The sequence below is a fragment of the Sphaeramia orbicularis genome, chromosome 4 (genome assembly GCF_902148855.1).
Source record: "Sphaeramia orbicularis chromosome 4, fSphaOr1.1, whole genome shotgun sequence".
In the NCBI taxonomy this organism is placed as follows: Eukaryota; Metazoa; Chordata; class Actinopteri; order Kurtiformes; family Apogonidae; genus Sphaeramia; species Sphaeramia orbicularis.
This window is the reverse complement of record NC_043960.1, coordinates 36312303-36440114: the sequence shown is the minus strand read 5'-3', so window position 1 is coordinate 36440114 and position 127812 is coordinate 36312303. Positions and strand designations below refer to the sequence as shown.

Sequence of the window (127812 nt, the reverse complement as noted above, 5' to 3'; positions counted from 1 at the left end):
CGAAGATGGATTAGCAGTAACAAGCATCCAAACGACTGCTTTGATTTTTCATGATTACAGGTGGATGCTAAATTTACTGCCTGACCCACTGGTTGTCATGGCAACCTCATATATTCAGAAGCCAAAGAATATGAAACAGCAGGGGGCGACTGATCCCTACAAATGAGGAGTCACTGGGCTTTAGACTGAACACACACACACACACACACACAATCCGTGTGGAGCAGCAGTCTCACAGGTTGTCACTAGCAACCGTGCCATGACCTTTTTTCCAAAGATGCTGTAATGAGTCAGATACGTGTTAGGAGACTGCCATCAAGTGAGGAAATTTTCTTTGCTGATATGGAGATAAAGAGGCAGCTTTTCTTCTAAGTCAGTGATTTATAATGAGAAAAGAGCTGCCAGAGAAAACACCTCGGCCCTTTTTCACATGACTGAGACTAATTGCTGCGCTCACTAAACATTTCACATATAGGTTATTGTTTATTCTGAGCCGTTTATGAATACATTTCTGTTAAACCTTTTCTTCTCTGAGACAGAAGAAAAACTATTTATATCTTTAACCAATCAATTTGATAACTCAGGCTCCATATTCCTCTTAATTAATCTCTGCAGTTTTGCAGATAAAAGATGATTTAATATCCTCAATTTACTCTGAAACAGACAGTCCAGTCATTCTGTCACTGTGAGCAACGAGCAAGTCTCTCCTAAAGCAATTCAACATCTGAAATTGAGATTTATGCAGAGATTAGAGTCACTGTATCAGCTGTCTCTGCTACAATAACTTCAGAGTGGTATAGTGAAATATAACCTAGTGCCAGCTTGAACTTTTACTCCCACACATTCTCCAGTCCACAGTCCACACATGAAATAAAATTACCCATTATTAATGTGCATACTTTTACCGAGAAATGATAGAAATTGTAGCTTCGAAACTGTTCAAATGTATACATTTTACCAAAAATAAGCCAAGCTGATGTAAATTAAGCCTTTTCATGTGATGTATAGGCATTCTGTGGCACACTTTGAACAACAGTTTCCAAAGAAGGTAACACATTTCCTGGCCTGATTTTTTTTTTTTTTTTTTTTTTTTTAGCTCTTTCAAAATGAGGCTGTATGAGCTTGTAGCTGTTTAAATTAATGTGGCCCTAAAGAAAGCACACACATTCTGTCCTGTCCCCAAACACTTTATACCCAGAGCTCCAGCGGTACCCAAAGGAGAATTTTCACTCGCACGCACATGAAAACACACACTTTAAAACCTTTTCATATGTCTTGCTATGACTTTCATCCTGTTATTTCGGACATGCCGTACCATATTCTTTACAGCTGATGTGAAGACGCATCACATCACATAGGAGGCACCCGAACACATCCTACTCTACTCATCATTCTTCTGCTGTTACCAAGCAACATGATCGCATAAAAGGCCGAGGGAAGAGAGGAGCCAGAGAGAGAACATGTGTGGGTAGAGGAGAAAGATGCGTGAAAAGAAAAGGATGCAGGCAGTGTGCACATAAAAACACCACCTAAATTCTTTCCTTCTTCTTATTTTTGGGATGAAGAAAGATCTGAAAAGGCCTTAATGATTTGTGAGGTTGGGTTCATGTTTTAACAGTGCCAAAGTTTTTTTTTTTTTTTTTTTTTTTAAGAAACTACTTTTAGGAACTGAAACCCTCCAACAAAAAACCTGTTAACTGTTTTCCTAAATGATGTTGCTTAACATCACTCCATGCTGCGGGAGCATGAACAAGCTGTAAAACCTATTTGCATATGGTTCCTCTCAGTGGGCCTGCTAGATGGTATTTGTGCTGCAGCAGCTACATGGGAAATGACTCATGAAAGCAGACAATGATAAGATGCAGTGTAATTTAATGTAATTACAACCATGTCTACAAAAGGTCATAAGTGAGCTGTTCAGTGTGGTCGTCATGGGAACCACCTCCCCAGATGGGTGACAGGGGCCGCTGTCTTTGGAGTCACCTTATGGCCGTGCAGTCTGTTTGTTAGACGCAGGTGTGTGTGGGTTAATCACCTCCAACACAGACCTGCGCTGTAACTGTTCCAACTCATCAGGATGGGGACATTAGATCATGACAGTACAAGCTTCTGGAGCTTTTATTTACAGATGCAGACTTTTAAGTAAGTTCACAATCAGTTCCACTATTTCATGTGTAATCAGAGTCATTTAGGGTCAAAACAAGTTAATCGAAATCTCTCTGACGGGAGATTTTAGATACAATTTGACAGATTATTGTTGCTAAATGACCCACATTTTTACTTTTAAATTCATTTTTGCTTTAGTTGGACCATAAAGGATTATCCAAAACAATGAGCTGCTTTATGTTGAAATAAATGTTGGAATGGCAGTTAATTAAAGTTCACTCTCTGATGGGACATTACTGTGTTTTGACCCTTGAGCATTTGTTTTCACTGTACATTCTCCTCAAATGGTCTGTAAATCTCTGTATATTTACATTTTTTATACTACACTGTTGCCCATAAAGTTGGAATAAAATATTTTTTTACATGGTATTATTCATTTATTGACAAACTGATTTATTCTTGATAGATAAAGTGTAAATCAGTGTGTTATCATCATACCCTGCCAAAAGGTGAATACTGATGTGTATAAACAGGAATAAAAAGAGGAACGTGTCTATGTATTTTGTATACATTGTATTTTGTATATAATGTTTGTAGAGATTTGTATGTATGTTTATGACTATTTTATATTTTTGTTTGTATATTCTTCATATTTCATGTCCATAAATGTATATTCTTCATAAATGCCACTGTGTAATCACTTCAGTCTTATCTTACCTTATCTTAACATACTATAATAACTTCTCTGGATATTTGTATTTCTAATCAGTATTTTTAAAGTTTTCACTCTCCTATGTCTTATTTTTCTGTTTAATAGAACATAATTTATTCTGATTTAAGGCTTTTCAGACACGGAATTTGTTACAAATCACCAATCACTCTTGTTGAATTGCTTTATTATAACTTGTAAATGAGTAGCAAATAAGAGAAAAACATAGAAAGAAAAAATCTGTGATAAAAATGTTTACATCACTCAATATCAATAATCTTCAGTTTAAGTTTAAAGGCTGATTTTTGGTAAGAAACCATATGGCTTATGGTGACTTTAACCCGTAAAGACTTAGAACTATTTCAGCATTTCACCTAATTACATCTACTGTGCTGCAAAAATCAGACAAAGAATTCATACCCAGTCAATAATTTCAACATTTATAAAGAAAAAAACTGCCAAAAAGTAAATTTTAAGAAAGCTGATTAAACATGTCACCAATTTCCCTATGAAAACCAAACTATATGATACTGAGTAGACTTTAATAAAGATTTAAGAAATGTATTTACTTCTTTTAAAGTTATTGATTGCAGTTATTTTTTATTTCCAACTAATGACATTATTTCTATAAAAAGTGTCTAGTACATAAATTCTATTTACTATGAGGTGTATGTACTTTATGTAGATCTTGTGAACAATGACAGATAAAATAAATTGAGGCAACAAAGTGACATTTAATACACTGGAAAGATGACATGAAAAAATATTAGTATGTATTGTTTTAAAGCAAATTTAACTGAACTTCCCTAGAATTTTAATACACGGTAAAATTGCCAGTGTTTATATAACACTTAAAGAGTTAATTTTAACACTACCTCAGTGAACATATGGTCCCTATCTACAAAGTGTAAAATTTACACTGAACATAGAGTTACATTTCCAGAGACAACTTTACTCTAGTAAGAGTTAATATTTTACACTACACTACACTAAATAGTGTCAATCAAGTTTTACACTATGTGAGAAGTAACACCCATAGTGTTATTCACATTCAACACTGAAGAGTTAAGTGTTACGAAATAACTTTTCCAGTGTTAAACCTACTTAACACTACATGTTGATAAATAAATTACTCCAAAGAGTGTTGATTTCTAACTGCCTCCTACCGGTGTTACATGTGATGTACTATAGTCCCAGGGTCTGCAGGGGTGAAAAAAAGATACAATTATTTCTGTACCCAATTTATTCTAAGTAAAAATGAAATATTGCAATTAAAAGTAAACATAAAATGACATGTAAAATGAAAGCCGCTGACCCAATATCACGTTTTCCATTTGAAATTCGGTATTTGAAAACACGTACCCAACAATGACGAAGACGACGTAACTATATTCTTGCACACAGAATCTGCTTGGATGAAATAACAAAAACAATAGTTTATTTACACAAACTTACAAACACAATTTTTCGATGCGAGGAAGATGGCGATGCCAGAGTCCAACTTCTCACTCAGTTTGAGCACGAAGGTAGGTGGGCGGGGCTTTTCAGAGTCATTATTTTTTAACACTGAAAGATATCTTGCTCTTATCGGTGTTGAATTAACTTTGAGAGAGTCAATTTACTTTAACACTGAATATATGACACTGACAGTGTAAAACCTCTGTAAACTCCAATTATTTTCACTGACACTGGAAACTATCTTGTTAAATTTTGCTCTGTCCATTGTTGGAATAACTCCGAAAGGATTAAAATACTTTGACACCGCATTTTTTACACTGGCAAATTTACTGTGTAGATTAAACCTGAAAAATCCACATACTGATACTGATCTCGATTTGGGCTGTGTGTATATATATATATATACATATGTATATATATATATATATATATATATATATATATATATATATATATATATATATATATATATATATATATATATATACTGCACTAAATGCATTTGATAAACATTTTAGAAATACCATATGATTGATAATTTACATGTAATACTTTTACAGGATGCCTGGAAATTATAGCACAACAAAAAACAGGTTAAATCTAAACTTGTGCACAGAGCTCTGTAAAATCTGAAGGTTTAGTTTGACATACAGATATTTAATGTTCCTTACAGTATTGATAGTAAAATATCATTATCCTGTTGAGGGATGATAAAGGGAAGAGGAGTCAGAGGGACTGCACGTATGGGATGGATGGCAGGAGGGGTTGGAATGAATTAACAGATTTAGTGTCATCTCTCAGTCTGGGAGAGGAGCCAAAGTATCAACCACCTTAATCCCTTCATCCCGCTCTTCCTCCTCATCCTCCCTAACCTCCGACTCTGTCTACAGTTTGTCTCCTCGTCTGCCACCCCCTGATTTCCATCTCTGTTCTTCAGTCGATTCAGATTAAAGTCGTCTAATACTTCATATGGCCGTTGAAATCAAACCCGTGCTGAAGAGAGGTTGCGCTGCAGGACACTCATCTGTCTTGATTTTACAGCCTCCAGAAGCAGGCTCAAAATGAATGTCGCTGGACATGAATTATACACGATAATGGCCACAGGTGATGGTGACGGTTGCAACAATTTGTCATTTATGATGAATGAAGAGTTTACTCATGAATTACTATTACTAAACATGCTGCAACTAAATATTCTAATCATATACTAGCAAAAATGTGACGCATAGTCAACCAATATGTGCATCAACACAATGATATGTTATATCTAATATTTTAGCAGTACATCTCATTTGGTGGTTACAATTTAACACCTATTTTTCTTCACCTTAAGCAGCAGATGACAATGACCTAGCTCTATCTGCTACTAAACAAAGATAAATTATAATATCATGATCATGAGTCTGTGGATTGATTTGAGGCTGTGATTGGCAGCTGAGGAGGGGTCTGTGAGTGAGGTAATGGTGGGGTTACTCACAGCTTATATCTACATTACAGACGGTTTATGAAGGCATGGGTATCTGTTAATCTGACACTAGTTTTAGGGGGAGAATCAGCACTAATCCCATGACTAGCCTGATAAGTCCACTCACAATGAGACCCCACGTGTTGCCAGCATGAGTAAACACACACACACACACACACACACAAGCATGCAAATACACACACACCAAAACACAAACAAGCGTGTGTGTCTATAGACACAGTCACAAGCAAACTGGTCTGGAATAAAAATCAATAAAAGACCGTAAATAGCTTAAGAGGTATGAAATGTGTAATCTTGAAGCTACACAAGTCAATCTTAAAGAGGCAACTTAAAGCTTAACAGTTAAAGTGATGGATTAGATGTTGGTGAGAAAAACACTGAGATTAGAAGCAGTCAAACAAACAATGTTCTATGACTGAACAGTATTTTATGATGTGGTTTTTACTGAAGGAATAAAAGTATGAGTATGCATGTGAACGTGTTTATTCAGCGTGAACATATCACAGTGCTGTGTTTTCAGATTAAATGATATTTGAATTTAGTCAAATGGAAAAAAAAAATACAGTCATGAAGCTTCCCGCTGATAGCAGAGTGATGCTTCATATAATGGGATAACACATTTACACAGAATCTGAATTTCATGAATATAATGTAGCGCATTGTGGACAGAGGACAAGTTAAAAGATGAGAATCACAAAGTGTTAAATTAGAAGGATTCTCTATGCAGAAAGTGCATTTGAGCACTTCACATTATCATATATATTACATTATTATTTTTTCATATGATTCATGTTTGTAGCATTTGTATGTGTTGAACATTATATTTAGCAAGTAACATTTTTAAGGGTTGTTTCACTTAAATTACTCACTATGTCCATCTTCAGAGAACGGACAGGTGACCAATTTCTAAAATAAATAAATAAATAAATAACAACATAAACTGTATGGGTATTGGTCCAACTTGTTCCTGACTCTACAAGTTTCTGGGTCCATCTCCTACAGGTATGTGTTGATTTGTGATCTGGTGACTGTGAAAGCCTTTTTTCCTGGTTTTATAGGATACAAGTCCTCTGCACATGAGTCAATTTCACAAAACAATAGTGCAATGTACTTGCTTTTATAAATTCTCAAATATTCACAAACTAACTTAATTGTTTAGAAAATATATATTGCTGGCCAGAATTTAGCATGTAATACTGTCAGTTATTTTAGAGCATTAAGTACAAAGAATCTTTTCTCTCTGCAGAAAATACATAATTCCAAATCAATGCCCTCTATACATTCTGTGAACAAGCTCATAAATCTCAGTCAATATATAATATTCATGTGTTGCATGACATTTGTATTGGGATCTGTTTTGTGCTGGTTGTTTTTTAACGTTACCTTACTGCATATTTAATCTAATGGTAGATAGTGGGGCATGCTTTAGCTGCTGTAATGGTGCAGAAGTAGTTCACTGAAAACAGGTGAAAAACTATATACAATGTTTACTCCTTTACAAATAAATTAGTGCTGTTATTATGGATGTTAGCAACCAAAACAGACATTATCTGACAGGTGGGATTAGCTGACGCTAACAAGCACAAAGCTTCCAGCACAAAGATCTTCAAGTCCATGAGCATATGCATGTGAGTTTGGTTTCTAAAATAAAAAAAAGAGGAATTTTTGTACAAAAAAGGTCTTTTTTGCCTAGATCATCAAACAGTACAATTTTAGTCATAAGGCTAATGATGTTCATTTTGTCTTCTGTTAATGTAATTATACTTTTCTTTTCTTTTGTTGAGACAAGGTATAGTTTTTAGATGTTACCTGCTTAAATAGTTTCAGCTGTGACTCCAGTCTTCCTCAGAAGGGTCATCTGATGTGCTGCTGATGTCAGCAGCACTTTAAAAAATGACCCAGGCAATAATATTAGAAAGATGTGGATATTAAACCCTTAAATAAATAGTTGTAATGTCCTTAATGTTGGCACATGACTCTCTTCCAGATTCAGAATCTGTTTAGTAGCTCTTCTCTGATCTGTTTCAGTTATTGCCTGTATTTGAATTTATATGGACACAAAACAAAAATTGTAAATTCATCTCATCATAGATTAATTTAACAGTATACATTTTTCTTTCCATAAATTATTGATTAAGCATCATGACTTCCTTCATAATTTTAGGTTCGTAACTTCATAATTTTCAAATATTTGTCCATTTCTCCATTAGTCAGTTACTGTTACACTTTAAAAGGTGATGTCTCAAAAACACATTGACAGAATCTTTTCATATTACGTATAAATAATAATAATAATAATAATAATAATAATAATAATAATAATAATAATGATAATATTGGGACTAAAGGGTGAACTGATCAGATTTTTTACCTTTAATTAAATGTCAAAGGTCAAGGTTACTTTGACGAACACTTACTTTGGCCATAACACAAGACTCTTTACTTGAATCATGAAGACCTGTGATAGGGGAATATAATAATGTTACAACATTTTATCCGAAAGGTCAAAGGTCAGTATCACTCTCGTGAACATAATATGCCAGGAATACCTTGAGGGAGGGTGTTTTTTTTTTTTCTTTTATATTTGACACAAATGTTTAGTTGGACTCAAGGATGAGCTCATTACATTTTGGTGCCCAGAGGTCAAACGTTAAAGGAGTCTGTTACAAATTGTACTTATTTCTGAAATGTGAGGATGGAATTCAGGCACTTATCCTTTTCCTCTTCCTACCTCCAGCAATATGATTATAATTAGCCACATTATCATTTGAGTCATATCATTTTCATCCTCATCAAACCTTTCACTCCTCCCAAAGGATGGGTGCATTTGCAAGAGACAATTCTCATCAGGTTGATCTTTTCATTAGTCATTAAACCTGCCGACAAACAGCCTAGAGCCTTTATACACGAATAGAGCTGGTCATTTACGGTCATCTCTTTTTTTTTTTTAAGAAAAGTATCTGATTTGTAGTATTATTTATAAAAGTGTTACTGACAATTACACAGATGGATAAAATTAAATATAACTGATATGAGTACTAGACATAATGGGCTTGGACCTGATCTATTTAGTTATGCAGTAGCTTTGGTGTGTGCATTTGAGTATGTAGAGAGTGATGGAGACAGATCCTCAGTGTGAGGGAGGGCGGGGGAGGGGGCTCCTTGTGAGGTGAGACGTGTAAGCCTGCAGCTTGTAGCAGAGTTAGTCAAGATTAGGACATGTATCTGTGGGATAAGGCTGAGTTAGAGCGACCCTTCAGGCCTCACCTCACACCATCTGTCCAGATGAACCAGGCCTGTTCTCAACTCCGTCACTCTTCTACAGCCCCTGCCCTCTCCACTAAAGTTCTCTAAGTAATCATTTCTTCCTCTGGTTTCATCCATAATCTTGAACTCTTTTTTTTTGTTCATAAGTCAGCATTCATGTTTAATTTTTTTCCACTTCAGCTGCTCCTCAACGATAACCCCGCTTGACCCTTAGAGCCTCTCAGAGGATAAAAGTTGAAGGATATGCGACTGGGTTAACAGGGTGATGGAGAGGTCAGCTTCCTAGCTAGGGGTTTTGGGGTACTTTGGACAGCACTGATTGAAGATGCTCTAGATTATGGGCAAGGGTCAAGCAAATCCATAAAACATATTAACCTTCTCCAAGGGGGTTATGTTTTCGCCCACAATTTGGAGGAAGGATAGGTTGTGGCCTGAGGAGGACTGTGGAGGAGACCAGTATGTGTTGGAGCAGATCCAGGAATTTTTTTTCACTTTTCCTAAAAAAAGACAGAGCCTCAGTCGAGGTGTGCTTTACAGTATATGGTTGCTTTGACTGAAAATGAGCATGTGGATTTTTGCATTTTTTATTTTTATTTTACCTTTATTTAACCAGATAAAACCCATTGAAATCAGGATCTGTTTCCAAAGGGTGACCTGGCCTACATAACTAACCAAGACATATACAACATGGTATCAGAATTGGACCACTACCACCACCACTCCTCCTCCTCCTCCTCCTCCTCCTAATAAACTGCTTCTCATTATGATAATCACAGTGTTGGATCCTGTAAAGGCCTAATTACTTAAACACACCTCTGGAAATAAGTCTGCAAAAGAACAGTGAACAGTCTGAGGCTGTTGCCATGAAGTATGAGGTAAGTTCCTCTGTGTCTCTCTCTCTCTTTGTCCATCACCCTCATGGGAGGCCCTGTTGGTTTAGCTGCTAAGCTTTCCCCGGACGCACAAATGATGGAGAGATAGAGAGGTTAAAACAGAGAAAGAGAGGAGGACAAACTGAAAGAAGAGAGTAAAATAGATTAAAACAAATGTTAAAAAAAAAAAAAAAAAATGCAGCATGTGTGTATATGTATACATGTGTTGGTTGCTCATCAAAGATATATATGTGACTTAATAGAGTGAGTCATGAAAATGTTTTCAAATGAAGAAAAATCCTAAAATCCTGTTTATTTACTTATTTTGAGACTATTTCCATGAGTCAGCGTATCTGGTTGTCCTAAAGGTTTTGTTTACTGTCCAAATCAGATTTGTGAAGGCACTATTAACTCACTGATTCCTCAACGAGACACTATTAAGACACAGAGAGACCGCGGATTAACAAGTTTAGCTTTTAAGGAGCATTGAGAAATGCTTGTTATGCATTTCTCTGCTTGGTGGACTTAAATAGGTCAGAAAAAAACACAATTAATTCAAAGAATTTGAGCCTAACTGACAGAGACAAGGCACCATGGGGACACGGGGCGCTAATTTGTTAGAACGAAAACAAACCATCTTTGAGGAATCACTGAGAAGTTTAAGACAGTTTTGCAAAAGCCCAAATGGTGCAGAATTTAGCTGCTGAAAAGGCTTAGAAAAGGAGGAACAGAGTAACAGAACTGAGTCATGGCTAGAGCCCAGGAAGACCAGTAAAACACCAGTCTGGGTCCTAGAGCTGAGGTGGTGTTAAAAATACAAACATCTACTCTGTAACACACAAAAATGTCCCTCTGGGATTAATAAAAGATTCTGATTCTGATTCCGATTCTGTGATGGGAGTGCAGTATCCAGTTTATGATAGGACTTTTACTTACTCAGTTTTATGATGGTTTCAGGGTAATGTGTTACAGGTAGTTAGTTAGTAGGTAGATAGTTATAATCAATCATATCTTTACAAATTATAATTGCATTGTATGTTGATATACAAAAATTACATTTTACAAGGATTTATTTTGTGCATTACAAATGATCAAAAAATGTTTCTTAAAATATAATTATTGTCAGAAATCAAACCTGTTTCTGCTTATATTTTTGGAAAGTCTGTCATGCTATTATAAGTGGTAATATGTGGCTGGTTGTATGGTGTAAAAAGACTTTTTGATTAAGGAAATCAAAGAAAAATTGTTCTCTTTTATTGACACTCATTTGAATTTTCATTTGTATTTCATTCATTTTGGGTGAGCATAGAAAAATATTTTCCCCTCTGAAACTGCCTTTCAATAGAAGATTTTTTGGTATATATTTTATTGTAATACTACTCCAGCTCTTTATCTATTTTACATTCACCCTTTGTCCTTTCCATGTTGGTATATCTGTGAGCATAGTAAATATAGATTAAAATATAAGAAAACGGAATAATTTGCTGCATTAAACAGATAAAAACTGAAAATTTAGAGGTTGATTAAATATCGAATAGTCAAAATTTCACAAGTAAGTAAGTAAATTTTATTTATATAGCACTTTTCAAAGATAAAATCACAAAGTGCTTTACAGTTTAGAGTAAAAATGTTAATAAAAGCTTAAAATAAAATAAATAAAATGTCATACATATACCAGGATAAAAACAAAATAGTACAACAGAGAAACCAATAATAATACAATAACACAAGCCCATAAAACATCAACTGGGGCTAAACGCCTGCCTAAAAAGACAAGTTCCAGCCACTTATGATGCTTCATCTAATGCAGTTGCTGTTATGAGACTGCTCTTTATCGTCCTCGTCCTCAGTTCAGTAGCTGTGAGTGTCCACTGTGAGGCAGTGCAGAGTCTACACACAACTATCAAGACTTTGTTTAACTCAGTAATAAGTCAATAAGCTTGGATTGTAATGACAAACTGGATCTGAGCAAACATGATGACTTGTTTCTGTGCTTTGGAAAAACTGCATGTGTAAGAAATTACAGAAACAGGCAAAGTTTGTGACATGTGTGACAGTGCATGTGTGAAATATTGTGTCATTTATCAAAGGTGGGAGACATGAGGAGCCCTCTCAGGGTGAAGAGGTCTGATGACTGTGAAACTGAAATACTACACCCAATAATGCAATTAATTAAATATTGAGCCTCCGGGAAATGAATGTAAGTCTATGTAATGTCCAAGAAAATGAAAGAATCATGGATGAGTGAGTGTGAAAAAGAGAGACAGAGACACAAGACAAGAGGAAAATGAAGAAATAAAACGAGAATAGATAAACACATGCAATGACAGACAGACAGGGAGAGAGAATAGAGGGAGAGAGAGACATTGTTAGAGAATGGGAACATGCCTGTGGACCATGAGAGAGGGATATGGGGGGAGAGAGAGGAGGGGATTGTTGCAAACAGGGATTTGCAGCAGAGGGGAAAGAAAGAAAGGGGGCAGTGGCACTCAGTGACAGAGTGCTATACACACTCACATGCGCACACACAGACACACTCTCTGTTTCCTCTGTGTCTCTTTCCAAACGTGTCAGTCAACCTAGTCAGTCCATTATTTTTGTGTGTGCGTGTGTGGGGGAGATGTTGAAAAGAACCCGAATCCATCCTTCATCTCTATGACCGACGGTAAGATCATTTCATTCATCCTTCTTGTTCATGGTTGACTGTTTCTCCCTCTGACCAGTGTGTGTGTGTGTGTGTGTGTGTATGTGTATGTGTGTGTGTCTCTCTCTCTTGTGTCGAGGCCTTTAACTCTCTCTGCTTTCATTCTACTTTTTTCTCTCTCTTTCCCCGTCTCTGTGAGCCTGTGTGTCGCTCTTTTGGGCTGGCTTTTTTTTGCCGTGACTCTGGTCCACTGCCAGATTGAGGCCTCCATGGAGCTCTATCACTGTTTGCTTTCTTTTACAATTCATTTTAAACTGCAGGGGGTAAAACTAATGAGCTGTGCACCAGTGGCACTAGTCAAAGGTGGATTTTTAATTAGATGTTCACTTTAATAATAATATCTATTATATTTGAAGGCCTGTAATTAGTTGTTGGAGGAAATGGGTTTGCTCTTCTATGTCTTTCTTTGATGTAGTTACCACTGTATCATGCTCAAACTATTGTAAATTTTCATTTCAGTGCCAAAAAGATGCTTGGTCTTTTCTGTAGCTTTGAATGATTTGATTTGTTGTGTAATATGATGATTTAACTAAAAGCTGTGAGTTATTTTCTTCTCATGTAACATAATCATGTATGAAACCAAACTTTTTGACTAGACTATATTCACCTTTTGTGTCCTCTTGATACATACTATTTAAGATAAATATCATCTGTAGCTGAAATCATATTTTTTTCCATAGGTTCTGTGTGTATAAAAATGTATTTCAGTTATTTAGAAAGTCTTCGGCTCTGGATTAAAGCCTGAACCTGCTGATAATTGGATTTAGTCTCTTAGACTTGTGGATCTTTCTGTCAAAAATGATTAAGCCCTCTGAATTCTTCTGCTCCAGTTGGGTTGTGTTCAGTTGATAGATCTTTCTGGAAATATTCCAGGTTGTATCTACTGCGTGTGTAATTTCATTAAAGCAGTAACAAGGGGTCACTTCTACATAAAGACAAATATGGCACATGGAAAGTGGAAGGTGGTGACTTTTTTTTGACTTAAAGCATTTCGTGTGTTTTTCACACTTGAGTTATCTAATAGAAAGATTAACCATGAGTGGAAAAAATGCCACGTTAGGAGAATGATTTGCACTTCTGTCATAAAATTAAGAGAAAATGCAAATATGGATTGGTTTGAAGGGTATTTCAAAGTGTAATTTGGCTGGGAAGTTCTTGTTTGTTTTTGCATATTGAAAACATGCACATACATGTGATTGTGCATGTGTTTCTACATGTGGTAATAGGGGGATGTGTTGTTGATTACTACCTTAACCTCCTAAGACCCAGCTATGGGTTTTCTGTCTACATTTGTGGATAAGAGTTTCACAATGCTATGCACAAAAAAAAACAAAAGAAAAGAAAACTGTCCACCACAAAGGGCATTCCATAAAAATTTAAAAAACTGCATCTGAAAAAACTGTTGCATCATAATGTTTCCAATATAGGCACTTATTTAATAAAAAAACAAAAAAAGCTTGTACTTTGCTGACATTTCCTGGGTCTCAGGAGGTTGAAACATGTACACAAGCCCACAATTGCCAGAGAAATTCCATTCTGTTGTCTCCGTTCCAAACCCCCTTTTTCCACCTTTCCTTTAGGACGAGGGAGACAGAGACAAGGACACAGGGTCAAGCAGGTTCTCCGAAAGAAAACTCACCCTGCTGTGTGCTTCCTGACACCACTACTGCTGCTGTCTATGAGCTGCACTGAGGCAGAGGAGTGGACTTTCCAACTATCCTGACACACGGAAAAGCCCTGTTGAAGCTCAGAGCAGCAGCAGACATCATGTCGTCTCCTTCCCTCCCCATGCCTTCTCTCCCTCCCAGCCCTCTGGCCATGGAGTACCTGAACGATTTTGATCTCCTCAAGTTTGAGGTGAAATCTGACACTCCTCCGCTCCCTCCTCAGTGTACGTATCCCAAATCTGGTCTGCCCCATGACCCCTCCAGCTCTCCATACACCAGCCACCCTCCCCAAGACTCCAGTTTAAGCTCCAGCCCTTACAATTCGCTGCCACCCTCGCCAACGCTCAGCGATGCCCACCCGCCACCCTCTGGCTCTTCCTCTCTGTCCTCATCATCCTCCTCCATCTCCTTCCCACTCTCCATCTCCAACAGCTTCACCTCTGGAGTCAGCTCTGGCTCTCAGGGGAACGTGGAAAGCAGCCCGGCCCACGTCGGCCCTCAGGGTCCCACCCCGGCTTCGCTGGAGGACCTGATCTGGCTTGCGGCACTGCAGCAACAGTTTGGGGGTGAAGTGACGGGGCCTGCCACATTGCTGGGGGCCCTGGGAGGAGTACCAGAGCGAGGAGACAGAGAGAGGGGGGCGGTCAATGGCTTTCTGGGTTGTGAGGATGCTGTGGAGGCTTTGCTAAACTCAGCAGCTGCTGCTGTCAGCTCACAGGTAAAACAATGTTTTTTCTGTCTTTCTTCTTTGTCAGGAGCACTAGAGGTAGAGTTTTATTCATCTTATTTCCTCTTCAACACCTTCTGTGTCTCTTCTCTCAGTTTCCAGGTCTTTCTCAGAGTTCAAGTAGTAACCTTGGGGACTCCAGCAGTGACAGTGGAGGTGACATCTCCTGTGCTAAAGGGGCAGACATGTGCCATCGTCCGCTCGTCTTCCTCTCATCAGCACCCCCCTCACTCCCCAATGCCGCCCCCAACTCAGCTCCATACCCACAACCCCTCAGCCCACAGGGCCGCCTTCATCACCACCAGCATCACCATCATCAGCACCACCCACACCACCCCATGCATCACCATCATCACCATCCGCAAGTCAATCAGGTACAGAAATGCATCACTGCTTGACAGAGGCTGGTAATGATTGCTAATAAAGGAAGTGTTTAATCAATATAAGGATGGATATTAGAGGTGAAGAAGGTAGTGAAGAGAAAACAATAGCACTTGTAGCATTAGGAGCCGAGCGGAAGGAGGGAGGGATTGTGCAGTGAAGGATTAGGATCAGGACATTAGAACATGGTTATTAATGTCTGTGTATCCAAAGTATCACAAGAAGGATCGGCCTCTATGTGACAACAATAGTAAGAAACAAAGTAGAACAATGTCTGGCATTAGAGCTAATGGGTCTCATTTCAAATGAAAATGTATAATACTATCATAAATTCAATTAATTGATCATTCAATGAATTCTGCTAAAATACTGTTATATTGATGGTCTTTTTGCAACTTTAGTCGTGTAGTGGCAGTACTTCAACTGGATGTTTGTGATTGTTTTCTATCTGTAAGTCTTCAATCTTTGAAAAAAAAAAACCCAAAAAACTGATAAATGATTATTAACACTTTAAAAGACCGAAAGGGCTTAGAATAAAAATCTTATTCTTTTAATTAAAACCATTTTTGAACACACTCTTGTGTTCTGAATGTTCTTTTGATAGGTAAATAAACTTTATAACATGTGTTCTGGTCAGTCAGGAGGCCTGTGTGTATCTCGGTTTATGGTATATGGAGCACACTATGAGCTTATGATAATATCTGCTATTATTGCTGTGCGTAATCCTGATAACTGTCACCCACACTTAGTCAGATTACATGACAGATTATGGACATGTGGTGCTGAAATGTGCCCCCTGACAGATAGACATGCTCATAAACACCCAGTATGATAAATCACATGTCCACCAGATGTATCATGGTCACATTTATAAGAGTAAATATTCAACAAACCCTCCTTCATGTGTGAATTACTTCTTAACTGTATACACTGCAGTCATCAGCTGCATGTGTCTGGTTGCCAAATAACATTGAGGAACAGCATATTCTATGTGTTTTCTCCATCTGTGAGCAGTGTGGGGTGAATGAGCGCTTTTCTGATGAGCAGCTGGTGAGCCTGTCAGTGCGCGAGTTGAACCGACACCTGCGTGGAGTGAGTAAGGATGAAGTGGTGCGTTTGAAGCAGAAACGACGCACACTGAAGAACCGTGGCTATGCCCAGTCCTGCCGCTACAAGCGCTTACAGCACCGCCACGCTCTGGAATCTGAGAAACATGTGCTCACACAACAGGTACAGAAACACACCTACACACATGCTTGTGTTGATGACTCTCACTTACAATGATTCTCATTATAACCTCATCTGAGATACAAACACAATCTGAAATATGATATTCAGCCTTAAATCTGAGATTGTGACCTTAAAATAGCTGAGAACAGTCACTATTTAACACAGCCTGGAAGTCTGACAATCCTAAACTATGAAAACAAATAAAATCAAAATAAGATCATATTCCTGATGCTATTTGCATGAACAAGTGGGCATCGTTGCAGTTTATTTTCAGTTCACACTGTGACTTTTAAGCGAGCACAAAATAAATGATGGTCTTTTTTTTTCCTCAGTTGGAGCAGTTACAGTGTGAGCTGACTCGAGTGCTAAGGGAGAGAGACACCTACAAGGCTCGCTACGAGAAGCTCCTCAGCACAAACCACAGCACTGGCGATGCCCCGCCAACACGCGCAAACAACCCACCATCCCCACCCCCTGACTACTTCCTCTGAGTTTAACCCCGGGGGGTGGGTGGGGAAGAAGAAGAACAAGACCAGCCAACTCAATCAACTATGATAATCAGACTTGGGGAAGAAAACAAGGATGTGTGTGTATGTGTGTGTGCATGTGTGTGTTTGTGTTTGTGCAAAGGAGAGAGAGAGAGAGAGAGAGAGAGAGATAAGTGAAAGAGAGACATTGGCAGGTTACAACTGTGAAATCCACCCCTGAGTGACTAAAGAGGAATTGACTGTTAATTCATAGCATTAGATTCAGCTTTAGGCTGCTTCTTGAGCTCAGTTTTGCTTCACTGTGAATGACAGTTGCACAAACCTTTGCTGAGACGTCTTCAAAATGATTTGCTGGAGATATCCGTGCAATGGTCGACAAAAGAATTTTAAAAGGGCTTTATCCTGCATTAACAGTATTAGTAGTTCCTGACACTGCTGAGCATATGATCTACGCAATATAACAGAGCTGATATACCTGCAACGGACTCTCCAAAATGTCTGAGGCAAGGCTAAAACTGTAGTTTTTTTTTTTTTTTTTAATTTATTTTTTTCATTTTTTTTTTTTTATAATAAGCTGCTAAAGCTGCAGAGGTCTGTGTAGTGCAGTGGTGCTGGATGTGGAGTGGTATGGGCTTGGATAAAGTATCCATGGCATGCAGTTGTATTTGCCAGCTAACATTTCACAGTTGCCTACCAAAGTGTTGAAGCTCACCAGAACTTGTTATTCTTTGTAAGATGAATAATCATAGATTAAAGAATGTACAAGGATCCCTTTGATGTGGATCTTTCAGTGATTGTGCTAAATGAACAGTTCAATATTAATCTGGTGTTGTAGCAAAGATACATCTTCTAAAAAATCTACCTTTTGCTAGTTGGAAGTGGCCACTTTCTGCCATTACCAGTAACAAAAAGACTTGCTGTTTGCTCTCTGTTTGCTCTTAAAAATGGGTTTTAAAAAAAGAAGTGGAGCTGGTAGTATGCTTAACTAAAGCAACTGCATCTGGTGAAAGAGACAAATCACAAGGAGGGAAGGAGTATGGCATGATTTGTGTGGTTGTGGCCGGTTCTCCAGAATAAACTGAGCTACAGGAACAATCATCATATTAATGCGACATGCAGCACCACAGAGCTGGTCACTGTGGACTCGAGTACTGTGGGCTGGGAATGCAAAAATACATTAAGGATGCAGGGAAAAAATGCAAAAAAAAAATCTCTTCGTGGAGACAACTTCTTAACTGTCCCATGATATCATTGCCAGGGTTTATGCATTAGAGCTATATATTTTGTTTGGGTGTAGGTTAAATACATTGTTCTTTTATTTATTCACTTATTTATTCAGTATTTATTCATTGTTTGTTTATGTACTATTCTGATTATTTTACTTCACTGGTTTTATTTCATTAGGGTGTATTTTTACTTTCCTACAGTTTATTATTTTATCCAATTGTGATTAGGATTAACATTACTACATACATAATGACCATTATCATGGTTTCCTGCTCCTGTTGTAGTGTGGTTTCATGTGCATATGAAATAAACAAAGTACTTTACCATTCCCTGAATGCAGTGGTGTGTTTTGTTCACCTTGGTAAAAGGTTTTAACCCTGTCTCCTTTCCATTCATTCATCCTCTGAGCATCTCCCACTTTTAGTCTTCCGCTGGCCTTTTCTCTCTGCAGCTCACGATGCAGTCCCATGCTTTGCTCCAGCTCTCTTTATCTCTGTCCCTCTATAGTGAGGCAGTGACCCTGGGTGTGCGCTGTTTGGGATGACCTCATCTTCAGCTCTGCCTCTCTCTCTGTGTCTCTCGCTCTCTCTCTGGCTTGTATAATGGGAGCAGGATTAGGGCTATAATAGCGTCCTGGCTGCTCACTGCCGGAGTCTATTGTGGCTTTGTGTGTGGGAGGGACGCACCAACGCTGCGCTCTGCTCATGGCCACACTCACATTCTGACAGAAAACATGTCCAAATACTCTCCTTGGATCAGGGATTAAACGTGACTTGATTTGATGAAATGTAAATGAGTGAGTGGAGGTAAAGGTCAGGTGTGTGTGTCTGGTAACACACAGTGGAAAATGAGAGAGACAAACACAAAGACAAGAAGTTACTGTTTCTACCAGAGAAATACCCATATGACACGTTTTAACGTATATCCTCCAAGGACGCACACTGATGCGTAAAGCCAATTAGCGGGGACAGCACCTGTGTTCTACTGCACCCTGGTGGCTGCTTTGCATAGCGGCAACACCTTCCAGAGGTCAATGAGAGCTTCGTGACATAGAGCATCTTTGCATTGCTGCCAGCATCACCACTCCACTTGCGTTACACTGCCTGAACTGCATGCACCTGCTGGGGGGGGGGCGTGCAGAGCAGGAAACACTAATGTGGAGAGGTTTTACGCGTAAAGTCAGTGAGTCAGACTCAGTTTGGAGAGAGGTGATGAATGGCTGCAAGACTGAACCTGGGCCCCAACCTAAAGAGAGAGAGAGAGAGTTAGAGTAGTGAGGGAGAGAGATTGAGTGGGAGAGAGAGAGAGGGAGAGAGAGAGAGAGGTGCGTAAAGGGAGGGAAGAGAGAGAGAGAGGAAAAGAGAGAGAGAGAGAGAGAAAGGGACTGTGGTTACTTTGTAGTTGCTGAGAGCCGTGCGACAGGTGAGAGATCATGCCGGGCTGTTTGAGGGTCCATAAAGTGAGTGGGTGGGTCAGTGGGGGGTTGTGGATGCATTGGGGTGAGGATGATGGGCAGTTGTGCGCGCCCTAGTATTCGTTCCGTGTGGGTGTGTGTGTGTGTGTGTGTGGTATTCTTATGAGAATCGCTTCATTTCAGTTTTCAGATGCCGACAGATGTGCCCGAAGACAGGCTCAGCAACGAGGAGAAGACGACCAAGGTACTGCAAGACGCACGGGTTATGTGTGTGTGTGTGTGTGTGTGGGGGGGGGGGGGGGGGGGGGGGGGGGGGGTAAACCAGCTTCCACATGCTGAGTCCAATTAGCCAATCAGATTTGGGGTAAAGATTGAGAGGCAATGACGTCTGATACTGTGGTTGTCATCTTGTTTGAAAGGTTGAGGGGGTGAGTGGGGTTCCACTGTGCGCCTTACTGTGTTTTCCGTGTGTGTGTGTGTTAAGGAGGTGGAGGTGCAGAGAGGAGGTGTCCTGAATTACCAAATACTTGCATGTTATGACTCAGTTTCTTATTTAAAAATGTCTGCATCCCACTTCCTTGGCTGTTTGGTTTTACACTTAACAGGGCATTCTCCAGATTTTACACATAGAAATGAGGTTATTTGTCATAAGTCTGTGAAAATTGTTGTGTAATGTCTTCAGTATCTTTCTAAATCACCCTGATGATGGCATAAGACTTATCTGGAGTTTGGCTGCAGATGTCAAATATAGGACCAGGCTGTGAAGATTTAAAGTGTTGGGTCTAATTTTAAAAGCTTTGTTGGATTTGTAGAATTTGGCATTTGATGTTAAAATCAGATAAATGATTAAAGGTCAGAATATTTCTCCTGCATGCAGATGAAACTTTTGAGTTCTGTCTTGTTAATGCTGTATTTTTCCATATAAATAGCTTGGTTTAAATGTTATATAATGAAGAGAAGGTCAATCGATTTCCTGTCTCCTGCAGTGCGACAGTATGACTCTGTCCAGCACCCCTCTGACTGTCCGCAGAGGAAGCACCCCTCTGCCACTTAAACACCAACTCAGACGAGAAGAAGCCGTCCACGATGACTGTGACTGGTCATCGGGTGCAGCTGGACCCTCTGTTTCACCGGTCAGCTTCAGTCCAGCCTTGGATGACACTTTGATGGTGGCAGTGGAGGGCAGACCTGATGGGCCCTTGAGGATTGCCCTGCTGGGGCAGAACGGCGTGGGGAAGTCCTCTCTGGCCATCGCCCTCGCTGGGGACATGGACAGGACAGCATCTGTGGATTCTGATGGTACAGAGTAGTTGTTGCAGAGCAGTAGTGAACTCTGTTTTCTATGAGCAGCAGGTAAATAAACCCCAGCACTCATCTCCCTTGTGAGACCTAACGGCTGCTCTCTGTCCTCAGGGGAGGGTTATGTACGCACAGTCACTGTGGATGATGAGGAGAGTACCATCATTATCTATGACAACTGGAGACAGGTGAGCCAAACAACACTCCAGCGTTTCTACACTCCCTGCTCCCTCATTAGACCACTGGACTCCCTCTCTCTCTCTCTCTCTCTCTCTCTCTCTCTCTCTCTCTCTCTCTCTCTCTCTCTCTCTCTCTCTCTCTCTCTCTCTCTCTCTCTCTCTCTCTCTCTCTCTCTCCCCGGCTGGAGGTGCACTCTGCTGCTTTGTGGCATTTGTGTAGTGGGTGTCTATAGCTATAAATACATATTGTACTATTTACTGCAGTTTGATTTGTTAGACTTTCACTTTTTAAAGCACATTCTACACAGCATAATACTGTGTTTATGCTTTGACCTAACATTACAACCATCATACACCATTAAAAGGTTAGATTTATAACAAAAACAACCATCAGCATAGTATTTTAAAACCACATCCATAATCCAGATGTGTAGATTCATCCATATTTCACTGCATTTGGTGAATACACTGAATTATTTGTTTCACTTGCAAACACAATAACAAGTAAATGTCAAGCTCAGAGAAATACTGTGTTTGAAAAAGAAAAACGAGGACAATGCATCTGCTGCATCTGCATCTGGTTGAGTAAGGAAAGCTCATTATTGAGTTGTTTTGTACAGTTTTCCTTCTTTTCCCTCGAGTGTAGATCAGAAGCATCTGTGTGTGGATGTGTGAGAAAGAGAGAAAGAGAAACAAAGAAGGAGAGGTACCCACGGAGCAGATGTGTCAAATGATGGCATTGATGTGTCTGATGAAGCTGGATGTGTGGACACACTTTGTCTTTTTTTGTACATCTGTCAGGCCTATGTGTTATGTTACTGTGTATACTGACACATTTGTTGTGAGAGGCACTGTATATATTGTTATTCTGTAAATGTAGTGATGTATCTCCATCATTAGCTTTAACTATCAACAGGTTGGTGTTCAGATTTTTTAAGGATTTACTCAGGAAGGCATATTTATTCTGGTTTTTTTTTTTTTTTTTTTTTTTTTTGGCTCTTCCAGCTTGTAGTGAATGTGTATGTCACCAAGAGTTAATGGTGAATTGCAGGTGATGCTATCTACAGTGACAATTTCTCACTAAACCACAGGAGATTTTAGATGGAGCGCTCAATTATCTGCTGTTTTGGCTGCTTGCATTTTGTGCACATCTTTAAGACAGACAAATAAAATGTTTCTACTCAGTCTCAGAGAATTCCTACCCAGATTTGATATAATTAAATAGTATAATAGAAAAAAAAACCTTTTGTCAGTGCTGTCTGCTTAATAGTACACATGTACTATGCTGAGCTGACATTTGAATGCTCTAAAATATGTATTGCAGATTTTAAATGTCACCTGTTTTCTTTGGCAAAATGATAGCTGTTGCTGAGGTTTCTATGCCACCCCCCACAGCATATTCACCATATTCCCTCTACAGTACATTTGAATAGGCACCGTGTGGTTATGTAACATACTGTGTATATACATATATGTGTTTGTGTGTCCTTCCCTCAGGACCTGTCAGCTCTGCAGTGTGAGGTGTGTGTTCTGGTGTTTTCAGTGACAGACCGTCGAAGTTTCCACCGAACCGCTCAACTCCGGCTACTGCTGAGAGAGACTCAGCCCCAAACTCCCATCATCCTTGTCGGTAATAAGAGTGATCTGGTGCGCTCACGTGAGGTGACATCCCAAGGTGAGGAGCCCCGTTATCATCCTATTCTTTTCTTTATTGTTACCACTTACCCTTTTGCTCAGCTGTTTTTATCGTTCCTCACTGGCATGGCTTTTTTTTTTGTTCTAAGCGCTGACATTTTTCACTCTTTACCTCTAAACATTAACACAGAGTGAAAGGTAGAATCTAAATGTCAGTGTTGCAGCTCCACTGTAACGTGGGAGTGTAAATTGGAGTAAGAATTACCGTTGGAAGGAGAATACTCACTTTGAGTTCACCACATGCCCACATTCATCCAGTTACATTTGTTCCTACTTATAAAGACAAAAATCTGCTTCCCCTCATGCTTGGCTTATTCTTATCTGTCTTTTTTGTGTGCACCAAAGCTAAGTAATATTTGACCAGTTGAGACCCAGTGATACTTCTTTCTCTATTTTTAACCTTTCTTAAGAGATTTATCAACATTATTTTCTAATATTCTGCTCTGCATTTTATATTCTCGATTGAAAATCTGGTATTTTTCTTTATTTAATTCACTGATTATGTAGATGTTCATAAAAGCTCAGATGAAAGTTGAGAGTTATTATATCAAAAACAGAGAAAATGGAAGAAAAAGTGACTTTTTTAGTATAACATACCATTAACTGAACATAAACCAAGTGTGTGCATCCACTGTCATTGATCCAACTCCATGGGTTTTACTAGTGAATCAATGTTGTAGAAGATGACGGTGTTTCCGTGGTAACTATGGAGCCTCTGAATGTCTAAATGGGTCATATCCAATGACCATGAAATGAAAACAAACTGCATTTTACACCAATTATTTACATGTATTGATAGAATTAGTGGATCAACAGGTTTATTAAACAGTTTAGATCAGTAAATTATTTTGGTTGCCCGTGGATGTTTGGAACTTTATGGGTTAACTCCTCCGACAGCCTCAAAAAGAATGAATAACAATAATTGCTTTTGATTACAGGGGTGCTCTGCCTTATTTTGTTCAAAAATGAAAAACAAGACTTTAAATGAAGATGAAGTCTCCTTAGGGATAAATTGACATAAATTTCAATAGAAGAAGCTGTTAAAGAAGTGCATACTTGTTTATGTAAAAACACAAACATTCACAAACATATAGACTGTTAAGTATTAACACTGTTGCCTCCGTCTCTTCCCTCAGAGGCCATGTCCAGCGCCGCCCTCTTCAACTGTCTTTATCTAGAGATATCTGCCTCTCTGGATCATCGTACCCCAGAGCTCCTGGAGTGTGCTGTGCGGTTAGCCAGGGGCCAGTCCCCGTGGCCCCCAGGAACCAGTATGGAGGACATGATGAGCGGCCAGCGTGAAAGCATCACTTCCCGTGCTAAACGTTTCCTGTCCAGCCTGGTGCCTCGCTACCCCAGAGAGAGAGAAGTGGGCAAGTTCCTGAGGCAAAAATCCCGCTCATGTCATGACCTGGGGGCACTGTGATTGGTGCTGAAAGACGATCAATTAAGTTGTTAACAGAGATGATAGCTGGAGGCGATGTAGAATACCACAAATAGTGAAAGAGGGAATGATATTGCAAACACAGAAAAAGGAACGAAGAGTAACAATGGAGGTGTGAGTGGGAAGGTGCCAAAAATGATGGAAGGACAATGTTGTGAGTGATCATCATGTGCATCCAGCGAAGGAAAACAGTGACAACAAACAGTAGTGATGTTTATCTGAGTGATGACAATAGAGAAATGTTGTACACAAATGCTGACAGCAAAGAAGAGAAAAAGATATTGTAGAAAATATGTAAATATATTCTAGTAGTGATACTTAAATGCTACCTTCAAAGCTTTGAGAATGAAATAAATTGATTTTTTTGAGTCTTGATAAAGTTTCATTCATTTAATTTGGTGTTTGGGAGTCACATGTTAGGTTATTGAATTATAAAGTAATCAGTTACTAATAAAAAATATTATTGGGTTAATGCTGGAGTTACACGTGAATATGTTCTTTTCAGTAAAAAGCTTATACAAAGAATGTACCAGCTGATCGAGGATCATCTGACAAAAATACAAAAACAGCATAAACTCGACAATATTTTACATCACAAAAACCAGAAAAGGGCTCTGACATTGCTGGACAGTGTTCATTTCAAAACATTCTTTTAGGACATTTCAGGTTTATTTTCCATTTTAAACTTCCTCTTGTGTTAGGGTCGGTATCAACCCATTTTAGGTTTTAAATGCATAAATGACCCATAAAAAATTTGTGCATTGCATCAAGGCATTTTGACTTTGTCAGAAACCTCTATTTCGACAAAATAATAGAAAAAAAAAAAAGTTTTTTCACTTAATTATGAAATGCTCTAATTGAAATTATGACCTTTGTGTTGTTAGGGTCGGTTTCGACCCAGTTACAAAAATAAGATTATGAAGTAATAATTAACACCAAAACTGAAATCATCAGTGCACTGTCAGCCAGCACACTGGCAGCCAACTCCTCTGCTAATCATGTGAGCTTTTGGGGATTCTCATTTTGCCTTGTTATCCAGTTTACCTGCACAAAAACGAAACAAGCAGACAGCATGTCCACACATATGAGGTCAATTCAGTATAGAGTTGGTGACTTGCAGAGTGCACATCGAGGGGTATCCTGACAAAAAAAGGCCCAGAGGCTCACGCAAAAAGTATTAAAACCAACATTTTCATGGATAAGAAAGCCTAACAAGCTAACCAAGAGATGAAAAACTAATTGGATAATAGATAATTGTTTTTAGTGTATTTTACAGCTGATTTAAGACATGGGTCAAAACTGACCCGTTAACATAAGAGATGGTACCAGACAGCTAACAAAAGAGGAAGGGTAAAATATTCATTAGAGAAGAAATCAGATGTAACAAGATATATTAGTTTATTATTATGTTTTTAACAAGCAATCTGTTTTATTATAGTGCAAACAGAACCTTTCCAGCACTGTTCATTACACCAGTTGTCAAGTTGTTCTTTTTAAAGCAGATAATGGAAATAGGATGGAGCTGCAGCAGTTCAAGCATGGGATAAACTCATGACCACACACACTCATAACTCATTAGTGGGTTAGACTTTACTGATGATTCATGGTCATTTACTCTCATCTATTGTGGTATCCAAGGGGATGGAAGGCCAGTAAAAAGTAAATATAAAGCTAGAGAGCTCACATCGCAAAGAAAGGGAAGAAACAGGGAAGGAAAAGGCAGATTGTTGTATATAGAGTGATTGTTGCCATGCTACGGTTGTCAAGGAGACCTGGAATCACTGAGATGTACACATTATATCCATTTCAGATCTGCGGTTATACCTCTGTGCTACATGTTAAATGGGAGATGGAGAGGCTGATTTGCACAGAGTGAACTGCATTTTTATGAGTAAAAAGTGAACCTTAAATTGAAATGCAGAGCATTTTGTCAGATTATCAGATGCTGTGCACTCATATGTGCCACTCTCTACCCTCAGCACTTCCATCCTCCCACTTCCACCTACACATGAACAAAGATTTAACGCATCATAGGTTATTATACCTATCACGTTACCATCACAGGGAAAACGGTGGTGTGATAATAGAAGTAAAAAATAAAATGGTGGCATGATAGTCTGACTCATTCCCTTGGCTGCAAAGTACCGGAATTAATGAAAAGGTTAGATTTGGGCTTTTTAATAAGGGCTGCAGGCTCCATCTTGTGGCTAAATGAAGGTCCTGCAAAGATAAGGACAAGGCAACACAAAAAATATAAAAGGAATTTCTTGTATTTTGAAATTTTTAGTTTTATTCTGTAGTTGTCTTTAGTTTGTTTTACAAGTCTATATTTAGTTTTGGTTTCATTTTGATTGATTAACTAGTTGTGATTTATCCTCAAGGTATTATGAAGAAACCCTTTATTTGTAGAAGCTGAGTGTTCCTACATAACCATTAATTCCATTTATATTGTGGTGAAATGAGATTACCTGCAAGTCTATTTTGCTTTAGTTGGTGTTGCAGTTTTTAATGTTTTGGCACACTTATTTACAGTTAATATTTATTAACAGCTTGTTTTTGTTATCGCTTCATAATACCATATAGTAACCCAAGTCAATAAAAAAGGTAAACAGCAAATAGATTAAACAGCCACAGAAAGAGTTATTAAGAAATTTTTAATGAATTCTTTGTTAATGGAATGCTTTTCGAGTGTGATGAAGTACATGTAGATTTAATCTACAGTTAGATGGATTTTTCATGGTAAACAAAGACATGACAATGACAGATGTGAACCGTTAGCGAGCACACAGGACTCCGTGGGCCCTTCAGACGCTGCAGGCCTGCAGCTTCTTGTCAGCCACTTTGAGGGAAACCCAGGTGTTGAGCATAGAGGCCCTCAGTTTGCACCACACCAAGTGATCAGTCAGCCCGAAGATCTGGGCGGCGAACTGAGCAGCAGCATCAGGGGAGAGGATTGTAGAGCAGCCGAGGCCTGAGGGGGAACAAAAATAGAAAAAGCTAAGCTCAGTTGTTGTAATAAATAAACTAAAATGCCATTTGCGTCTCAGTCTTGAAACCCATCTTAAAAACTACGTGCAACTTCACTGCTTAAGAAAACAGAGAGAGGTGAAAATAAGTACTAATTACAAGTATAAGGAGTGCTCTCCTCCTCCAAACAGCAGAGATAAGAACCAACTACTTGAACCACTGGCCCGAGCTAGCACAGATAACTTTAATTATAACCAGCCATGTATTAAGTACTTTAGAGTCTCAAAAGACACAAGTCAAAGAGGTTAATGAAAAGCAGATATTAGAAATGGAAAGACACTGGATTATCTTTAATGGACACAACAACACAGTGTTAGTTTGTCCCAACACATACAGAGTTGGGTTGTTTTTCAGTGAAAATCCGATGAAGAGATTTCAGCTCCACAGAGAGATCAAACCACAGAGCTGCCTTACATCATATTAAAATTACATGAAGGCTCCATCTCTAAAGGATAAAAAAACCTAACAAATTACAGAAAAGAGTATCAGAAGAGGCTTCACTTTGCTTTTGCCGAGATTTCTGAGAGAGGATTAGCGATTCATTTCTTTTAAGCTCCTCAAAACTCAAAAATGACAAGGGTCAACAAAAAAAAAAAAAAAAAGTGCTAAAGGCATCTTGATTATTAGTAGCTAAATGCAGGTTGAGCCAAGTGCATTATAAACAGTATCTGTGGTGTTTCCTGTGTTTGACTGCGTATTTTTTGCCTCATTTGTTTTGTGTCAATTAAAAAAAAAAAAAAAAAAGAAAAGGAAGTAAGTTAGGTTAGGGCGTCTCAAAAAAAAAAAAAAAAAAAAAAAAAAAAAAAAATCACATTTCTCTTCAGATTACGGTGTTATTTAAACCTGTTAATCTCCAACATGATAATAGCCCCCCCAAAAATTTCAGCAAAATCCGTCAGCATTTGCCCCCCCCCCCCCCCCCCCCACAAAGTATGAAGGGCCCGTCAAAAAACACCAAAAATGCTGTTTTTAAATGCATTACCATGCTTAATGGATACTCAAGTGCATACTGACCATTGCTATGGATTTATTACAGGTCCCTTGTATCGCTGGCATCATTTAGGGTTGTTTTATAAGTAATATTTAAGTAGTTTGAGGGTAATTTAAGGCAATTTAAGGCCAAAAATCAAGTAAAATCATTGTTTTTCTTCAATAAAAAAAAAATGAATATTACCCATATTTTCATTTTATGTTGTTTTTAATGTATGATAAATATGTAATGTGTGATGTTCTTTTTCTTATTTGTGTTTTTATGATCTGCATACTAAGTCATTATTATTCACTGTATTGTTTTCACTGATATCGTACTGTTTTACTTGTATTCTATTCAAACTTCAATATGCAATGGTTCATATTCTTTATTGAAACCAAAGCAGCCATGGCAAGACAACTGCAGGCCAACCCCAAACCTGCAGTATTCACTAGAGGAAAGCCCACCTTTCCCACACAGAAGTTCCTGTATGGATGGCGGCCTGACCTGGATGATCTTGTGGGACCCCAGTCCTGGCTGATATTTGACCTTCTAGGCATGGATGGGGCATGGCTGGAATCACCCCCAGAGCAGTGGGAGGAAGAGCCACAGTACAGACAGATGAGGGCTATTGTCTCGGAGCTATCTGTCGTTAACGATGCTGCAGAAAGAGGTGTTAAAGACATCCAAGATTATGCCAATGCAGCCATGGATGGTGCCCATAGAGGGAACATCACCTCAGTGTCTGGTTCCCACAGAATCAAGCAACCAGAGTTTCTCAAGAATGAAATGGAAGAGAAACTATAGAGAGAGTAATATCTGAATAAATTGTGAAAAGCACATGCATAAGAGTATGTCCAGATTATCAGAACCATGTCATCATTAAAGTCTTTGATTTATGCAACCTTAAATCTTGTATTTAGCCTCATTATTTAAGTGTTCAGCTATAGTTGTCTTTAACTAAAACCTGTATTTTGCTGAAAAGGGGGTTAAGAAAATAGACAGTGTTCAACTAGATTTACTGTTCTGAACTTCTTTCTATTTCAAGTTTTTAGTCTATAATTGAGTTATTTTATCTTCAAATCACCTTATTTTCACTTATATATCACCTGATACAATAACCTTTGAAGCTGATATTACAGGGATGCTGAAAAATACCAGAAAAAGTAATTTGTGGACACTTAAGACCTCATTATATGTGATTTTCTGGGTTACAATGAGCGTTTTTGGCGTTTGACAGGTCCTTCATACTTTGTGGTGGTGGGGGGGGTCAAACGTTGACAGATTTTGCTGAAATTTTTGGGGGGGCTATTATGTTGGAGATTAACTGGTTTAAATAACACCATGATCTGAAGAGAAAAGTGATTTTTGAGATGCCTTAAAGTTAGATATGGGGGGGGGGGGGGGGGGGGGGGTTTGCTCACCACTTGGCATCCGTAGGGAAGACCACACATCTTGCGCTCCCCAGTCTGGAGTGAGCGGTGGGCAGTTGATGACAGGATACGCCGTGTTTCCTGACATCACTGGACCAAGGCCGTTGCTTCTGCCAGCCACAGCCACAAACACAGTGGGAACGCCATCACCTAAAATGGAAAGTCCACTGTGACTGTTTGTACAGGATAGAAAAAACAAACAATGCTCAGAGGAAAACGCAGTCATACACACCTTCATATTCAGCTTTGATGCGAAGTGTCTCATCTGGGCCTTTGTGCGCCGATGTGACTCTCAGGATGCAGGGAATCCCGTAGGAGGTGCACGCCTTCTTGATCTTCTCACAATGGGCCATGTCTGAGGTGGAGCCCATCAGGACCACCACTCGACCACGGGACTGGGACTCCAGCAGCAGCTAAGGACAAGAGACAGCTTCCTTTATTAACAGAACAAACCTAGTCTAGTGCTGCTCTATCAATGACAAGTATTATATTAAAGTGTATGTAGGCAGGAAAAGAAACATACAGAGGAGCAGACTGGGAAAGAAGGTTTATTTTACCTTGACCCTTTCAGAGACCCACTCAAAGTTTCTCTTCACCATTTGCATTGCTTCAGGTGTAACCTCTTTAAGATCTCGGTACACCTAGAACAAAAAACAATTAAAGGATTTAATTGTTTAAAAGAAGCTTTTAGGAGGCAACAATGTGAAAAAAAGCATTCCCAGAGGACAAACCCTGACCTGCTTGTCTTTTTGTTGGCTTCTGTCTCCAGCTGGCCACAGCCTCCATGAATCATTGTCGATCACATCAGCGAGGACAATCTCTTGAGTCTTCACATTCACACCAAACTCAATCTTTCAACAAAGAATATAATCCATTAAGTTGTGTAGAAGCGGCAACAGAAGTAAGTGTTCAGTATGAAAGCAGTTATATCAGGGTATTACAGAAGCCAGCAGAGGGCAGCGCCGCACTGTTTACCTTCATATCCACCAGTGTGCAGTTCTGAGTGGCCCAGGACTTCTCCAGAATCTCAAAGATGGCCACGGTGCTGCGATTCATGATGTCCACCTCACATTTACCGATAGTGAGTCCAGCCAGACTGAATTTGGCCTCTAGAATCTGCTCCTCTGACCACTGAGGATCATTGTTGGCATCATCCTACATTGGAAAGCAATTCATGAGTTAATGTTGGACTTTTTTTTCCCTGTAGAAAGACATGAAAGGGTTCGAGTCTGTGGTATTTCTAATCTTACAAAAAGCCCCAAAATGAAACTTAATTACTGTGAAGTACAGACTTTAAAAACTGCACTGGGATCACTAAATCATGTTTCATTTTCATTTCCACAGTAACCTGCTCTCCAGACACTGATAATACTACAACCAAAGGACATGCTGTGCCCACAGTCTCATTTGGTACCAAAATGTCAGTTTCAATGTGACCACAGCATGAACCAGCCTTTTTACTCACTGACAGAGAGGACTGGGATGAATGTGGTCTCCTATGTTCTTCCCCTGTCAGATTAAGACTCTGTGTCATAATTAGACACTGCCTTGCCCAATGATAGGGAATGGATTTTTTTAGGCAAAGTCATAAAAGGAGTGACAAAAGAGATCAGAGTGACATACTTTAAAGAACATCTCCATCTTCAGGGGAGAAAAGCGATAGCCTTCTTTGACTCCTGGGTTCCTCTTGAGGAAGGATCCAGTTGCCACCCTTCGACAAACCCACTCAATAGGAATCATCTCACAGTGGGCAGCAATGAAGGCTGTGTCTGACTGCTGCTTCACAAAAGCAGTCTTAATGCCTATAAAAGAGAATAGATATGAGAGGTCATTTCATTTTTCTGGAATTTGTCATTTAATGTTTCAGATTGGTTTTTGGTCTGAATTTATTTTAAAGAGTACTGAAGTGATTAACATTGAGGATTTGTGTAGTTTCAATTTTGTTAACATTAATTTATACAAGCTAAAAGAATGAATTCTGTTTATTTGAAAAAGCATTATTTATCAAAAGTTCAATATTGTGCTAAATAATTGTAGTTTTTCAAAGTTTTTTTTTAAACTTAGTAAAAAGAAGCCATTTTCTCCATTGCTACCTTCGGCCTGGATGCTTTTCATTAAATAAATAAATAAATAAATAAATAAATAAGTAAATCATTACATGACAAGCTATATGTGACACTTCTAATGATCTGACAAAGCAGTATTTCAGAGATTGCTTAAAGTTCTGTCACAGCCCTAAAATGAATGATAAGTGGGAAGAATGCGGTTGGTCACGTTCTGGAAAATTAAAAACAGCGTTTCAAGTCACAAGACGACAATTAAGGCAATGTGGGCTGACACATGGCATACACATGAGTGGCATGTGAGTGACGGTTACCTTTAAATTAAAGCAAGATGGAAAGTGATTGAATTAGGACCAACACATATGCACGGTGTCCACAGTAGTGCGTCAGCTTTACACAAAGTTCTCATTTACTTATGAAAGGACACAGCACTTTATTATAGACTAAAATTTCCCTGTCGTCTATCATCAGGTGAATGGGAAATTACAACAGAGACCAATAAATCCTAATTTGACCCCCATTAAAAAAGAATATATTGAAATTATTTTGCAAATACATGGACCACAACCTGATAAATGACAAAATACAACCCACAGGAGTATCACAGCATTTTATTCAGGTTTTAAGAAAAATGCGATTTATATAATTTTGGCTTATCATATTAAGTGTGTCTTGGATTAGAATTTTGTCCTGTTAGTGAAGAGTATTCTGAATAATTATGCCAAACTGGAGTGATTTGTAGGATTTGGTGATTTTTTTTAAAGGTCAAAATGATAAAGTTTTGGCTTCAAGAGAAAAAGTAAATAGAACAAAGGCTGTTCTTTCAACCTAAATATAACCATCACCCACTGGCCTCTTATCTCAAAAACTGGGGTCAAAGGTATGATGAGTTCAGGAGTCTGTAAACTGGGAAAATGAATGAATGGGAGTGTTTGTAGAGCTGAGTGTTGGCCCTCACTGCTTTAAAATGCTTCCTGAAGGTGGTTTTAGGGCTAGATTCAGAACCAATTTGAGGATGTAATATGTCAGTAAGTGCACATGAACACTTTAGTGTGTGTATTGGGGTTGGTTATAAAAGTTTGAAATATTACATCACTATCCTACAGCTCCAGCCCACGCAGTTTACCTGGCAGTGTTTGTCTACTAGTTTTTTTTTCTAAATGCTCACCAGATTCCTGCAGCAGCTTGAACACGCAGCTCGTGGTTTTGTTGGCGATGGCAGCCTTTCCCTCCATCTGGTCTTTCCTGACAGCATTCCCAGCGGTGATCTGGTCTTTGGACTGGACCAGAACCAGTCCGGGCTGGTCCACCAGCTCAAAAATCTGCTTCGTCTTTCCCTCATTTAGCTTTTGGCCGATCTTCAGCTCTAGAACAGAGAGGGGAAATGTGTGTGGGGAAAAAAAACACTCATAAATTACTGCAACTTGTAACATTTTCGTTCGGTGTTTGTTTGTTTGTTTGTTTTTTTCTTAATTTTTGTATCCGTACCTGGTGTTGAATCCATTGCGTTGTGTAACAGCCCGCAGTCCTAAAAGACAAGCCCAAATGAAACAAAACGACACTTGTAAAAGTTTTAAGAAGAGACAAGAGGAGGCGTGCAGGGAGCAGAAGAGGGAAGTGGACTGTGTCTTATGTGCGTTGATAGCCAATCACATCAATTACCTGATGCAGGGAACCAATCACAACCTAGAATCATCACCACGTGGTGGGAAGACGCTCCATCACCAAATATTTGCAAGACGAAGTACTTTTTGGGTTTTATCGTCGGCAAAAAATACCTCAAATTTCTTTTTGACAAGGAGACTGACTTGATTAGAGGGTTCAATTAGGAAAACAATTGACTTTTTGTCTTAATCGATAAGTTTGATTCAGAGAATTATTGATTCAGCTCCTTATCGAAAAGTACCACGTGTTATTGATTAAATCCGTTTTCATTAATTACTTTCGTCACAGTATGCTGGGCTGACTGTGTTCTAGCTTATTTTCTTCTTTTTTTTTTTCCCTCTGATGCGATGTTCCATCTGAGGTGATGCTGTCTTAACGACCCACGGTGAACAAACTTTGAGGCACGTGGTCGATCGATACGCGCGCACGGATCTCACAGGAAACCAGGCACGAGACCTGTCCCGTCCCCCGGAGTAACGGAGCACCGGGCACCGACATGGAGTTTGAAGAGTCCGGTATCGGGGAAGAGTGCGGTGTTTTCGGATGCGTAGCCGCGGGAGAGTGGCCCACGCAGCTGGAGGTGGCCCAGGTTTTAACTCTGGGACTGGTGGCGTTACAGCACAGGTAAAAAAAAGTAAAAAAAAAAAAAAAAAAAAAAAAAAAAAAAAAACCACTGGAGAGTTAGTAAACAGTCTGTAGTGACTCTAGAGGGGAGTACAACATCTGGACCTATTTATTTAACATAATGAGGAAGTTCGATTCCAGGCATCATTGTTTAGGAAAAAAAAACCTCATAGTGTCAGAATCAGAAGTTTAAGATTAATATTAAACTTTTATTCTGTGTGTTTTTTCCATTTATAATTTATTTACTTTTCTACACTCCTTTACAGCATGTTCAACCGTCATTTCTTGTTTACCTCAGCTGCACACTGGTTTAAAGATTTAAAGGTACCTCTTTGTGTATTGCTTCAGTTAAATGTAAAAAAAAAAAAAAAGCAGAATTTAAAAAATACTGGTGAACTCCTATTCCCTGTGCCTTATCATCTCCAGTTTATTTACTTTTTTTTTTTTTTTTTAACAGTGCATCATTGTCTCTCTAAATCAGCATTTCTAGTTTATCTCAGCTGCACAACGTTTTATGGATTTAATGTTTTACCTGTGGGTCTGGGGATGGGTTAGTTGAGGCCATTGAACACACTGAATTGACTGTTATGATCGGGATGTGATCCGGCTCTTCTTTACACTTAGCCCTCGTATTATCAGTGAAGTTTTCTGATTTTGCAGATTTTTTCCCTGCTGTCTGGTGTGAAGGGTCTGTGGATAAAAGATAAAGAGTGTTTAATTAACCAAATTATTCCTAAAGTGCTTTTAAAGTAAGATGATTTAGATATTTCTTGATTAGTAAAGGATCATGTTCAGAAAATGGTCTAAGTTGTGGCTTTTGTTAGGAGTAACAACCACAGCCTTACTCATAACTTCATTATGAGGCATCATGTCAAATCATGGGACTCAGTCACTGAATTAGAAATTACTAAGACTGCAGTCAATTGCAGGCATCATGTGACATACACAGGGAACACAGAAGGAGATACATTTCAGACCTGGATCCTCTGCTTTCCTCTTCAGCCCTCTGTTGGTGGAAGGTATATTCTCTTTTTCTGTCCTCATCTCAGGATTTCCTGCAAATACATACCATGGAATAGTCAAATGTAAAACAGGTCAGTCTACAAAATAGTTTCCTTCAGTTATTTCAGTCAAATTAGGTGAAGCTGTAGGGATTTTGCCTTAAAACCACAGAATCCTCCAACAGGGGTCAGTGGGTTCATGGAATTCCAGTTCAATGTTTGAAGAGCCATTTCACATGTAGGCTGCCTGACCTATGATGGTATCTTCCCGCTTATTACTGAGGGTAATAAATTCTCCAAGAATTTATTTATTTATTTATTTCCTTTTTGTGTGTGGATGTTTTTGCCACAATTTGTCTGCTATTATCTCCACAGTTGTAGACAAATGGTCCAGATTTTTTTGGTCCGAGTTCCCGATCACAGTGACTGCAAATGATTACATTTTGGCCATTCAAGGTCAGGAAAAATTCCCCAAATCTACATCTTTTTTATGTATCTTGGTCATAACTTACTTGTTTTGACTCTAATGTATAATACCAAGATCTAGTACCACAAAAAGTCGACCTTGAAGTTTGAAGGTCATGAAGATTTTACCTCTAGATTTGCTTGTTTACGATTTATCTTACATGTGAGGCATTTAGTGGCCAAAGCAGTGGTTGGCACTCTCTAGTTTATGTATTGTGTGTGAGCTGAAACCTGACATGTCAATATGCAGACTGTATTTTAAGTTGGATGATGCATTGCACTTTGATGCTGTTGTGGAAGAGTGAAGCCAAACTTTGGTAGATAGGGTGGCTGCCATGTAACTTCATTGATGAGCCACAGAGTTTAAAAACAGAACTGAGGAGGTGTAGCCTAGTCTAGTCTCCGCCTCAACCTTGAATTATAATATGCTGCTGCTTTAAGTTTCACTATATTTGAGTCTAAGTTTGTATAAAGCGATGTACCATTTTAATTTTGTACGTGCAGTAATGGAACACTAAGGAGATGTGAATGTACAGTAACTAATGAGTTTTGATCATAGATAACTCTGTGTGTATTGTTTTCATCTCATTATTAGCTCACCAGTCGACCTTTGCTGATCCAAGCGATGCTCTCTGACTGTGTGCATCCTCCGTTCTTCACTGTTGTGTTTAATCTCAAGGTTTATAGAGGAGACAGAATCAGAGCCACAGATTCTTTCCCCTACTGCTCTTGAAATTGTCGTCATAGGGTTTGTCTTTGTTAAAAACACATCTGTGTGATCATTCTCCTCACTGTCCAACATGGGAAGAGGGACTGAATCCATATGATAGTCCATACATGCTGTGTCATGTGGCGAGTCATTTATTGTGCGATTCATAATAGCATCCACTTCATCGTAGAACCTCATAAGGCGTCTCGGGTCAGTTTCGTCAGTCTTGCCCCTCTGAAGAGAGCGGTAAAGGTACTTGAGGTTTTTGTACTTGGTATGGCACTGTTTCCAATCCCGCTCAATGCCTTGCTGCATTAACCTGTTGGAGATCTGGACAAAAATGTCTCTCTTCCTGGTCGAACTTTCCAACTGCCTGCACACACGCTCATCAGACCAGACCTGAATCAAGGCTCGCACTTCCTGGTCACTCCAGTTCCGGCCTGTGTCTGACACTGTGACCACATGGAACTGGTCAGAGCTGGATGGGTCTGTGGGGAGACGATGAACAACAATACACTTAGGATATCAAATAATACAGTGAGGAAAGAGAAGATAAGTACAAGATATCTGTTTGGCGTACCTGATCCCTTCCAGTTTCCTTCTGTGTCTCCATCAATATCATAATCATCGCTGTTGTCATCTGAGAATGAAATAAAAAGAGACAAAAAATAGTTGGCTTTTTCAAACAGAAGGGATCAGACAAAACATTCATACAGACACACTTTGTCCTATGAGATGTTATCAATACACATTTAAGTTGCAGATTGTGTGATGAAGAGGCACTAAACTAAGATTATGCACATTTTTTCTCATCCAAATCCCTTGCTTTTGTCTTTAAAGTGATATTCTTTTCTGTTTTGGAGACACAGTGGTAGACAATCCTCTTGCAATATATCATTTATCACAGATTTACTGTATAAATATGTAACCTATTACTAGCTATTCTGATTCCAACTGCAAATATGCAGCGCAGACTGGATACGTACCATCATCAATTTCTATTACAACCTCATTTTCTGAGGCTGATGTCTGTGACGTGTGGGCTATTGTCCCTGCTCCTGCCTGGAGGCCTGTTTCTCCATCATACAGCCTCTTCTGCATCTCCAGACTCCCCTTCTCCAGTCCGCGGTCCAGCAGTATGGCTTCCACTTCATCAAAGAATTTCATGTACTTCCCCGGGCCTCCTGCACTGCTGGAGGCAGCAGCGTGAGCACTCTTGGCCGTCTTATAGTCATATTTTAAGTTTTTGTATTTTGTCCGACATTGTTTCCAGTTACGTATCACCCCAAAGTTTCTCTGCATCTGATGGGACATCTCTTGGAAGATGGACTTGTTCCGTAACGTGCACTTCAGGCGCTCTCGAACGTGCTTGTCGGCCCAGACGCACAGGAGCGCTCTCACCTCGTCGTCTGTCCAGTGGCGTCCCCCTTCTTCTGGCACGTTGGAGGTGTATGGAAGAGAACGATGGATTCGGGTCTTGATTCCTGCAGACATCGACACAACACATTATCTTTGGCTCAAATGTAACAAAGTTTTCTAGCAATTGATCTATTCAGTTTTTAGTGAAGTCTTACTTGAGTGTAATGATTGATTAACCCCTATCAGGTTTTATTTTAATAGCAAAACATGTTGTCATGAACATCATACCACACTTGGGGTTTGAGCTGTACATTTACCTTCCTGCATTGGGACTGTGACTGAGGAAGTGTAGATGCCTCTCTGATTACCCACACCTTCCACCTCCTCTTCCTCCCAGCCCTCCACTGGCCTTCCATCCACTCCTGGGCTTCCTGGGCTGTAGTCAGCTGCTGTGCCTGCTTCTTCAGGCTTCCTGCTCTGAAGTCCCAGACTCCTGCACTTGGCCTGACACTCCCACCAGCTGCGCACAACACTAAGCCTCCTCAGACGCTCTGAAATCAACTCATATGTGGCTCTGCTCTCTGCTACGTGCTGAGCTCCCACTTCGTCCCACAGTGACATGAGAGCAAGCACCTCTGCCTCCCCCCACTGCCTTTCCACCGAGCCATTTTCCTTTGCAACCTGCCCATCACCTCCTCTTTGTCTCTCTGCTCTTCTCTCCATGTTTGAGCTGACCTGGAAACGCTTTCTTTTCACCAACCCCCGTCTGTCTCTGCTGCCCGGTTCCCTAGGCAACCAGGCGGTTAAGCCTGAAAGCAACGCCTCCATGCTGAAAAGCAGCCTCACCACTGGCTTAAGCTGTGTGGTGAGGAGGCGGGACCAGCTGTAATCCGAGAAGCAGCTTGGTAAATAGGCTGAAACTGCAGTAAGACGACTCTCTGTATATGACTGCTCCAGCTGAGGAGCGGACTTCTCTGGGTTTTTGTGCTCATTCCTCTGTGGCTCATATCAAACCAGTTTAGTTTACCCTCAGGCTCTCATCAAGCGTTTAGAGTGAAACAAGCTTTTCATGTCTAGTCTTGCTCAAATGGTACTGAAAGGTTAATCATCACAAAACTCACTCCCCACAGATAAGATTTACACTCTTACAGGTTACATGTGATTGTTTGTGTCTACTCAGGGGACAAGAAAGTGCTGGGATTGTCACAAGTAATGGAGCCAGCCCCCCCACATACACAGCCCACAAGGTAACAGTGTCTGAGCAGAAGATTCGTGTAGGAAATTGACAAATATATATGTAATCCATACTCAAAAACTATTCAGATACAGCTACTTTTAGTAACTGTGTACTCTAAATAAGTTTTTCATTCACAAGGGACACATAACATAACTAACACATAACAGATTTGACAGATCTCTAAGTATTTTTTTATTTCTTTTTTATCAAGGGAATGGGATTAGTGAGCACCGCTTTCCCACCCGAAGCTCTTCTGAAACTGCGCTACGGTAACCTTGGTATTTGTCACACACGCTATTCAACCACTGGGATTTCAGAGCTGCAGAACTGCCAGCCCTTTGTGGTGGATACACTGCATGGCAAGATTGCAGTGGCACACAATGGGGAGCTGGTTAATGCCCAAGCCCTGCGCAAAAAGGTGAGCCAAAGGTGTTACAACAAAGGAACATTTGTCAGTTTACCACACATCATGAACGGTGTCTGCAGCAGAGCTATTAACGTGGTCATTGTTACAGTCCTGTCTTCTCTATGACATAAATAAATGAAGAGGGAAAAGGCAGTCCTCAAATTGTGGAAGAGCCCTTTGTTTGATTCCTTAATAGAGACTACATTTTATGAAACAGTCATGGCAAAAAGACAATGTAAGACTATAAGAAAATGGAACATTTTTAATGAACAACTCAAGATACAGTACTCAACTTCAACCCTAAACTTTTGATATATTTTTCCATCAAGTACATTTTTTTGCACTGTGCAGTGTACATGTTGAGGAATAGCCATAGCTTATGTGTTTGCGTGTACAATATACTGTATTATACAAACATATTTTTTTGTATGTTTGGCCAATATGTATTCTGCTGTTTATTTAAAACTATAAATTCCACATGCCCAGTGATTCACTCATTGTAAATGTCATAGTTGTAAATCTTTCCTGCAGGTAATGCGTCATGGTGTCGGCCTCTCCACCAGCTCAGACAGTGAACTGATCACCCAGCTGCTGGCGCTGACCCCTCCCATGGAAGAGCTGGGCGCACCAGACTGGGTTGCCAGGTCAGTGTAATGTGATTTAACATGGAATATAATGTTGGGCTTTTTTAAAAATGTGTTTAAATATTTTTTTTTGTATGTTACAGAATTAAAAATCTGATGACTGAGACCCCCACATCATATTCACTGTTGGTGATGTTTAAAGATGTCATCTATGCTGTGCGTGACCCTTATGGAAACCGGCCTCTCTGCCTTGGACGCCTCGTTCCCATCTCTAAACTGCACAGTTCAGGTATAAGGAGTTCAGATGAGCTGATAGATTTGCACTTACGTGACCCTAACCTCTATCACTGATAAAGAAGAGGTCTCCAATGAGGTTATCAGTACTCTGTGGAGTGTTGTCTTTTCTTACAAATGTGCCTTTGATTTCATCAGTGGTCAGTGCTGTAAATGAGTGGAGGATTAACTTATTTTGTCCTTTATCAGGTGCTGGAGAGGAGGACACCGAGGGGTGGGTGGTGTCATCAGAGTCATGCAGTTTTCAGTCTATTGGTGCCAAGTATGTTTTTATGAGCAGTGCAACATCATTTACATTGTCTGATCAGCCTGCTGGGTTCTGGGTCATGACTATGGGTTTGTCCTTTGTGAACTGATGACCAGGTATTACAGAGAAGTTCTACCGGGAGAGATAGTCCAAATATCAAAACACGGAGTCAAGTCTCTGAGCATTGTCCCTCGTCCTGAAGGAGACCTCCCCGCCTTCTGCATATTTGAATATGTTTACTTTGCCAGACCAGACTCTATTTTTGAGGGTATGAATCATTACTATAAAATATGCCTCCTATTAATTCTGTTCATGGTATAGGAGATCCTTTGGACACTTGAAGTGAAGGTGTGCTTTATGCCACTGTACTACAGGGCAGATGGTCTATACCGTCAGACAGCGCTGTGGTCAGCAGTTAGCCATTGAGGCCCCGACAGATGCAGATGTAGTCAGCACTGTGCCAGAATCTGCAACCCCTGCTGCCCTCGGCTACGCTCAGCAGGTCTGTGTACAAGCTGTTTACTCGAACTGTGAAAATAATGAAACATCTCCTGATGGACTGTTCTTAAACCCTCCTTTTGTCCTCCCTTTATAGTCTGGGTTGCCATACATAGAGGTTTTGTGCAAAAACCGTTATGTTGGGAGAACATTTATTCAACCAAATACCCGTCTGAGACAGCTGGGAGTTGCCAAGAAGTTTGGGGCACTGACGGACAACTTTGCCGGGAAACGAGTGGTACTAATTGATGATTCCATTGTCAGAGGGAACACAATTTCCCCCATTATAAAACTACTAAAGGAAGCTGGTGCAACAGAGGTTAGTTTGTGATTTTCTGCTGCAAAACACACTTATCTATTCATGACTTTTTTTTTTCTTTTTCTTTCCAATAGAGAAACATACATAACACATCAACGCATGTCAGGGGACCATTTATTGAGTTTCTCAGGGGTTATGTATGTCCTCATGAACCACTTATGTTGCAGTAGTTTCATTCCAGTATTAATAGTTTGTGATTGAGCTTTTAAACAAGCTGTTCCCCACTCATCTTCTCCAGTATCTTCCTTAATATCTAAACTCCATGCCCTCCTGTCATGACTAGATTCCTTGTGCGAGACAAGTGCTTCATGTAGTGTAGAAATGTGCCATTTCCCATGCATATGTTTTAACACAATACCCTCAAGGCAGGACAGCAGCGCTTCATGTGTCGCCTCGCAGTGCTTTGATGACATAAGCATTTCTTGTACCAATTAGTGACATTTAGTGAAAATATTGTAGTAATTTTTAATATCAGTTCGTGGTCTCTGTCTCTGGACAGAACACTTTTCGGTTTCAGTTTTAAAGCTCAACACCAGAAGAGTTTCAGATGAACTGTTATACGCTGCCACTAGAAGCTACACATACAGCTCTGGAAACAATTAAGAGGCCACTGGGTTTACGATTTACTATTTATACAGTTGGTGCAAGCATTTTCTTCACATTTAATTTTCACATCATGATGTTGTTCACAATATCATGACAGTTTCAGTCCTGATACATAGATACACATTCTGTTTTTTTCACCACAGTAATGAAAGTTAGGGAGAGTTCAGACATCGCATAGACCACAGGTGTCAAACTCCTGTCCTCGAGGGCCAGTATCCTGCATGTTTTAAATGTTTCCCTCTTCCAGCACACCTGACGGTCGTTATCAGGCTTCTGCAGAGTTGGATGATAGGCTTATCATTTGAATCAGGTGTGTTGGAAGAGGGAAACATCTAAAATATGCAGGATACCGGCCCTTGAGGATCTGAGTTTGACACCCTTGGCATAGACCCAATCTTTCAGTCACAACTTTCACTTACATTACACTGTTTTAATGGCTTGTCTGTGTTCATCTTCCTCATAACTTTTGGATGTTATTGGGGTTTGCCGCAAAATATTTTGGCTGGTCCCTTAATTTTCTAGAGCTGTAATTGTGTGAACCAGAGCAAAGCGTCACATGCTGAGCTGTATGATGTCCTCACTGGCAGGTCCACATCAGAGTGGCCTCTCCTCCGATTAGGTTTCCTTGCTACATGGGAATCAATATTCCTACCAAGGAAGAGCTCATCGCCAATAAGCCAGAGTTTCAGGACATTGCTGGATACATTGGTCAGTACTAAACACGTCATTCTTTTTAACTGTTACCGTCATCTGTTATTAAGTGATTAGTAATGGTGAGTGTACATTCCCTAACTTTTAAACTCTGGTACAGGTGCAGACAGTGTGCAGTACTTGACTGTGGAGGGCCTGGTGTCTGCTGTTCAGGAGGGAATTGCTTCCCTTCAGGAGAAAGAAAACATGATCAACAATAGGAACAAGTCCAGCAGCAGAGTGGGCCACTGCACCGCCTGTCTGACAGGGAAATATCCAGTGGAGCTGGAGTGGTAGTTGCACCAACCATTAAAATTTACAGCTGCAGCAGTCTGGAGGATTACATGCAAACTGCTGTATTCTTGCACAGCGTGGTACCTGCTAATGAAATGTTGTTTGGGGGAGGTGGGGCTGCCAACTCAACACTGCTCTCTGACACACTAAGTACATATAAAACTGCTGCATGTTTTGTCTCCAGATTATTGTTCTCTTCAGATCCTCAAAGAGCAGTTGAAAATGTTGCCTTTGCTGACCTCCAATGGCTGGACTGTACTGTAACCCAGTTGCCATGTCACACATTATATCTTGATGTCACTTATAAGTACATTTTTGACTTACACAAGTCTTTTCTTTTTGTTACATTCCTTTTAAAGGTTGTCTTGTACATGAGCTTTCAGAAACTAGATGAACATGTTAATATTCCAGTCCTTAATGAAAGCAGTAGGTAGAATTTGCTGTCAGAAAATCGCACAAACCTTGACCAAAAAGTAAAATTCTTTATTTTTCTGTACTTTTCTACATATGCCTAAAATTAACTTTTTTCTCTGGCTGAGTCTATGTTGAATATTTTGTTTCCTTAACTATGAGCATTATATATGGAATATACTGGAATTGAAAACATGTAATAAAATAGAATGATTAAATTGTCTTGTTTTCGATTTACTCCTGGATTTTAACAAATCATACAGATACTTTGTTTTCCAGTTGATAAAACAGCACAGTTGAGTTGAACAAATTTTATTTTTAATAAAACAACACAGGAATTAAAAACATGTCTTGAGCTGTGGTGTTCTGTTGCACATTTTAACAAATAAATGGATTGAACATGTAAAAAAAAAACAATGGAAAAAAGCAACCATTCACAATAATAACATGCTTAAAAAGTGTGGAATAACCACAATATCTTTAGTTGAACTGTTAACATGTATCCTTATTCAAGTTCTTTAACAATGTCCTTAGCTCAGCATGGTAATTGTTTTCATTTAATGCCACATCAAAAACATCACATTGCACCCAAATGTTCCACAACAGTCGTTTTCTTGTTGAGAAAACATGCCAAGCTAGTGAGTTCCCTTTTTCCCACAAAATCCTGCCAGCTGGAAAGAAGTGTAAATAAAAAAAAAAAAACACCAAGAACCAAGGTGAGAAGACCAAACAAATATACAAAAGAACATATCCATTACCTGAAAAGCCTCTTCTCAATAAAGATTTAAAGAATCAGTGGCAACAGGATTCAAGACTTAAAGAATGTTAACTATATATATATATATATATATATATATATATATATATATATATATATATATATATATATATATATATATATATATATATCAACAAATTGTTTAACAGATGAAGCTTACTGGAAAATTTAGCTCCACATGTAGACTGGCCTTGACTCCAGGCTTCCTGATCTTCTGGGTGCTGAGTTTTGCAACACTGGTGTATTTACTGAAGCTGTTCGACTGTTGCCATGAGACCCCACCAGTTCTGATGGAAGGAAACGGCGTGATAGCATCACTCTAAAGTAGCGCTTGGAGCCTGGAGAATATGTGTAGTACTGTTCCTTGGAGCACTTGGACTGGAGATGATCATCCAACTTTTCCTCCCTGTGGCGTTTCCTCAGAAGAGAGCGATGGGGCGACAGCGCAAGAGCTGCCAAAGCTGAGGAAGAGTGACCTCTGCTGGCCTCTGAGTTTGTTTCACACAGACGACAGGGAGGGCGGCTCAAGAATGGGGACTTGCTCTGGCAGACAAACTTGTGGTAGAGTTTTATGAAGTCATTGTCCAGGTCCTTTGCAGAGTAAGAGACACGGTTGGATGGCAGGGAGGAGGAGTCAAAGGAAAGGCGTCGTCGGCGCCTGTGATGCCCTACTGCTATGGGTGACAGAGGTGGATGCACCTGAGACTGGACAATAGGGCAGGAGTCTTGATAGTGGAGCATCCTCAGAGGTGCAGTAGATGTTTGAGGTGGGGAGGACAGAAAAGTGGATGCTGATCTCGGTCTCTTTAGCTCTCGAGAGTAACTTGGTGAGTATGACTTTGGGCTCACAGAAAAAGCATGAGGAATTCCACCAAGGCCTTCCCTGCTCATCAGCCTCGCTTTGAAAGGACTTTGCCTGACTGGAGAGCCATAGATATCAGGGTTTTTTTTTTGAAGCTGGGCTTTCTGATTCGTAGATGGAGCAACCAGCAGTTTGCATAAGGAGTGGGGAGAGAGAAGACCCCTTAGACCGAAAAGAGATATCCTGAGCTTTTGCAGTGGGATAACAAGGCTGTGAGGGACTGACAGTGTAGGCAGAGGGCTGGGATCTCTGTGGAGACGGGTAAGATATTGTGAAGGTCCTTTTAAGCAAAGTCTCTTCAGAGCTATGAGAAGACAAGTCCATTACAAGGACAGGTGGCTGCTGCTCTCTTCTCTGCAAGCCAATCCCCTTCCCAGGTGAGTGGTGGTGGTGGTGCTGTGCCTGACAGTCCTTCACATAATTTTCAATTCGTAAAGGAGACAGAGGAGCAGCTTCAGCACCTTTATTTCCCAAAAAGAGCTTCTTGAAAGGGCTATTGATGGTCTTATTGATCTGGGGCTTTCTCTTTGTCTTGTTTGAGTTGCTGCTGGTCTTTCTCAGTGTTGTGTTAGAGATTGTACTTAGGTTGCTCTTGTTCGACAGGTGTCGCCATTTGCGGTACCTCCTCAGCACAGAGTCAGCAGCCTCAGAGACATGCTGGCGGCGCCAGGCTTTCCCTATCTGGCTGATCATATTAGGGTAGAGATCAGCTAAACAGCTGCCTTGACGTTTCAGAGACATTTCTTGTTCATCATCCTCAGGCTGGAGCTCCATTTCAGAAATGTTTCTCTGACTCTCATCCAATAAGCTCCACGTCATCTCAGAGCTTTCACTTCTAGGCAGAGCTGTAGGGTACAAATGGGGGGAAAATGTAGGATTTAGTTTTAACAGTAAATAATTGTGATCAATTTTCTATTGCTGGATGGACGCCAATGAGTAATTCTTCATAAACTGTATATTGTGCTTAGAGTAGTATGCCATGGTTTCAATCTGTGCTTTTTGTGTCCAGTTAAACATTTAAAAAAAAAAAGTCAATGAGTATTTAACTCTTACCATCATCCTGATCAGAGAGCAGCTGAACTGACATCTCACAATCTCTTTCTTCATGATGTGATACAGCCAACTGTATAAAAAAAATAAATAAAGAAAGAAAGAAAAAAGAAACAACAATAGGTTTGGGAATCTTGGGACTTTATATCTTTAAATTAAGTTAATAAAATGATCCTTCATACATAGGAATTACCTGAGAGTCTCTTGTAATGTCTTGTGCTGCATTGGAAAACACATTTAAGTTGCATCATTAGTTGCAATATTATTATTATTATTATTATTATTATTATTATTATTATTATTATTATTATAACAGGAATTATGTTGTCCTACATAAAATAAGTTCTATTTTGCCATTTTCAAATAGGAATACTTACACTCTATTGACTCCTCTCTTGAATCTGCTTGGCTCTGAGAAAAAGAGAACTGTTAATATCAGATAACAGCACCATCAAAACTGCAAAACCTGAAAGCTTTGTGCTGCTTTATACTCATCAGATCACTGTTTTTTGCTCCAGAGTTTAAATAGCCAAACAAACCATTGATTCCAGCTCATCCAGCTTCTTTTTTGCCTGCCTCATGTAACGGTGAAATGCTAAAAAAAAAAAAAAAAAAAAAAAAAAATGGAGAGTGGGAGGCAGAAAGCAGAGACTATGAGACCAGGATTTAGTCCATCTGCTGAAAATGTACTTTATCATATTGTGATGAAAACTATTGAAAGTATCAGTCCATCCAATGCATTGTCACGACAATCCTAGAAGAACAGTGACGTTAGAGGGCACAATATATTAAATGTACATGTGCATCATTAAGCTAAATGATAAACTGTACGACCCAAGGATATACAACTTTTTAATCTAGACCTTCATTTTCGCTAATATTCATCAACCCGACTGTGAGTCGAACGTTATTTCCAAACATTTAGCATCTTAACAGTTAGCAGAAACAATGCAACGTTAATAGATGTGTAGCTAACTTACTTCTTATATTCGTCTTGTTGAGGTCCACCTCTATGCCTCCGTCTTGGTCTTGCAGCTTGGAATACTGTTGAAAGCAAATGCATTTAGTAAAACACTCGGTTTCTTACGTGAAACTTAAGCTAACGTTAGCTAGCCATCCGACTCCCTGACGTTTCCCCCAAACCATTATCTGAAAACTTCGTCAGCATACCTTAGCTATGATTCGTTCCAGTGACCTTTTATAGGATAGGCCATTACTGTACAGTTGTTTCTGAAAATCGTTGTCCATTGTCTAGATTAACATGTAGTTTGTTATAATTTGTAGGCGATTTAATGACATAAAACTAGTAGCTGATCCAAAGAAAGGCGCTTCAAATTTAAAATGTTTTCTTCTACCAAATAGCGAAAGATGATTGGACAGGGTACCTGTGGTGCTTTCACTGTAAGTAGGAGAGTGCGGTTTCTTAAAACTATTTCTTAATACGTACATCCTAAAATAAAACCTATTTAACTGCAGCCAGCAATAATTCTTATTTTGGCAGTGGTTGTGATTTGACCCAAAGTGGTAGCAATACATTCAAATAAACTTGAGTCATATCATCTACATTGTGTGCAACAAAGTTGATGCATAGAAACTTCAAACATACGTCTGAAAAACACTCTCCTTTAACCGGTTTAGACCATTAGATGAGTATGCATCGCCACAAATACTGTGAATATGGTCTTCAAGTTGGTGAAATGACTGAAGAGATGGATAAAGATTTACAATTCGGAGTTAACAGATTGAACTTGATGTACCCACTTTGAGGCGTCATGACGTCATCTTTACTCGACAAACGCGTGCTGGCCCTCAAAATGAAAACAAAACATGCCATAGCCTTTCACTGAATAACGTACACGTTACACAGTGCTGGGTGAACAGTGTCAGAGTCGTTAGTTGAGAATGACTCTGCAGGAGCTTGTTGCCCAGGCTGCATCCGTCCACCGTGACCGAACAGCTGTGACATACTGCAGCTCTGTGTCGGGGAAATGGAGTTCTCTTCTGTACGGGGACCTGTCTACACTTGCCGAAGAACTGTCTTGTATTTTTAAGCAGAGTTGTTCTTCCAGTAAGGGTGTGATCGGGCTGTACTGCTCCGATGACTTGTTTGTACCAGTCTGGATTCTGGGGTGAGTTCACAGACACTACTGTCAAAGTTTACCCCCTAATGTCACCAAAGAGCATCCCATATGTTTATTAACAAATGTGAATGTTAGGGTTAAGCAGTTTGAATTATATTACCAAATGTCTAAGCTGAGTAGCTGTGTTATTATGTGGTTTAACAGAATCCTACAGTGTCCTGCCGCTTATGTCCCACTGGACCCAGATGCTCCTGGACTCCTGTCCACCAGAGTCATTCACCAGTGTGGACTGAAGTACTGTGCTGTGCAGACTGACCTCCTGAAGGTTGAATATTCGCTAATCAGTTAACATAAATCAGGATGTTGATAGAGACAAATATATTTTTTATTTATACAATTCTGTGCAAAATTAAAACAGTAAGTAGTTAAACATACATATACTGATCACTGAGAAGAATTGGGAATGACATTGTTTATTTCATTACAGTTGTTCCTTTCACTGGGTTGGATAGGGAGCAACTGAACATTTAGTGCTTGAAGTTGATGTGCTGGAAGCAACAAAAAGAACAACATAAGTAACTCAATGACTTTGACCAGGTCCATATTGTAATGGTGATGTCTGGATCAGAGCATCTCCACAATTGCAGGTCTTGTTGTTTGTTCCTGGTCTGCGGTGGTTAATACTGACCAAAAATGGACTAAGGAAGGACATCCCAGCCTCAGGAGATCTGATTATCTGTGGGAGGTGTTGGACAAATAAATCGGATCCATGGAGGTCCACCTCTAGTGCCAGGACTTCAGGGATCTACTGCTAACATCTTGGATACCACAGCACACCTTCAGAGGTCTGATTCAGTCTTGGCCTTGGGTCAGAGATGTTTTTGTGGAAAAAGGGGAACCTACACAATATTACACAGTGGTAATAATGTTCTGCTCCTATAGATGTTCAATTGGCTGAGATCCAGTTGTTGTTCTTTAGGTACTTTTGATAGGTTTGAATCACTTTACAAGGTCTGCAGATGCTCTGACCCGGTGATTTAACCATCACAAGGTCTCTCTGGTCAAAGTTGCTCAGATCCATACTCTCACCCATTTTGCTGTTTCTAACACATCAACTTTGAGGGCTATATGTTCACTTGCTGCCTAATGTATTCCAACCCACTTGGGCTGTACAATCGGACAAATTAGTCACTAATGAATACAAAACATGAAAAATACAATGAATTTTACTCTACTGTATGCACTGTAATTGGAAATATGTTTTGTTGTTGTTAATGCTTTACTTACCATAATACCACAGGGTGTCCAGTCTCTTTTTTACAAATTATTTAAAAGCAAACAAATAGACAAAACTGTAGAAACTGTTACAAAATGAAAAGAGGATATTAAAGTTTTTTTTCCCTTATTTAATACACATCTATATGGGCACCATTAGGTGCATGAAGCACATCAAGACAGTACTGGATTTCTTACCATGTTGGCTGTATCATAGCCTCATCAGTGGTGTCAGTGGCATCAGTGATCTTTTGCTTCAGGTCGTTGATGCCCCGTATCTTTGTTCGATACATGATATCTTTAACATAATCCCCGGGACAAAAACCGGGGGAGTGATATCTGAGTGATTGGTCGTCTACTCCTCCCTTTATCCAACTCTGTCCCTGCCTCCATAAATTTTTTGTGCCCTGCACAACTGACAGGTGGATGTCTTCCATATTTAATCCTGTAGCTTCACTGAGTCTGTGTATCCAATTTTGTTTCAATAAAACCTTGCCTTTTCATGAGGAGTAACCATTTTTGGGGGTTTATTTAATAGAACTTATTTCATCAACAGTGTACCTGAAATACACAAGTGCAATATGATTAAAAACATTGATAACCACAGAGAACATAGAACAAATCTGATTAACATACCTATTGAATTACTTCTGTGATACATTTTTTAAATTGTAAAGAGACTGTGTGGACACCCTGTATGTTCAAGAGTGAAGTCACAGGATTTGATCTTTTTTTCCATTTCCTCTCTCATAAAGAAATTTCAGGAAACCCTCATCAAATACATAGTGGTGGAGGTTTGTGAGGAGTTGCCCAAGTTCCAACTCACACTGATAAGAGTCGAGCCATTACCGGTTTCTAAGCAGAATGAAGGAACTGAACGTATTAGAGCTCTGACAGTCAGTGGTGCTGATCTCACGGACTCATCTGCAGCAGTGAAAGACACAATGAAGGTTGATCTGGCGTATGTGCTTCACACATCTGGAACAACAGGCATTCCAAAGATTGTGAGGGTCCCACACAAGTGTATACTCCCCAACATACTGCATCTGAGGTCAGCAAACAAAGAAATACTACAAAATGCACTAGAAATATTTCTTTTGTATTGAACTGTGGCTCCCTCTTCCTAGATCATTGTTTCAGATGAATGAAAAGGATGTGGTGTTTCTCGCCTCACCCTTAACCTTTGACCCCTCTGTGGTGGATATCTTCCTTGCCTTATCCTGTGGAGCTCAGCTGCTCATTGTTCCTTCTGTGATCAAGAAAATACCCAGTCGACTGTCTCAACTGTTGTTTACAGATCACAAGACAACTGTCCTACAGGTAAGTGTCAGTTATTCCTTTTATTATAAAATGACTGTTCTGTCTTTACAATCTATCATTTTCTTGTTTCACAGGTCACACCGACTCTGCTGGGCCGCTTTGGACACCATATCCTGAAACATCATGTATTGGCGTCTGGTTCCTCGTTGCGTGTTTTGGCTTTGGGTGGAGAGGCCTGTCCATCACCCGCTCTATTGTCTTCTTGGAGGCACGAGGACAACAAAAGCCAAATCTATAATATCTATGGGATCACAGAGGTTTCCTGCTGGGCCTGCTGCTACAAAATCCCAGAGTCTTCACTGCAGTCAAATGACTTGTGAGTATCCCTGGATTAAATTTGCAAATGGCTGTGACTCACAAACTCACTCAGTGTATCTGAACGTGTCTCTTTGAACCTTCTAGAACTTGCAGTACAGTCGTCTCTGTGCCTCTGGGGACTCCTCTGATGGACACAGTGGTGGAAGTCAGAGATGAACATGACTGCGTGGTTACAGAGGGGGAAGGACAGGTGTTTATAGGTGGGTTAAGACAGCAGCAGTTATCCACATGTACTGTACATTTCACCTAAACATTGGAATATTCAAGCAAATCCACACAATTGTTGGTAGAAGTAAAGTAAAAGTAAAGTAAGCTGTTAATACAACATCATGTTACAGTTCTGCACTCAAAACCTCCCCTCAGTAAATGTATTATTTTCTCAACGTTTGCTAAAACAGTTTTCTCACCTGAAAAGGACACTTTATCCTTTAGTTTATTACAAACTTAATTCCTGTTTTTAAATCTTCTTTTAAAACATATTTTTTCTTTTTGGCTTTTAACTCAGTGTGAGATATTAGCTTTTATTGTTTTAATGTAGTTACTTTTATTGTTTTTCTTAATTCTTTTATGTGTTTTATTTGCTTTATATCTGTGTTCAGCATTTTGGCCAACTGTGTTGTTTTTAAAGTGCTTTATAAATAACTTAATAAACATGAAAACTCAGCACATTTGGAGATATGTGGTTTTCACTAAACAGTAAGGGGATGAAAAATATCGTCTAAAAAGGAAAATATATGTAATGGACTAAAAATACAAGCTGTTTTGATGTGGTGGTGTAGACTCATAAATTAACTCGTGATGGAAATCCACATGTAAAGTACAGTCTTCTTAAATTGTTCTTGAATGTATCTCCTTAGTAAATGGAACCAATAATATTCTGCAGGTGGAGAACATAGAGTGTGTCTCCTGGATGATGAGGAGGTTGTTGTGCCGTGGACGATGAGAGCCACTGGAGACTGGGTGAATGTTGTGGACTCCCAGCTTTACTACCTGGGACGACGAGACCGGATGATTAAACGCCACGGAAAACGGGTCAACTTGGACAGTTTGCAGCAGGTAAGATGTTGACGTGGATCATTCATATACATTCCCAGTTCACGAAAATATTTACATGGAAATTTCTGTGAATCTCAGGAGAACTTGCATAAGCATAAAACTCAATTCCAGATACTGCATTAGTTCTGATATTTTTAAAGTTAATTTCCATGATTAGTCTGTGAACTCTAAGCCAATTTCTTTTTTTTGCATTTCAGTAGTTCCATTTGCAAAAATTTAGACAAAGATACACATTTAAAATATTACACTCACAGAAGACAATAATCGGGCTGTGTCAACGTACTGTCCTATCAAACTAAATACAGCTTCGGAGCTCAAAAATCCACATTTTGACTGCAAGCTATTCCAAAAGATTTATTTTCATTTTGTTCCATATTTTTATTGTAAAATCAAATGTTACACAACTCCTTCAGCACTTAATATTACGTTGAAAGCAAGTTTTGAAACCAAGAAACATCAAATATAAAATACCAGTATGAAAATTGGATGAAGCAAGATCTGTGGCAGTCATTTGTTGAAAATCAGTGAGGCTTCACTGCGGTAACAAAATGCATAATTATTACACTGGGTTACAAAAAAAAGTTTTTTGCAAGTTGTCTAGGTTTATTCAACTGAATTAGGACCATTTTGCACCGCTAAATCCAAAAATGACATCTGTTTTTCTTAATCAGGTCAGGTTTTTTGCTAATTTGATTTTGAAAAATTTGATCTTCTCACAAAATTGATTACATTTTTGTGACTTTATCAGTTGATTTTTTATATAGTTCTCACCTAAAATAGGTTTTAAGAGAAAAAAAATCATTTTCTAACAGGATTCCTGTTAGGTACAATGGTGTATTCACCGCAGATGTAGCAGAATACGTCAGGCTTATTTTTGCAAGATCTTCTAGTCGAAGCCATTTCATTCACCTGTAATATTAAAAAAAAACATTAATCATAAATTGGCAAAAATAAAATCTTCAGAACTCGTTTATTGCAAGAAATATGAAAGAATTTTGTATCATATGATGTGAAAATGCCCATAAATGTTAGCAAAAATGTTAAAAAGCCAATATGTAGCATAGTTCAGAAAGTTGACCTGATTGAGCAAAATTAATGTGATTTTTGGATTCAGCACACCAAAATGATCCTAAATCAGCTCGAAAAACTTAAACAATAAATTTGTTGTTGTCCAGTGTTATTTGACTTTGGCATCAACTGGTTACATGAACACAGTTGCGACCAGGTGGTGAATTAAATGTTTTGGTTTTAATTTCATCATCAAAAATGATTGAATTAAAGCTCTAAAGGCTAAATTTCCAAAGTTCAGAACTCAAATAAGTAGAGCTTTGGGAGTCCTGTGAACTTCATGAACATTTTTGCATGAATTTTGACTTGAACCCAGATGATGAGGCATGCACATTTATTTGTGTAAAGAAAAATACTGTTGAAATACCTTGAATGTTTCCAGGGACACATATTGAAATACACACATCCAGGTGAACAAAATGGTAGTATTACTTGGACTTGTTGTGCCCCTACTCCTCAGGGTGCACCCTTAGGTCTTCAGGCCAGAGCCTCCTGAAGGTCCCAAAGACTCATTTTAAAACCCGGGGAGACCTGCCCTTTCAGGCTGTAGCCACTAGTCTCTGGAATGACCTGCCCCTGTCCCTCCGTGTGGTCGACTCCATGGACTCTTTTAAAAAGCAACTCAAGATGTTTTTATTTAGGAAAGCTTTTGGTTGATGGATTTAGCCTTCTTATTTATTTTATGAAATTATTCTTATGTTGTTTTATTGCACCCATTTTATGTACAGCACTTTGTGATTTTTATCTGTGAAAAGCGCTTTATATATAAACTTTACTTACTTACTATTAGCATAGAGACTTGTTATCTTACCGAATATGTCGCTGACAGTCATGCTTTCTTCCCTTGCTTCAGCTCATAATGACGCTTCCTCTGGTGGAGGCCTGTGTAGTTGGACTACATGAAGACCTTCGACTGCTGGCTTTTGTTGTGACGTCCACATCTGGAGGACAGAAAGCAGCCTCTCTGTTCCCATCTGTGCAGCGTCAGGCAGATTTCCACCGCTCCTCTGTTAAACACCAGCAGGAGGACGTGGGAGGTGCAGATGGAGATGTGAGCAGACTCATTCTGAAGCAGCTGTCAGAGCTGCTGCCCTCCTACAGCGTACCAGACACACTGCTGATGGTCCCGGCTTTGACCCTGACCCCTCACGGTGAGCATCTATCTGTCAGAAGCAATGTTTGCACTTTACAATTCCTTTTTTTTTTTTTTTTCTCACATTTCTCTCATTTCATTTGCAGGCAAAGTAGACTTGGATGCACTAATGAAAATATACCAAAGACAGACGAAGAGTTTACAGGCCAGTTCTTCACAGGGAGATTTTGCAAGATTAAAGCAGCATCTGCAGTCTGTGTGGCAGGTATGGCCCTTGTTTTACATTGGATCTGAAACATCACAGCTTGCATGATGTCAGTAAGAAGGTTATTACTGTTATTGTAGGTAATTCATTTATCAGACAGGGGTAGTTGTTTGTTTACCTACTTTACTAGTTTCAGCTACATCCTGATAAATGACTTACCTACAATAATTATATGTGGAAGATAGTATGAACTTTTACCAGACAGAAGGTTATTACTGTATAGTTACAGAAAACAAAGACTAAAACTTAAATTACTGGTGAAAAAATTACAAGTCAAAAGCACAAAAACTAAATAAAGACTACCATGAACAATGGAACATGAAGTAAATCAAAGTAGAACTGCTTTTAAGTTTTCATTTCACAACCTTTAACCCAAACATTCATTTGTAAATATATTCAGTGTCATAGATTACTGTGCATGTCTTTGGCCACCATGAGGTTTGTTGATTTAACAAAGTTAGAGTGACCAAACATCCACTATTCTCTATTTCTGTATTGAGATATAACCAGAATATATGGAGAATATGTACAGCAGTAAAAACAAAAGTTTCAAGAAAAATGGCTTCTACAAACCAACGTTTAGTGTGACCTACCTTTGCACTTATTTTTCAGATGATATGAGGTTTAGTGTGTTAACTTTTGAGTGTTTTACTCCAAATTTCATTCAACACACATCAGCCGTTTCTTATTGTCCGGCTGCTTTTTTGTGATGGGAACAAATATTACACACACTAAGCATCAAATTTAACCTATAGAAGCCATTTAGGGCAGGTTTTTTTTTTTGTTTTTAATACTGTGGACATATGGTTTTAATACTTTGCAGTTTTCATTTTTATTCCTGTGCACATATATCCTGTATTTTGGGTTGTATTTGTAGAAAAGAGACTGAGAAATAAATACGTGTGCTCATTTCAATCATACAAAAACAACCAAGCTTCTGCACCGTACTGTTCATTCTTTCATTGTATTATTTGCAGCTTTTATGAAACAAGACTTTCCTCTTGATACCAATAAAAGGCATAAACTGAAATTAAATAAAAACTTGTCAATCTATCAAAATTAACATAATGCCAATAAAGAAAATCTAGATAGATAGATAGATAGATAGATAGATAGATAGATACACTGAACAAAAATATAAATGCACCACTTTTGTTTTTGCTCCCATTTTTCATGAGCTGAACTCAAAGATCTAAAACTTTTTTCTGTGTACACACAAGGTTTATTTCTCTCAAATATTGTTCACAAATCTGTCTAAATTTGTGTTAGTGAACACTTCTTCTTTGCTGAGATAATCCATCCACCTCACAGGTGTGGCATATCAAGATGCTGATTAGACAGCAGGATTTTTGCACAGGTGTGCCTTAGGCTGGCCACAATAAAAGGCCACTCCAAAATGTGCAGTTTTATCACACAGCACAATACCACAGATGTCACAAGTTTTGAGGGAATATGCAATTGGCATGCTGACTTCAGGAATCTCCACCAGAGCTTTTGCCTGTGAACTGAATGTTCATTTCTCTACCATAAGCCATCTCCAAAGGTGTTTCAGAGAATTCATGAAGAAGACTGTGTGAGGAAAATGGTGGTCACACCAAATACTGACTGGTTTTCTGACCCCCCTGGACCACCCAATACAGTAAAACTGCACATTTTAGAGTGGCCTTTTATTGTGGCCAGCCTAAATCACACCTGTGCAATAATCCTGCTGTCTAATCAGCATCTTGATATGCCACACCTGTGAGGTGGATGGATTATCTCAGCAAAGGACAAAGGAGAAGTGCTCACTAACACAGATTTAGACAAATTTATGAACAATATTTGAGAGAAATAGGCCTTTTGTGTACATAGAAAAAGTTTTAGATCTTTGAGTTCAGCTCATGAAAAATGGGAGCAAAAATTAAAGTGGTGTGTTTATATTTTTGTTCAGTGTAGATAGATAGATAGATAGATTGACTGATTGATTGATGACACATATGTATGTTTTTATTACCAGGGGACTCTGGGCCTTTCTGCAGATGTCCCCGTTGATGATGAATCCAACTTCCTGCTCAGTGGAGGAGACTCCCTGAAGGCGTTACTTCTCCATGAAGACATCCTCACTACTGTGGGGGTGACGTCACCAGAGCTTTTGGAGATCATACTTGATGGGACTTTCTCTGATGTAGCGCGGCACATCGCTATGGTAACACTGAAAAAAGAGACACTTGAAAAAAGCCCCTCATCCCTTTCTGAGACGAAGAAACGGCGCACAGATCCTTCATCTGCAGCTCCAGCAAAGAGAGACCGCAGGGACTTAAAGAGTCTGCAGACCAATGCAAATGTGTTGGGGAAACGGGTTGTTAAAGTTCTAAGAAGAGCTAGCGAGGTGGTAGAACTTCAAAGCAGAGATGAGAAGTTTCAAGCGGAGTCGTTTGGAGAGACTAGTGCCTCTGTGTCTCTGGGACTCAGTCTGAGCTGGTCCTCAGACACAGGCAGATGTGTGGACGCCTCCCCAGTGCTTCTAGTACAAGACGGGACCAAAACGATAGTGTTCATCGGCTCCCACTCCCACAGGATGCAGGCTTTAGACCTGGACACGGGCAGCGTCCAATGGGAGCGAGTTCTGGGGGACAGAATCGAGGCCTCGGCTGCAGTTTCCCACTGTGGGACTGTTGTGATTATAGGTGAGTATTAACCCTCTGATGCCTTTTCAGAAATTACCACCAGTGGCGCTGTTGTCTTTTAGGATTGTTTTTCGATTTCCTCAGGTTGCTATGATGGATGTGTGTATTTCTTGTGTGCTGCGTCTGGAGAGACTCATTGGGTGTTTGAGACTGAGGATGCAGTGAAATGCTCTCCGGCTGTAGATCCACTCACAGGTCTGGTGGTAGTGGGCTCACATGATGGGTATGTTTATGCCCTGGACCATAAGGTGAGTGCATTAGATGCCATTTGTATCAGTTACTGAGGAAATCTGCAGATCTAGACATAATAGAGGCCAATGTCATAAGGTCATAAGAGGCATTTTTAGTTTTTTTATTTTTGTTTCATGTTGACTTTTTGTTTTCAATTTCTCTTTAGTTCTATGCATTTTTAATCAAGTTTGGAAGATTAGTTTAGATTTTTGGGCAATGTTTAGTTTTAGTTTGGTTTTATCAGTCTCAGTGTTTGCTTAAATCTTTCATTTTTGTAGTGTGGGGTTTTTGTAGGAGTTGAGATTCAGAGACATCAGATATTTAGTTCCAAATAGGAATTGTAGAGCAACAAATTGGAAGCTACAGAGCCACCTAAAATATGTGGTTTATGTAAAAAATAAAGCAAGACAAACTAACGACATTTCCTCCATAATTTCATTTTAATTCAAGTTAGTTATTATTAATGCATGTTAATTTTTAATGCTCATTATCACCACTCATTTCTTGAATTGATTCAGTTCTGATTCACAATTTAGTTAAATCTAATTCAATATTGATTCTATAAATAATATTTCAGTAACAGTACATGTGTTGCTTGGAGATAAAAGAGATTCTCAGAGAAACAATAGTAAGATGTACCAGGACCCTCTGAAGTGGCGTATTAATGTTCACATTAAGAACTGACCCCACTTAAATGCACATAACATTTCTTGAATCAGAAAATCCATTTTTAAACCTGATGTTATTATTCACTGAAGGATCAGAAATGTGCATGGAAGCATCACTGTGGCGGTGGGGCTGTGTTTTCTTCCCCCTTCCTTCATCCCTCACACAGACGTCTGTACGTGGCCTCACTGGGAGGTCGTCTGTTCTGCATAAACCCTGTGAGTCAGACCCAAACTTGAACAAATGTCAGTTCATTCTGTACTGTGGAGTGTCTCAGCTGTACTGATTCCCCGTGTGTGTTTTAATTCCAGGACAGTGGAGAAGCCCTGTGGTCTGTCTGTAGAGACTCCCCATTTTTTTCATCACCGATCGCATCCTCTCATCACATTGTGATCGGCTCGGCGGATGGAAACATCTGCTGCTTTAGCGTTGCAGGAGAACCGGTGAGAACCCGACTGTTCTGTTTCTCCACTTTCCTCCACGTCAGTGCTTTATTCTGTGTTTTTTTTGCAGCTTTGGCAGTTTGTGACAAAAGAAGCCGTGTTCTCGTCGCCGTCCCTGACACCCAACCAGCAGAGGGTCATATGTGGATCCCACGATGGCCGCCTGTACTGTATAAACTGCACTGACGGCTCTTTGGCCTGGACGTTCCAGACCACAGGCCGGGTTTACTCCAGCCCGTGTGTGTTTGACGGAGCCACTGTGGGCAGGACAGGGATCCTGGTGGCAATAGCCTCCACAGATGGAACAGTCTGGATCCTGGATGGTCATGACGGACAAATGCTGGCCTTGTACACTCTTCCTGGGGAGCTGTTTTCATCCCCAGTTGTGTTCAAACAATCCCTCATTATCGGGTGCCGCAATGACTATGTGTGTTGTTTGAAACTTAATTTTAAAGAGGAAACATAGAGGGACCAAATGTTATTTAGCTTTATCTTAATACTAATAAAACTGATTGTTTTCATATCTGTGTCAGCATTTGCGCTTTGGGAAATATGACTTTAATTACAGTTCAGGCTTTAAGAAGTGGAACACGGAAATAATGAGTCCATTGGCCTTTGGTTCAGACATCAGTATTTAATTTACATTATTCATAACATTTTGTATCTCTTTAAGAATTTTCTCATGAATATCTCTAAGTGGGACAAAAAAGTGCAAATTATACCAAACATTTTTTTGTTACATATAACACTGCGTACACTACACTATTGTGCACGACCAAAGTTAGAAACAAAATGACAAAGTGAGTGAGCCGTGGGGGCTACTTTCTGATCAAAGCTCTGGTAACGCCTCTGACTTACATACAGTACATACTTACATACATACAGATCATTAAGTGAGTGGCAGGAAGTAATGAGAATGATGGGAGATTTTTTTTTTTTTTTTCCATAGCAGAAATGCTTACATCATGTGAGATCATATCACATTTACAAGGAAGTGATGGCCTACATGATGGTAAGCCTACAAAACACAAGTGTGTTACAGGGGGACGGCTACGAGAGTTGTATGTTACAGCAAGCAGTGTGTTTGTCTCCATTACCAAAAAAACAAAAATTAAAAAGCAAGATCATATTACGTCAACGCTCAGCTGCGAGGAAAAGTGTGCAGGTCACTGTAAATGCCCGATAACACTTGTGGTCTTCAGTGCTGTGTTTAGGTGCACCCACCATGTGATTATGACAGATTTTTGTTCCTTTCTAATGACAAATGATTTTAATAGCTCCTTGGACAGCTATCACAGTTGTCACGGACACAGTGAGAATTTTTCAGCTAAGGTTCCCCTTATGAGTAAAAAAAAAAAAAAAAAAGAAAGGCTTCTTTTGTACATGACAAACAAGGCTCAGAAAAGAGAGATACAGTATCGTTTCAACACAGATAAATCCTTTGCTTTACATAAATAATACCAACGAGGGCAGGGGAGATACCTGTAACACTTCCATCGGCTGTCGCAAAGAAGATTGAGCAGGGTCATGTTGAGTTACTGGTAGCCCTTAAAACACAATTCAGACAGTTCCCCTCAGTGGATTAAACACTGTTACGTCAGAGCTCCACCTCTAATGCAGAAGTGTCTCACCTTATATAATGTTAAGTGAATGATTTATTTACAACCATGGTGACACAGTTGGCTACTAAATAAAAAATAAGGGTTGGCTATTGCAATGGCCAGCCATGGTTGTGATTGGCTGCTGAGGACTCCCCTGACTGCGGCAGGTTTAGGGTCGAGAGCAAACATCTTTGTGTCTTTTTGGGTCATATACGTCATTATGTGTTTGTACACCGTATGTGCATGCTTGCAATACATATATCTGTGCGATTGTATTTCGAATGTGAAGCGCACTTTAACTTGATAATAGTACCAGCCAGTGTGGGGGTTATGAGGCGATGGAGGGCTCTACTTGTTTCACAGGAGGGAGGAGCGTTCATGGTCAGATCTAGAGTTTTAAGGTAGAGGATGGGTGGTGCTGTGACTCTGGTGGTGCTTCGGAGTCTGGGCAGTGTGCAGTCTCGATGCTAGGCCAGAGCCCTGTGTGAAGCCAGGTTACAGGGGAGGGGAGGGGTGATGGGAGGTGTGGTGGGGGCTGCTGGGTGTGTTATTTGATTATCTGAGGACAGTCGCTCCAAGCTTTGGCCTTTCGCTTGGCCAGAGCCAGCCAGGCCGGCTCTGTGGACACCTGCGGAGAGTCACTAGATGGGAAGCGCTTTGACACATCCTTGACAGCAGGTGGCGACGGTGTAGAGTCTGCAATCTCAACTGAAACAGCCAGGATAAATGGAGTTAGTAAAATGTACAGGATCAAAGAAAAGATGCTGAACAGAAGAGATGCAGGCTTGTGACACAATTTAGATCAGTGGTGGAATGTAAACAAGTATTTTACTTCATGTACTGCACTTTATTTATTTGATTATTTCCATTTCATCCATCTTATATTACAGGGGTGGCAGACTCATTTTAGTTCAGGGGCCACATACAGTTCAATATGAAGTAGGTCAGACAGTGCAATGATGACATAATACCCTCTATACTTTTTTCTATGTTTTAGAGTTAAAGTAAAATTACATTAAAGAAAATGTCTACCTCCACCAACAATCTTTTAAAAATGTGATTAACATGAACAACCTGAAAAGAAAAATACATGCCATTTGACAATATTATGCCTCACTTTTTCATTTACACACGGGCATTACAACTTACAGATCACAGTGGTTTCATAAAGACACTAAATATAAATAATTCCACTTACTTCGCTTAAGATATTTCAGGTTATTCATACTTATTCAGGTTATTCACATTTTTTGTGAGAGGATTGTTTGCAAATGTGAATATTTTCATGTAACTGAACTTTTTTACACTAAAACAATAAGAAAAAATTTGTAATTGTCATTATTTCTAAGTCATTATGATAGCATTTTACTGGTCTAACCAACTTAAGATCAATTTGGTCTGTATGTGGCCCCTGAACTAAAATGAGTGTGACCCTTGACTGTCAAAGTCTTCAGTGTAATTTTTGCATTTCACAAATGGGTGCTTCTATGAAACTGGGTTCATTTTGGCACCTGGCACTTTGCCAGCTTTTTTAGACCTAATAATAAAAGAGAAATTTAGACATATTTCCTCCCAGGATGTACCTAATGATGACCTCAGATAAATGCAAAAAAATTATACTCTTGCTCTGAGCCATCCCAAAATTAAGGAATTTTTAATAAAATATTGGGACCAAAAATAGGACCAAAATTGGGACAGGAAAAGCTACCTAGGTGTCAGTGCATTTGATCTGGAACACATGGTTTGAAATGGTCTTATATACCACTATAAATAAAGACACTGTTAAATTTGATGATCCTAGTGGTTTTTCTAATCCAGACATGTGGGTTTTTCATTAATCATCAGTCTCATTCCAGCTTTTATGTGTAACCCATTGTGTCCACTCGCGTTAACGTGTGGAACCTGCCCATTTAAACACAAATAAATTGTGAGTGATTTTGCAACAGCAGTCATTTTTGTGAAACACTGCCTTGCATAATTAGTTCAATTCCCAAAATGAACCTCTGAGAGAATAAAGAGATATTTAAAAAAAAAAAAATAGTAGCACGTAATTTTTGTGTCCTTTTGACTGTGTTACATACAGATTTTTGTAAAATAAAATAAAAATGTGTTTTATCTGAAAAATAGCTTCTCTTATCTCAGTAAGTATTTATTTTTAAAATAGACGCAAAGTGCTTCCAAACTTGCTTCATAACATTAGTCTACATCTGGTTTGAATTTTTCACCCCCATGTCCTGTTTTTAGACACCAGTTTAATAGAAGCACTAAAATTCATTCCATGGGTGGATTGGACCCTTTGGTGGTTCGGGTTTGTCCCAACAGTTTATACAGCTAATCAAATGAACTCAATATTAAATATGTATGATATACAAAGTAAAACAGCAGTAAAAAGAATCCAAACCCATCATAAACTTTGACCAGGACCATTTTACTGCACGACTTATTTCACTTTTCATACTTTAGCAGATTTTGGTGATATTTTTACTTTGAGGTACTTTTAGGTTTGAATACAGAACTTTTCCTCATGTAGTGGAGCATTTTCAGAGTCTGGTCTTCATACTTCTACTGAAGCAAAAGGTTTTAATGCTTCTTTAACCACTAACAGTAAAATAATACAATGTTTCTATATTCTGCTTAAGTGCTGCAGCTAAAAAATATGTGGAGTAAAAAAATATCCATCTAGTTCCCCTAAATTAAAGGTGACAGTTTATTTTGTCTGGATAATCAATGGATATTCATTCTGGATATTCAATCTAAAAAAAAAAATCTAAAAAAAAAAAAAAAGCAAGCCTTTTCTATGGTTTAATAAGTGACAGTAATAATTCAACCATTAGCTGATAAATGTTTCTTACTCAAATAATGTGCACTGAATTGCATTTGTACTCGCAGATTCTTACCAGTTACAGAGCTGGGTAGTGTGTTAGCTTTTTTCAGCTGCTCTCTGCGTTCGAAGCGCCCCAGGAGGCTGTCGGGTCTCTTGGGCTCCTCTGGTGTCTGAGGTTTGGAGCTTGGACTGGTGCTCCCACTGCCTTTGCTTTCTGTGGGACTCACCAAAGTCACCTGCGAAAGACAAGTGGGAAGACTTGAGAATGAGAACAGTAATGATAAGACATAAAGTCTGTTCAAAGACAGTTCGGACTTACACTATCTCTCTCTCTAGCTTGTTTTTCAGCCAGTTTGGCCTCTCTTTGGCTACGCCGCTCCTCTCGGTTCTGCTGCTGCTCCCTGAAGCCCTTCTGCTTTTGGAGGGCCAGTGTGATCCATAAGGGCCCGGCCTCCTTCTCCTGGACTTTTGAACTGTCCAGGGAGTGTCTGCTCTGTAGTGACGGTTTTTCTACAGGAGAAAAAAAAAATAAATCATTTAAATGTTCCTGACAACACCACAGACACTTCCATTTAGCTGTTGAAGAAGCTTTGAAAAATAGATTTGGTTATTATTGCATTTGACAAAACATACTTAACCAGGGAGCCTTGGACTGACCATTGAAAGGAATAAAATATCACGGCCATGTTTTGTTTAATTCTATCCTACGGTTTAATTAATTTATGGCTACATTTTGTTTTGATTATTTCACAGCACAGGCATATATACAGAGACTCAGCAGATCATATTACTCTTTCTCCCCGAAGCATGAAGTCACTGAATCTATAAGTATAGATCAATAAATCATTAATGAAACTTTTTTATAATGAAAATTTAAAAAAGAGATGCTATAACAATAAACAATTTAAACATTATTTGTATATTCTGTAGTGTCGCCAAATCACTTCATGCAGTAGTTTCCTGTTCATTCATTTTTTTTGGAAAATGTCTTCAATTTTAGTGTTTTTCTTAATGTTCTTTTTTCATTGTTGCATTTCATAGACTTGTTTGCACCACTGTTGTTTGTCCAGCAGACAGAGGACAGAGGATAGCTCATTTTGATGAAAATCCAATTCCAGCTCATTTTCTACATAACAACAGTCGGATGTCTCCTTTAAAGATTATTTATCAGAGATGTTTAAATCTGTTAATATGATGGTCTGTCATCATGGTAATCTGTGTATATTTATCTTGAGGCCAAAAATTAATTATGAATCAATGAATGAAAATGGGGGAACAAAATATAACCTTTTAATACCAATAAGTATCATTCAAGCCATATCCTGACTGACGTGCTGTAGTTAAGGTTGAGTTCAGCCACATGTTAAACACTTTAACCCTTTATCAGGCAAGTGACTATTTTTGGTAATTTCCACACACATTATAAAACAATGGCAGCAACAGTTACAGTGAGGAAGTGAGTCAATAATCTCAGGTCCAATGTGGTCTACAGGGTCTGTAAGGTCTGCCTCTGCATGAACAGTGAGTGTACCTGCTTTGTTAGGTACCATGAAGTAATGGTACTAATGTAAGGAATGATGTTCAAAGGGATAATGTGGATGTGGACAGGTGCCTGGAACAGCACTTATGTTGTTGTAAGGTTGTGAAAGTGATGTTCTAATGCTCTAAAATACATGTTCCTTTCACCTTATATGTGTTTTTCTTATATTTTTTATATATACTTCCTGGGTTTTTTTTTTTTTTTTGCCATTTACCGGTAAGGAACCAAATATGGTAACTTCATTGACCTTAATTTTCTGCATAACAAGAAAAAATTTAGAAAAATGTCTCAAAAGTAATAAAGTCTTGTTGGGTCCTCCAGCAACACACTAAGGTTGAAATTTTGGATTTCAGAGTATTTCTATATGAATACCCTATAAAGGGTTAAAATGAAGTCAATGCATGTTGGCCTTACACTCTCTTATGAGCTTAAAAGGTTTCCATGACAAGATTGGGCATTAAAAGGTCACAAATAAATCAAAACATGTTTTTTTTTTTCTCCCAATGGCCATTCCAAGGTTCCTTCATAAGCAGATTGTGTCCAAAGTCTCGCTGACCTCTCCTGATGAGCTCCGTCTTTCTGTCTGTCTTCTCTCTCCATGGGATGTTGATGGAAGGAAAGAAGGACCTCTTCTCCTTTGGCTCCTCCTCTCCTTGTATCTGGCCTTGGCTGCTCTTGTGCATCTGGGCCACCGCTGATGACTCCTCGCTTCGGCCCGTCTGCTCCTGGCTTGATGAATCCCCGGCCCCTTCTCTTTGAACTGTGGCGTCTACTGATGTCCTGTGGAGCACTTTAGGTAGCGGTGATGGGGGAGGGGTCGGGACGGATGCAGTAGGTTTGGGTGACGTCGCCGGTCTACGATAAACCGGCGGCTTTGAGAGCACTTTGTCCCCTTCGCTGTGTGGGATCGGGCTGGTAGGCTTTACTGATGTCTTAGCCCGAGAAACAGCAGGAGATGCAGATGCGTGGAAGTACTTGCTGACCGCACCGTCTCTGTGTGGCGATGTGGGACTGGATTTGTCAGAAAAGACAGAGGAAGCATCAGAATCTGGCTCAATGGGAGTAAGAGGTGAAGGGACGCCATCAAAGCTGTCCCCGGCACTGTAACGTTTCTTCCTTTTCTCTGTTGACTGTTCACTGTGAAAGCGGAGGGAGTAGTTGGTTCTCCTGAGCTTTATGCCAAAAGGAGAGGGCGCATCCTCGGCGTCTTGGCCCTGGTCATCTCCCTCCTCTCTGTTTTCACATGTCTCACTCTGAGCCCTGACCTTCAACTCCGCCCCCTCAGGTTTGGCTCCGTGGCTGGGAACCAGGAAAGAGGGGAGGTCTTTGGCAAACATACACTCCTCTGACCCTCTTTCTACAATGCGGACACTTTTACTCGTCCTGGTCTGAGGTTTGCTTGTTGGAGCTGGTGAGGCTGCAGTGGAGGTATCGGATGGCGTAGCTTCCTCTCCTGCATCTTTGTCATCGACACTGAACACCTCAGAATTCCTGTTCGAATCTCCGAATTTCTTCTTTGCAGGGGTGATGGAGAACTTGGCGCTGGCAGACATGGTCTTCCTGAGGTGTGTGTGGGAAAATGGAGGCTGGTCTTCACCACTGGGCTGTGGCTGGTTTCTGCCAGGGTCTGGGTATTCATCATACTTCCCCTCCTCTACCCCCTTGAATATCTTTGATCTAATACTGGCCCATTCTGCCAGGACGTCGGCACCGGACTGGTCTGTAGAGAGCGAGGCTTCGTTGAGTGATTTGGTTTTGCCAGACTTGCGATCTGGTGAAGTCTTGCTCTTGGTTGGCGATGTTCCCTGGGCTTTTCTATCCTCTCCCAAACCCAGCAGAGACTTGCAGGCGGTGTCTTTGATCTGATCTAAGTTGACGGCGGTCCCACAAAGCTGGGCCCCTGTCACCAAGATGGCTGTGTGGGGGACATAAGGAGACGTTGGCAGGTTTGGGGAGTCTGCTCCTTCAGAGGAGGAGGAAGCCTTAGCGCTTTCCTTTTGATCAACTACAGCCCCGCTCTGGTGGCTCGACGCTGGTGTAACAGGCGTGAGATTGACCTTCTGGAAGAGAATCTGTTTTTCTCCAGAGGAAACTTTGAAGGAGAAAGGCCTCTGTCGCTCCTCCATCTCTCTCCACCGTTCCTCCTCTTTTCTCACTTTCTCCTGTGCTGCTTGTTTTTTCTTTTCTTCTAACTTCTCCTTCTCCTCTTCCTCCTTCCTCTTCCTTTCCTCTTCTTCCTGTCTGAGCTTCTCTAAACGCAGTCGCTCAGCCTCTTCCTCCTGCTTCCTTCTCTCCTCCTCCTCTTTCTTCCTCTGTTCTGCCAGCCGTCTCCTCTCTTCCTCTTCCCGCTGTCGACGTTGTTGCTCTTCTTGCATCCTCCTTTCCTCCTCTTCCCTCTGCCTCCGCTCTTCTTCCTCTCTAACCCTCCGCTCCTCTTCCTCCCTCCTTCGCCTCTCTGCCTCCTCCCGAAGCCTTCGTTCTTCTTCTTCTTTACGAAGCCGCTCCTCCTCCTGTTGTTTCCGACATCTCTCCTCCTCTAGCTCACGCAGCCTCAGCTCCTCCACTCGCTTCCTCTTCTCCTCTTCTTCCTGCCTGAGCCTCTGTTCCTCCAACTCTCTCCTCCTTCTCATCTCCTGCCTTTCCTCATCATACAGTCTCTGTTTCTTGAAGCTTTCCAGGGATTCTAGAGGCTCCTCGGCAGATGCTCTACGGTGGACATCTGTAGAAACGCCTGCTCCCTCAAAGTCCTCCTGCACCATACCAGGAATAGACACCTCTTGGAGGTCCTGGAAATGAGGAGATACAGTTAATCCCAACATTCGTGTAGTAAAAACTGACAAGTATCTTCACACAACCCTTTTACACTTATATGAAAAAGGTATCATTCCTGTTCATCAAAATCATGTAGAACATTTTTGAGCATTTTGATCTTAATTTTGGTTAATTTTCTATAAATTTGATCAGTTGTTTTAAAACCAAGAATATTTGCTACCAGCTGGAACCAAAAAGTAGTATGTTTTTCCTTGACTTGAAGTGCAAACCATAACATATCAGTGGCTGCTTCATTTACTATGAGTTGGAAAGAATGGATGGAGAAAAGTCTAAAAAAACTGGTGACGCAGTGTCAATAATGATATAATGACTCTGCTGTTGAAACCCAGTGTTTCTTGGTGATTTCATCATTGACTCAGTTTCAGGACAAATTTTGAAAATCACATGAGAACGATTAACCTTTTAACATTTACTTTGTTCATGAAAAGAGTTAAGCTTATAATACAAAAATTGTAATGTCAAACTGCATCTGTTAGACATCCATGGAAATGGAAGATGTTCTAGTTTCAAAATACACCAGTTCAGATATAGATCAACCCTAACAGGTTGCATGTGACGTGGTGGACATTAAGAGGTTTTAGGCTGTATGACAAACTAGGTGGACAAAAGCTGATTTCACCCAGTGCGACAACAAATAAACATAGCATGCTGCGCACTTTTAATACCCCTCGGCCAAATATAGTGTAAAATTCTGTTGAAAGTTACTGCCCTATAATTTAGATTAGATTGTCTTTGTGTAAAACTTATTACATACATATTTATATTTGAAAGTACTCAGATATTATAACTGCACAAGGCCATTTGACCTTGAAAAAGTAGGTAAAGGCCACCTATCTTCAGCAGGCGTCTGCTCCACGCCAAGATGCATCCACACTATAAATTTGGTGCAGATATGTCAATGAGTTCTTCAGATAATGCGATTATGTCCTTGAATGGACAGACGACAAAACGATTACAATACCCCTCGGCCAAGGGGTAATAACCATTAGCAAAACTAAAAAACAATAGTAGAAATGGGTTGTTTGTTGTGCTGGTCCACTAGACAGCACCAAAGTACCAAGAATCCTGAACAGAACCAGTTTGACAACCAGAGCTTATTTGCTGGAAAAGGCCTCAGCATGAATCAATAACAGGTTGAGTCCTGTTTGCAGAAACTCAAACCTTGACTCACGTCTTGAGTCTCTGTTGACTTATCTCCGGCTCACCTGTGTAAAGCGCCGGTGCTTGCGGGACACCCTCTGATTCTTCGGTTTAACCGACAGTTTATGCTTGGCAGCTGTGTTGTCTAGGCGAGGAACAGATGTTGGAACAGCGTCTAAGTTGATGGATTCAATAGTACCAGTAGGCGGAAGAACTCGTTTGGACCGTGGGGACTTCACTGGCGTGGTGTGTGGTCCAGGTTGCTGGGTCCCCTGCACCTGCATGTAAACCAACGTTCATGTGAAACCAGTGCAAGGCCCATCTTAGTGTTTGTACCTGGTACAGAACTGTCATGATCACCTTTGGTTCTGTTTTTGGAGGCTCAGCTTCGACCTGGGCCAGAACCTTCAAAGGGCTCCTGGGAACCTCTTCATCATCCGAACTGCCCTCATCTCCTTCACTCCTCCTCAGAGAAGGAGGCTTCTGGCCAAACTTTATACTTTGTGCTATCTGCCTCTGTTTGATGACCAAGAAAACACACATTATGCATGTAGACAGAAGGAAACAACCAACAGCTGACTGCACATCATGAGGCCCACCTGCAGATTCCTAACTTTATCTGACACGTTTTCCTGCGACATGGTGCGGTCTAAACTGTCCTCCTTCACCGGTTCCTCTGGGATAAAGATGCTGTCGTGTGAGAGAGCTCGAGCTCCGATGGCATTCAACTCCCTACACAAGAATAAGAGTGTCTAGAGTTTAGCAGTGTGTCATTGTTGTCATTTATTCATTCATGTCATTTCATGAACAGGCTGTGGTGTTGCTCACTAAATCATTTTATACAATGAAATGAATGACCTCTTTATATGCTTGTAGTTTCACCACATCAATTAAAGGCTCACAGTCTTTTACAAGCTGTGTTTGAGCTGAGCCTCTCCCTTTACTCTGCAGATCGTGTAATCACAACTTGCAGCATTTACTTGCAGGGAGCCTGTTTTCGCACTTTAACACAAGCGTGAATGAATATCCAAAATGAAAATTTGATAAAAATGCAATGACTAAAAATCTGTTGGAGATCTAAATGGTCTTTTTTAATCTCCCTGACAGAACATGGCTTGATCTGAAAAATAAAACTGCAAGAAATAACATCTGCTGCCATTGCTTGAAATCTGCAACACAGATGAGGCTCAGTCTTGTCCTAATATGTGATTAGCAAAAAAAAAAAAAAAACTGTAAAAACTGTACATGAGATGCATATTTACCTCAGATTTTGATTGGACTCCTCATCGTCAGACACAACTCCATTGCACACCTCCCCAGTAGAAAAACTGGCCTTCAGCTCTGCTCCATCAAAGCTTCCTTTTGCCTCCCTCTTCTTCTTCTTTCCAAACAGTCGTCTAAAGGGCTGGAATTTGCCCTGCCGCCGTCTCTCTGTAAGTAAAGGAAAGAGATCATAAAAACAGCTACATGCAATCACATTGTCAATCTTTATACAATACCCTCAGGCCAGATAAAAAAAAGCAGGACAGTGCCTGTGGGCATGTTTTTGTATATGTGTATATTGTGACAAATAATGAAATGCAGCGGATTGAATGAGAAGTAAATGAATCAAAATAGCAGATGGAGTGAGAAGAAAACCTTGGCTCTTTGGTTTACATTTAATCATATTTACAGGAAGTGGCAAAGATAAACAGCACACATTAAAACAGAGGGAGCACCCACAGCTGATCCCTGAAGCACTGACTGGAAACAAGCCAACCAAAGTTCACCACTGGTCAACACAGTGTTACTTATATCACATATAACCTGCAATATCTCAATCACTTGCATGTATTATCTGAGTAAGAACTGATGGGAGAACACTTTCATCGCTATTCAATTTTACACAATACAGCTAATCACTCTGTCAGATTCCCTACTGGTGATTAAAACAATTGTACAAACCTCACAAATGACAACAATAAACATCAGAGTGACATGCTACTAAGGATGACAATCTGTTAACCGCTATAACAAGGTCAATAAAACAAAGAAGCTGAGTTCACATGGCCTGCAATTCTTCTACTTTATGAGGCTAACTTTGGACTTTTGATAAAAGTCTTTATTTCTTCATAATCCTTCATGATGGGAAGTTGTAAAATCGTTTCCACAAGCCAAACTTTCTCATGTGTAAAAGGAAAAACAGAATTCTCATTGGGATCCCAAAGATCAAGACGACAAGAGGGTTTAGTTTACGTAATGTAATCTGAATATGTAAACATGTTCAGGTCAGGCTTTCACTGTAGTTATGTGACTTTTGCAGTGTTTTGCCTACGTCAGTCTGGCTGTGTGTTGTTGTTTTTGTCCGTGTGTTTACTTGTGTGTCTGAGAACTTGTGGAGCTCCACTAGATGAGCTAAGTGGGTGAGGTTACTGAGCCACAAAGCCACTCTACACCACTGTGCAGACAGGCGTTCTCAGGGCTCTGTGGGTATCCCTTTCAGAGCTATAAGTAGCAACTGGTGTGGGATTTCACTTCGGATGCTGCTCGCTATAGCAGAGGCATGATGGGAAATGATACAGTAAACTTATTTCCCCACTTGGATCCTCACAGAGAGAGTTCTTATTTTAGTGTGTGGAGCAGTAAAGATGGGTTTTGCAGTATATAAATTGTTTCTGGCCAGAAAATATAAGTGAATATGGACCTTTTTTTTTTTCTTTGACTCTGTTGTGAATGAGGAGATTACCTAAATTTCTGATTATCCTACTTATTATTTTTGATATATTAATTGTATCATCCCTAAAATATCAGTGACTGGTAGGCCAACAAGCTATGGAGAAAGTCCTCAATACTTAATGACATTGTTCAATGATGTGATGACAATATGACTTTTTCAATTGTATTGTAAATGTGGGTGTATTAGGAGACAATTAAAAAAACAGTTACATACAGATTAATTCTCCTGCTGGTGCCCCTGACCACAGTACTGATGAGGAACTGGAGTTGGTCCCTGATGGTGTTCAGGGACCAACTCCAGTTCCTCATCAAAATAAACCTTAACAATCAATCTGTAAATAGTAAAAACATAAGCTATAATTTCTGGTGGGCAAAAGTGGTAAATATACTATATGGCAAAAACTACTGGGACACATTGAATTCAGATGTTTCATTACCAACAGGAGGCTGGATACCATAATGACAAATACCATTATTGTGTATTGTGATAAATATTGTAATAAATGTTTTCATTTTGTCTTTAGGGTTAATGTTGTTTACATTATCATGTAAAACATTTACAAAACACTTTTCAAATTTTACTTAACGTTAAAATTTTTTATCATTATAATTGTGTTAAACATTCTACCTTTAGATTTCTGAAATATTCATTATGTTCTGACAATAAATAATCAATTAAAACCTACACATAACCATATGGTTTCTTCAGTTCTCACCCAGGAAGAAAAGCCTTTAAATATAAAACAAATACTGATTTGACATTTATCCAAATAATTACTGACTACTGACATAAGTATTTTTATGATGGTGATATTTTAAATCAACAGGAATAGGAGGTCTTACAAACTGTTGGTATAATGTGTCCAGATAGTTTTGTCATACAGTTCTTTTTTTAATCTAAAGGAGTGATTTTGCTTTTGTAAATGGAATGATGCATTTTAAAACATTTCCCTGTGGTCTACATAAACTGTAAATGCTATGCTTGGGTCTGAATTCTTCTTTAATTCAACTCCACAGGTCCATCTTCAACCCTATTTCTGAGTAATGACACCAGAAAGGTTGTTTTGAGCGCTGGCCCTTTAAATGCAAATGAGCCACTTCACACCCCACCCCCTCCAGGTTGTTGGCTGTGCTGCTCTGTTCCATTCAACCAACAATTGAACATTTTAGGTAATTGGCTAAAAGTTTGGACATACTATCAGTTTTTACTATAACTGCTGCTGCTGATAAACAATTATAGTGTATTTGGAGAAATGTTCGCCAGAAGTCCTGACCTTACATATGCAAATGTCATGACGTAACTATTATAGATGTAACAAATTAAGAAGGAATTAAAACGGGCTGTAGAAATCCACTCGATTTTTGCCAAAATTAATATAATGATAGTTTTGCAGCACCTGGAGGGTTCAAATTCAAACTTTTTGAACTATTAGGGTCCAAATACACAAATAAATGTACCAAAGACTAATAAAAGTGGGTTTAGCAAAATATGACCCCTTTAACCTACAATCCAAAACATAATTCTATTTACACTCAGATATGATAAATAAAAGAAAAGCCTTAACACTTAGCCCTCTAAATTTGGGAATTTTAACAAGTATGAATTCAAATGTTTGCAGATTCATTTTTTTAAAAAATGTCTTGTGCTAAACGTCTGAGGATAATACTTTTTTTTGTATTCCTTAGAAGTCTGATTACAGTTTATTTAACAAACTATAATTAAATGAAAATATAAAGCAAAATCCTTGGCCCACTGGTTCAGCTGGTTCAGCATATACCAAATGGGTCTGAATTTGACCTGTGCCTTCTGCTTATTGTCCCTCAATCTCCCCTGATTTTCTGTGTCACTTGAACTATCATTAATAAAGAGTAAAAGTATAGACTGCTATGTATTCACAATGCACTGATAAACACTGTTTATTTATGTATTATTATTTATTATTACTGTTTTGCCTGTCCAGTACTCATACACACCCACTGTGACCCTGTCAAAGTACAGTGTGTGATATTATAATGTGAGATTGATGCTTTTTTCCTGCAGCATCCTCTTCTACCATCACAGCCTGTTCTGTGTTTTCACTCTGGTACAAAGCCCATAATATAATGCCATGGGCTTCCTCACACACTCATGCATGAAACGAGACAGGGCACTTTTTTCAGCAGCGTAGATGATTCCATGTAGCAGCATATCGCTTGGATTAACACTACTGTTCACCAGTTCCTACAGAGACTTTTTTGACCCTAGTCCTTTGCATCCAGACTCTCCCAGGTTCTTCTGGTGTCACATTCTTGCCATCAGATCAAGGAATATGTTTATCTGTTAAATACAAAGTAAACTGGCAGTAGAGAGGAATCTACAGATGATGAATGCTCACCAGGAAACACTCAGGATGTTGTAAATTAAAATCAAATCATACCTACAGTATGCCAATCTGGAATTCATTTAAAACCTTTTTTCTGTTGTATTTATCACAGATTCTTTCCTGTATTGATAATAAAGTGTAATATTTCTGCTAATCTTTCCTTCTCAGGGCCATTCTACCCCTTAATCTCCATCTGTCCTGTTTAAGAAGATGAAAAGCAGAAGAAGTAGGTGATCAAAGAAGTTCCCAGTCAAAAACATGAACACCACACACCACTAGCATGTCTAATGGCTTTTATAAATCTCTTCTATCGAGTCAAATCCATCACCACACCATGCAGTTCTTAAAGAGACAGTGAAGAAACAGTCATCATTTTATCCTCAGGTTGTTAAACTCCAGTCTGTTGTTTTTTAAGCACTGTCTCTTTAAGATGTGTGTAAAAGCACTCAATTTTTCCTATTTACCTGGGCCTTTGGATTCGGTTACCTCTAAATGCATGTCATGCTTAGTTTCCGTGGCGTCCGTTGCCATGGTCACTGCACACCTTGGCTGTAGTGAGAGGAGAAGGAAGTGAACATGGGGATGCTGTTATCTTAACTGCAGGGGTAAAAGGAGCAACTATGAGCCTTTAACTGAGCGAAAGAAGAGAAGATACATGAGGAAGGGGATCAGACCATTTACCGAGCCTGACCTGAGATGCAGTTTGACTTTTAACATATCTCGCTTTTTATTTTGCTTGTTGTCTCCCCTAACACTGTCATCAAAAACTTAGCTATGTTACTTGAGTATGATAAAGCATGATGAGCCCTGTGGGGCCACTCTGCTTGGATTATTGGCAGAGAAAAACAACTGAAAAGCCCTACACTAAGGGCTAAAATTATACTATCTTTTAGGAGCTTAGTACAAATATTCACTGCGAACAGAACAACCCTTTGGTGTAATTAACAATCAGTGATGGAAAAGGTAAGAAGTCAAACTACAGCAAAGCAACTGTAGGGAGAAGTGTACTTTAGTTAACAAAAACTCATACAGAAGTCACATTGCTGAGGAAAAGGCAACTCAATTGCACTTACAGCAGAATTTCAAGGTTGACTGAAAGGTAGTTTTCAAAAAATTAAAACTATAAACTAAAAATGGTAACAAAAAAGATTAGTATTGTCTAAAAATGGGCCTGTTGTACTAATGATTTCTACAATTATGACAGCTAAATCAATCTCCAGTTTGATAGGATAGGATCAGAATGAAAAATAAGATTGTAAAGCTGTCAAAGGGGTTTAAATACAGCAGAGTATAGAAGGTGAAATGAAAATCAAAAATCACTCTTATCCTTTTATTGGACAAACTTCATCGCATGTAGTTACACAACACAAACTGATGCAGTTGAACTACCAGGAAACTATTGCATAATACAGAGTATCAGTGTGCAAGATTTAACAGCATGTAGTGGTTAAGCTGCAGATTCAAACTGAATACCCCTCACCCCACTTCCCCCTGCAATGGCTGCTAAAAAACATAAAAGACCTTTATCAGAGCCAGTGTTTGGTTTGTAAGTTTTGAACTTTCTACTTAAACTATTAACACTGGTTTGCACTCAAACATAGGACTGGATACAACCCTCAATAAAACAGATTAATAGAAAAAGACCATTCTCAGTTCCACTAGAAACTGTTCTCTCTATACATATAAACGTCTCATTCTGAAATAACAGAAAACAACACATACACTAATATATACACTAATGAAAACATATTCACTATTATTATATACCATATCTACCTTTAGATCCACCCAAATCCCTACACAGTGGACCTTTAAACTACTAGTTTAACAACATGCAGTTCACTATTCACTAACTCTGCTAATGATAAGCCATAAAGGGATGATGGGAATAATCACACCAGCCACATGGACCACCGCTTGTTTTCATTTCATAAACTGACAGTAACCAACAAACCACAGACTGCATCCTGCGTCTGTTCATCTTAGAGTCAACAGTCAGCACCTGCCTGCAGCACAGCGGAGCCAGAGGTTTTCTGATGTACTGCGGAAATGTGTCGTGTAAAACCATAACTGCCCAGGCCGGTAGAAGAATACAAGAGTGTGTGGGACAGTACTGAGAGAGCCGGAGAGAAGCCCGCTGTCTCCAGTGGGATCAGCATGCCGTGGGCTTCCTTCCTGAGGGTGACAGAGCCGGACAGACTCTCTCAGAAATGTCTCGCCAAAAAGAGGCTCTTTGTCCCGTCTGACTCCAGCCAGCACAGAACAAGGAGCAAACAAGCATGTTTGGTAGTAGGAGTGTGTGAACACAGTCAGTGTGTAAGAAAAGGATGGACACTGTATGTGGTTTTGTCTGCTGGTTACAGAGGTTTGTTTGTTTGTTTGTCTGTTTAGTTACATGTGTTCATTCTTCGAGACAGGACTTTAGCAGTGAGGCTACCAGTCCTAACACCGAGCAGGTGTCTGTGTGTGATGTGTGTGCTTTTGTTAGTGTGTAGTCCTGCTTCTGCTGAAGACAAACTTGGGGCGTACAGCTAGTGATGGGATGACAGAAGCACGAGGAGCAGCCATGTGCTCTACAGAAGCAGAGAAATGCCTTTGACGAGGGTACAGCTGCATCATAGTATGGCGGTGGCATAACACGATGCTGCGTTGACCCAGCAGCTCAACATCATTTGATGGTGACACAGCTCTGCACCAGAGCAGGCAGGACAACTACCAGAGTCCAATGGCATAGCTTTGTGTTGTAGCGGTGTGGTGTCGACCAAGTGCCATAACCTTACAGCACAAGTAGCTTGCTGACAAAGCAGACAGACGAACGTGGCGGAGCCATGTAACAGTTTACCTATTTCAGCTGCACAGCCCGAGATGGCTGCACACCACTGCAGTAAAACCTTAGGGAACATCGATCTGCCCTTTTGCACAAAGATTATTTTACCCAGACGAACGGTGCTGCTGCCTCCACTGTGGCTTTGGGAGAAAATAGTGAAATAAATACAAAACAGAGACAAAACAGCAGGTTGGGTTTTGTTAGGATCAGTTGAGGAGAAGGTGAAACATGATGGAGAGCATGGCATGGAAGGTGACATGTGTGGAGGTTAAATGGTAGAACTACTTCTACTGGGATGAATGAGGTGACACAACAAATTAGATTAAAATAACAACAGCGTTTTCACTACAACAGCTGCTTTTGGAAGCCTCAAAGGGCTTTATAAAAAGGCTGATGTCTCATCATCAAGTCTTTTTTATCTATTCTTTACTGTCTTCTGAAGTTTGAGATACCTCTGGTTTCCATGGCAACCTGTTTATAGCAGCTGGGGCCAGAGGAGATGCTACTCAGAATTACCTCATACACCAGACCATCATTACTACAAACGCATTGAAATAACCTGCATATGCACAAACAGTGTATGTGTTTTTCCTGATGGAGCTGTTTCAGCAGCAGCTGAGTGTAGTTCATGGGCACAGGGACAATGACAGAGTTTGCATTTGTTATTTTTATGCACCATGTTCTAAATGGTTGGGTAATTATAAAATGGGCAACAAACCAATCATCAGAGGTATGCAGTGATTAATCACTACCCTTTCAGCCTGTTACATTATTGCTGCCACAACTATGAGTGCAGCAACTCAGGTGCATGGTAGTGCTAACAGATCATTCTAAATTTAACATTCTGCATAGAAATATACAACTCACTACACTGTTGTAAAAAAGCCTCAGTGCCTGTGAAACTGGTATATTTGGCTGTGATAATCTGTGGGAAAGTGTTTACTGAGAATCAGAAATGATTTTACCTTTGTCGTGTTTTACAGGATGTATCGCCTACATCCAAAAGCGTTTGACACTAAGTGAGAGAAATCCGAGGTCCTGTTTTTTGCTGCAGCTTGTGTTTGGTGACTTTCTTTTAGTCCACCTATAAGTAGTTGTTGATGACAGATGAGGAATCACCACTTATCATTGCCAGTTTTGGTGGTTGCCATATGCTTCTGCTGTTATTGTGAATAGATTAATTTGCTGTGTAGTCTTTAATCACCATTTAGTCAGTATTAATATATAACAGCTGCATATTTCCATCATACACATCACATGCACTTACTGGTGGAATCATCCAATCAGTAATTACGCTGCACTGAGATCGTAATTCATTTTTGGGCATGCATATATTTACCCTTTTGCATCATTTGACTACATGCTGTGCCACTATTAGAACAAGTCATCACACTGCCATGACAGGAACCCTACATATGACGATCTAGATTGACAGACTGAAATAACTAAAGAGAGTATAGGAGACATGAGATGTATTCCACTCTGGTGTTAAGTGTAAGCACTAGAACAAGCAATAGCAGCAGCTACCAGAGCAGTAGTAGGCTAAACACTTCACTTCTGTCCAACATGCCTACAATAAACACTTACATAATATTCAGGTTTTTCTCTCCTGACATAATGCTGTGAGGTGTTCTTGGCATTTGTCTACGCTGATTATCTAAAGGTTGCGTGTGGAGAAACACTGGATATTAAGAGTGACACGCAGCTTGTATTACATGACCATGGTTATATTTTCCACACTAGCTGATAGTTAATGCTCAATTGAGCAACAACAGAGTCCTCCATTTTTTTCATCAAAGCTTCTCTAATGTAGACATTATAACATGTGGTAATGACAGCAGAAATAAACCAAAAAACAAGCAAACTGACAAAAGTACAATAGTCATATTAAGTCAGAGAATCACTCTATGACAAAAACCCATTTGAAAAAAACAAACAAAACAAAACAAAAACAAACAAACAAACAAAAAAACACAGTCAACTTGAGGTGATCTAACATCTCAAACTGCGTTTAAGGGCTAAACTGTTTCTGTATGAGAATGTCCTCTTACCGTCCTGCAGCCGCTCTGTGTGCAAGAGTGTCTATGAGTGTGTGGCCGTTCCACCTGCCTGCTGTCACTGTGGATCTAGGGCATTACCTGGAGTCAGGTGTCAGATGCAGTGTGGGCTTGGCTGTGTGTAAATGTGTGGCCAAAAAGAGTGGGTAGAGGAAAGCATCCCTTTATATGCTAATATTAATACAAATGTGGTTTCCCCTCTGAGGCATGGTCACACACTCAGACACAGAAAAAAAAAAGAAAAAAAACCCAAACATGTCTGACTTCATGAGTGCAGCTGCGTGATGGACCCGAGCACATGTACACTCAGCCAATGTGAGGGGAGAAGGTGTGTCAGCAGGGATCGGGGTAGTGTGAGCGCTGAGTGAGGAGAGATGGGCGTTCTACTGTGTCTGTTAGTGCTGCTGTGCTGAGGAGGCACAAAGTGACACTTTGTTTCCTCAGCCAGATAGCCAATGCAGGAGAACAGAGTGGCATTCATCATTTTGGCCGGCTGATACACACAAAGGCTTTCATTGTGGGTTAACAGTAACCGTGTATGCACATGTCATTATAATGATTCGTAATGTGCCGCATCAAAACCTCTTAATAACGTCAGAGTTTGCTTTATGGAGCTTTAAAATGTGACCTCTGGCTGCACTGTTTGAATATTTATCAGTGTATTCTTATATCAAGTATATGCAACTGTATTTTAGGTTATCAGTCTAAAAATGCTGGCATTCCCTCAATTTATGGTTATATTCATCTGATCCTCAATCATAATGGCTGCGTGCATCAGCATAGTGTTACTGTGTAATAAGGCCAAGCCGCTCTCTCCCACACTCCAGCTTTGGCAGCATCACACTGCATCCTCACAGGGATATGGTAATGATGGGGCTTTACCAACCTGGATGCTGCCTATATTACAGCAGCATAGCACTTCAAAGACAGACTGCTCACTGACTGACTCTCTGAACGTAAATAGAACCCCCACCCCAGTAAACACACACACACACAGATCCACATGCATATACGGATGCATCAGACTCACACGGGAGGAGCAAAAAGACTAATGACTATGTGTAAAAGTGGTAGAGAGGCCTGGATTAAGCACCATTAACATTAACTCTAACACTTGACATCAGCTCATTAATAAATTTCAGTGAAATTAAAGCATTCACTAGTGAATATGCCATAAAACAATACAAGACATAACATTCAGAATAAAGATTCAAATATGCTAATGTGCTTCAATGGATATAGAAAAATAAGGATAAAGTCCGACTTAAAACTAATTTAACCAGTCATCTTGTTTTTTTGTTTGTTTTTTTTTTGCTCTCTACTTGACAGCTTGCATCATCTATGTGATTTTGTTGCATTTCCTTGTTTTACAGCTTGAAATCTATAGGAGACACACGAGTTGTGTGCTGTACAGGCATGACACATAAAGAATGGATGATACATTTTATGACACCTGACTGAATAATTCAGACAGGCTTTAAAAATCTGAGCTATAGACTGTAATTAAAGCAATGCAACTGAGCAAAGGGTATCACTCATACCAGCACAATCAATATACATTACTGTACTTTGCATACTTATACACAATCATCTATTTTACAAGTCAGATTTTACATTTGCACACGTACAAAACTGCATTTTCCATTTCTGGTTACGTTTATTCAAATTAGCACTTGGTACTGCAGTATTAACACGGTCGTGTTTGTGTAATGTGGTTTGAAACTGAAAATAAACCATCACAGAAACGCACAGAAAACACTGAGTCAGACTGGCTTTGTCTGCCTAACAGTCATTAAATTCAAATCAATAGTTGCAGTTGTTTTTCAGTCTGAGGTCATAGAGAGAGGGAGATACACGACTTAAATAGATTCTGTTTTGCATAGCAAAGACGCTCCACAGATGTCTCTGAAAAATTTGTTTATGAGTCACCATTTAGGCGGTGATGACATGACAACTTGGTCAAATCATTGTTTACTGTGTTGTCAAATCTGTGAATCCAAACCTTTAGGCTGCACATGAAAATGACCTATGCAGATTTTTTTTTTTCCCCCCAGAAATTGTGAAATAATGTGTTATACTCCTATTCCTCCCATAAGTGCAGACCTGAATGGCTGACAGTAGAGCTATGTTTTTAACCAGGTGACAACTACTACAAGCTGGAGTGTGCTTGCCTGTCAGTGAGGTGCTGAAGCAGGCAGCCAACAAACCAGCAGCACAAATCCAACACCAGCCACCCCAGTCAGTTCATCTCTAGAAAATGCTATTTCTTCTCCCCAGACACTGTGCATCGGTAGTAGTCCACAAACAAAGACAGTAAGGCAGTAATGAATTAAAAGACTCTAAATCCACTATTTCATTTTCCTCCCGCACATGGAGGCCCGCTCCATATGGCCTGTGCATGGATGTATCCCAGCTGGCTCAAAGAGGCTGACATTTCACAAGCGGGTTTGTCCATCATTTAGTGAAAGCCACGGATTGCTGTAGTGAAAGACTACATCAACACAGACCTAAAGGCACGGATCAATATGGAACCGTTAATGGCAGATTAGCGGATGGTGGCGCACAGGGATTACACTCTATTAATTGCAGACTAAAAGGCAGCACGGAGAACAAAGAATCTGGCCTTTAGTTTTCTCACAAATTGACACAGATCTCATCCGAATAGAATAAAATTGGCTTTTGGATTACAAAAAAAAATAACAATTAATTCCAATTTGGCCTGTTGACATCGGCGTTTGCGCATTTCAAGTCGGATCAGATTGCAAGTCCCAGCCCATTTCTAGCATTTCCATAGACATACACTCACATCAGCGAAGGATGAGGCAGAACATCTGAGCAGATCGATGAGAAATGAGAGGTGGGATACGGTGACAAGGTCATCAGCGTCGTGAAAATGGCAAACAATGAGCATAAACGAGAAAAAAACATGGAAGAGAAAAGGGGGAAGAAAAATCACCGGCACCTTTTTTTTTGTCTCCTCCAACGCGATCCTTCCTTCCGATCGGTGCTGAGGAAGCCCACGGCGCTCCGACCCTTTTGTGTTGCTGATGCTGCGGGTGCCCGACAGGGAGACGCACGCACCCACAGACCCGCACCACAGCTGCACGCGGACGAGATGGAGAAGGGAGGGTGTGGCCGCGAGAGAAAGGCGAGCGCACGGTGCAGACCCAACACATGAGAGCCTGTCACGATGGAAGCACGTTAGAAGACGTAAGCTCGCGTTTTTCGGAAGTCGTTAGAGAACCGCAGCATCCACATGGAGATCCATCACTGTTCCAGAACATGTTAGTCCTCCTGCATGATTGTGTGTCTGCAGGAAGAGTACACTTCATATCATGGAAGGGTCTGTCTGCCAAGAAATAGGAGACAATGAATGAGACTAAAATGGCTTTCAGCAACGTGCAAGACTTATTTTAAATACTATTATCTCTTCAATATTTTTCTTGCATTTAATATTAAAAGCCTTTATGTTGCTATAACACTACAGTTGTCCTTGTTGTGGAACTCAAAGCATTATCTCACCTTATCTTAACCCTTTCATGCATGAATTATGAGAACCTAAGTTGAGTTTTTGGGTTTGTTTTTTTTTTGTTTTTTTTTTGTAAGTGTTTTTATTCCTCCTTAGGCGTGAAAAAAAACAATACAACTGAGTTGTGTGTGTGTTTTTTTTTTTCATAGATTTACAAAAAATGTCTATGCTACACCATGCATTTTATTCTTGAAGCAAAGACACAAGTATTTAAAACCCAGTATCAGAAAATGATATGAAAACAATGAAATAAAAACATGTTTAATGCTGCTAATCTGATGTTTTCTCACATTTTAACATACTCTAATACTAGTTATTACTAACTTCATGGAGATAATATGCAAAAAAAAAAAAAAAAAAAACAAAACAAAACAAAAAAAAAAGTTAATTACAGTCTAACAATTAACAATTGATTTACACTCAAACATGTTAGTGCAGATCAGGTTTATCAAGAACAGCAAAGTTACAGTAATGGTATGAATTACAGTGTTTGGGATGATGCACGAGTGTCCACAGTGTTGGCTGATATGAAACTAAAACAACAAAACATAAAAATATAATATACATATAAAGTATACAAGAGAACAGCTGTAAAATAACTGTCCGCTGGAGTAAACATTATGCATCAAAGGGTTAATTTATTAACCTTTTCATGCATGAATTATGAGAACCTTTGTTAAGTTTTTTTGGGGGGGTTTAGTGTTTTTATTCCTCCTTAGGCCTGAAAAAAACAATACAATTGAGTTTTGTTGTTTTTTTTTCTCCACAGATTTACAAAAAATGTCCATGCTACACCATGTATTTTATTCTTGAAGCAAAGACAAGTATTTAAAACCCAGTATCAGAAAATGATATGAAAACAATGAAACAAAAACATGTTTAATGCTGCTGATCTGATGTTTTCTCACATTTTAACATTCTGTAATACTAGTTATTACTAACTTCATGGAGATAATATGCAAAAAAAAAAAAAAAAAACCTGTTAATTACAGTCTAACAATTAACAACTGATTTACACTCAAACATGTTAGTGCAGATCAAGTTTATCAAGAACAGCAAAGTTACAGTAATGGTATGAATTACAGTGTTTGGGATGATGCATGAGTGTCCACAGTGTTGGCTGATATGAAACTAAAACAACAAAACATAAAAATACAATATACATATAAAGTATACAAGAGAACAGCTGTAGAATAACTGTCCGCTGGAGTAACCATTATGCATCAAAGGGTTAATTTATTAACCCTTTCATGCATGAATTATGAGAACCTAAGTCAAAATTTTGTCCTGTTTTTATTCCTCTTTAGGCAGGAAAAAAACAATGCAACTGAATTTTTTTTATGAACCTATTTTTCCTGGAATTACAAAAATGTCCACTCATCTGGACCCCATGCATTTAATTTTTGAAGCAAAGAAACATGTATTTAAAACCCATCATTAGAAAGTGATATACTGTGTGAAAACTATGAAATAAATTTTTTTCATTCTGCTAATCTGATGTTTCTCATATCTTAACATACTCTAATACCAGTTATTACTAACTTCATGGAGATATAATATGCAAAAAAAAACCTTTTTGATTAAGGAAACTGTTAATTATAATCTAATAATAATTAGTAATTGATTTAAAGCATGTTAGTGCAGATCAGGTTTATCAATAACAGCAAAATTACAGTAATTGTATGAATTGCAGTGTTTGGGATGATGCATGTGTCCACTGTGTTGGCTGATATGGAATTAAAACAACAAAAATCATGAATATACAAGAGAACAGAGCTATAGAATAACTGTCCACTGGAGTGACCAGTATGCATGAAAGGGTTAATATTGGATTTTATTTATACACAACCACAACAGGAAGTCTCAGCACAACATGGACCTGCATTGTGATTGTGATATAAACATGCACTATGTAAGAGAAAAAGAGCAAAATATAATAATAATAATAATAATAATAATAATAATAATAATAATAATAATAATAATAAAACACAAAATGAAATAAGAAAATGTTCCGATAACACTAAGCAATTGCAATTATCAGGAGTTGAAGCCACTGTGGAGACAAGTGCACATGTGGAGTTCATATCTTCATCCTTTAAGTGAAGCAAATAAGTGAACAGTTATTGCCTTATTTATTTCATCCGTAGAGACCCAAACAGCCACTGTCAACCAAATCATCTACCAATCTAAAATGTTTAATAATTTCTGAACCACTAAACCTATCAATTCATGTCAATAACAGATGTAAAATACAGTTATTCATCTTTTCATGATCACGTATGAACCATTTGGACGTTCAGAGGCTTCGTGTTACCATGGAAACATTGTCATCTTCTACAACATTGATTCTCCAGTAAAACCCATGGAGTTGGATCAATGACAGTGGATGGAGACACTTCTTTTTAATGTTGAGCTAATTATAAATTTTACTGAAAAAGTCATTTTTTCTTCAGTTTTCTGTTTCTGATATAATAACCCCCAAATATATTTTGAGCTTTTATGAACATCTTCATGATCAGTAAATTAAACATAGGAAAATACATGATTTACACTGAAAAATGCAAAATACAGCTGATAATATTACAATAAATGGTGATAAATCACTTAAGATAGAGCACAATATATTTGGGAACTGCCACAAAAGCAGCAGTGGGTCTTTATGGGTTAAAGCAAATTTAATGAGAAATTAGTTTATCCATGACATAAAGATATTCTCCAATGCAGGATATTATACAGTCTACCAGTACTACCACCAACAAATGCATTCAGTACATCCATCCATATGTAAGGCCATGGTGAATATTTCTTCCATCCTTAGTGTATATATGGATGTTAACTGAAAACGACACAAAGGTCACTACTGAAACAGATTTCACAGTTTAAGCACAAAGGTGAAAGCTGGGGATTCACATTTTTATTGAGAAAAATTTGCAAACTGCAGAATTTTACACTGAATGATTACATGTAAATTTCTTTGCACGGTCCCATAATGCATCTCATTAACTGTGTAGACCAAGTTCCTTTTACCATGTCTGTGCAACACAGTGCATATTGAACACACTGAATGCATCCGTCTAGCTTAAGGCTGTTTAAAAGTGAATTATGGATTTTTTGTTTGGCTTTAATTGGTCTTCTGCTGATGCTGTAGTACGCATATTGAAAGTAGTTTTGCATTAGACTTTTTTTTTCCTTTTCTTTTTTTTTCATTATGACGTGTGTCTTCCAAATGTAATCAAAGCTGAAGTTAAATGATATCTAACTTTAGTAATAGATGTGTAAACGCCTGTGGTGAAAAAAACAAAGTCTATCTCCTTTCTGATATTATGTTAATACACTGTTCATACTATTTATTCTGCATTAGTGACAAATAAAGGCTATATGACCCTTGGGTTGAAACTGACCACACATCTACAGCCTGGAGTGTATTTGGTTGAGAGACGCTAAAATCATTTCTCGGGTTTTGGTGGTGATGTCATCTTTTTGGCTTGAATTGGACTTGTATCTCCGATATCACATCAGAGTCATGGTGATGTAGTTCAGAGGACGGGCATGGGTTCATTATCAGGAAAAGGTGGTGTGTGAGCAACTTCCCAAAACATCCAAAGGCTACGGTATCTTGGCATCTTAATAAAGACTGTTAGAACAGGATTTAATGGTGATTATGTGCAGCGAATACACTGATTAGGTTTTGCATCAAATTACTGTGGTAAAAGCAGCTCATCATCATCATTATATGGTGAGTGTGAGTTCAGCCAGGGGAGACAGCTCTGGTGCAAATTTAGAAAATGTAGGCAACTTCACTGTGTCTAGAAAAGAAAAACTTTACTCACATTTACAGATCATAAACTAGACCATCAGAAATGGCAGGCCCTCTTGGAGCCACCATGCTCAATAATCATATATGTTACGAATCTATTTGATGGCCCATAAAACACCCCACTGGGATTCATGTTTCTATCATCAGCTGTTACAAGTTATTTGGGTGGGTGTGATTCCATTATCAATACTGTCAGGACTATCAGACTGAGAATGAGCTAATAAATATTGTTTTTCAGAGCAATATCTGCCTTAATTTCCAAGGAAATCACAAAAATGTAAAAGGTGGCCTATCTGTCCAGAAGAGTGAAGGTGAAAAATTCTTTAAAAAAAAAAAAAAAAAAAGTACAATCCAGATCTTGATCATCATCTTGGAGGGCCAACATATGGTACAGACTTACAGTTAGCTTGCGTCAAATTTTCAAGTTGAAATGTGTTGTCATTACTGAGTTACGGGTACAGACAAACAGACAGACATAGACGGACAAGGATGATAAGTGTTCTTAGCAATCTCCAATAAGTAAATATAAAGGACAAAGCTGTCTGTTGTCTTTTCAACATGGTATACCTCAATAGCATGGACCGTAATGCTTTGAGTTCCTATGTGGATAATTTGTAATGCAAATAAGTTAGATGCATGTGGGACCAACAAATAAAAGCACAGCAGTAAAGATACACTCTTCCATTGGTCTATGATATGAACGCAAAAGAGAACTGGACCACCAAAATGGATAAACAGAGAAAGTGTGTGACTATTGAGCAAGAAAGAATATAACCACAACTAGAGAATAGAATCAAATGGAAATGTATGATGCATATTAATAATCCAATGAGAGTTATTTAAGGACATTGTTCTGTAGTGTGAGAACTATTGTACTGACAGGATGCCTTTGAGCGGCTGAGGCTGTTTATCTAAATCAGGATTAGAAAACAGTGATTGTATACAAGACTATAAAGTGAAGCTGTCAAAAAGTGTTTTGAGGGTAGCCCCTTGGGTAAGTCATGTTCCATTTGAACTACATCTCCCAGCTGCCTTGGGGGCACTTCAAGCTCCTTTAGAGGAAGCTGAGGGTAAGTGTTCACACCACCTCCCCCTGCAAGTACAAGCTATTACTATTCCATATATATGGTTAAATTTAGGCACTTTTGCAGATAAAACGAAGTTATAAATTATTATTCACTCTATATCAGTTTAAAGCTGCTCGGGTGGTGTTTTATTTTGAAAGAATAAACGGATGTTAATGACTATAGTTTAATTTACTTGGATTTGTTTACAAATTTAAAGATTAGCCTGTGACACGATAAATATATTTAATGTATTCTGATAATCTAGTACTGTTTGCAAAATTCAATACAAATTAATTGGCACTATTCGGTTTGAGGCTTTTATTTTGGTAGGTCGTACCGGATGTTTTTATCCTTGTCAGCTTCACATACTTTTAAAGTTAGTTATGGGTACGTGGTAGGTGAGCGGCGGTTGTTTCATTGCATTGTAGTTAGCTGTAAACTTTTAGAAACTCGTAAGTGGTGTGCATTTATAATAGGCACAATGCTGCCGCGTAGGACGGACTACTCACTGAAACGGGCCGGAGGGGCTCGGAGCAGCTCGGTCCTAAACTTCAGGTCATCGGGCTCCGTCCGCCGCAGCTCCGCCGTCCTGCCGTCGGTGCTAACGTTCCTGGTGATCGTAGCATCCGGAGGCCTGCTGCTCATGATAGAGAAAGGAATGCTCAACAGCGTGGAGACGCCTCCACCTCGGGGTAACGGCAGACGCCTGGACATAATCCGGCAGATAGGGGGGAAACACAGACCAGATGCTGTGGACGTGGACTCTCAGGTACCGGAGCCGGACTAGAACACTACTGCTGGGGTTTGGGAACCCAGTGAGCCCGGTTTAACCAGCACAGAATTAGTTTTACCTCGTGATTATTGCGTAAATAATTTCGCTGTAAAAGTGGAGCCAGAAATTGTTTGGATTAAAGACTCTTAAGTCTCTGAATCGGATATTTAGGCTAATATGGGTAAAGCTGTGCTCTAAAAAGGGAATAACCACATTTCTCATCTTTTTCTATGAATATGTAAGCATGCCTTTGAAGTCAGACAGTACATGGGTCTTACTTTAATTAAAGATCTAATATGTTCATATTTTTAACTCCAGCTCTCAAATATATAGTCACTTTTGGGCTCTGAACTAGAAAACCTCACATCCTGCAATAAAAAAAGTAGGAATATTCCATCACATGTAAAAGTATCAAAACTCACCTTGATGAATGATATTGTGGAAGAGGATTTTTATGTTGTAGTTGTCAGTTTGGGGACAGTGTTTCATTATATCATATTTATGTAAAAAGTTTTAAATATAGGACAGTAATAGAGTACAAGATTTCCCTCTGAATGTTGTGGAACAGAGTTGTACAGTAACATAACATGGAAATACATGAAGTGCAAGTATGTCAAAACTGTACTTAGAATGCACAGATATACTGTATATACTTTATGATTCACCACTGATTTGTGATTATTTTTAGATTCTCCAGGAGATCCGTAACCGGACCATCAGGACTATGTGTAGCCAAAAGAACATGCCCCACAGTATTTGGTCCTTGAGCCCTCTGCAGAGAAAGACTCTGCTTCAGCACATCCTGGTAAATGAGGAGCACCACTTCCTCTACTGCTACGTCCCAAAAGTGGCATGTTCCAACTGGAAGAGGGTGTTGAAGGTGCTGAGCGGAGCCCTGGAGAGTGTGGACGTCAACATCAAGATGGACCACCGGAGTGACCTGCTGTTTTTGTCCTCTCTGAAACCTGAGGAAATCAGCTACCGCCTCAAGCACTACTTCAAGTTTATGTTTGTGCGAGAGCCAATGGAGAGGCTGCTCTCTGCATACAGGAACAAGTTTGGAGAGATCCAGTCCTACCAGAAGAAATATGGTGTGGAGATCATAAAAAGGTACAGAAAAGGCTACGTGAAGGACTCGTCTGTGAGCGGAGATGACGTGACCTTTGCAGAGTTTGTTCGTTACTTGCTGGATGAGGATGTGGAGCGTATGAATGAGCACTGGATGCCGGTGTACAACTTATGTCAACCTTGCGCTGTGTCTTATGACTTTATCGGATCCTATGAGCACCTTGAACGAGATTCGGAGTTTGTGCTCCAGCGTATTAAAGCACCTCCTTATGTTCACTTCCCAGAGAGGCAGACGTGGTACAAGCCAGTCACAACAGAGACATTGCACTATTATCTGTGCAGCTTACCACAGAAGCTACTGAGGGAACTCCTGCCCAAGTACATTTTAGACTTCTCCCTCTTCGCTTATCCCCTCCCAAACACAACCACTGAATACTGCCGGCATTAGATGTGCAATCTCTAATAGTTTTGAATTTTTTTTAATAGAGAATTATTTGTGCTATTTTTATTCCTAGGGAACGAACAGTATTTTTTATAGTTGTTACATGTTTTTACTTTGAGATGTTCACATTGCAAACGTTGATTGGACATGATGAGAGACTTCAAAACCACTAAAGTATTCAGCTTCACACAAAACAAAGAAAAATACTGAAATCATCATACTGGTTTCACGCACTGTTACTGTAAATGCACCAACTCAGTATATACACTGATGTGTTTAACAGGTGGAAAGACCAAAAAAGTGTTTCTTAATCTAGGTATTACAAAAGATAAGGGGTCAATGTTTTGAGTGGTTTAGCAGGCTAAAACACATACTATGCACTCAGAGGGCTGTGGGGTTTATATCACAGTTGTAGTTTGGGCGTTTGGTCTTTTTTCAGTGTTACATTCTCTCGCTGCCATGTGCCTCTCATCATTCCTACAACCTTCTATTTACTGTCTAATAAAAAGAGAAGTTCATGTCTTAAAGATGATATGTGAATGAATTTGAGAAACAGCCAAACATTGTTTGACTTTGTTTTGTGAATAATTTAATAAGTTAAACATAGTTTAAATAACTACTAAAAACATAAAACAGACTGTAACACATGGCACCACAAATACTTCATAACATATGAGGCTGCAGTTTCTAAGATCCACATTCATAACAGAGGCACTACTTGGCAAAAACACTCCTTATCCTCCTTTTCTTCAGTAGCTATATTAAGATGTAACATAAGTCGGTGAGAAAGTGGATATTTAGTTGGAATGTCAGCAGCTTTAGTAAGAAAAAAATAAATACATTAGACATAATTTCATCCTTTGTGCTTTAAGATGGATGGTAAAGTACCACTAAGACATGTCTAACAGTAATGCCTCCAGATTCTGGTAGTTTGTGATTCACTCACTTCATGCACCAGTCTTTTCAATCCTTGAAGGTCACACTTCTGAAAAAAGAAATGGACAACATTTATAAGGAGGAGAAAACTTTTTTTTTATAAGATAAAAAATTAGCCAAAATATCTTTCCTATCATGTCTAAAAAAGCAACAGGGCCCAGTGCAGCCTTACTTGTCAGCTGATTTGTCAGCAGAGCGGTCAAGAGTTCGGAGGATGGAGCGTTCTGGAGATGCATGATGGGAGCTGGCAGAGACGCTGAGGGGAGACGAGCTCCGCAGGGATGAGAACGAAACGCCCTGTCTGCGCATCTCCTGAATCGCTCTTTCCCTGTTACCAAAGAGGCAATTAGAGATCAGCAAAACGTGGGTTTCAGCTTTATGGTGGATCTATGGAACAACAATATTAAAATATATAATGCAATTCAAACTCATCATAAATAAAGTTCATATTGTCATCCTACCCCTCATGGAAAAGCATGCACATGTATTTGTAGGATACTTGCTTTGCTGACAGAAGATGAAAAACACCAACTTTCCCAAATAATGAAATCAAGAGGCTACCATGTACATTACACAGGAGTACAGAGCTTTATAAGTGGCAATTTGTTTTATAGCCTTTAAATGTTCCTGTCCTGGGGGGGGGGGTCCTGGTTGGTCCAAAGACAATTCACTCACCGCTCAAAACGTTCAGTTGTCAGCTGTCTTTTTAAAACATCCATCTCTGTCTGCAGCTGAGACACCTTGCCTCGAAGCTGGGACACTTCCCTGGCATGTTCTGCACTGAGTTTACAAGCACGTAAACATACAAGTTAACATCATGCATTTTAAACAACATTTTTATTTCTAGCTTACATCCTGGCTTTCTTTTAATTACGTTTTGCTGTCAGCAAGGGTGAGCCTGTCACGTAGAATTTTCAGTTCCGACTCTTTCTCGCTGGCTGTCAGGTGGCTTTGGAACTCCTTTTGGCGATTTGTGGAAAGCAGTGTCTCGAGGTTACGAACGGTCAACCTCTCACTGGCCAGTTGCTTTTTAAGTAGCTCCATCTCTGATCGAACGTCTTCCAGTTCTCCCGTGACCTAGAAAACATGCACGTGTGTTTACAGAATGGATAGATATATTTATCCAGAGATATACGTCTACCCCAGGGGATTCATTTGCATTTTTCAGAGCTTACATAATAAGCAGGTTCCATTGTGTTTACCACCCACAGAAAAGTGCAATGAGATCAGTTCTCAGCCAAATTAAGACAGTGTTTTTTTTTTTTTTTTTAAACTGTCAAACTACAGCAGGCCTCACCCTCTCCAGGTCCATGCTCTTAGAGGTGAGCTGGCGTGCAGTGAGTTCTTTCCCAGAGTCCAGCTTGACACACAGCTCCCTGACAGAAGCCAGATCAGAGAGCACAGCCGTCCTCTCTTCTTGTGCTTTGTGTAGCTCCTCCTCCAGCCGGGACATCCCCCGAACCAGTGATGATACTTGGGCCTCATACGCTTGCAGAGCTTGTATGTGCTTGAGAAACAACAGAAGGTATTTTTAATTCAAGCTGACATAAGAGACAGATTTTTCTGCATACTTGTGTCAAATACAATTACAGAGTAGAATATGTGAAGGTGATTTGTGGTTTACTTACAAACCCAAATCAAAAACCCTTTAGATTTTATGAAAAATGCTAAAACTAGACAACATGTCAAAAAAATGCAATTTTCTCAGTGTGCATCCATCCATTTTATGAACCTCTTATTCCTTGTGGGAGTCAGAGGTGCTGCCAATTCATCACAGGGCTGATATACAGAGACAAACAACCATTCAGTCACATTCACACCTATGGGTGATTTAGACCAGTTAACCTATTAGTGTATGTCTTTGGATGGTGGAAGGAAGCTGGAGTACATGGAGAGAACCCACGCAGGCTGAAATAAAGTGTGTGACAAATGAATATAGCCTATGATAATTAACGTACAGACGACAGTTCATGAAAGATTATGTTTTCCATAACAGCAGCAATCAGGTTACAGAGAGAGAACATGAGACAAATTAAACTAAAGGCTTAAATGGAATCTAAGTGATACATCTAATCATTCTGAAAATCGACAAGCAGTTTAAATAAAAATGTAGCTGACATAATAGATATATAAAAAAAATATTACTAAACAAAACAGCCAAATGAGTGGTCTCAGACATGATCTGCACTGTTTCTAATGACCAGACAATAGCACCCAATCAGTCCATCTTTCTATCATTTTTATATTTTATATTGTTTAGGGGCTGAAGCCTATCCCATCTTAGAGTTTACTGAACATGAAAGGCTCCACAGATAAATTAACGTAACCCCAACTTTGTGTATAATGTCATTACACATTGTTAGATCCATGTTACCTGCTGGATCTCCTTCTCCTGGTTGCTGACTTTTTCACGGAGATGCCTGCGTTCTGTGTCTGAAGACAGCAGCTCCAGGCGGATCGAGTTATTGAGGCCCTCAGCCTGCTGCAGCTTCTGGTCCCGCTCCTCCATATCAGAGTGAGCCATTCGGAACTGCTCCAGCAAATCCCTGTTCTCCTGCTCCTGTGGATCAACCCTTACAGTTAACTGACAGACAGGAGAAGGTTCCAACACTGTATATACACATCAAACACCTGCAGGAGCACAGAGCAGTTTTACCTTTGTAGCCATTAGTTTCTCTATTCTGGCCACTTCAGAAATGTAAGAGTGGACTCGCAGCTTCAGTTCATCCTTCTCATGTAAAGCTTCTTCCATCTCCACGTGCACAGCCTAAACACACAGGTGGGTGAAACACTTGCAGAGATGGTATCGTTTCATGTTTTGTTCTCATGTGCGACAGAAAAAATATTCTAAGTCATGTAAACCATATTAATTACTCACCTGGTTCTCCCTGGTCATTGTAGCCAGGTCATCTTGCAGCCTTCTGTTCTCTCTTATTATGATTTCTTTTTCTCTCCTGAGACTAGTGAGCGCCTCCTGAGAGGAGTCCAGCTGTCTCCTGAGACTGGTTACCTCCCTCTCACGGCTGTTTAATGCTCCCTGCAGCTGACTGTAAAGATTATTAATATGAGATCAGCCAATCACAGTGCATTTCTTATATTCATTTCATCAGTTGATTATATGAAAATCAGGGAATACATACGCTAATGAACTGTCCATGTTACTAACTGTGAGTCTCACATCCTCAAGAGTCTTTTCCTGTGTAAATGCAAACAATCCAAATTCTTTAATGACAGTTTAACTTATGGCTCCTGAATAAAAGCTTGTAATCCTGATGAGGTATCACATTGATAGAACTAAGTTTTTAGGACTGACTGTTGGCGATGGTTACCTTCTTGGCCAGCTCCTCCTGGAGAACAACCAACTTTTCAGCTTTTTGATCCACTTCATCTTGCAGAGCATCCTTCTCTCTATCCAGGGCAGAGATTGACTTCTGAATAACAGCCACTTCCTCTTTGTGCTTGAAGCCCTGCTGATTCAGCTCATCTGGCAGACAAACATAAAACAAACAAAAATGAGCCAAGAAACCAATGGAAACAAATCAACAGTACAATACAAAGCCAACCATAGCAGAACCACCCTGAACCTCAAACAATCCACAGATATTCACCCATTCTCTGCTCCAGCTTGTCAATCTGTTCATGTGCAGCATGGAGCTCATTCATTTTCACAGATAGCCTGTGTTGTGTGTCAGACAGCGACTGCTCCATCTGCTCCTGTAGCAACCTGTACACAAACATGAAGAATACATCAGCCATTCTCACAAGCTAACAACAAATACAAGTAACTGTTAGAGCATTTTCACACGCACAGTTTATTTGCCCTGGTTGAAATCAGTGGATGAATTTAAATACTACATGTACAGGGTGTCCCAAGAAAATTGACATCATTTGAGATGTCCATATGGGAGTGACTACATGGTCAGGAGAAATGATACTTAATAGGATTTATTTTGGACATAAAATGCTGTAGGGGGTCAGTCGCAAGTGTTTTCTTAACACACGCCAAAAAGTTGACTTAGGGATCTGGGTTTCCAGGCTTGCTCTTCGCACTGACTTCTTTGGACTCTGACTAAATGTTTTCCGAACTTGGTTTACCACCTCTTCTGAAACTGCTGGCTGTCCAGATCCTTTTTTTCCCCAACACAAACAGCCTTCATCTTGAAACGTCTTATTCCAAACCTGCTTTCTTGTCGGTGCTTGTTTATGAAATTTTCTAACAAATTCATGTTGCGCATTCACATTTGGCTGAGTTTGGATGTACTTCAACACACAGAGCACCTTTTCTGTTGCAGTAAGGGGCATGTCTATTCCTGAAAGCAGAATAAAAATGATCACACTTTTTTGAGCAAAAAGAACAAACAAATTTTAAACAAATTATTAGATGATAAAATGATGTAAAATTTTTTGGGACACCCTGTATTTTATTTACAATACTTTCTCTCAAATAAAAATCCAAGTAGACCTAAAAACACCACTACCAACCATGGATGAATACTCATTAAACTTAGTGGTAGGATGTGTATACCCTGTATTAGTATTAGCAATGGTTTTCGTCATATGTCTGTGACGAAAACATTGTTACTAGACCTGAGCATGCAGTAAAATTATTCAGTAATGCAATGGCAGTATGACTTGTGATCAATAAAACTACTGTGGTAATTACTGTGCTAGTTGTCACTAAATTGATTATTATTGATTGATTATTAAATTGATTATTTTGCAGACAGTCTCCTCCAATTGGTCAAATGTTGTGCTTGTTTTTAAACACATATTCAGTGCATGATACTGAAGGTCAGTGTGAATTACAATACGATTAGCTTGTAGGAATGGCAGAGTTGGCATTTGTTTATAACTGTGATAATTAAAGCTGCACAATTAATTGAATTACAGTTACAATTGCAATGTGAACCCATGCAAAACAATTGGAAAAGGCTGCTGCTTTGGTTTCATCATAGATCACATCTTCCCACCCCTCACAAACCTCTTTTCTTTGTTTGGGACAACCCAAGATCTTTGTGTAGTTCGTCCCCAAGCACAATTACTGTGTTCACACTTGCCCAAACTAAGACGACCAAAAAGTAGACCAGGTCTGTTTTAATTAGTCTAAAAAACACAGGTGTGAAACCACCTTTAGAATATGTGCTTTGTTGGAAGTTGAGGGGTGGTGTGATTATCTAAGTACAGCTCTATGTGTTCAATATTTTCTAACTTTTACAACACATTTTTTCAACACATACCTTAGCGCATTAGACTCTGCCCTTTGTTGCGCTGTCTCCTCTGTATTCTGGACGAGAGCAGCGCACCGAGCCTTCAGTTCCTCCTCCACAGCCACATTGTTCTCCTTCAGCAGACTCACCTGTACCCGCAAGTCGAGTCTCTCCCGCTCCAACTGCATGCCAACAAACACAACAACACAAAATCATTTACAGACATAAAAAGTTAAGGTAAAAAGCATTTTTTGATCAGATTCACTGAAATATTCTTCATTATTATTACACTCTTAATGGTGTTCTCCAGGTCAAGAATCCTCTTCTCTTCTTCCTGTTTATCAGTTAGAGCTGAAGTCTGGGCAACCTACAAAATAAAAGTTTCATGGTTCCTGTAAATTGCATCACACGCAAATTATATAAGTGCTCAACATGAACTAATCCATCTATAAAGGAAGATACAGCACATGTAGATGATGACAGTAGTCCACTCCAAAAATTTCAGTGTGAAGGCAAAACTAACCCAAAAAAATTGCAGTGAATATAAAAACAAAAACCTAGAAAAGCACTCAGAGAGTGCAGACCTCTGCCAAGGCAGATCAGTTGTTGTTGTCCGCCCCTCCCTCCCATTACCAAAATGTAATCATTTATTCCTTGTGCCAGTATCAACATGTCCTGAAAATGTCATCAAAATCTTAAGTGTGAAATTGCCCTTAGTGAAAGAGAATAGTAAACATACCAAAAATTCTGCAGACACTAACCCTTAATCTCTCCATCAGTGCATCCCTTTCCGAGGTTATCTGCTGGAGTTTGATCTCAGCCTCTTTCATCTCATGTTCCAGTTTCAACATGTCAGCTGATAAATCTGTACTGTGAGCTGACTTTAGGTCCTCTTGAGCCTTTACAATAAATATACCATACCATTGGTCTTTGCCAGAATAAACTAAATGATTTCAGTAAAAAAAAAAACCTCTACAACTCACCTGTTTCAACAGCATTTTAAACTGGTCTCTCTCAGCACTTAAAATTTTCACATTTTCCTGGATGTCCTCCATGTGCTTCTCAAAGTCCAACAGAGCCCCCTTCAGCTCGTCTCTTTCCTTTATCAAACGACGCACTTCTATCTCTGCAACACCTCCCTGACAATCACATTGTTTTGCATCAGTTTGATTTAAAAAACTCAACAAATAAGAACTTTTTCCTCAATGTCATCTCTTACCCTGATTGACTTGGACATTGGACTTCTTCCCCTGCTTGGACTGCGACAGGGGCTCGAGTCCACACCACCTCTGGCTCTTTTGTATCGTTCAGCCTCTTGACGATAGTAATCCCTCTCCTCCTCTAGACTCTTAACAAATGCATCCAGACGTGATGGAGAGCGTTCCCTTCCACAAACACCATATTTAGTACGCATGGCTTCCAACTCCAACACCAAATCTTTATCTAGGAAACAACAAATTTTAAGTTAATAAAACAAACATATTAACAATGAAAAGATACTAGGTTGAGGTATACCAAATTGTTGCTCACCAGCTACTTTCATTTTCTCTACTTTTTCCTGCAGCCTGGTTTTTTCCACATCCAGGAAGTTCACCAGACCCTCCATTTTTTCATTCTGCTCTTTGAGGTCTGCCAGGTCATCTCGAAGACGGTCCCTCTCATAGTCACCTTCAGACTGTTCCTGTATTTTTAAAGCAGACCTTAACTGAAGCAGACAGCCTCAACCTTCCACACTCTGAACTCATCACTGGTCTTTAACTCCATTAATGGAGTTTATTAATATGTAGAAAGGAAATACACAATCAGAATTAACCGATCTCCTCTCACCATAAATGCACACTGCACTTACCCTCCTCAGTTTTGTAATAATATCCTCCAAATCTTCAATGATCTTCTGTTGTCTCTGAATTTCTTCCTGTTGAAAATATTTCTGCTATCATTGCACAAATTTACATTTTATGAATTAACACAGAAATGCTTGTAAATATACCACATTTTCATTTGAGCTATTTCCTCCACACTTTAAGTCCTACTTTTGTTTCTTGCAGTTCCAACTCTGCTGTTTCCAAGACCCTCTCCTTGTCCATCTCTAGCCGCTTAGCGAGGTCATCTATGTGTGTCAGCTCTTCACATAGCTCTAGATTCTTTAAAGACAGATTGGCAACTTCATTGGAAGCATGCTTCTTCCTCTCCTGCAGACCTTCCATCTTCTCCTCTAGTGTCCTGTTGGTTTCCTGTAGGTATTCAATCTGTAATACAAAGCAACAGAGGGATGTATAGTAACAATGCAATACACTTTTTCTCCAAAGAAACTAGGCTCAAAACCCCATGTTGAGCTCTTATTAAAACTGAAAAAATTATTTATATATCCACAAACACAAGGAATATGTGTGCCTTGTACGCTTGCCTGAAGGTTAAGATGGGCAATCAGTTTCTCGTTGCTGATGTTCTGAGCCTCGAGGGAAATTACATCATGTGGCCGTCCTCCATGAAGTGCATGATTTAAACGTCCAATCTCTTTATCTCTCTCTTCCACCTGACAGAAGTTTTAAAAAGGCAACATGTCATGGCCTCTGTGACATTTAAGATACAGTTTCACATGTCGTTGTACTTACTACCTGAGTAGTTAGATGTTTTATGCACTCTTGGGCATTCTCCAGATCCAATTTGAGTTTTATGATTTCTTCCTGCAGCTCATGAATTCTACAAAACACAATTAAAGTGAGGAAAAACTTGATAATCAAATCCATTAAATGGCCACTACTTCTCTTAATTTTTACATTCTATCAGACGCAAAGGCAACCGAACCTCCCATCTGCCAACAGCAGTAAGTCAGCTACATATGGGTCATCAGGCTGCAACACAGGATAAGCTGAAGAGGAAGATGGTGGTATGAGCTCATCAATCTGCATTCTTTGGCGTCTGAAAGGAATACTGCGTTTTTTTCCACCTGTAAGAAATGTCAGCAGAAAAGAAAAGCCATTTTTTCAGTCACAATTAACAATTTCATAAAAAAATGTTCATATTTTGCCAAAATATTCTTTGCTCATTATTTAAATATTTCTGTGTCGTCAGTATATTGTTGGATGTATTTGAAATATAACCTCAAGACAACACTACAAAATAAAATAAAAACAAGACAGAAAAGCTCACATTGACAAATAAGTCTTGCAAAGTAATATAAAAAGGGCAAACAAGTTGTCAAACAGCTCAAGTCAGTCCTGTTGCAGTACCTGGTGTTTGTACCACAGCTTGCATGTTCTTCTCCTGCAGCTGTTGGATGCGTTCACCTTTGGCCTTGCTATCCTTTTCCAGGCAGCGAACCTTGTGTACATACTGATTATTTAAAAACTTAAGGTCAGATGTCTCATGGTCCAGTTTTCTGATATGTGTCTTCAGCTCTGAAATCAGAAAGGATTGCGTGAGGTGATCGAACCACGCATTTGTGTTTGAATGCTGGAAAGCAGAGGTGTTATTGACAGCTCACCTCTAGTGACACGCTCCTTTTCCTCCTTCAACTTTAGAAGATCAAGGTGGAGCTCATTGTTCTCCCTAACCAGCCTGGCATTCTCTGTCTTGTATGGCTCAACGAGGGCATCAAAATTCCGGCTTTCTTTCTCAGTCTTTCCTGCTGACAGCTTGGCACTGCGCAGGCTTTCAGTAGTGTGAATCAGGTCACTATATAAATAAGAATATGCCTGAATCAAATATGATCAATTATATGCAACTTCTAAGGGGAATAAAGACAGCAGCTGAATAAAATAGAAATGTACATAATATTCCTGATTGTTGAGATTGCTCCAAAACTCAGCACTATTATATATAACTGCATATTGTATTCACTCATTCATATGAAAGTTGTTGTAGTACAGTATTTACTGTTCCAGCATAGTTGATGCTGCTGCCTGGCCCTTGTTTAATACATTGAAACTTCTACCTGTTTCAACAAAGCAAACATTACAAGAAAAAAGAAGAGCTCTGGGATTCACCTGAATATTTTCTCCACCAGTGGCAGTGATTCGATGCCCAGCGGCTGTCTGTAGCCCAGCTGATCCAGACGCTTCCTCAAATTCACGAATTTCCTCTCTGCGTTGCTGTTCATGGCTGTATTCCGGGACTGAATTAAATCACACACCAATATTTAGTTCGGGTATGGGGTTAGCTAACTTTGCATTTGATTAAAATAACAACCTTAATATGGCTAAGTCACGACATCAGTGTGATCAAGTTATGGTTAGCTAGCTGTGTGATGTTAGCTCTAGCTAGTAGATAAGTACCTTATAAGCTAATGATAAGCTAATATTGTTGTCGCGTGTTGGCTATTAAGAAACCCTGTTTATGGAGGGTTACAACTGGCATTAGCTAACCAGCTGGTACGCCTAATTTGGCTTAGGTATCGTTATCCAATAGCGAACAACTGTTAAATCTCAGGAAGTTTGTCTGCCTCACCTTTCTTTCAGAAGGACGCGGTTTTTGACAGCTAACGTCTGTTAGCTTTGCATCACAAGCACGTCTCACTTGGAGTTATTCCCTTCACTGCGCTCATTTTACCATTAAATCTGAGTGCCCGTTATAGTTGAGTATTAAACAGCTCTTGACTTATTTCTTTCCGCGGTAAAGGGGTTTGAAAAGAGCGCCGATGACCTGAGGCTTGGATTCGTCACCATAGAAGTGAAGGCATACGGGGCCGCTTGTTTTAAGACCCGGCGTAGTCCGAACACATGACGGTGTGGAGTCAACGCACTACAAATGGGCTCAGCCGCTCTAGTTGATCTACACGTCCAAGAACAAAACACACAACTGAATGGGTTGGCAAATGTAAATTTATTATATACATATAGCATAAAGAAATAACAAAAAAATATAACACATAAAGGAGTACTTTGAGCAGAGTGTTGAATCTCAAACATGCACACGTTTGTATCAATCAAACGTTTGTACACATCTCTTTCATTGACATACATAATTTCTCACACTCAAAGAAAGGCTTATTGTCCAAAAAACAATGCAGGGTAGTTTGTGATAAGCTAGTGTATCTTCAGCCAGTGTGAGGCAGTAGTGACATGTTATTATAAACAGTGAAGAGCAGCTTTAATTAATTCATTAATGAGACTGTGCAATGCTTGAGAAGTACTCCAACATGTCCTGAATGGTAAACTCCATGGTGATTCCAGACCCGGGGTAGCATCTGCCTATCAAATCCTCAAAGTGCTTGTACTGCCGGATGAACTCGTCTTGCATGGAGTGCCACACCACCTAGTGGATTACACACAAAATGCAGAAGTCAACGGACTGAAAGAAGAATTACAATCAGGTAAAGTTTCAGAATACTCAATCTTAGAGGAAATTGTGTGATTACAGAAGCTGCGTTTCAGTTCTATGCAGCTAAACTCTGGAACAGTCTTCCTGATGACGTGAGACAGACCTCTACTGTGACAATGTTTAAGTCCAGGCTGAAAACAGCTCTGTTCAACTGTGCATAGAACAACTGAAAGGGTTCTATCTGCACTCTTCTCTTTTACTTTGTTTTAATTGATTATTATTTATGTTTTATTGATTATGTTTTAATTGTAATTGTGTGTTTTTAGTCTGTCTCTTTTCCATTTTTGTAAAGCACTGCGAATTGCCCTGTGTATGAATTGTGCTATACAAATAAATCTGCCTTGCCTTACAGTTCCTTCATGCAAGTATAAGAAAAAGATATATATATATATATGTGTGTGTGTGTGTGTGTGTGTGAGTATATATATATATATATATATATATATATATATATATGTGTGTGTGTGTGTGTGTGTGTGTGTGTGTGTAAACAAAAAAAGAGAGAGAGATCACAACAAGCAATGTGCACAATACAAACTAGGAAAGTGTTATCAATGATACGGAAAAGAAATATACATGAATACCAGTTACCCTCTGTCAGGCTGTGCAATAAATGTGTGGAAGTGTAAATTTCTTACTTGTAGCAGACTTTCTTCTTCACACAGATGTTTGTCAACCTTCTTGTAAAGGTTGTCGAGTCCCTTTTTCACCTCTTTTCCAGGATATTCTTTAATAACTTTGCGCAGTTCTTGTTTGTTGAAGGCCAGCTGGTAGCTCACCTCCTCCTCACGGACACCTTGAGCTACTCGCGCCTCCACTCCCTCAAAGAAATGCTGCGAATAAGAGAAAACTGTTAAACTGAGAAGCGATACATACATGTCTCCCACATTGTTTGCACCCCTTCTGTTCGTACTTATGCCTATTTTGTGAAACTAACTACACATATAATGCATTCTTACATTGAGTTTTTCCAGAGGCTGGCCAAGAGAGTTGATTACATATGACTGTCGATGGTCTGTGTATTTGTGCTTGGCTTCTCGCCTCTCTGCATCCAGACATGAGATCTTAAGGCGTGACAGGGTAGAAAAGATGTGGTGGAAGTTCTCCATCATCACAACATCACGTGGTGTCTTCTGGCTCTCGTTGGCTACCTTCTCCACTGAAAACAAAAGCCAGTCAGTATTTAGAGAGCATCATACACAAAAAACAGCCTATTAATTTATTGTACATCCACCATTCTTACCATTCATGAAGACAGCCCTGATAAGTTTAACGTATGCTTTATCCAGATCCCCACGGCGCTCTGCATTACGGAAGATTGTTTCAGCGAGCTCAGCAAACTCCTCAAATCCAGTAACGAAAGGCAGGATACCAACTTTGCTTTTCTTTGAAATCTTAACTTCCTCCATCTGTCTTATCTGGCCAGACTGTAGGAAAGAAGAACATGTTATTACACAGAATTACAGTACAAATGAGCACATCAGACTGGAAAAATATGGTAATTACACAGTGGTGGAAGAAGTACTCAGTCCCTTTAGTCAAGTAAAAGAAAACTAGCACACTGTGAAAATACTAAGTGTGTAGAAGTATGTTAGAGTAGTCAAATAGTCCTTGTTAACACAATGTTTCTGGATTCATATCACAGCTCTATTCGTGTGTGTGTGTTGCATTTTACTGCTGTAGATTTAAAGGTCGAGCTCATTTTTACAACTTACAATTCAATCTACAGCAATGCATCACATTGTATCACATCTCTACCAAGACACATTTCCAGTGTCTTAGAAAAACAGTTTGCATCTTCAGCTTTGTGACAATGTATTTTCAAGTGGATCTAGGAAAGGTTTAAAGAGTTTACTAATGGCAAGAATGAGGAGAATTTTCTTCTTCTTACTTCCATGTTTCAGTATAGGGTAAACACTGCAAATCAACCCATTCAGAGAGACATGAGCAGAAAGGGCTATAAAAATTGTAACTAACGTAGGATGTACAACAAGTGCCATGAAGGAAAAAGTCCAATATTTTCCTCCAAGTTACAGGTGCATCTAAAAAAATTAGAATGTCCTGAAAATGTTTAATATTTTTTGTCAGTTATTTCATTAAGTGAAAATGTGTACATATTCTACACTTGTTTCATTTAAACTAAAATGTTTCAAGCATTTTTTATTTTAATTTTGATAATCTTGGCCTACAAAGAAATTAAAAAAACATACCTCAAAAATATTAGAATATTTAATTTCAAATTAATTAAGTCACAAAATATCTTGAATCTCTCACCCGGAAAAGGCTTGAAAATTTTCACTTCATGTGTAATGAATCTAGAATTCATGAAAGTTTACCTGTCTGAATTAAAATATGAAAAAAAATGCACTTTTCCGAGGTATTCTAATTATTTGAGATGTACCATAAAGTTGCATGAAATAATCGAGTACTACTTCCTCCTCCAAACACTAGAGTTTTCCTCATTGTATCACTACTCACAATGCATTTATCAAAGTTTCTCTTGACAGTGACCAGCACGTTTCCCAAAGTAGTGCTGAGGTACGAGGCTGGGTCAACATTCTCAGCTGTCCAAACATGATGGCTCATCTTCACCAGCATGTACAGAGAGTTGAAGCTGTCAATCTTGTCACCCAAAGCAATGAGACTGTTGAGCTCCGTCTCGATGCTCTGGAAGATTTTATTCATCATCAGCCGCACAATATCTTTCCTGCAATCACAAAAAGAAGTGCGTAAACTTCTCAAGAACAAAAGGGGCAGTGACAAGCGACCCACAGGAGATAAAAAAAAGTGGAACTGCTAGCACAAGATGTACAACCACTCACTCTGATGACAAGGAGTGTCTATGTTCTGCCTGGGGAGGAATTCTTGATGGCGTTCCTCCATCTGATTCCTCTGTCTCTGGCTGACAGGAATATAAACAGAAAATAGGACAAATCTCAACAAATTTCCGCTGACATGCATGAATGACGCTTGAAAACATGCCGATGTCTGTTATTACTTCATTATATTTGCAGACAAGAAATATCTTCTAATTCCAGATGATTTCACATATGTGACCTTCTACTGTGCACATGATAAAACAATTATTCTATGTGCTATTAATAATACAGGTGTAAAACACCAACTGAGGGCATGCTGTCAGATTATCTCATGAAACGCAAACAAAGCAATACCTGAGCAAGGGGGGGTGAAATTGTTGGGTGCTGCTGCAGCTTGAAGAACTTGCTGATGAAGTCTTGTTCCGCAAGACACAGAGGCTCCAGTTCACTGAGGACCTGCTCAAATATCTGCGAAAAGAGGAACCCTGATTTTACTTGCTTGTACATGCTGAGAGCAGCGTGAGTGCACAGGACTTTTCACCGAACTGCATGTTCTCTGTGGTTTGAGTGGAACATTTTCTGTATTAAAGGTAAAAGGGCATCGGTATTTAAGCGATGCATATTTTTTGACAGCGTCACCTTGTCAAACTTGGTCCTGTCAGCCACGTCTAAGTCTGAGGCGGACATATTGCCCATGTCCAGCAGCGAGGAGGACTGGGAGCGTCGGCTGTTGGAGCCCTGCACCGTCAGCTTGTTCAGGCTCGAGGTAGAACCTGTCAACTTCCCAGAGCTGCCATGTAGGCCTGACACAGCACAACAACCACAGTGTCATTCACTGAATGAATGTGAACTCTTCTCTCTCCTGAGGATATTGGTCAGACAGCAGTCAATTATGTCAGAATATGTACAACTTAATAATCAGTTAAAAAACATCAGGATTGTCAAGCAATAAAAAATAATCCAATCAGTTACATGCTTTGTGGTTAATTAATGTAAATGAATTACACAAATATGTTGTGAGAAAAACATAAAAAAATATTGTTGATAGAAACCAAATTATATTTTTGTAAATTATCACTCCCTTATACTCATAGTCCATATTTACATTCTTATCATGTTTAATTTGTGTGTTTTTAAATAGATTTTCCATTCACTGAACCAAAAAAAAAACATTTGTTGTGGTTATGTGTTAAGCACCGAATGAAGTCAAATGTGTATCCACAAGTCTAATAACTGTGTTATTTTTTGGGACGTACTATTTTTTCTGTAAGGAATTAACTGAAATTAATTCAGTATTTTGACCACTGTAAAGTTACAGCAGTTTGCCTCTGCTAACTAGTGAAGTTGCAGTGTACATCTACATCTTTCCAGACCCAAGTAATATACTGTATATAGCATTTGGTAAAATGGAAGTTCTCACTATATTGACATGTATGTACAATATCATCATTGAACATTGAATTCTGACCAAAATCATGTTTTGTTCAGTCACAGTGACCTTGATCACAAAAATCTAAACAGTTTATTCTTGTGAAAATTTGCTTAAAAATATGAAGATATTCTGTGAAACCATTCCTGAGAATCGAAAAGTAAACCCAAAAACATAAGAAAATATGGATGTCAGTGCTAAGCTTCTTTTATGCATTGAACTGCAGTATGTGATGAAGCATACAGTTGTATAATGAAGACCAAACCACATGGTATAAAGCAGGGAAGGGTTTGCAGGTGTTATGTGTTGGGAGGTGAAGGAGCAAAAGAATGCCTTCAGTGAAGTTATGACGTGCACAGTGGTAGGAAGCAGACTGGGGAATTAACAGTGGATTTGCTCCATACTTACTCTCTGTTTCCTGTTTGAGTGCACTCTCTTTCCGCGGAAGCGTGGCTGCAGCCAGTTAGAAAGGCAGGCATCAAAGACAGAGACAGGTTAGGCTTAAAACATGCAGCATGGGGGGGTGAGGCTAGATGTTAGATGTACATAGTTACATATGCTGACGTGCACTTCAGTGGCGTAGGTATGCTCGGACAAACCTTTGGAAAACAAATTCCCTGTTTTTGTTTTCAGAAGGAAAAGCCGACACAGAATGCAGAAAGCCGAGTTTTATAACTCTGCCAAAACCAAAGCTCCAAAACAAACAGGAGTCCTACTCAAACTGAAAAGATTCTACAGGTACTAGAGTATCTGAGTGTGGGAGAAACATTAATGTACGATAAAACAAGAAGCCGAACATCACCACATAAGAAATAAAGTGTATTTTTGGGAATAGATTAAAATAGAACATGTTGTGATGGAGTCGGGCCTTGTTTCCTAATTTGTACATGAATAGTACCTTAGGTTGCAATAATGAATTAAAAGCTACACAGAGACTCGTGTGATCTCAACAAATTCAACTAAGAAAGAAGTTTCTGCTAAATACAAACATCTGAGTAAATTTCACCATATTAATACAGGATTGTACCAACAAAGATTCATTTTTAAACCACAATAAATCATGTTACACCCAAGTCTAAATTGGAATTTTCATACTAACTAACCCCCAGCAGCAGCACATGGACTGTTTAAATATGGATGAACAATTTAATTTCAATTTAGATGAATAACCTGGGATTTACTACTCATAGTTTCTAGTTCTGCTTCATGTAAAGTCTGCATTTTAATCACTGATTAAACTTGAGGACTGATTAAATTAACCTTTGGTGATGAAACCAAGTCTACAAAGGATCACATCACACACAAAAACATTACCAGCAGCATGCTATTTTTACACGCCAGAATCCTTTTGAGTTATAGATCTTACCAAACTTTCCCTTTGCTTCCTTGGTTGTACCCGCCATCTTTATCTTGGCAACCTCAAAGAAATCTTTGATTTCTCGTTCATACAGTCTACTCATGTAGTCAACATAGGTCTGTAAAATGGAGGACAACATTTGTTAAGAAGCCAAACACCACATCTGACCATTGAGTATTGTTGTCGGATTAAAGCCCTCACCCTCGACAGGCCCTCGTATTTCTCTCTGTGGGTGTTCTTCAGCCACTCCATCAGCTTGGCGTAGCGCAGCAGGTCTCTGTGGAGGGGGCTGTGTTTGGGCAGAGTCAACTCCGCTGTGTGTTGGGACAAGGTAGAGCTCTGATCATGGCCCTGAGGGACACAAACCAGAGACACAATTAAAAATACATCTAGGAACAGACCTGACAAAATTCCATTCCATCTTTCAGTGCATACACAACACACATCACCAACCTTTGCTTTACTTATTGTCATATCTCAGCTTAGGATGTTTTTTTATTACCGTAAATTCATAACATATTGCTAAAATCAGTTTCTTCTACTTCCACTACGCGTCAAGTCAAGCTTATAAAAACATGACTCTCAATGCCATTCTGATCTTCTCTTCGGTTGCCTTTGACCTTTTTGTTCAAAACATGCACATAGAGCAGACAGGCACAAGATATTATGCTATCAGACCTTTAGCAACAAAGCCATGTTAGCACCCCAACAAACAAAAAAGCCCTCGGCCGAGTGAAGACGAAAAAAGATGGACGATGCCTCTTCAGCTCTGAGATGAGATGAGAGATGTTAAGTGGTTAGAGACATAACCCATGCAATAAATTATGGGCTTTAGTTGAAGGCCTGAGGTTTCTTACATAGTGCCATGTAAGTTAAAGTGAATATAAGTAGCAAAGAGGGGGAACATGGGGGTTGCCGTGAGGGTACTCACTGGAAGTGACAGACAGGAAGACCTATAGAACTGAGGGATGGTCATTTTGAAGTGACTGAAGTGGTTGAACTGACACAGAGACAGAGAGCAGAGTGGGATGACTCAAAGTGAGCAACACAGAGTCAGGAATAGAAGGGAATACAACTGGAAGGAAACCACACAGGAAAGCCCAGCTAAAAGAGTGTCAACGTTAAACAGGAAGTCCGTGACGTGGGGGAGACAGAAAGAGAGAGAGAGCCTGGAAAATAACAGGAGACGCTGCAGCCGTTTAAGGCACACTCACAAAGGCATGATGTGAGGACAACAAGATGGCTGTGTTCAAAATGGCTTACAATCCACTAGTAAACAGTGTTTCTGATCCAAAGTATCTAAACATGACAAACTCTGGATAGGATCATCTACTACACAGGCCAAATTTTTCAGTACCCTACTTGAGATTCCTGCATGATGTACTTGCATCCCACAATGCATTACATTCATAATCATTCTCTACTTTTGTTTAACATCATGTGATTAGTGATTTCTTCATCATCTGATACTTTTGATAGCTAATGCAGAGCATCAGAGTAAAGGGTAAAATGTATAAATACCCCTCAGTCTCAAATTTTAAAAATCTCTGTAAGCTCCAAAAGGTGAACTATCGGACTTGACAACTGAACTCGACAACTCAGTGGTTCCCAACCTTTTTTGGCTCGGGACCCCATTTTAACATCGCACATTTCTAGCGACCCCAGACATTCAAAACAGAGACATCTTTCTCTTTGAGATGTCTTAGCGGGGCCAGGTAGGCGAAGAAATCTTTCCATTCTCTGTTCGGCCCAGGTTTCTGACTGACTGTGTCCGGGCAGGTTGAAGCGTAGTAACGCATGCAGTCACATGATCAGGTCAATCAAGATATGCCCTCTCAGATATTATATCCTGCAATTATTTGAACTTGATTTTTAGTAAGAAAAATTTGTGGTGTTTTAATTATAATGAAAATATATTGAATCATTAAAAAATATTTTTTATTAGTAATTTATTTTTTTTATCAATTACTAGAAATTTCAGGCGACCCCATTTGAATTGCAGGCGACCCCACGTGGGGTCCCAACCCCAAGGTTGAAAAACATTGATCTAACTCCTCCTCCTCTTATCTTCTTTTCAGCCAAAATGCCGTGCATCTCAAATGAGTCTATATTTGCACTATGTAGAGTCATGTATGCAATTCCAAACACAGCCAAGGTTTATTTCCTAAATATGTTCAACAAAGGTCCTCTTCTTCCTCACTTGCTAAATTATTATGACATTATGTAATATTTAGACACCTTAAGTCCAAAAACACTTAATAAAGCATATTTACCAAAGATAAAAAAAAAAAAACAGCCTTTAAGTCAACACACAACAGCAACTACAACTAAGTGACAAAAGTTATATGTTCTGCCTGTATAATTTCTTCGCCTATTGCAGTCACTGTTGTCAAAAATAATTTACTAGTTCTAGAATTTTGCTTTAGTTAAACATTAAATGCACAGTTGTAATTGATGATTCTTGTAAACTTGGCTTCTATCAATTTAAGGAACAGAGAAGACACATAGAGATTTACACAAAGTTAATAAAACACAAAACACTCCCTTATAACCTTGTACCTGAAACTGTCCAGTATTGCTGAAATGACAAACATGACATATTGATGACATATACTGTGCCTGTTACCTGGTGAACAAACACATTGTTGAGGTGATTAGTAAGGCGGCGGGCAAAGGTGTCTCTCAGCTCAGCAAACAGGTGCTGCTGTTGTTTCACAGCCATCAGCTTGTCATGGCCTGCAGTAAAATGACAAACCTTTACTTATTACTCAAATCGGAAGCAATTACAGTTGTGAAAAAACACATTTTGTTTTTTATTATGCAACTGTCCTTACAGAATACATTATTTATCAACCTCTTGCAGTCCTGCTAACTGATTTTGATCACGTAAAACACTGAAATAACTGCAAACCTGGTCGGAGAGCAACATTCATGCACTGCAGAAGAGCTTCAGAGGCATTGATGCAGGCCTCGATCCCTTTGGGGGAGGTCAGGTCTCCTTCCTGCAGAGCCCTGATGTGTCCCTTTGACAGGTCCATGTAGTTCTACAGACAGGAAGATGAAACTGTGTCACAACAAGCTAGAAACAGCTGCTACATTTTCTTGGGTGAATGATATTTTTAAAAGTTCTTAATGCATTGTATATTTTGTTCATTTTTGCCCTAAACATCCAATCTAGCTTGAAGTATCTCAAAAAGCAGACCAAATATTGAAACATTTTATGATATATATATATATATATATATATATATATATATATATATATACATATATATATATGTAACAAAAATTATTTTAAAAACATAAAGATGGGATATATTCTCCCAGCAAAATCATTAGATGCTTTAAGTATGGTCCAGTATGATCCAATGCAGAAGTGAAATGTGTTCCTGACCACTAAGAATTGAATCTCATCCAGCAGTTTGCCGTTGTTGGTGTTGCTGATCTGGATGAGGCGATTGCTCTGTGAGATCTGGTCCATCTGCTCCTTGACGCTCTGAAGCATCTCTTCATAGCTGCTCAGCTTGCCTTCAATTGTGTCTACCTCACCCAGGGCTTCATCCAGCAGCTGCATCAGGATATTGACTTGCTTCTCTGATGCCATGATGGACTGGATATTAGCCTTGAAACAAGAAAAAGAACAGTTGACCTGTTTATGCAAGTAAATTACATTATTTTTCTGCACAACTAATATTATCATACCATGATGATAATAATATAATTTATTCATCAGCATTAATCCCTGTTTACAATTGTTTATGATTATTCAAATATTTTTTAGACCCCAGTCTGTAAAAAATGCACTTTAAAAAATGCTCACAATTTTTGCTGAAACACAAACCATGCTCAGCTTTAATGCACACAATACAGCAGTTGCTTAACTCACCCCATCTAGAACTTGAAGCTCTCTGGAGAGCTGCTCTGCAAAAGCCTCAGCGTTGGAAATGGCGTACTCGCACATCTCCATCATACTCTCAATGTCCTGCTCTTCACGGGTACTAAGCTCCTGGTAGTCATCCAGAGCATCCTCATCTCCCCCGGCAACACTCTGGCTCTCGCCACTTGGCACCGACTCTAAACCCATGAATGAACAGAGACAAATAAAATGTAATGTCCGCATTAACACAACAACAAACACATATTGTCCAGCACTTCAGGTTTCATATATCTGTTCTACAGACAACTACGGACATAAATATGTCCAGGGTCATTATCGCTACTGCTCTACTCATTAATGCTGAACACTAGTTCAGAAGACCAGGAAGGAAAATGCCACCAGTAGAACAAATAAGATGCCATGTAAGGCCTAAATAAAAAGCTTTCATTTCAAACTTATAGGTATGTTATTAATTCAAAAACATCATCAAGTGGTGGGCTTACCAACAGTGTGAAATGGCTCAGTCAGGTAAAGATACTTGTCTTTATTTGGTCTTGGCAAATAGAAACCTTCCACATGACTCCTTGACTTTTGCAAAAACATATTTATGCAAATCAACTGCACTTACTTTGGTCTGGATAAATTAGAAATACGACATTGTGTTACATTAGATACAATATACAATAACAAACGGTGAATAATTGTATTAATTAAGGTGAAATGAACATGTCAAAAAAGCTAACAGTGGAGTAAAAATCGACCTAAATGTGTGTTATGATTATTTAAACAATGAACCATGCCCATCCCTTATTAGGTGGTACGTTCAAACAGCAGGAGCTTTAAGTGGATGAGAGTCTACATATGAGAATGGTGGTTTGAAGTCATGAGATTACAATGGAGAGGAATGGGGGAGGGGGGGGGGGGTAAGTCCTACCAACCTTCCGCTTTAGGAAGTTCTGGCCAGAGAAAGTTTAAGAGAGAAAAGTGAGAATAAAGAAGAATTTAACACAGAAAAGCCATAACACAAACCAGGAATCAAAGAAGAGGCTAAATACTGTATCTTCAACATGCTATTAATAAACAAAATAAAACAAAAGCCAGCAAACATTCTCATTTCTGAGCTAAATTAGAATACTTCAAACACGGCTGACAGGGTCAATACTACAGGTTCAAGAGAAAAAGGCGCGCCTTTAAACAAATATAGTCAAAGCGGGAAAAGAGGCATGCAGTTTCAGGGTAGCCAAGGACAGAGCATTTCCACACCTTCCAGGAGCTGAGAACTGACATTCACAAACTCCAGTTTCTTCCTCAAGTAACGCTGGTTCAGCTTCCAGATACAGGAGATGAAGGAGTTCTTCTCAGCTGTACTGCTAGCAACCCACCGATACACCTTCTCAAAGTGAAGGTCAAATTCAGGGTTTTCCTACAATAACCAAAAGATTATGAGTGCTGGCTGAGGCAAATACAACACCTTAATTAAAAAAAAGAAAAGAAAAAAATCTAATTTTAAGTTTTTTATAAACAAAAAGCTTAAATTGTCTTTTTTTCACCACTTCATTAAGTTAGGTACCAACCAAGAAGCAGGGATTTCCTCTTTAAATAACATCCAGCCATTAGGGTAAGAGACAATTGTTTGATAAATAGTGATTCTTAGTCACTTATAACAATGGTGTATTGCAAATTTTGACAAAAGTCTTAATATAAAGATAATAATATTCTACTTCAAGGAAACAGTCATAATATTAGTCATTATATTTAAAAGAGAAACATGATTTGTATGTAACCTTGCTTGCATCTTTGGCGTCCACTTCTGTCAGATCTCGAAGCTCCCAGGTCTGCTGTCGCTTGTAAAAGTCTCCTTTGTCAGACTTCTTCACCTTTACCACTTTAACCTGGACAGGCCTCTCTGTGGTAACTAGACAAACAGAATAAAGCTGATTAACTCTTTCACACTCCAACAATTATTCTTATGCTTTCATTTATGGCATTGTGCTTTATGTGTTATGCTCTTGATACTCCAACGGACTCTTGACAGTCAGTTGTTACTCACTTACCAGTTGCACACAAGAAGCAGTTCTTCTTTTTCTTTCCTGCCTTGCAGACATTAACGATGCCAAGGAGACGCTCATCGTTGGGTGTAAAGATGTCCCTCTGGAGAGCATGCTTGATGGCTGTCATGGTGGATGCTATCAAAAAAAAAAAAAAAAAAAAAAAAAAATTACATATTATTGTTGCCATAAGAGAAACGTATCAATACTAAATGCATGGAAAATACAAGCAGTGAAATTTGATTTATTATGTCTTGTAATAGACTTAAATAATTCCCAGGGTATTAGATCAGTGACAAGGAACTAATCTATGATACTTGTGTCATGATGAATTATAAATATTGTTATCTCGTTTGTGACTCTAGAGGACAAATGTTCATGATGCTTTAAAATACCTACAGCTACCTTAACACGTCCATAACCGTAGCTACATTGACATTAGTTCACTTACAACAAAGAGAGAGAAGACACCCCGCAAAATGGAGTGGAACCACGACTAAAAAGATTCGATGGCGTTGGCTATTAAATTTAACATTGGTCTAAAAATAACATAGCATGGAGGCCACTCCAGAAATAAATGTCACCATCATATTATAACAGTTTCCTTGATGTCCTCCCTGTTAGCATGCTCATCGCTAACGTTGCTGCTAGCTTAAAGAGGCTAACACGCTAATTTAGCCGCTTGCAAATATAATCACTGCATTAACGAAACAGCCAACCAAAGCTCCGATTTATTACACTAAAATACTCTATTTCCAGACAGATAAACATTAAAAATAGCGGTTACCTTGTTTTCCAGCCACACAGCCCTTTCCAAAGCACCGCCCTCTGACTTCCGGGTTTTGAGAGACGGAGTCATGTGACAACGAGTGTCAACATCCACATCCACGTACAGAAGCAAAAGGCAGATTTGCCTCTGAGTTCCCCCAACGTTTAGACACACTATAATATATAAAACAAGGTTAACTACTAACACAGAACATTGTGCTAATGCTTTGCTCCCACATCCTATAGTGGCTCCTTAAAATAAAACATTAAAAAAAGAATAAGTCAATACTAAACTGGACAGAGGGATAGAAGCAGACAGTGCTGAGTCAAACATTTTTGAACCTCCTGTTTAAGACTGTGTCCAGTAATTCATGTTAGTTATATAATAATAAGACAAATAGTATTTTGATAAAAAGAAAAAAAAAACCTAATGGATTTAAGTATTTCACAATGTAAGTAGTAATTACTTCATAAATACCATTAAAAGTGACACACTTCAGTTGTAACTTTAAAACACCTTCAACTAAAGAAATACAGTGGCTGTACTCTCCAGCATGATATAAATCAGCCAAGTAGACACACAAGCATTTCTCCATTATCATGAGTGCAGTTCTTTAATTCAATGTTGGGTCATAAGCTGGAGAATTTACACAGACCTCCCTCTGGTTTTACATTATTAACAATTACAGTGAGTCATTATTGCACTTCCGGAAAGAATTATTGAAACCAATTTACCAGTTTTTTTTAAATGTCATGTCATTTATGTGATCTTTTAAAAACACCAGGTGGCATTGTCTATCCACATATTGGATATTATTTCTGCAGATACACTTTTTCCAGCATGTTTTATACTTTTTCTCATACATTCTTCATGAATCTGTTGTCAGTGTAGAAATAATTTTTAAATATTTTTACATAAAATGTATATAGGCCACTGAGAGGGTCTGAGTAAATGTTGTTGTCAGCAGAGATGACAGTGCATCACACATCTGATGGATAAGAGCATTTAGGATAAACAAGAGATCAGCAGACAATGCCCTGAGGTGCGATGTCTGAGCTGAAGTTATTAGGCAGGGGCACTTCTCTCCCAGCTGGTGAATGTGACATATGCTGTCATCACGAGTTAAATTCATGCCTGTGACATGAGCTTGAAACATGGCACATCAAGAGAAATATTTCAAAACATGTCCAATATAATGCACATTCATTCATCATGAACAGGTACATAAATACAGTAGCCTACCATCTTCAGAGACACGTAAAATGAACGTCACTAAGTTTAGTTGAAGATTGAAGTATCGGCGTGTAGGGTGTGTCACACCATTTTGTCTCTGCAGTGCATTTTTTTTGCAGGAACTTGTCATTGTCTTTACCATCATGACTCTTCCAGGATTTTACTGCAGTTCCTCCAGTAAAATTAATGATATTTTGTGGTAACATCCACTGATATTGTATGCACAGAGAGTTATTGCTTTAATATGGAAATAAACAGAGAAAATGTTCATGTTATAAGAAATGTAGGTCTTTTAGAAACATCAGTTAGCTTGAGTACCCTGACCTTCTGTAATAAAAAAAAAACACATGCTTTTGCAGGAGAATCTGCTTCTGTTTTAGAGCATTCATAATGTGCTGTAAACAACATGTCATTTTTTTTCATAAAGGCCAAAAAAAGGGGGTTGATATTTATATTGACACTCACCTCTACATGGAATTCATTTCACAGTAACTTTTGATGTACACCTTTATCTTTATGTAAGCAATCCTCCTTATTTTAATCTGTTTAATTTCATTCATGACTCTTTTGAAGAACTGTAATATCCAAATAGTTGCACCAGTTTTTTTCAGGTGGAGATTCCCTCACTTCATTAGATTAAAAACAAAGTATAAACTGTGCTGTAAGATTTTTTTTTGTACTATTTTTAATTAAACTAATAAGACTAATTTAAAGAGAGAGAACAAGAGGGTGTTGTGCATGTTTTTAACAATTAAAACACCACTCACATAGCCATGCTTGCTTCAACATTTCTGTTTCATCACATGTTGTGCTTACTGTAGTCATGATTCACCCGCTGCTTTCGCAACCTGGGCATGTTCTGTGTATATATTTTGTGAATGTCAAAGGTCTGTAGTCAGGGCTGATGGTGATGTTCCTAAGACAGACTGACACCGGCACAAAAACACTTACATCAAGCTGGATGGATTGGCAATAATGTTTTTGGTACTGTATGAATGAAACAGTAGGATACAGTTTTTATTCAGTAATCTAGTTCTGCTTGCAGCCACTTTAGAGGAGAAATATAAATATTCTGCAGGTGAGAGATGTTCCCATTAAATGAACTTGTCCTGTCAGGAGGGCACTACGTGGATGAGGGAGCCCCAGTGACATAAAGGGGATGACATGCAGATGTGGCTTGCAAACAAAAGGGCTTTCACACTGGTGGTGCAGCGTCAGGGGAGGATGATTACATCTGTGTAATCTACATTTGACATTCACACTGGTGATTAAGGACTGATAGCATTTTCTATTTCTGTTTAGAATCAGAAATGTTTGAGTTGCTATCTGGTTGGCATTTTGTGCAGCCTTTTAATATGCTTGAAGAAGGCATCAACAGTGCTGTTTGTTTTAGACCCATATTTATGATGCAGTCAATACAGAAAAAATATAAAGAGGAAAAAACAAACAAATTGGCATGACTAACAACACACAAACTTTTTCATCATTTCTTTACTGTCAACTTTTTGACCCCACTGACTTCAAACACAAACTCATCCTCTTCAAACATTTGTTGACTCTAGTGCCCTCCTAATTATGGTATCTTCTCTTGACCCCATCATGTGGTTAAATTCTAGAGGAAAAAAATGACACCTGACATCTTCAGTACAAACAAACCTCAGAGTAAGAGCTCTTCTAAGCAACAGAATGGGCAGCAATGAATAATCTTGTGATGTGCGTCCCACTTTGATAACCTTATCCCAAGGTGAGGTCATCATTCATCATTGCCAAATAACACATAAGAGCAACACGCTGGGTTTCCAAACATGAAGTAAGCATGAGAGCTTCTATTACATGAGCACAGCTCCATATAGAGCTCTTTGGTTGTTAGGAAAGTCAGTCATATGTGGGATTTTGTAGTAATCATGTAATTTAAAGTGTGTGCATGTGTGCATTGGCAAAAGTGCTTTTCTGTTTATGTAAGGTTGGAGAAAGGGGCTGCAGAGGTATGAGAAATAAAAGAAGATTATTATTATGGATGAAAGGGAAAACCAAAATGACTGCAAAGCAAGAAACATAATAAAGATGATGAGGAGCAATTAGCTGAAATTCAAGTCAGGTCTGAGTTATATTACAGAATCTCTCCAAGTGTAAAACCGTGTCTCCTTATCACTCAAAACTTAAAGCTAAACAAACTAAATCATATTTAGCACCTTTACATGTTTTCAGTCCCTTTACTGTTATTCTGTGTGTTGTATTTTCTAGTATTTTGTTTGTTTTATTTTGCACATCAGAGTTATGTAGTTCACCTACATTTTGATATAAAAAATATGAATTGTACTTCAGTTATGCTTTTGGTTTTAAAACATGATGTAATTGTTAATTTGGACACAGTCGTCTGCAAATCTCTGCATTTCACATTCATCATAGAAACTGCTTATTGCTTGCTTATATTGCATTTGGCAGGCCCCTCCCACACAGGAAATAGTAAATGTGTGGAGAAAGAATGATTTTCTGCATAATGACAAAATATAATGATACTTATACTGTAACACAATATGTTACTCTTGCACAAGAATTGATCTAATATGAGTCTGTAAGTGGGTTTCCGTTGCATAACTCACAATGAAACACTCTGCTTAAGTAGCATCTAATGAGTTGAAGAAAATAATCAGATTGATGACGAGAATTTTATTTACATTTAGATTCTACACTATGATTCATTGAAGTTAATAAGATGATATTAGTTACGGGCAATAAAAAGCTATTTCCTATTTATATATCTAACATATACATTTACATATACTTATATTTATATTTACAAAGTTTAACTTTCATGAATCGTACAATTTGGAAATGCAATAAAGTTGGAGGGCAGTCATTTTTTTATAGGGTTAACTAAATGTCTTTGGAGGAGGGTGTGACTTGTTCCAGTGAATGAACATCATTTAAAACACACAAAAACAGCTGTTGTGTAAGAAATAAATGAGCCTCTGGACATTTGATTTGGCACTTAATTGATGGCACTAGCCTGGCTCCTCATGCAAGTTCCCTGAACGCACAGAGGGAAGATGATGTAACAAAATAAAACACAAGAGTTTCATATTCATAGTACAGCTCAGAATTAGCAAAAAACAATAACAAGTACAATCTGTGTTGTGGCTTAATGAAACACTGACACAGAGAGTAACCTTCCCACATGTACCTGTGGGCTTTAACTCAACCAAACCAGTTAGACTACGGAGTGCAAATGCCAGTCAACATTATAAAAAACTCTTTAAAGGTCATGACATTTCTGGATTACATCCAAATGCTGAACCTATGGGAGCTATGAGAAATACATCAGGTCTAGTCACAGAAACAACATGGAGTCTTCATGTGTCTTTCGAATGAATGTTTCTGTGAGATATCTGCACAAACAAGATCTCATGTAGAGCAGGCTACATTTGCCTACTAACCCCTCAGAGCTTTTCTTAATTCTGTGATATTATAGAGGACATTGAGTGCTGGTGTAGGAGGATGACAAGGGTGGGGATGAGTATGATGGCTCCATAGATTTGCTCAATTATCAGTGCTCTCCATTTGTGGCTATTCATACTTTCCAAAGTCATAAAATTGTGATGAAAACATAAGTTTTGTTTTAACCTTTTGTCAGAAGGGTTTTGTTTTATTATCACTGTCATTATTTTAAGTAAGTCAAGTAAGTTGTTGTCATTATTTTACTCCCTCATTTACTGGGTTTCATTTTCCCTGTTACAAAATAAAAAAATAAATAAATAAAAAAAAATAACCCTGTACTTTTAAATTTGGAAATGAAAGTGATAAATCCAGATAAGATTTTTATCCAATGCTTTTTTTTGGTCATTTCTGCCTAGCCCCACTTAATGCAAACAAATACATCCTCTTATTATGTATAGTAACAGCAAAGACATTAATATTTACAAGAATCCAGTAAATCCTCGAAATCAATGGATGGATGGATGGATGGATGGATGGATGGATGGACCCAATAAATCCTCTAAATCCATTTCACAGTATCTATATTGTCCTCGTTTTTTCTTGTTCTGCTTTTTTCAGATGTGCCACATTTCCTCTTCATTGCATAATGATAAATCTCATCTCTGTATTTGCAACAATAAAACCAATTACCTGAAAATAAATTCACCTCCTTTTGTAATGATAAACTAATTCATCGTATTTTCAGCGTGGGTTTTTCTAAAGAAGCAAGACAGTTTCTTTTTATCATGGTGTCTGGTTTATTGTAACAGATCAACATTTACATAGTATTAGAGACAAACACATTATACCTGCATTTAACCAAAATGGTAATTTAGTGTAATAGCTGATAATGAGTCAGTCTATTGATGAAGAAGCTTTAACTTTGCACAATAGTATGGATGTATGGAAGTCAAACAAAGTGGAAAATGAGGACATATTTCATACAATCATAGTCATTATTTATAGTGGGAGCTGAGCTAGACTGGAAAAAAATAGTTAGTTTGTTTTTGGGTTTTTTTTTTCTTTTCTTTTTTGGAGCATCAGTTACATCAGAGTGGTGATACAACCTGACTTGTTTGCATTTTAAAAGGAAAAATAAGGACAGTCAACAGTTACAGAGAGAAAGACAAAACTTCTGGACCATGTGTGCATGCTTCACATGTTGACCTCAGTTCACTAGTGAAGAGCACATTAAACCAAACTAAGTAACAACGAAGTTTACTTAAGGTTATAAACATCTTAGTCTATTGTTAAGGAATGATTTCTGTTGTTTGACCTCAGTTTCCATATGTTTATTGAATGACTGTTGCTCTACTCTAAACATATGCTGTTTGTAACCACAGAATGAGCTATAGTAAGGCTGTAAATTGCCTTTCAAGAACAGCATAGAAGGCTCCCTGATGTGCTGAAAATTGCACCATTGAAAACTTTGATTTTTTTTTTTTTTTTGCTAGAAGTAGAACAGAAATCGATAGATCTGTTGCACAGTACTTTCCGCAGACTCGCAATCACATCAGAAGCTTGAATCCAAATGTAAAATGCAGGTTTCACAACATCAGCTGAGCAGAATAATCTTCATACAAATAAAACACAATAAACGTTGTCAAAAAAAAAATATGGAAAATTTTATATTTTATATTTGAGATAAAATGCAATATAATTTCACTTCTAATTTTCTGATGGTGACCAGTTTACATCTGTTCACTCCTGTTTTAATCGTCTATCACTTCATCACCGCTCATACCTCCACTCTTCCTGAAGCATTACCTGTTGATCAAATCTCTTAATCGTCCAACTTTTACGCACGGAGCTCTAATGACGCAGTGAAGTGTCCGCGTGCGAGAGGGTGGGGGGGTAGGAGTGGTGGTGGTAGTGTGCGTGCGTGTGTGCGTGTGTGTTTGGGAGGGGGGGGGGGGGGGGGGTGTAGACACGAGACTTCATATTTCTCTGACGTGGGACAGGACCTCTCACAGGAGCCAGGAGTCAAGCAAACACAACCAAAAAGACAAAAGAAAGAACCAGTGAGAAGGAGATGAGGACCTTCCAGTGCCAAAGCCACCGTGCGCAGCGTGGAGCCGCCTGCAGTCTGTACAGCCTCAGCAACAGCATCATGAGCCCACTCAGTCTGGTCAGCGTCACCATCGCAGCCCTACTCCTCCTGAACATCCCAGTCTGCAAAAGTAAGTTAAACACTACCTTACTATTTTTTTTTTTCCATGCTTGCATTTATACATTATAAAGTAGAAAAAAAGTGCATGACTTGCGCTTTTGACCGCATTTATCTTCGATTTTACCCGCAGAAAGTACATATTTTTCTCAGTTCAGTTTTTTTTCCCTTCACACAAACGTTCAAAAACTATCATGTATCAAAAGGGTAAGGTGGAAAGTATGGGAAATCATCAACAGAAAAGGAAAAACAAGCAAAGACAAAAGTCATTTTCAATCTTAAATCCAAAAAGGCTACATAAAAAATAAATGCAGGATATACATGTAAATATATACTTTATTATGACAATTATTATGTGACAGTAAATACATATTATATGTCATTTTATTATCACATCTTAGTTTCTGGTTTGAGTTTTCTGTTACACTGAAGTAAAATATGTATAATTGATAAAGCCAACATATTGATGTAGAGATTCATACCTTTTCTAACAACACACTATATATTAAAGCCTATAACTGTTTACGCCTGTATTTTGTCTTCTTTTTCTTGCATTTCATATTCTATTTTATCTTGCACTGCTTCGCTGCTTACTTTTTTTTCTATTTTGTGTGTTCAATTTATTATGATATGTGCCAGTTCAAGATTTTGATCCATCCCCCGTTGTCAGTGTGATGTCAAGTCAAACTGGCACAGAACCAGGATCTCATTGTGTAAAAAGTGTGTCAAAATGTCCACTGACTGACACTGAAACACAAGAGATGGTGTGCATAAATGTACACTGAAAATGTTTCACAATTTTACTTATGTCAAAGTGAGAGTTGAAATGGGCTTTGTGGTTATTATACTCATTAGTGCTGATTTGTTTTCTCGTGTTACAACTGCACTGATTTTTTAGGCAGAAAAGCTCATGACCATCTGCATTTGATAACCAAACTAAATTGTTTTATTAATTTTAGGTTATTAGTTTTGATGAATGAATATTTGTCAAATCTTTCTGGTGCAGTAGTCATTGTGCATCAACATGTTGGACCATATGTTCTGTGAAGATGCTTTTAACCTTGTTAATGGACACGAAGTGCAATCATGTCAAAGCAGAGCATTTACAACAGTCATGTTGTTCATCATCACAACATGGCAAAGGCGCTACTGACATATAGCGCCTTTGCCATGTATTTATTTATTTATTTTTATTTTTTTAAACATAATTATACCCATTCCAGGTGCTCCAGCAGAACTTCAACAAACCACAACAGATCAGAGGCAGCTACTCAGTCAGGTATGTGGTTCTGTTTTATTTTTCCTTTTGTTTTTATTCTTCCTTTTTATTTATTTATTTTTTTTGTGTGTGTCCCATTATCATCCTCTGTGATATTTCACAGATAGATGCTGTGTGCTCATCCTACCTCTCTGCAGACATGAAGTTCTCGGTGAGTTAGCTGTAATAAACCGAAAAAGAGAATAAAAATTAATTATGTGGTCTTGGTAACAAGCTTTTTCTTCATTAATACATGTTTATTGCACATTGATTAGTTTTAACAGCCATTCCTGTCTTCTGGTAACATGTTTCAGGCATCTGATGCCCTGGGAGAGCTGTGTGTCTTGATGCTGGTTCAGAAAATGAAGGTGCCATATACATTTTATTGCGTATTTACGTATTTATGCATATAATTACATATTTTTACACATTGATAATCATAGTTTCATCATCCCACACTTTTGTTCTTGTCTTAACAGGAGCTGAAAACACGAGAAAATAGTAAAAGAGTAAGCATTAATTCTTCTTACTTTGAACTTTGCCACTGAAGAAGTTCATGCCAACCATAATCCAAATGACAATTTTATGTTGGTTTATTTTTGTGTGTTTGTGTAAGTTGTTGGTATGTGTGTGTGTATTTAGATAGATAGATAGATAGATAGATAGATAGATAGATAGATAGATAGATAGATAGATAGATAGATAGATAGATAGATAGATAGATAGATAGATAGATAGATAGATAGATAGATAGATAGATAGATAGATAGATAGATAGATAGAGGTAAATACCCCATGAAAATGTACAAAAAATACAAAATGGCAAACAAGAGGAGTTAGATCTTGTATTCTGCCATAATACAATAATACTAAAAAAATTAGACATCGCTGAAACAGTTAAAGGTATTAAATTTATTTATCACTACCAGTGAAAGATGCACTGATGTGGAAGTGGATTGTGAAATATCGAATACATTTAAGCGCATTAAATACATTTTCACAAGTGTCTGCATAAAATAAATGATATTAATGAAACCTGCCCCCCTTCATTCAACACTTTGTAAGTGAAAAAAAAAGCATATTTCTTGCATGAAATATAAATTCTTTTTCTCTCATCCATAACTGGTTTGTGAGTAACGCGCTGTGTGAGGTTTGTTTTTTAAATCACTGACACTGGAGCTGAAAGGAAGCAATGCTGCACAGAGGAGGCAGTTATATAAGGTTTCTGTGTTTGCATGTTTGTGTGTTTTATCCACAGAGAAAAGGGGTTTTTCTCTTTCCCTGTGTTCAACCATATTGTGTATTTTGTCAAAGGTGGAGCTGTTTTTCATGTCTGTTTGTGTATGTCTGGCTCTGTTTGTGTTTGTCAGACCCCTGTGTTGCACCCTCTCCTGCATCTTGTTTCTCAACTCCATACCAGAAGAGAGAGGGGACTCTCAATGAGCGTATGTACCACCCATATGAGTTTTACTATCATTTCCCATTTTTCCCCTTGATAAACAATGCATAATCTGCTATTGATTATTAAAACAAAGGTATCAAGATCAAGATGCTTTGTTTTTGGGACACAGAAACAGGTTAAAATTGAAGTGAATTTTTATATTGCTCTATATTGTACAGTATGTCTGAGTCAACCATCTAAATGTATATACTACCGTCTGTTGTTGATGTGTTTTCCTCTTCCTGAGCTTACGTGTCAATATTGCTGTTTCATATCAGCCATCTCTTCACTCTGTGTGCGAGCACTGTCTACATTAGTTGTTCTTACCCAAGCTGAGAGTAATTATGGTCTAAAATTAGTGCAGCTGACAGGTGAACTTATCCCACAAAGTGGACACAGAGGAATTATGTGGGGAAAACGTTTGTTTTGGAAAATTCTGACGTGAATCCTAATGAGGCAAGCTGCCCAAGAAAGGCATCTTAAGGCATCTTTCACCAAAACAAATAATAAAAACTGCCTTTTCACTAGAGTCACAATAGTACAATAAATAAGATGGGTACACTGTTGTATCGGATGACTTGAGTAGTTAAATCCTGCAGTTGTCTTGTGTATTTGCAGGCTGAACTCCAGGGACCTGGAGGAGTCCAGAGCAGAGGTTACTTCCTCTATCGGGTATGAAAATGCTCAGAATATACTAATAAACTCCTGGAGACAAAATGATGATAATCCACTAACCTTTCATTTTGGACTTGCAGCCACGGAATGGAAGAAGATCCTTAGAGTATGAATAAATAAAAGGTTTGTTTTTTTTTTATCTGTTTTCAAAATTCTGCAAAAATGTCATTTGAAATCTTTGCTAATACAGTACAATTTTTTTAACTATTCTATCACAAGTCATTTTCAGTATTATGCAGAATATATATGATGTTCTGAAAGCAATCTAATGGTGCATATCAATGTGTATAGAGCCTCCACCTTTGAAGCATAGTGTACAGAAACCACAAAGACCCTGAAACCTGAGCTGCTGCACCACGACTGAGTGATCCTCTGCCACTGCTGTATAGTGATGTCTGAATGTACACAAGAAGTATAATTAAAATACTATTGATTTGTCCAGATTTTATTTTGTGTTATATGTGTCATTTGCATTAAAACGGCTATAATGTCATTAGGCATAGCTGTGTAAGTTTGATTTGTTACACATTTTAGAAAGGAAATACATTTGATGTGAATTATCTTTAATGAATATAGAGTAAAACAAACAATCACACATAAGCACATAAGGAGTATTTTAACCACAAACTTTAATGTTTATTTGAATACATGTTTAAACTGGAGAAAGATACATACTGTTCTTATAAGCACTCTGAATGTATTCTATGTACAACACATTTTTAAATTATAAATCCCAATTTAAAAACCCTGCCTGCTCATAATTTATTTATTTCTGTTATGCATTTCTTCCTGTCACCTTATGTATGCATAAAGTCTACATAACGCAGAACAAGTTAAACCAAAAACACAAACAGATAAGTACAGAGACTGGGATTATGGGGGGGGGGGCGTTATTTTACAGAAATAACTGATTATATTAACACTACTCTCTCATTTCTCATTCTCTTTTCTTCAGATACAACAAGAAAATACAAGAATTATGTGCACAGCCATTAAACACATATGAAAACTAAACATATATGAAACTAAAACTAAATGGGTTGTAAAAGTTAAAATCCCTATTTAATGTGACAACTGAGCCCATGACAAGAGGCAGCACAAACAATTAGAAACATCTGACATGTGTTGAATAAAGCCTGGTATAAAACATCAGAAAATTTACCCATAAAGACCCAGTGCTACTTTTGTGGCCATTCCCAAATTATTTTTTCCTTGTATTGAACCTTTCTTACATGATTTATCACCATTTATTGTGCTATTATACTCTGTATTTTGGGTTTTTTCAGTAAAAATCTGTTTTTCCTATATGTAATTCACTGGTTATGTAAATGCTCACTAAAGCTCTAATTAAAATTGAGGGTTATTATATCATAAACAGACAAAACTGAAGAAAGAGTGACTTTTTCTGTAAAATATATCATTAACTGAATATAAAACAAGCGTCTCCATTCACTGTCACTTATCAAACTCCATGAATTTTACTGGTGAATGAATGTTGTAGAAGATGATGGTGTTTCCACGTTCATTACAGAGCCTCTGAATGTCCAAATGGGTCATATCTGATGAGCATGAAATGATGACAAACTGCATTTTACACCAATTATTTACATGTATTGACAAGATTAGTGGATCAACAAGTATTAAACATTTTACATGACAAGGTAGTTTTTGTGGATGTTTGGGTTTTTATGGGTTAATGCAATAAATCTCATATTTTCTTAACAAAAAGGGTTGAAGACATTAAGTGCAAATGGAGGTTACACTAAATACTATCACTTTAAATAAGTTGTTTTTTCACTGAAACTTTTGTTTTTGTTGCTCTACATACTTCATATAGATTGTATCTTAATACAGAGACTGAGAAATACATGTATGTGGTCATTATAACTTTACTAAACCAACAAACTTAATGTCAGCCTAGGACTTTTACACAGTACTGTATACAGGGAGAACTTCTCAAAATAAAACACAAACTAGAAGCACTCGGAGAGCGCAGACCTCCGCCAAGGCTGATCAGTGCCCCCCCCCATGGGCCCCCCCACCCCCAATCACCACCAAAATTTAATCATTTCTTCCTTATCCCATTTCCAACAAACCCTGAAAATTTCATCCAAATCTGTCCATAACTTTTTGAGTTATGTTGCATACTAACGGACAGACAAACGTGCCCCCCCCCCGTGGGCCCCCCCCACCCCCGATCACCACCAAAATTTAATCATTTCTTCCTTATCCCATTTCCAACAAACCCTGAAAATTTCATCCAAATCTGTCCATAACTTTTTGAATTATGTTGCACACTAACGGACAGACAAACAAACAAACAAACAAAAACAAACAAACAAACAAACAGACAAACAAACAAACAAACAAACCCTGGCAAAAACATAACCTCCTTGGCGGAGGTAACTAAGGATACTCTTAACTGCAGGGTCATCTTTTTGACAGTTCATCATATCATGGTAAAATACAACACAACACAAACTGGAAAGTGTAATTTCTGATGTCAACAGTAGATGTCAATATAACCAGCCAATTAAAAATGTAGGCTCTCATTTCTATCCATATGAAGCAGAAATGACCTTACAATAGTGGATGCAATAGACTCATTACTCAACTGAATTACTCATCAGGCTGTTATCATCAAGGTTTTTATTCATTTAAACTCTGAATTCCAATCCAACTTTATTTATAAAGCACTTTAAAACAACCACAGCAGACCAAAGTGCTGTACAGAAGAATAAAAGCACAACATAAATTAAATCAAATCAAATCAATAAAAGAAACAAGTTCAAATATAAAAACAGAAACAAAATGTCAACATTGCATGAGCGTTAAAAGGCCAAGGAGAACAGGTGGGTTTTAAGAAGAGATTTAAAAATGGGCAAGGAGGAGGCCTGTCTGAATTTTGTCAATGCCAATTCCACCTTTTCCTTACAGGTACATAATCCATACCAGCTTGAAAGCATGACACATCCACTGATATACACTATTTAGATCATATGGACAACTTAAAGCCAATCAGGACACCATAGCAGGAGATGCTTAAAGGTTCAGCAATAACACACTGACATAAAACAGAAAACATGTTTTGGCTGCATCCTTAATCCTTTCATCAAGATAGACGACATATACATTCAGCCATCAATTGTGTTTTATGGCTTTTTAGAGATGCTGGAACAAAATGAGCCACGGTGTAAAATACTGGGCTTTACAGGACTTCAGGCCAATTCAATAAAATGCAGCCCCACTGCGAAAATTCATTTTGGACTCCAGTCAATTGTTGAGGCTGTGAGCACTGATGAATATAGTGTCAGAACTGGACTAGGAAATCGTTATTTATATATTCACTTTGCTCGTTAAACAACACATTAACTTTCTGGTCAAATAAGGGTATTGTGTTGCTTTCTCTTTCTGTGCCAGGCTGAATGGACACAACCTGCATTGTTGCATTGTTTTGCATTCATGCATGAAGCTGGATGTATGCTCCTAATTTCACATCCGTAAGAATATGTAGCCTTATAGCATAAAAATAATAATAATAACAATAATGATAACAATAATAATAATAATAATAATAATAATAATGATAATGATAATGATAATAATAATAATAATAATAATAATAATAATAATAATAATAATAATAATAATAATAACAAAGTTTATTTATATAGCACTTTTTGCAGAAAGGTTTCACAAAGTGCTTTACACTAAAATTAGAGGTAAAATACATAGGCAACAGAACACACAGATACATACACAGGTATAAAAACATACAGGTACACTCAGAGACACAAGCATAAAACCATAAACGCAAATGGTGATTAAACCCCATCCCCCTACCTAAAAGCCTGTCTAAACAAAAAGGTTTTCAGTTTCTTTTTAAAAGACTCAATCGAGTTAACATTCTAAGAAGATATGCCTCATTAGCCTTGTTTCACATGATCGACGTTTTAATTTCTTGTTCACCGAAATTTAAGACACAGCGCTACTGGCACATCCTCTCCCCTGCTGTGGAATAAAATGGTACTGCAGTTTTATTGGCTTTAGCTGTTGCCATGGTGATGAGTACCACGCCGGAGATTGGACTCCGATATAAAGCTATTCAATCTGATGGACAGGTAATCTAAAGACAAGTTTATCCAACTAAATAGGTACATCAATCAATCAATCAATCAATCAATCAATCAATCAATCATGGATTATTATTATTATTATTATTATTATTATTATTATTATTATTATTACAATTATTATTATTATTATTATTATTATTATTATTATTATTATTATTACAATTATTATTATTATTATTATTATTATTATTATTACAATTATTATTATTATTATTATTATTATTATTATTATTATTATTATTATTATTATTATTATCTGTAGTAGAAGAAGTAGTAGTATTTTATTTACTGGGTGACTGACTGACAGATTGATTGATTGATTCATTGACTGATGCTGTTGGATAAACTGTCTGTAAAGAAGAAACATTTTTAAAAGGAAAGAAAAAAAGTATCTGTACATTTTTTTTCAACCAATCTGTCTGGAATGTGCCGTTAAAACCTTTTTCAAATGTTTTAAAGCACACTATAATATGCGGTAAAGAGTATAGTATACAGTATATGTACAGTACTGTATTTGTGCAGTATATCCTAAAAAAGGCCTCAATTTGAAAACGAAACTATACTTTTCTACTTTCAGGATTAAGTTTGGGTTTATTTTTGTTAGGCCTATATATCCCACATAAACTAGACTGTATCA

The 127812-nt window shown here is 38.8% G+C and overlaps 11 protein-coding genes across 26 annotated transcripts; 6 read left to right on the top strand and 5 right to left on the bottom strand.

The window, feature by feature from the left end:
* The first annotated feature begins 12377 nt into the window (after positions 1 to 12377).
* Positions 12378 to 18649, top strand: nrl (neural retina leucine zipper). The gene is made up of 5 exons (XM_030131777.1): positions 12378 to 12563; positions 14183 to 14987; positions 15092 to 15370; positions 16392 to 16607; positions 16940 to 18649. The coding sequence occupies exons 2-5, from the start codon at positions 14370 to 14372 to the stop codon at positions 17096 to 17098; spliced, it is 1272 nt and encodes a 423-aa protein (XP_029987637.1). The 5' UTR covers positions 12378 to 12563; positions 14183 to 14369; the 3' UTR covers positions 17099 to 18649.
* A 126-nt stretch (positions 18650 to 18775) lies between these two features.
* Positions 18776 to 24728, top strand: LOC115417735 (GTP-binding protein REM 2-like). 3 transcript variants are annotated; one of them, XM_030131779.1, is made up of 6 exons: positions 18776 to 19139; positions 19920 to 19980; positions 20723 to 21035; positions 21150 to 21223; positions 22712 to 22889; positions 24046 to 24728. In XM_030131779.1, the coding sequence occupies exons 2-6, from the start codon at positions 19927 to 19929 to the stop codon at positions 24333 to 24335; spliced, it is 909 nt and encodes a 302-aa protein (XP_029987639.1). In that variant the 5' UTR covers positions 18776 to 19139; positions 19920 to 19926; the 3' UTR covers positions 24336 to 24728. The 3 variants fall into 3 exon arrangements, with proteins under 3 accessions (XP_029987639.1, XP_029987638.1, XP_029987640.1); XM_030131778.1 differs by having other exon boundaries at positions 18776 to 19744; XM_030131780.1 differs by lacking the exon at positions 18776 to 19139 and adding an exon at positions 19763 to 19781.
* Positions 24729 to 26988: 2260 nt separating this feature from the next.
* Positions 26989 to 38512, bottom strand: paics (phosphoribosylaminoimidazole carboxylase, phosphoribosylaminoimidazole succinocarboxamide synthetase). Its single transcript, XM_030132430.1, has 15 exons — positions 37987 to 38512; positions 37297 to 37794; positions 36891 to 36950; positions 36202 to 36798; positions 35113 to 35190; positions 34668 to 34825; positions 33335 to 33374; positions 33015 to 33212; positions 31407 to 31585; positions 30759 to 30938; positions 30521 to 30634; positions 30341 to 30424; positions 30016 to 30196; positions 29775 to 29933; positions 26989 to 27324 (listed from the first exon to the last, which is right to left on the bottom strand). The coding sequence occupies exons 1-15, from the start codon at positions 38495 to 38497 to the stop codon at positions 27158 to 27160; spliced, it is 3204 nt and encodes a 1067-aa protein (XP_029988290.1). The 5' UTR covers positions 38498 to 38512; the 3' UTR covers positions 26989 to 27157.
* ppat (phosphoribosyl pyrophosphate amidotransferase) lies at positions 33316 to 43479 on the top strand. 2 transcript variants are annotated; one of them, XM_030132431.1, is made up of 11 exons: positions 33316 to 34135; positions 38850 to 38916; positions 39118 to 39324; positions 39844 to 39956; positions 40040 to 40185; positions 40380 to 40452; positions 40554 to 40705; positions 40812 to 40939; positions 41033 to 41254; positions 42448 to 42568; positions 42672 to 43479. In XM_030132431.1, exons 1-11 carry the CDS (start codon positions 34008 to 34010, stop codon positions 42845 to 42847), a joined length of 1533 nt encoding a protein of 510 aa, XP_029988291.1. In that variant the 5' UTR covers positions 33316 to 34007; the 3' UTR covers positions 42848 to 43479. The 2 variants fall into 2 exon arrangements, with proteins under 2 accessions (XP_029988291.1, XP_029988292.1); XM_030132432.1 differs by lacking the exon at positions 33316 to 34135 and adding an exon at positions 38608 to 38759.
* A 137-nt stretch (positions 43480 to 43616) lies between these two features.
* On the bottom strand, positions 43617 to 47265 carry LOC115418106 (uncharacterized). The gene is given in 9 exon segments (XM_030132433.1): positions 43617 to 43926; positions 44194 to 44971; positions 44973 to 45740; positions 45949 to 46018; positions 46139 to 46164; positions 46323 to 46356; positions 46485 to 46540; positions 46926 to 46989; positions 47116 to 47265. Coding segments are annotated over 8 exon segments (1866 nt in total). The 5' UTR covers positions 47194 to 47265; the 3' UTR covers positions 43617 to 43926; positions 44194 to 44201.
* A 485-nt stretch (positions 47266 to 47750) lies between these two features.
* aasdh (aminoadipate-semialdehyde dehydrogenase) lies at positions 47751 to 58948 on the top strand. Of its 2 annotated transcripts, none has more exons than XM_030132976.1 (14): positions 47751 to 48074; positions 48231 to 48351; positions 50057 to 50352; positions 50429 to 50621; positions 50696 to 50937; positions 51024 to 51139; positions 51823 to 51995; positions 53917 to 54214; positions 54303 to 54421; positions 56418 to 57087; positions 57172 to 57335; positions 58077 to 58202; positions 58296 to 58427; positions 58498 to 58948. In XM_030132976.1, the coding sequence occupies exons 1-14, from the start codon at positions 47848 to 47850 to the stop codon at positions 58891 to 58893; spliced, it is 3273 nt and encodes a 1090-aa protein (XP_029988836.1). In that variant the 5' UTR covers positions 47751 to 47847; the 3' UTR covers positions 58894 to 58948. The 2 variants fall into 2 exon arrangements, with proteins under 2 accessions (XP_029988836.1, XP_029988837.1); XM_030132977.1 differs by having other exon boundaries at positions 54303 to 54424; positions 56421 to 57087.
* Positions 58949 to 59046: 98 nt separating this feature from the next.
* cracd (capping protein inhibiting regulator of actin dynamics) lies at positions 59047 to 87526 on the bottom strand. Of its 6 annotated transcripts, none has more exons than XM_030132967.1 (9): positions 87252 to 87526; positions 69627 to 69795; positions 68964 to 69096; positions 68725 to 68880; positions 68430 to 68642; positions 64949 to 67178; positions 63172 to 63362; positions 62926 to 63088; positions 59047 to 60736 (listed from the first exon to the last, which is right to left on the bottom strand). In XM_030132967.1, the coding sequence occupies exons 1-9, from the start codon at positions 87454 to 87456 to the stop codon at positions 60576 to 60578; spliced, it is 3621 nt and encodes a 1206-aa protein (XP_029988827.1). In that variant the 5' UTR covers positions 87457 to 87526; the 3' UTR covers positions 59047 to 60575. The 6 variants fall into 6 exon arrangements, with proteins under 6 accessions (XP_029988827.1, XP_029988826.1, XP_029988832.1 ...); XM_030132966.1 differs by lacking the exon at positions 87252 to 87526 and adding an exon at positions 81289 to 81675; XM_030132972.1 differs by lacking the exon at positions 87252 to 87526 and adding an exon at positions 81127 to 81282.
* Positions 87527 to 88101: 575 nt separating this feature from the next.
* Positions 88102 to 89030, top strand: chst14 (carbohydrate (N-acetylgalactosamine 4-0) sulfotransferase 14). The gene is made up of 2 exons (XM_030132768.1): positions 88102 to 88122; positions 88203 to 89030. Exons 1-2 carry the CDS (start codon positions 88102 to 88104, stop codon positions 89028 to 89030), a joined length of 849 nt encoding a protein of 282 aa, XP_029988628.1.
* Positions 89031 to 89596: 566 nt separating this feature from the next.
* On the bottom strand, positions 89597 to 99869 carry cep135 (centrosomal protein 135). 3 transcript variants are annotated; one of them, XM_030132973.1, is made up of 26 exons: positions 99617 to 99869; positions 99157 to 99284; positions 98655 to 98845; positions 98401 to 98568; positions 97976 to 98117; positions 97786 to 97870; positions 97575 to 97703; positions 97201 to 97416; positions 97017 to 97082; positions 96698 to 96848; positions 96387 to 96610; positions 96151 to 96306; positions 95929 to 96066; positions 95457 to 95534; positions 95198 to 95349; positions 93569 to 93684; positions 93290 to 93444; positions 93101 to 93156; positions 92839 to 93007; positions 92617 to 92727; positions 92335 to 92520; positions 91258 to 91467; positions 90835 to 91037; positions 90636 to 90740; positions 90133 to 90288; positions 89597 to 90009 (listed from the first exon to the last, which is right to left on the bottom strand). In XM_030132973.1, the coding sequence occupies exons 2-26, from the start codon at positions 99267 to 99269 to the stop codon at positions 89988 to 89990; spliced, it is 3498 nt and encodes a 1165-aa protein (XP_029988833.1). In that variant the 5' UTR covers positions 99270 to 99284; positions 99617 to 99869; the 3' UTR covers positions 89597 to 89987. The 3 variants fall into 3 exon arrangements, with proteins under 3 accessions (XP_029988833.1, XP_029988835.1, XP_029988834.1); XM_030132975.1 differs by lacking the exon at positions 95929 to 96066; XM_030132974.1 differs by lacking the exon at positions 89597 to 90009 and having other exon boundaries at positions 90129 to 90288.
* A 103-nt stretch (positions 99870 to 99972) lies between these two features.
* On the bottom strand, positions 99973 to 112883 carry exoc1 (exocyst complex component 1). 4 transcript variants are annotated; one of them, XM_030132978.1, is made up of 20 exons: positions 112807 to 112883; positions 112026 to 112157; positions 111756 to 111886; positions 111235 to 111394; positions 110910 to 110927; positions 109981 to 110168; positions 109489 to 109716; positions 109006 to 109138; positions 108721 to 108830; positions 106296 to 106445; positions 106104 to 106212; positions 105146 to 105190; positions 103948 to 104111; positions 103663 to 103776; positions 103312 to 103391; positions 102968 to 103196; positions 101733 to 101916; positions 101449 to 101648; positions 101128 to 101322; positions 99973 to 100423 (listed from the first exon to the last, which is right to left on the bottom strand). In XM_030132978.1, the coding sequence occupies exons 2-20, from the start codon at positions 112147 to 112149 to the stop codon at positions 100271 to 100273; spliced, it is 2715 nt and encodes a 904-aa protein (XP_029988838.1). In that variant the 5' UTR covers positions 112150 to 112157; positions 112807 to 112883; the 3' UTR covers positions 99973 to 100270. The 4 variants fall into 4 exon arrangements, with proteins under 4 accessions (XP_029988838.1, XP_029988840.1, XP_029988839.1 ...); XM_030132980.1 differs by lacking the exon at positions 105146 to 105190; XM_030132979.1 differs by lacking the exon at positions 110910 to 110927.
* A 6604-nt stretch (positions 112884 to 119487) lies between these two features.
* On the top strand, positions 119488 to 123539 carry nmu (neuromedin U). 2 transcript variants are annotated; one of them, XM_030132585.1, is made up of 9 exons: positions 119488 to 119678; positions 120889 to 120944; positions 121048 to 121095; positions 121238 to 121291; positions 121403 to 121432; positions 122294 to 122368; positions 122983 to 123036; positions 123120 to 123162; positions 123331 to 123539. In XM_030132585.1, the coding sequence occupies exons 1-8, from the start codon at positions 119531 to 119533 to the stop codon at positions 123153 to 123155; spliced, it is 501 nt and encodes a 166-aa protein (XP_029988445.1). In that variant the 5' UTR covers positions 119488 to 119530; the 3' UTR covers positions 123156 to 123162; positions 123331 to 123539. The 2 variants fall into 2 exon arrangements, with proteins under 2 accessions (XP_029988445.1, XP_029988444.1); XM_030132584.1 differs by lacking the exon at positions 122294 to 122368.
* Positions 123540 to 127812: the final 4273 nt, after the last annotated feature.

Coding starts and splice junctions, on each gene's coding strand:
- nrl (XM_030131777.1), top strand. CDS start 14,370: ATGTCGTCTCCTTCCCTCCCCATGCCTTCTCTCCCTCCCAGCCCTCTG. Junction 14,988..15,091: donor CTGCTGCTGTCAGCTCACAG/GTAAAACAATGT, acceptor CTCTTCTCTCAG/TTTCCAGGTCTTTCTCAGAG. Junction 16,608..16,939: donor AACATGTGCTCACACAACAG/GTACAGAAACAC, acceptor TTTTTTCCTCAG/TTGGAGCAGTTACAGTGTGA.
- LOC115417735 (XM_030131779.1), top strand. CDS start 19,927: ATGCCGACAGATGTGCCCGAAGACAGGCTCAGCAACGAGGAGAAGACG. Junction 21,036..21,149: donor AGCATCTGTGGATTCTGATG/GTACAGAGTAGT, acceptor CTCTGTCCTCAG/GGGAGGGTTATGTACGCACA. Junction 21,224..22,711: donor TCTATGACAACTGGAGACAG/GTGAGCCAAACA, acceptor TCCTTCCCTCAG/GACCTGTCAGCTCTGCAGTG.
- ppat (XM_030132431.1), top strand. CDS start 34,008: ATGGAGTTTGAAGAGTCCGGTATCGGGGAAGAGTGCGGTGTTTTCGGA. Junction 38,917..39,117: donor CCACATACACAGCCCACAAG/GTAACAGTGTCT, acceptor TTTTTTATCAAG/GGAATGGGATTAGTGAGCAC. Junction 40,706..40,811: donor ACCAGACTCTATTTTTGAGG/GTATGAATCATT, acceptor ACTGTACTACAG/GGCAGATGGTCTATACCGTC.
- paics (XM_030132430.1), bottom strand. CDS start 38,497: ATGGAGGCGTTGCTTTCAGGCTTAACCGCCTGGTTGCCTAGGGAACCG. Junction 30,425..30,520: donor GCCAACAAAAAGACAAGCAG/GTCAGGGTTTGT, acceptor TTTTTGTTCTAG/GTGTACCGAGATCTTAAAGA. Junction 30,197..30,340: donor GGGTCTCTGAAAGGGTCAAG/GTAAAATAAACC, acceptor TCTTGTCCTTAG/CTGCTGCTGGAGTCCCAGTC.
- aasdh (XM_030132976.1), top strand. CDS start 47,848: ATGACTCTGCAGGAGCTTGTTGCCCAGGCTGCATCCGTCCACCGTGAC. Junction 51,140..51,822: donor GGAAGGACAGGTGTTTATAG/GTGGGTTAAGAC, acceptor AATATTCTGCAG/GTGGAGAACATAGAGTGTGT. Junction 57,336..58,076: donor TTTATGCCCTGGACCATAAG/GTGAGTGCATTA, acceptor TATTCACTGAAG/GATCAGAAATGTGCATGGAA.
- cracd (XM_030132966.1), bottom strand. CDS start 81,502: ATGTGTTGGGTCTGCACCGTGCGCTCGCCTTTCTCTCGCGGCCACACC. Junction 69,796..81,288: donor TGGAGGAGACAAAAAAAAAG/GTGCCGGTGATT, acceptor CTTTACTTACAG/AGAGACGGCGGCAGGGCAAA. Junction 63,363..64,948: donor GACGGAGCTCATCAGGAGAG/GTCAGCGAGACT, acceptor TTTCTCCTGTAG/AAAAACCGTCACTACAGAGC.
- chst14 (XM_030132768.1), top strand. CDS start 88,102: ATGGAAATACATGAAGTGCAA. Junction 88,123..88,202: donor TGGAAATACATGAAGTGCAA/GTATGTCAAAAC, acceptor GATTATTTTTAG/ATTCTCCAGGAGATCCGTAA.
- cep135 (XM_030132973.1), bottom strand. CDS start 99,269: ATGAACAGCAACGCAGAGAGGAAATTCGTGAATTTGAGGAAGCGTCTG. Junction 98,569..98,654: donor AAAGGAGCGTGTCACTAGAG/GTGAGCTGTCAA, acceptor TTCTGATTTCAG/AGCTGAAGACACATATCAGA. Junction 93,445..93,568: donor CAAGCTGGAGCAGAGAATGG/GTGAATATCTGT, acceptor TTTGTCTGCCAG/ATGAGCTGAATCAGCAGGGC.
- exoc1 (XM_030132978.1), bottom strand. CDS start 112,149: ATGACAGCCATCAAGCATGCTCTCCAGAGGGACATCTTTACACCCAAC. Junction 109,717..109,980: donor AGCTTCAAGTTCTAGATGGG/GTGAGTTAAGCA, acceptor TCTTGTTTCAAG/GCTAATATCCAGTCCATCAT. Junction 101,917..102,967: donor GAAACTTTGATAAATGCATT/GTGAGTAGTGAT, acceptor TCTTTCCTACAG/TCTGGCCAGATAAGACAGAT.
- nmu (XM_030132585.1), top strand. CDS start 119,531: ATGAGGACCTTCCAGTGCCAAAGCCACCGTGCGCAGCGTGGAGCCGCC. Junction 121,292..121,402: donor TGCTGGTTCAGAAAATGAAG/GTGCCATATACA, acceptor TTGTCTTAACAG/GAGCTGAAAACACGAGAAAA. Junction 121,433..122,293: donor CACGAGAAAATAGTAAAAGA/GTAAGCATTAAT, acceptor TGTGTTTGTCAG/ACCCCTGTGTTGCACCCTCT.